Source organism: Podarcis raffonei, chromosome 9 (genome assembly GCF_027172205.1).
Source record: "Podarcis raffonei isolate rPodRaf1 chromosome 9, rPodRaf1.pri, whole genome shotgun sequence".
NCBI classification, from domain to species: domain Eukaryota; kingdom Metazoa; phylum Chordata; class Lepidosauria; order Squamata; family Lacertidae; genus Podarcis; species Podarcis raffonei.
In genome coordinates this window covers 29,083,685-29,227,863 of record NC_070610.1, presented here as the reverse complement: position 1 = coordinate 29,227,863, position 144,179 = coordinate 29,083,685, and the positions used below count along the sequence as shown (strand labels likewise).

The 144,179-nt window shown below is 41.8% G+C and overlaps 2 protein-coding genes across 2 annotated transcripts; one reads left to right on the top strand and one right to left on the bottom strand.

Moving 5' to 3' along the window:
• The first annotated feature begins 55,250 nt into the window (after positions 1–55,250).
• Positions 55,251–55,769, top strand: LOC128421065 (COP9 signalosome complex subunit 6-like). Its single transcript, XM_053403301.1, has one exon. It carries the CDS (start codon positions 55,251–55,253, stop codon positions 55,767–55,769), a length of 519 nt encoding a protein of 172 aa, XP_053259276.1.
• An 11,869-nt stretch (positions 55,770–67,638) lies between these two features.
• On the bottom strand, positions 67,639–142,653 carry MTNR1A (melatonin receptor 1A). Its single transcript, XM_053402395.1, has 2 exons — positions 142,101–142,653; positions 67,639–68,699 (listed from the first exon to the last, which is right to left on the bottom strand). The coding sequence occupies exons 1-2, from the start codon at positions 142,282–142,284 to the stop codon at positions 67,831–67,833; spliced, it is 1,053 nt and encodes a 350-aa protein (XP_053258370.1). The 5' UTR covers positions 142,285–142,653; the 3' UTR covers positions 67,639–67,830.
• Positions 142,654–144,179: the final 1,526 nt, after the last annotated feature.

Below are 144,179 nucleotides of genomic sequence, written 5' to 3'. Positions count from 1 at the left end.
AAAGGAAGACTGGATACAAAAACTTATGGAATATGCAGAAATGGCAAAACCCACTGGAAGAATAAGAAATCAAGATAACAAACTTTTTATAAAATAATGGAAATGGTTTATTGAATATTTACAGATAAATTGCAAAGAGATAAAAACATTGGCAGGATTATTGTAATAACCTGCAGTTTCAAAAGAGTTTGCATTTAAAGTAGATAATTAAATGAGCAAATTAAATGAATTTGGATAAGCAGAAGATATTAAAAAATAAATGTAAGGATCCGCAGAAAGAGGAGGAAGGAAGCCAGACTTTGAAATGTTAAAATGATTGTAAAATTAATGAAATTTGAAAAGTACAAATACAAACTTTTTTAAAAAAGAGTGGTGTGTCCAGTCATCTGTTTGAAGGAGTCCTCTACTTGAAGGACTGTTGAATTCAGGTTTGACATAAAGATCAGCAGCCATGAGAAGTGTGAGTAGCAGTGTTGAAGTTGCCCATTAACCGATAGCTCCTGGACAGCAGGCTGAGCAAGCACACAGGTCACCATACATTTAAACCCACTCAACAAATCCTGGGAACTAATTTTCTCCTCAAAGAGCTACAATTCGCAGCACCCTTAACAAAATACAATTCTCAGGATTCCTTGGGGGTGGGGAACATAGTGTGTGAGCAGCCGGAGTCTTCCTCACTATATGAGATCTATTTTATTTTTGTTGGTCAACAGCTAGGAACTACAGTGGTACCTTGGGTTACATACGCTTCGGGTTACAGCCTCCGCTAACCCAGAAATAGTACCTCGGGTTAAGAACTTTGCTTCAGGATGAGAACAGAAATTGTGCTCCGGTGGCGCAGCAGCAGCAGGAGGCCCCATTAGCTAAAGTGGTGCTTCAGGTTAAGAACAGTTTCAGGTTAAGAACGGACCTCCGGAACGAATTAAGTACTTAACTCGAGGTACCACTGTACATTACAGGACACACACACATATACACACACACCCCAAATACACTGCAATTGATGTAATCCTGGCCCATCACAAAAACACACACACACAACTTTGTTCTCTGTGTCTGTTGCACAAAGGGAGGGTGATTGTGGTCCAGCTAATAGAGTCTTCGGATTCTGCCATCTTTATTCACGTTTCATGCTTCATTTCAATAGGAAGCCTTCAAGACTCTGGGTTTTAAGAAGTCAGCTATAAAAGGTATGAGTAGAATATGCTCAAAGAAATGAACGATTGTTGATGTGTGAGACTTTTTCATTATGAAGAAGAGAACTGATTATTTTTTCATGGAAGCAATTGGTATTACAGCACAGGGAAAATGTTGCTGGAGTTCTTGATTCTGAGAGTTCCTTTTTCTGTGAACATTTTTCTACCGCTGTCACTATTTTTTTCTGAGTACGTTTCCCCCACTCTAGTTTCCTTTCAAAGGCTGAAAACCACAGTTGCAGTTAGGGACGGCTGGAATGTCTATGAATAATTCCTCCAGGCTGATTGAAGAGAGTTTTGCTTCCCTCAGAATTTCTCAGGTGTTTTCCCTGAGTGGAAACCTATGATTTTGTTTTTAGTTTTGCAATAGCCTGATTCACTGAAACTGGAAGCTGGTTGTGTTCTACAGTCATAAATAGGATGAAGGGTACTATATACATGGTTCAAATGAATAAATATATATTTTTAAAAGAGATGTCCACACTTCACTGACCCATACCAAGTTTGCGAGAATGTACAATTTGTGAGAATGTCTACCATTGACTGCTCTCTGCTTCCATGCCTAAAGGTAGCAAAATCAAATGGGTAATCTCCCAAGCCCTAAAGATTTGAGGAAAGTGTTCTTTTAATTGTTGAGTTTAAAAAAATGACTATTTGTAAAAATGTCTTCCTTTCTTTACCACCATATGCTACAGATGTTCATGGGCCTCTAGTTTTGCTTTGTGTCTGTGGTTGTTTTTTTCTTGTTGTTTTTTGTATGTGTTTAAATATAATCTGTTTCTGTGTCAATCTCTGTTCTTCCACTTCAATATGTAATTCAGTTTTCAGTCATTCTGTACAAAATGTAGCTCGGTATTCACCACCCATTATTATAGAGACCCAGAGGAGGCCCACTGAAAACCCTTTGCTAGCTGAGCTCTGCCCTGGGGCAGATCTACATTAATGGTTTTTAACGTTAAGGAAGGGTTTTGATAACCATATGAACACATGGCGTCCAACTTTTCACATTCATGGTGTTTTGCAAGGTAAGAAACGGTTCATTTTACATGTATGCCCCGTGACATTTTAGAACGATATATCTAATATCGTTCTAATAACATGAAACAAGTCAGTGTAGGTCCAGCCCTGTACTGTCAGCAGAGATGCCATCAGTGGTACCTTCTACTGTTTGGCTGCAACTGTTAAGCGATGCACACTAGCAAAACCTCACCCCTTCTTACTAATACAGTGGTACCTCAGGTTACAAACACCTCGGGTTACAGACTCCGCTAGTAGTACCTCAGGTTAAGAACTTTACCTCAGGATGAGAACAGAAATTGTGCGCTGGTGGCAGCGGGAGGCCCCATTAGCTAAAGTGGTACCTCAGGTTAAGAATGGTTTCAGGTCAAGAACAGACCTCCAGAACGAATTATGTTCATAATCAGAGGTAACACTGTACTTAACCTCAGAGCTTTTTTTAAAGCCAGAACTCACCTGAACTCAATTCCGGCATTTCTCAGGTGGATGTCATTGCCTTTCTAAGAGAAAGTGTGTTTGTGGTGAGTTCCGGAAACTTTTTTTCTAGAAAAGTAGCATTGCTTAATCTGCAGTTTATTATTTAATCTGTCTTTAGGTGCAATCCCATACCCATTTACCTGGAAGTAAACTTCTCCCAATGGGACTTATATCAGTCTAAACAGGTATACTAAACACGGTGTAGGATTGTGCTGCTTGTGTGACTGAATACTGTCAACCATGATTTGCTTCCTCCTTCCTTCCAAGGAATTAATTACCGGAGGATAAATATTATCAAAATCCTGGTGTAAAATAGTGCTCTTCTAAAAAGGTTTTGATCAATATTTGGTCTGCAGAAGAGTGCTTACTGCAGCATGTAGTAAATAAGGCGAGGAGATTCTTCCAGCACCCTCTAACAAGGCCCAAAGGCTCACGATACCCTGGTGACTCTTGGCTGCTTCAGCCGGCTCAGCGCCTCTTTGACAGGCAAAAACTGCTAAGCACTCCCAGAATATAGTAAGTAGGGGATCAAAGCTTCTCATCAGCAGAGAGGAGAAGGAGAAGGAGAGAGGTTTCAAAAATAGAATGCGGGGGAAGACGGCGTGCATATCAAATCATCGCTGAACTCGTTGCCAGCACGAGGCAAAAAGCAGGGTTTCCCCAGCAGAGAAAGCAAGTGCATAAGAAACCAGGCCGCGAGAAAAAAGTTAATTTGAAAGTGTCTGCTCAAGTTTCCTGCCAGGCTTTCTCACTCTGATTGCATCAAGGCTTACAGCAGGAGCAAGAAGCCTTCATCAAGAGTGGGCATGTGGAAGGGGGGAGAGGGTGTGGCCACCCCTGTTCAAACTACAGTTACAGCACATGCACACAGTATGCACAACCCCAGCAATAAAGTTTGGGTGGTGGGGGAGACAGCTTCCCACCCACTAGAGGGAGAATGATCTGCAGCAGCGGAGAGATGACTAGCTATGGAGGCATTTGGCTTGGGCTCCATATTCACATCTGGACTTATGCCCTCCTGGTCCACAAGTCAATGGCAGAGCTTACTCTTTGCGTTCTGAAGGTCTCACGGCCAGTCCTAGGCATCTCCAGTTAAATAGGTCAGGCAACAGGTGATGGGAAATACCTCTCTGTTATCACCCTTGAGTAGATAATACTGTTCTGGATGGAGAAATAGTTGGACCTGTTATAAGGCAGCTCCCTATGGTCCTGTCTTCCCCTAGTACAATAAAGCAGTGCCTCCTTTTTTAAAAATCAGAAGACAGCTTGCTGTTCCCAATATGAATTCGAAGCCCATCTCCAGAATTTTAACATTCCTTACTCCACCACAAGTCTCCTCCCACTTTGAAGGCAGCAGGGAGGTGTCATGGGAGGCTGCTGTGTGAAACTTCCACCCCTTTCTTCTGGAATGCTACATCAGAAGCAACACGGGTAGTGGAGACCCTAGGAAACCTAATTTTCCCTGGATGCCGCTATCCTTATGATGGGAGGAATCTTACACCAAGGCTCCAGTAAGATTTCCACAAGCTGGTGGGAAGGGGTAGGGCTCAGGCCCAGAAGGGATATGGATTAGATAGATTGCAAGAGTTCTACAGACAGGATGGAGACAAGTACAGGCATTCCCTCTGGAATTCAGTAAGAAGTAGAGAATACTTTAGAGCAGAGCTTTCCAAACTTTTCATGTTGGCAACACACTTTTTAGACATGCATCATTTCACGACACAGTAATTCAGTTTTACTAGCAAACTGGAGGTTAAACTAACCCCTTTCCAGCGCTTGCATGACACACCTACACACTGCAGGTGACACACTAATGTGTCATGACACACAGTTTGAAAAGCTCTGCTGTAGAGGTTAGTGGCTGCTTATTTTGTAATGTATATGGGGGACAAGCTAAGCAAATATGAACTTTGGTAGCTTTGCCAACCCATGTGAATATATTCTCCTGAGTGAGCCCCATTGAAGTATCAGTTTTATTCATGCTCAGCTGCTATTCATTCCATCAAACCTTGAGCTTTGAGCTGTTGAGTTTTGTCTCTTTCCTTCCTTTGGTTGCTTCAGTATTTCCAAAATATCTAATAGTTAAAGCAAATTTTTCTGAACTAAAAGAGGAGGGCTGCTCCACCTTTAGCCAAAGATGCTTGCTTTGTAAGAACCATCTACCTCCAGAGTAGATCAGTTACTGTGGTTTTTGCATGAGATGCACTGTTAGGCAGGGCTTTTGATTGGAAGAAGGAAGTCCAGCATCTCCATCTAGATAAAGCATCTGTTTGCAGTTAGTGCCACCAAACCATTGCACTCTTGGATTCACCAGCGCTAATGATCAGCTGATCATCGGAGCTCTGTGGGTTGTGTCTTTGTCAAACATGGCTTGTGGTGGCGGTGGGAGATAACAATCTGTCCCACTGGATACATCCATAGCTGCTCTGAGGTTTTGTGAGAAGATCAAAATGATCATTTTTAAGTCTCCTGTTGCTGTTTGGCAAGATCAGGCCAAAGAACATGGGTGGGCCAGAGAGGTCAATACTGGAATGGTCGTATTGAGGTTTGGGGTTCCTAACAGCTGCCCAAAGATGTGGACTGCTGCTGTCACCACTATCTGTATCAAGGAGTGTTTAAATGCTCTGATGGCACCCAATAGAGGGAAGGAGCAGTCAATTGCAAGGAGCAATCAATCAGGTAGTCACAGTGGGCTGCCTTACCTGTGGATGGGTATTGACAATATATTTTGATGATTGAATTAGTTGCTTTTTTGAAGCACAGTGGTCTTACTGTGCCTTAGCACACAGTTTGGGAATTGCTTGGCCAACTGTATAGGCCATAAACTAACTTTGCCTGTTTTGAACTCCACAAACCCACATCTTCACTTGCCTACATCTGTTCCTAAGAATTAAGGCCACATTTGTGGGAGGTTTATTTTTTGCAATATTTCCATTTTGATCTGCTTTTGTTTCCTCCTTGCTTTGAAGTGGCTTTGAAACACACACATACACACACAAGTGTTCTTTCCTTTCTTCCATTAATAAAAAAAGAGGCTGGCTTAATTTGCCTGGAGCACACTGAATCGTACAAAGCAGTAATGATCCAACCCAAGACTGAATATCTAATAAGCTGTCTTCAGCTCAGCCTGAAGTCTCCCCTATGTACGGGAATACAGTAATTAGCACACCTCTGTAGGAACCTGATTTCCTTAAAGGCATCTGTGTCTTCAACCTTTATTGATCAGTGAAGCAGTCTTAATTATTCTTTTCCCCCTTCTTGTTTGTACGTAGCTTGCAGCTGCTGCAGCAGCCATTAAGCAAGGCAATTAACATCTTTCTTTGTTATTTAGAAACTAAAAAAAGAGAGGAGAAAATATAGATCAGTGATTTTTTCCATCACTTCTTTTCACTGAATGCAAATCTGGCCATATGGGCTATGCTAGGGATGGGGACAGAATTCAATTCAGTTTTGCACTTAAAGGTGAACCTACCTTAATTGCACTTCCTGAAACAATATACAAAACAAAACGCAACCATCTTTCCCAATTTTGCAGCCAAGTAACATCTACAGAAAGGCATATACTGTAGTCTGTGCAAAAATGTTTATGTTAGTGGGGGGGGGGGACATACAAAAATGCATTGTAGTAGGGGAAATGGCTCTGCAGAAATTTGTGTATTATGGGAAATTCATTGATGAAGATTCATGAGGGCTGTGGAGCCAAGAACTTAAGACTGAAAGAAAAAGAAAGAAACATTGAAATTTGCCCATTCCTGATGGGGCCACTGCAAGATTTATTTATTATTTATTTTATTTCATAAAATGTATGTACTGCTTGGTTGTAGAAAACTTCAAACCTACTTACAAAAAGAATAAAATTATAGTATTTTACACAATAAAAAAGCTTAAAACCGCCATGCCCCACCAAAATAAATGAATAATAGTAATCCCTAAATGATTTTATTTGTGCATGGGATTCAAAGTTACGGTTATGAGCTCCAGGACTGTCAACATAAATAAATAGAGAAACAGACTCAAGGGTCATTTTTTGTGTTCCTTCTAAAGCTATCCACATAAACATTAATTGGTCTAAGGCTGACACATTTTCCTCACACCCAACAGAGGGTCAAGTATGTGGAATATTAGTGAGAAATAAGGCCCAGCCTGATGAGCCAGGCATCCGGCCCTGATAAGACAGGCACCCCTTTCTTCTGCTGTAGTTGTGTACATGACTCAACTTGTATGCATGTGTAAAACAAAGGCAAGGAAATGAGTGTATATAAGCCTGTGTAATCTATTGACTGTTGGAACTCACCTCAATGGCTTCCCCGATGCCCGTTGCTCTTTGGCAAATAAAAATGCATCAGCTACCCCCTGTGTTTTCCTAGAATGGTGGAAGCACTCAGCTAATGGTGCTTCCATGTGGCAGTTTACTGTAAACTCAGTGCTGATCATGTATGCAAGTTTTGTGCTGTGTCCATACTTGATATTGTCCTCATCAAATTACTGGCATCATTGAATCTGGATTTACCATTTCTGTGCATTTCTGTGCAAAAATCCCAGATTTTTCCATGGAAATGGTAAATCTGGTTAACAAGATGGTTTTTGACAACAATAAACATGTGATAAAACAAGCCAGCAGATAAAACAAAACCATCAGCTAAACTTTTGGAATCCTTAAACACCTGAGAAAACACTTTTGTCTAGCAACTGAAAGAAAAAAAATATTGGCACCAGGCAAGCATCCCTAGAGAGGTCCTGCAAAATTAGGGTGTCTCCATCCAAAAAGTTGAGGTGCAGTCAATGAGAGGAAATCAGCTCTTGTTAAGTACATAGTTATAAGTAGTAGCAGTGCTTAATTTCCCTAACAAGTGTCAAATTCGCATTCTTCTTGCATACAAAACTGTGACTTGAAGATAACGTTCCCCTACTCACTTTTTTTAAAACCAACTTGCAATTTATTTTCATAGTGATTTTGCATCCATTAGGTTTCTTTGTACTGCATAATTGATGCATAAAATATGACCCCTCACATGAACGTGCAACTCAGACTTCACTTACTCCCCAGGCATTTAGAGATTCAAAACTTTCTCCAGCACCAGCCAGCGTTATGAACCAACTCACATCTTCCTTGAAGATAGGCTTGTACATACTGTGACACTTGGAAGTTGTCTTCTAACTTGGTGGATCATGTGTGAAGTACAAGGAGGCCCTCCCCCCCCCACTGCATCTGTTGGGGGAAGAATGCGCTGATTGGCTACTGAATCTTAAAAACCTGTTGAAAAGGAAGCAATGCTTGATCGTCATTCACAAAAGAGATGGGGTTAAAGATTACAACAGAAAAGAAATATGCCTTATCAAATAGGGGGGCAAACTTGAATAAATATTGGGGGGGGGCAGGTAAGCTCCGCCCCCATAATTGATCACATGACACAGTGCACACACAGCATTCAAATGACAATTCTTATCAACTTTGGTGGGGCCCAGACCCCTCAAATATTTTATTGGGGTGGGCAAAGGGTCCTCAGCCCCTAGGAGTTGGCTCCTATGTTATCAAAACATGGCAATAAGGGGATATTTAATATAATTACAGTGGTACCTCAGGTTAAGAACTTAATTCATTCTGGAGGTCCGTTCTTAACCTGAAACTGTTCTTAACCTGAGGTACCACTTTAGCTAATGGGGCCTCCTGCTGCCACTGCTCGATTTCTGTTCTCATCCTGAAGCAAAGTTCTTAACCCAAGGTACTATTTCTGGGTTAGTAGAGTCTGTAACCTGAAGCGTCTGTAACCCGAGGTACCACTGTATAACCTTTGGTTCCATGCTAAAATATAGTCCACAGAAATGCAGCTCCCATTAGAACATGGCTGATGAAGCTGTAAAGGAGTGGACCTTGGCATCTCAAACCACAGTGGCGTCCTGTGTGATGGCAAAATCCAACATGCACACCCCACCTTTCACCTTCCGTTGCAGCACCTGCTGTGACACCCCAGAATCTCCATGCCCAGTGTGACTGAACTGGTCATTCTCCCCTAGATTCACCTTTGAAGTGTATCTGGGTAATATCACATCAGTTTGCCAGTGGGGAGTCTTATAACAGAATGCTACCTCACAGAATAAAATCCCCTTGATAAAGAAAGCTAAATGTCAGGGAGAAGCAAGTTCATCTAGCTTTGCCTTCATTCTAGTTTTCTGCATGCAGGGATTTATTTTATTTTATGGTATGAATGATTCAGTTGCATGAGCCCACAGTTACAGCCCAAAGAGCCACAGCCTTAGGCTTCCTATTTTTCTTTTGGAGTAAATCTTTGAGACTGAAAAGAAGCAGAGATGAAAAGGCATAGGGTAGAGCCAAGAGTGAATAAACAGTTCGGTCTGAGGATGAAAGGGACAGGACAGGAAGCCTTCTAGTACCTTGTGCCCAAGGGCTCCCAGAAGCCTGGAGCCATCCCAGAGCCCAATGATATCCAGGGGCTACAGGCAGAAGCAGATTTAGAGAAGCACGACCAGGTTCAGTTGCACTGGGTGCCAAGCCTTGGGAGCGCCGCAGGGGATTCCACAACTATGATTTCGAATGGAGCATGAGAACTGGGTGTGTGCATGCTGAATTTTGGTATTGCACAGGGCACCACTGAAATTTGACACCCCAAGGTCCTCCTGGCATGAGAAGTAGAAGAGTGATAGAACATTTAGAACCTACAAATACTGAAAGCACACAGAATTACCAAGGCTCAACAATGTATGCAACTGGGAGCATAAACTCCCTAATAATAATAATAATAATAATAATAATAATAATAATAATAATTTATTATTTATACCCCGCCCATCTGGCTGGGCCTCCCCAGCCACTCTGGGCGGCTTCCATAGAAACAAAAAATACAGTAAAATATTACACGTTAAAAACTTCCCTGAACAGGGCTGCCTTAAGATGTCTTCTGAATGTCAGGTAGTTGTTTATCGCTTTGACATCTGCTGGAAGGGCGTTCCAGAGGGCGGGTGCTACTACCGAGAAGGCCCTCTGCCTGGTTCCCTGTAGCTTTGCTTCTCGCAATGAGGGAACCACCAGAAGGCCCCCGGCGCTGGACCTCAGCGTCCGGGCAGAATGATGGGGGTGGAGACGCTCCTTCATGTATACTGGACCGAGGCCGTTTAGGGCTTTAAAGGTCAGCACCAACACTTTGAATTGTGCTCGGAAACGTACTGGGAGCCAATGTAGGTCTTTCAAAACCGGTGTTATATGGTCTCGGCGGCCGCCCCCAGTCACCAGTCTAGCTGCCGCATTCTGGATTAGTTGTAGTTTCCGAGTCACCTTCAAAGGTAGCCCCATGTAGAGTGCATTGCAGTAGTCCAAGCGGGAGATAACCAGAGCATGCACCACTCTGGCGAGACAGTCCACAGGCAGATAGGGTCTCAGCCTACGTACCAGATGGAGCTGGTAAACAGCTGCCCTGGACACAGATTTGACCTGTGCCTCCATGGACAGCTGTGAGTCCAAAATGACTCCCAGGCTGCGCACCTGGCCCTTCAGGGGTACAGGTACCCCATTCAGGACCAGGGAATCCTCCACACCTGCCTGCCTCCTGTCCCCCAAAAACAGTACTTCTGTCTTGTCAGGATTCAACCTCAATCTGTTAGCCGCCATCCATCCTCCAACCGTCTCCAGACACTCACACAGGACCTTCACCGCCTTCACTGGTTCTGATTTAAAAGAGAGGTAGAGCTGGGTATCATCCGCAGACTGATGAACACCCAGCCCAAATCTCCTGATGATCTCTCCCAGCGGCTGCATGTAAATGTTGAAAAGCATGGGGGAGAGGACAGAACCCTGAGGCACCCCACAAGTGAGAGCCCAGGGGTCTGAACACTCATCCCCCCCCCACCACTTTCTGAACACGGCCCAGGAGGATGGAGCGGAACCACTGTATGACAGTGCCCCCAGCTCCCAGCCCCTCAAGACGGTCCAGAAGGATGTTATGGTCGATGGTATCAAACGCCGCTGAGAGATCCAGCAGAACTAGGAAACAGCTCTCACCTTTGTCCCTAGCCCGCCGGAGATCATCAACCAGTGCGACCAAGGCAGTTTCAGTCCCATGATGAGGCCTGAATCCCGACTGGAAGGGATCCAAATGGTCCGCTTCTTCCAGGCGTGCCTGGAGTTGTTCGGCAACTGCTCGCTCAATCACCTTGCCCAAGAATGGAAGATTTGAGACTGGGTGATAGTTGGCCATCGTGGCCGCATCTAAAGATGTTTTTTTAAGAAGCGGTTTAATAACTGCCTCTTTCAGCGGGTCTGGGAAGGCTCCCTCACGGAGGGAAGCATTCACCACCCCACAAAGCCCATCGCCAAGTCCTTCCCGGCTAGCTTTTATAAGCCAGGATGGGCAAGGATCCAGGAGACAGGTGGTTGGCTTCACTTGTCCAAGCAGCCTGTCCACATCCTCAGAGGTAACAGATTGAAACTGATCCCACTCAACTTGACTAGACAGAACTCTAGCACTCTCCTGCCCCGCCCCTGCTCCCACGGTGGAGTCTACTTCTTCCCGAATCTGAGCAATTTTATCTGCAAAAAACTTTGCAAAATCATTGCAGGAGAACATGTGGCCCGTACTGGGCCCCGATGTTGCAGGTGGTTCCGCTAAATTGTGAACCACCTGAAAAAGTCTCCTGCTGCTGTTTTCTGCAGATGCAATAGAGGCGGCGAAGAAATTCTTCTTCGCCATCGCTATCGCCACTTGGTAGGCTCGACGTTGAGCTCTAACCTGTGTCCGGTCAGATTCGGAATGAGTTATCTGCCACCGGCGCTCTAGCCGTCTCAACGATTGTTTCATTGCCCTCAGATCCGTGGAAAACCACGGGGCTGTCCGGGCTCCATGCAATCAGAGAGGGCGCTTCGGAGCCAAACAGTCAATAGCCCTGGTTAACTCCACATTCCAGTGGGCCACCAGGGAATCAGCTGAAAGGCCATCAACATGGGATAAAGCATCCCCTACCACTCTCTGGAAACCATTTGGATCCATTAAGTGGCGGGGGCGGACCATCCGAATTGGTCCCACCTCCCTGCAGAGGGGATGGGTCGCAGAGAAGTCCAGTTGCACCAGGAAGTGATCTGACCATGGCACTTCTTTCGTTTCACTTTTACTTAGTGTCAGATCACCAACATCCATAGAGGTAAACACCAGGTCCAAGGCATGTCCGCGGCTATGGGTTGGGCCAGACTTATTCAGGGACAACCCCATGGAGGCCATGCTTTCCACGAAGTCCTGAGCGGCCCCTTGTAAGGTCGTGTCGGCATGGATGTTAAAATCCCCTAGGACGACCGAGCTAGGTGTCTCCAGGAGAACATCCGCCATGACCTGAAGCAGCTCGGGCAGGGAATCCTTGGTGCAGCGGGGAGGTCGGTACACCAAAAGGAATCCTGTACTGCCCCTATTGCCCAACTTCCAGAACATGCACTCGGAAAACTGGGTCTTCCCAATAGGATGCCTGGTGCAAACTAATGACTTCCTAAAAATCACAGCAACCCCCCCCTCCCCGCCCACATGACCTGGGTTGCTCTGCGTAAGAGAAACCTGGTGGACAAGCAGCGGCAAGGACAGGCCCATCTGCTTCATCCAACCAAGTCTCTGTTACACATGCCAGGTCAAGTCCTCCATCCATGATCAAGTCATGGATGGCAGTGGTCTTATGAATCATTGACCTGGCATTGCACAGCAGCACCTTCAGGTCATGTGGGTATCCCTTGCTGATTCTAGTATCCATCCAGTCAGGACCAGACCCAGAGGCAGGAATAGTCCTCAGACAACGACTAAACCTGCCCCCTCTGTAATGACATGGTCTAGTCTTGGCGTAACTCCTCCTCCTACCCGTGATCACTGTGATCGGTTGTCCCAGTGCATCCCCCCCTGTGGAACATGCCCCAGCCATTTTGTGGGCTGGGGCCCACTCCCCGGCAGCCCTAACCCCTCCCCCTAAGAACAAAATAACACCTTAAACAAACAAACAAAACCAATAAAACAATACAAACAAAAAAAGTAAAAATTACAAAAACATCAAAATAAAAAAATAATTCCCCAAGCCCAACCAAACATCCATCCCACCCCCACCCCCCACATACAAAAAATCCAAAAGAAACATTTTAAAAACATTTTAAAAACACTCTGTGCCCCTCCGGCAGTAACAACTGTCCTAGTGAGGCCTGTCAGGCCCCGCCCTGGGCCAGGTGGTAAGTGGCAAGAGCAGGGCCCTCAGGCACTCACTCAGGGGAGTCCTCCCGGGCAGCAGGCAGCAAGCAGCACGCAGTCCTTGTGAGGCTTCAGGCCCCGCCCCAGGCCAGATGGTAAGTGGCAAGAGCAGGGCCCTCAGGCACTCACTCAGGGGAGTCTTCCTGGGCAGCAGGCAGCAAGCAGCATGCAGTCCTTGTGAGGCTTTAGGCCCCGCCCCAGGCCAGATGGTAAGTGGCAAGTGCAGGGCCCTCAGGCACTCACTCAGGGTAGTCTTCCTGGGCAGCAGGCAGCAAGCAGCAAGCAGTCCTTGTGAGGCTTCAGGCCCTGCCCCAGGCCAGATGGTAAGTGGCAGGAAGGAGCAGGGCCCTCAGGCACTCACTCAGGGGAGTCTTCCTGGGCAGCAGGCAGCAAGCAGCACGCAGTCCTTGTGAGGCTTCAGGCCCCGCCCCAGGCTAGATGGTAAGTGGCAGGAAGGAGCAGGGCCCTCAGGCACTCACTCAGGGGAGTCTTCCAAATCTTAGGAGCCTTCTTCACCACATTTGCATTTATTTCCATGAAAGAGTTAATTACCCTCTGAAGAATAAAAATGGAGGAAGCTCAATGGCTGAAAATGTAGGTATGTAATGTAAGAATAATGATATTATTTTCCCTTCCTTCAGTAGAAAGAAAATGATACATCACTAACAGTAATCTCTTAGTGCACATCATTTTAGTGATATGAGAAACCAACCAGATTTATTCTGCAAAAGACGTCTTTAAAGTTAATAGTTTTTCTTCCATATTACATTATGTTTCACAACACCTGCTAGCAGGATGAGAATAAAATGCTATCTGATTCAGCTTTTCCTTTTAAGTGTTTAAAGTCCTTTCTCCTGTAAATGCCATACCCCAAGCAACAATTTTGCCTTTTCTGTAAGCAAGCTGTAATGTCCAGTCACCTTGGAAACAGAAGTGAGAATAATTTGGTATTTACTAGGGCTGTGAATGGACCTTCCAATCCACCTTGTGAACCTTGGTTCAGGGTGAGCCACCCTGTGCTGCCCGGGGGCCATAGCATCCCAGATCTGTCCCCAAAACAATTTGGAGGTGACACTAAGGGGATATTTTGGGGGTTCTGAACTATGAAAACCCCTTTTAAAAAGTTGGATGGTGCACAGCACTTCACAGGAACAGAGCCTCTCACTTAATAGCTGTTGAGGATTCAATCTTGTGTGGTGATAGCCTCTGCTCTTTCCTGAGCAGCTTCCCTGTCACGATTCTGTGCATTTAAGTGCTGTTGTTTTTAAAACAGGGCTTTACACCACAACAGGCATTATATCCCCAAAGTCACTATAGCCTTGCCAGGCAATTAGGCAACTGTGGCATCTTTGCTTTCTAAAGTAAGGGACATTAATGTAGAGTTAGCTTTGCCTAATTATTTGAATCAGAGGTCAAGCTGACACTGTGAAATGCATTGCTGGCATTTCATTTTCATTTGTTTCAGTTTTTTTGGCCTTTCAAGTAAAACCACTGATTGCAAGGAGGATTAATTTAATCTCCATTATTAATAAACAAGTCAGACATGTCATAAAGGCACCAAATGTGGTCCAATACAATGTCTGCCTTGTGTTCTGGTACAATAATTCAGAAAGAAGTACATGGGGTGGAAGATGACCAGTGAGCAATTTTCTACAGTGCAGAGCCTTAATACCTTCTTGACATTAAAGAAACATCTATGGCTGTGGCATTGTAGGGAGAAAATAATAAAGGCGCTTTTTAAAGACATGTTTTCTGCATTTGACATTTGAAAATCCTTTTGAAATTCTGAGAGGTCCACAAGTGGGATGCTCATTTGAATCCCTGACTACAACAGGCATAAATGACTTTGTTTTTGCCAGCTCTTGTGCTTTTCCCACTAAATCTTCATGACCAACAGTGAGGTAAATTCCTGTCTAGTGGTCAGTAAGAAATACAGTGGTCAGTGGGATTGTTTAACTTTCATAGGGTTTCTGAATTGGATGAATTGGGGAAAACAATTCATATTCAGAGGCTGAGCTCCTAAGTGGAGACAGTTGCTAGCTAATCCAAGCCCAAGCAGAGATAGTCAGAAGTGACTGATGTCGGATTCCAAAATGATCTCTCAGACCGTCTGTCTTGGCCGCTTGTCTCCTTCCAACAGGCAGAGAAGGGAGCGAGAAGATCTAATGGTTATAAACACTGTAGAATCAGCCAATTCCACCTCAAAAATAATAAGCTCTCACCAGCTGCTAAGCATGGTACTGTTTCTAAGATGTGCTTAAATTAGTTAATTAATTGCAAAAAGAATGCTCACTGCTCCACAGTGGAGTTTGATAGTTTTTCATATTATTTTAGAAGTTTTTGGAGTTCAAGTTAGTGGCACTCTCAAAAACAAAAGAAGTTGCCAATCTTCATGGGAGATTATAATGATGACTGGTCAGGGCAATCACTTGTGCTCTGGACCCTTTCCCTCTAGACCAGGGGTCCCCAAACTAAGGCCCGTGGGCTGGAGAAGGCCTGAGGGACTCGTTTATCCGGCCTGCGGCAACCCCCACCGCTCACTGCCACCGCCCGCTCTTACCAGTGCTGTGCTGCACAGCTGCCCACTTCCAGGTTGGAGGAGCACCAACAATCCTATGACTGCAATCACGGAGCAGGAATTCTAACATTCACATGGAACCATACTGCATCAAATCATTCCAGTTTCCAAAGGGGCACAAGTTGTATGTCAAATGCAGCCTTTTGGCATTTTGGCATGCCACACTGAAAGTCAGAACGAAATGCGACACACAACTGCAGGTGACAAAATTGAGATAGCTGGTTTTGTAAAGGGGTGTGTGGAGTTCTTAAGAAAGAGGTTGCTTTGGAATGAGAAAACAATATTCTGAATTATTATTTTTGAAAATCAATAAAATTTAATTGGCAAAAATAAATAAATATGTGGAGTGCTGTTTAACCCTTTCACTCACCAGCAACATTTCCACTTCAAAATGTGTATTTGTCTTTCAATGCTTCAGTCATTTAGCCCTACCTATGGGCAGTGCAAGGGGAAAAAATGTCCAGAGTTTAAGCTTACCTGCCTAACAGGGCTGACAATTTATATGCACCCAAACAACTCAATTGCTTCTGCTGCATTTTCATGTACTATGGCCTAGCGCTGAATTATTCATATGCCATTATTTGTGAACTGCTCCTTTTCCAGTCTGTCGGTTATTGAAGCCCAGAAGCATCAACAAACAGCCAAAGGAATAGCAATCATAGGTGAAAGGTGGTGGCTGCAGAAAGAGATCTATGTCTGAAATTAAAGAAGGCCATAGGCTGTGCTTAGACTGGATTAGGATATCCAACAAGATAGCTCCTAAATGGCACAGGCACCATGTGCATTATTACAAGATGCAAACTGATGGATTCAGAAGAATTTCCCCATACTAGTTTTGCATTCACAATCCCTAAAATGGATAAGATTCTCCATTTCATCCATAAACATGTATTAAAAATAAACTTGCTTATGAGTGTAGTTAAAGGACAAGAAGGGGTCATTAATCATTATTAAGTAGTAGTAAGAGTCATCGTTGTAGTCATTGTTGTCATAATAGTTCCTGTTTCTTGGTGTTCAAAGTGATTCATACAGTAGCCCTGTATGAGAGACCGGTATTAGCCTTGCATTATCAATATGGAGCTTGGGATCAGAAATATTAGCTTTGACTATTCAGTGCACTCATAGTCGAGCTGAGATCCGGAGCAAGGACTTTGCAGTGAGACTATCATGCAAGGAACATAAAAAGTTGCCATTGATATTCAGCTGGATAAATAAGGATAGTGCTTTCTCAAAGAGTGTACCCCAATTTGTGCTCACACTAAATGTGATGGCATATTACATAGCATGCACACATACATACACAAGTTAGGAATGCTGGTGAATCCTAATGGAAACAGAAATTGTTGATCTTTGCTTATTTGTCCCGTGTCTGGAATGGAAATCAATCCAATAAATACGATCAGTTTTTGCTGTTGTTGCTGCATTTAGTCTGCAAATGATATGTAGTTGATTATGTCTCTCCTCCCACCCCATTTTATTGTGGTAGAATAATATAATGGCAACGTAAAATATGTAGATTATGGAATTTTACAATACTGGACAGTAAAGCAAGTTACATAGTTTTGTGCAGAAGGCAGGCTGCAGCAGAATGGGAACAGTGTTGCATATGAAGAATACTGGGTGAAAAGGGCATCAATGCATTCTTACAAACACATATGCACACTGAACTTTTTTGATCTGCCCCTTGTTTCCCAGTGTTGGCTTGTCTACTGACTTCTATAAAATCTAAGGAGTAGGTAGAACTTTCTCAAAGCCAAGATGATCTTAAATCTTCAGAAAAAAGTATGGGGTAACAGTTGCCTCTGTTTTTGTGCCTTTCAAGTAAGAAAAGTCCCATATGTTTATTGTATTTCTTTAATCCGCCTTAATATCAGATTGCTCTACTTTTAAAACATCTCAATATGTTAATAATCTTGATACTAGCTTGATGTTTTGGACTACAATTCCCATGAGCCCAAAACAGAATATTCAATGGTCAGAGATTATAGGATTTGTAGTTTAAAAAATATGGAGAGTATCAGTTTGGGGAAGGTTGCTGCCCTACTTGAATCTTTAAGTACATCTGTTTCTTTATGTCTTTGTTTCTTTTAATTAGAAGAGTTGTATATACTGCTTTTTGCTTACGATAACAAAGAGACTTGTAAATGCTGAACTCGTATTACGAATTTTGCACTTCTGGGTTTTTGTTTTGTTTTTAGAGGAGGGAGAGGCTGCTACCACCAGGAATGATGAGCTGTGATCATTAGGAAGTGCTTTCATAAGCAGCTGTTAAATGTTCTAGAAAATGTGGCATGACACTTCGAACTGGGTGGAGGTTTTTAAATGAAATTTCAGTGTTTATCAGAATAACGAAAGAGCTGGCAAAAAAGGTCTGAACTGAGAGAATAGTTTATTGACAGCTGGTGTCATATCATGGGTGAGAGACTCTTATCTTTGTATAGTAGGCTGCTTTCTGCATAGACCCCTCTCTCTACCCTCCATCTAGGCAAACAGAGTTCAAGAACACATTTCTGCTGGGCAGAAGCATTCAAGGGAAGCACAAAGCAGGGCTACTGAGGATTGGCAATCTGGGGAGAGTAGGCATGACTGGGGGAGGTCCAAGGGCCAGGTAGAGAGACATAGAGGGACATTTGGCCACTCTCCCCCACCCATGCTTTAGATTGCTGTATAAATGCTAACTTATTCTACCTGCACCATGGGGCAAAACTGCACAGCTGTCCTTTCTTGTTTCCTCATGTAAAAGTGACTTTTAAAACCTTAGAATTAAAACTTAAGTTAATTCTTAGTTTGGTTTAAGCTCACCTTTTTCCTTTCTTTGAGAAAATGTAAAAATGTGAGTGGGGGGGATTAGAATAGACATTTATGAAATATTCTGGGAGGAAAACATTAACTGATTAAGGCTGGAATTCTCCCCTATATGTGTGTGTGTGTGTGTGTGTGTGTGTGAGAAATCCCCAAGAAATACAATGAGACTATTTTCTGAGTAAAAATGAATGAGATCCATTTGCCTGACAATTTTGTCTTCTCTTTTTATTTTCAGTGGCTGACTGTAAAGGCCAAATATCTGGCAGGCTTTCTCTGAAAAACCTCTAGATGAGTTTATGTAAGGCAGTTTTATCCCAGTGATTCACTTTGGCTGCCATGGGACATATCTGCAGTGTGTGCCAGACCTGCTAAAGCAACACAAATCAAGACAGCCTGTGTCTTTTGTCCTGAAAACCTAACTGAATGTATGTGTGTGTGTGTGTGTGTGTGTGAGAGAGAGAGAGAGAGAGAGAGAGAGAGAGAGAGAGAGAGAGATGGGGGCAGGGATCAGCCCTATGAATGCATTATTCACATGCAGAGCAATGGCAAGTTGTTGGGGAAGTGGCTCTAGGCTTTCGGCCCCACCCCAAATCACACATGCTTCCTTACTGCCTGTTGTCTGTAAGGAAACCTTAGCCCTCCTGCTCATATGATACGGCCTTCCTGCAGCTGTGACACCGGTTGTCCTGATTGTGCTAAGTTCTTGCACAGAAGCAGGAGCTCAAATGCTGAGTTTTCCTTACAAACAACTGCATGCAACATACTGCTGTTCCAAAAAGCACATGTGATGTCAGGGATGAGGATAAAAGCATAACCCCACTCTATTCCCATGCCATTCTCATAGGTGCCAATGTTTAGGAGCTGAGGGTTCTTTGTCCCCCCCCCCCATAAAATATTTGAGAGGGCTGCCCCCCAAGTTGATGGGCATTGCCATTCAAATGGTGTGTGTACACCATGTCATGTGATTGATTATGTAGGGGGCTTATCTGCCCCCCAATATTTTATTCAAGTTGGCACACTTGGCCATTCCCCTTGTACAGTGGTACCTCTAGTTATGAACTTAATTGGTTCCATAGGTCCATCCTTAACCTGAAACTGTTTTTAACCTGAGGCACACTATTTCTGTTCTCATCCTGGGGCAAAGTTCTCAACTCGAGGTAACTCTTCCAGGTTATAACCTGAAGCGTTTGTAACCTGAGGCGTTTGTAACTCGAGGTACCACTGTATAGGAGAAATGCATGCATAGGAGTATCACTTGAAGACTGACAACTGAATCTGTGAGCTGCCTCTCCAATCCTGGCTTTGAGCAACGAGGTGAAACAACATGAAAACCTTTTCTGCACCAACTGTTGCACACGACAAGATTGTCACTTGAGGTTGGAGACATCAAAGAATAAACGTGCATTTGTAAACTTACCCTTATGCCCTGTTTGCATTCATTTATAGGCCTGCTGTGCTTTTGTAATGAAGCATAATATCATGGCTGTCTTAGCACTGGCCGAGGCAATCTGAGAATGACTTGTTACCTGTGATGCAGCAGGGCTCAGAGCCAAAGCTAAAAGTGAAGGACCACTTATTAGAAAAGATCCCACAGCAGGGGCTTGTTAACAAGATAGATTTGGGGATGCGGAGGGGTTCAATATTAAGACTAACAACACCTCCACAGATGCTCTACTTGAGATGATCAATCAATTATTGCTTTGCTACATGAGAAAGCTGTTTCTATCATTTTAATGAGATGCCAATGATAGCACTCAAAATACAATATCATAGGATCCATGTCAAGTCTCAAAAAGAAAATAGTTCTATCATGCTGGTTACGAAAAAGAGAGGAGCTGCTTACACAAATAGAGAAGTTTATTCAAAAAGCAAAAATTGCCACCTAAACTTCTGTGCAACAAGTAAACTCTTTAAGCTTCGCATATGTGTTGTATGGAAGCACCAGCACCATTGTTTGCTAGGAATTTGGAACAGTGAACAGGTGGCTGAATTCTATAAAGGGTTCCTAAATCCCAGCCATGATTGTAAGGGATAGGAAAAGCAGAGACCCATTGCATGACATTATTAGTTTTATATTGCTATAATCCACAATGGTATTTGAAGAGAGAAGAGAAGATGGAATATTCAGGTTGTATTTCAGTGTGGATTGGGAACTTATGAGGCTTCCTGACTATTCAGAAGTAAGCCCACTGAGTTCAATGGGACTTACTCTGAGGTAGAGATGGGTGACTGTGTCATGCTTGGTTTCTCACTTTTCTAATCTTAAATTCATTTCTCCACATTTCCACATCAGTTTGTGATTTGGTTTTAAAGCCCTCTTGACAATTCATCAGCATGTTAGAGTGAATTTCTCCTGATATACACATTCTTGCAGATTATTTTCCCCTTATATAATGCACTTTTATGGTATTTGTCTAATGTATGTCAAAAATATGGACACTTTAACCTACCACATGTATTTTCGTTCACATTACTTTGTTGAGAATTCCACTGCAAAATTCAGAGAATTGCAAATTTTGAAGAATGTCTATGTTTCAGCTCATGTATTGTTTCAGAAAGTGTGATTTATTTATTTTTGAATTAGGTCGGTTTGCAAACTGAATTATATTTATTCTCCATCCCCACTCCTACATAACTGTGTATAGGCTATAACACACCTATTCAAGTTTAACTTCTATTGAACTGGATGGGGCTTACTTCCGAGTAGACTTGAAAATGATTCAACTGTAAATGGATAAGGAAGTTTGTCACCAGTGAGCAGACAGTTATCAGCCTGGCATTTTAAGGACTGAACCTAAGTTTTCTTATCCTAAATCAGGCACCCCGAACCTTCAGCCCTCCCATCATCCCTGACCATTGGTCCTGTTAGCTAGGGATCATGGGAGTTGTAGGTGAAAACATCTGGAGGGCTGCAGGTTGGGCATGCCTGTCTTCAGATACTGAGGCAGCGATTAGAAAACTCTTTGTTGCATGGCTTTTTAAAATAAAATAAAAAACACAATTATACTCAGACCAGACCATTTCTACTCCAAAACTGAGTACTTTCTCAATACAACATAAAATTATTTTGTTCCTTGAAAATAATAAGTAATCAAAAGAAGAAGAAAAACTCCTAGTTACTCATTAAATCCTCATTCTAATTATCACAAATAAAACAGATCTCTCTCATTATGTTTAAGATTGCATATTAGCCCAACCATCTGGTTCATGTGTTGTTAATCTGAAATCCTGTTGTTGTTCAGCAAGTTCCCAGGCATCACACAAAGAACCCACAAAACCACTGTAATATCATTCCACGCTGACCAAAATCTTCAACGCTTTCTTGCAATGTAAACAGTCCATGACCTAACATGAACCCTGAGGCGGTTCCCACTAAAAATCCAAACGCTTCACAAACCCTGGAATACATGAAACCTTAATCCATATGGATATAACGCTTGCTATAATTCTGTAAACATCTACTTAAAATAATCCACTGTAACCAGTGGTCTGCTACCATGATCTGCTACCATGTTTAAGTATAGTGATTATTTGTGAGGGAAATTCAGATTCACATCTTCCCGCCTCCCTACTCAGTTGTCAATCACAGTAGGTAGACTTGGGCAAATGGAGGGGAGAACTTCATTTTCAATAAACTCAAATGATTTTCATTTTCAATAAACTCAAAAGAACAGGGATGAAGAACATATAACCCTTTGGATGTTGTTGGACCACAACTCCCATCATCCCTAACGACTGGATCTGGTGGCTAGTGCTATTAGGAGTGGATTCCAATAACCTCTGACGGGCTACATCTGTCCCTGCTGTAGAAGATTCATCCTAAATTTCATCTTACAGCTTTATTATTCTTCATTGTGAGGACACACACACACACTGGTTTGGGCTTGAACATCCAAACCCATAAGCCAAATGAGTCATATTGAAAGGGCTGTCTTCTGAAAGGATCAGGACAGGTCATTTCAGAAGATAAACCAGCATGAAAGATGCTGTTCACCAATTATTAAAAAAAACCACATTGAAATATTGTAATCCAATGTAGTGCTAAAACAAACATTCTCTCCACTTGTCTGACAGAATGACCGTTCCCCGTATTAACTGGAGGGCGGCTTTTGCATGGTCGTGCGCAGCAACCCCTTGGAGACTACTAGACCTCCGGCAAGGTAGCTGGCTTCACTGCCCCCCCAAGCTGGATACCTGGAGGTTCCCACCTAGCCTCGTCAATTAGCCGATCCTGGCTGGGGGGGGGACATTGCCAAGGGAGTTGACCAGTGGAGGCGGATGGGGAGAGGAGAGGGTCCTGCTAGCAAAACTATGGAGTTGAATCTAGCCCACTGAGACCCCAAAAAAGAGAGTTATCTGGAAGCATTTTACCTTTGGCTGTTTAACCTATGAATAACATGTCACTTAATGATGAAAGGATCTGTTGATCACAGGGAAACCCCTTTGTACAGTGCTTTTATGATTAAATACTCTGCAAAACTCTTTGCATCCGATAAAATATTGTTCTCCCTGCTGCTCTGCCTTGTCAGTGATTATATATGACACAATATACTCATGATTCATTTAGCTGAGCATTTTCATTATTGTTGATGTGTGTGTCATTCACTGACTTCCTTTCCCTAGATTACAACTGAGCCTTGCTTGAGTTTATTTTTTTGCCATATGGTGAGAGGAATGCATGGATTTCCTTCTCCCTGGTTCTTTTTCAAGGGAAACATCCACTAAATAATTTGGTTAGTCAGCACAAAAGCAAAAATGAGAAAGACGGGAGCAATCCATTAAGCACCTGCTGTTGGCCTCAAGGATCAAGAAAGTACTTTGTGCCACATACAATGAGAAACCCCTGAGATATGGACGCCTGAACATGTACAAGCTCCTTTCATCGGAAAGGACAGATAACCATGTCTGTGTGGTATTTCAGATCATGGTTTTCTGAGCACAGCCACCAAAGTCCTGTGCAGTGCAATCTCAAACAGTTTTACTCGGGTAGGAAATCCCACTCCCTAGTATATGGATTTAGAAATCCAGACTTTCAGTGTTGCTGCTGAACTTGTGTGGCTGCCACACAAGACAGAAGAATGGCCTCATGTGAAGAATGGCCTTCAATGTACCTTTGGAGCACCTGGCGTGGTCAATTGTTACAGTCAGGATATTGGATTAGGTGAACTATTAGTCTAATTGGAAGAGAGGTTCATGTGAACTTTTTGCAATAGCAACAATGGATTCCTAAAACATTTCCATTTGTCTGTCACAAAAACACTCTCTATAAATAGGATTGACCTCACTGGAAAGTTAAAGACTGTAGGCCAAATGTTTTACTTGTGCTTATGGCCAACTGAGAATAGAACTAAATAGAATGAAGAAGTGGAGCACCGTCATAAGATCAGGAATGAAATTAATGGAGAGAAAGGAATTTTGTGTTTTCATTGTTTAACATTATTGGTAATATGACTGTTCTTGTTGCAAATATTCTAGTTTAGGGTTAGAATTTGTTCTAGAGAAATGATGGCTACCCACCATGGGAATTTTATTAAAAGCAAACGCATGATGTTCTTGATTAAATGAATGGATAGATGACTCTTTTGATAGATATAACAGTGCTATGGGGAAACCAATAAGGGTGTATGTAAGTAACTGTGATTATTATTATTTATTTAGTCAACTTACGGACTGCTTCCTGTTGCTGTTGTTGGCATTCATCTGTCTTCAGAGACAATGGAGTGTGCCTCTGGGAGGAAGTCAAAATGCTGTGTTAGCAGCACTGAAGTGACCCCTGCAGGGTGCAAGCTATATATAACAAATAACCAGCAGATAAAAGCACCAAAAATACTAAGAATAGTACAGAACAAACAGTAGTTCAGTCCAGCTGTGCAACCCAGCAATCAACAACCAGGAAATGCCTAGACAAAAAGGCACGTTTCCAGTATTTTAAACGCACTATAGATAGAGCCTCTCAAATTTGGGATGGGGGAAAACATTCCAGAGATCAGGTGCCACCATAGAAAAGGGTTTAAATTAATTTTTGAAGGCTTGTTTCAGCGCTGAAGTGCAATGTGTGCTGTGGGATAACAGTTTTATAAGAATTCTGTGCTACTAATAGGGAGAACTGGAACAAGTGCTTCAGGCTGCAATCCCGTACACACTTTCGTAGCAGTATTTCCCATTGAACTGAATATGGCCTACATCTCAAGAGACATGGATGAGATTGCACCCTCAGTGAGCTAAGAATAGGTGTAGTGTGTTTGTTGCTTTGTTACACACAGAGACATGCAAAAGTAGTGAACTCAAGCAGCAATACCAATTGCAGCCATCTTGCGATCCTAACTGGTATTTAACTCTAAGAGCTTTCAAGGACACACAATATAAAGCCATTGCTTGCAATAAATGTAAGACATCTCTCTCTTTTTATTCAAGAGACCCACTGCAGAACAAGAAACTTGTGTTTGAACAGATGTGGTTTTAGATGTCTTTAGGCTGCAAATGGCTATGTCTTTTATTTGTCTTAACAAAATCAAGCTTCAGTTTACACCCTTGTTGCCATAAAGCACAGGTTGAAATTAGGGAGATGTTTGAGAGGTGAGAGTATCAGCAATATTTCTTCAAAAGAAGGTGGAGTTCTTAACTGTGGTGCAGTTAAGAACCACAGTTAAAAGCGGAACTAGGAGTGTTAAGTGGAATAAAGATTGAGAAAAAATTAAATACTTTGGTGTAGGGCTGATTGCTAAGAACCCCAATATATTCCAAGATAATTATGTCACAGTATGGAAAAAGGTTAGAAATAACTTGAAAATATGGGGAAGGGTGAAATTATCACTATTGGGTAGAATCTCAGCAGTAAAGATGCGGCTTTCACCCATAGAAGCAATTTCCCAGAAGAAATTGAACATGCAAAAACATACAGAGACCGATTAGATTTTACAGAAAAATATGTAAAACTGAAAAAGTTTGATGATATTAGAAATTGGGTACTGAGCTGGTTGCATTACAACCACCTGAATGAAATGTTCAAATGCTATAAAAAGTGTTGCTTTGATGTGTTGCAAAGTTCCAATTTGAATGCAAACTAATTAAAAATAGAGTAATAGTGATATCGAGGATGTATAAGTTATTGTTAGAATGGCAAATCAAAGATGAAAAGGTTAAATCTACTGTGGTCCATTGGGCTAGGCATGTGGGGCACAACATAGAATTAGAATCATGAGGAAAGTTGGGGGAATTTGGGTTGAAATTCACCGTATGTCATACCTTGAGTGAGAATTTTATGAAAATGATATACAGATGGTATCTAACACCAAGTAAATTATCCAAACTGTATAAATCAACGTCAAATCTTTGTTGGAAATGTAAAGAAGACTCATGTTGCAAATGAGTAACAAAGTAGCTAAGGACTTTGGGGAGATGATGTATAATGAGTTGAAAAAGCTATTTAAGGCAACTTTCCCAAAAAGACCAGAAGCTTTTTTACTAGGGATAACTGAAGCAAAAATCCCCCCAACAGATGAATCTATTTCTTTACACAACCATGGCAGCACAAATATTATACACACAAAAATGGTGTGTTGAGGTGGTACCTACCCAAGAAGAATGGCTGCTGAAATAGGATTTGAGTAAGAACAGCAGTGTGAGTGATTTTTTGTATTTATTGTGAGATAAGGCAAAGGTATAGAATAGAGTAACTATAATATGCAACATAAATTGAAAATTTGAGGGAACCATGGAGGGGAGGAAGGAGAAGTTGTAGGAGGAATGATTGCTTGCTAAATTTGAAATGTTGTCGAACTGTTTATTAGTTGAAAAATTATAAATAAAATTATTTTTATAATAAAAAAGAAGGTGGACTGTTATCCAGAACTGGCCCAAAATCATGTAGGACTGCAACATACATGCTGTGTGCTCTCAAGCCACAAAGATGGTGGTCTGCATTGCAGGGGGTTAAACTATATGACCCTTGTGATCCCTCCCAATTTTACAATTTATGATTCTGTGATTCTAAGAGTTACCAGTTCTGTGGGCACTTGAGACTCATGGGGAAAACAAGCACTGTCCAGTCCCCAGTCTGAGTCAAGCAGAGAGAATACAGGACCTTGGACAGCTCCAAAGGGTTATGCTAAGGCAGCCACAAGTTATCTTGTCTCTGTGAGCAGCTAGAGCTAACTGAAACCTTATGTAGGCTGGTCAGGACTGAAGTATGCCAGCCTCCCTGGAAAAGCTGGCTAGGTTCCTTGTTGTTATTTGTTATAAGCTCACACCTCAGTTGAGGATATGAGTAATGTAAGAATAGTATCTTCTTATAAATGTGAAGTGAGTCACCAATAGACCAGCACCGCTGGATCAATAGGAACTTCACGAGAAATGCAATCTTTGGTTGTAAATTATATTTCACTAAAATCGGGAAATGAAATAGATTTGAGTTTTCAATTATATGAAAATATTTATGAAAGCATGGGGCGAGGGGGAAGCACAGAACACTACATTTGAAGCCCAGCTCTTTCATAAGGTGGGTTTTCACTATAAATGCACACACACACACACACACACACACACACACACAAACATACATACGTACGGCTGCACCCCTGCTCGCTCCACTAGCCAACTCCCCTGCCATCTCCAAATTAACCCTCTACAGCTTTATCTTCCCACCCCATGCAACCACTAAATTCACTTTTCACCTTCCCAACCCCATTTCTGAAGCCACTTCTTTATTCTAATCTGCAGCCCCACTTTGCACCCATTTTTACCTTCATCCGCATGCATCTTCCTTTTGTGCATCCCCTCTGCACACAAACCCCCATGGTAACCTCCTGCATCTTCCTTCTCCCATACATTGTGTCTCCTCCATGCTGCTTTTTCTCTAATTTCTGCTGTTTTGCAAAACCTCTGTTTTTCTATGAGTCCATCCCTGCTTTATTCAAACTTCTGCTTTCATTTAAAGCTACACCTTTCCTCTGCTGTTGTGCAACCTGCCTTCTCTCTTAATCCCCTCCCTCATCCTGACTTCATGCAAATCCAGGATTGCCATAAGGCACTATGACTTGATTGAATTGTATTAATTGTTTTGATTAATGTTGCTGTTTGCTTTATATGCTAATGTGGTTGATAGTATAGTGATTGCAATGTTTGTTGTTTTTAAATGCTGTTGTGATTACTGTGAGCCACTCTGAGGCCAACATTTGTCATTGGAAAAGAAGAGTACAAATATTAAGTCAACTCCAATCCTCTAACTGGGGCTGCACGCTGACTTCATGCAAATCCAGTATTGTGATGTGCACTACTAATCCTCCAATGGGGGCTGCAGAATGACGCCCTTACATTTTTATGTATATAAAGGTAAAATGTAGGTAAAGGGCCCCTGGACGGTTAAGTCCAGTCAAATTCAACTATGGGGTGTGGTGCTCATCTCTGCTTTCAGGCCGAGGGAGCTGATGTTTGTCCACAGACAGCTTGGCAGGTTATGTGGCCAGCAGGACTAAACCGCTTCTGGCACAACGGAACACTGTGACGGAAGCCAGAGTGCTTGGAAACACCATTTACCTTCCAATCACAGCAGTACCTGTTTATCTACTCACAGGCGTATACTTCGAACTGCTAGGTAGGCAAGAGCTGGGAAAAATCAACGGGAGCTCACCCCGTCGCGTGGATTCAAACCACCAACCTTATGATCTGCAAGCCCAATAGGTTTGGTGGTTTAGACCACAGTGCCACCTGGCAAGGTCCAGGCTGGTGTGGTAGCAGTAAGTTATCAAAACGATCTAGATATGTAGGGTCTTTAGGAGAAACTGAGGTATAGCACAGTAAGGTAGTCCAAGAATGGATGAGGTCCAATAGTGTGTTGTGAGGCAAAGGCAAACACAGCATAACTGACTTTCTTCCATGTCTGTATTCATCTACACTTTTGAAGCCTGCTCAGTGCTGTAGCATGCCTGCTTTCTAATGTCTGCATGCTTGGTAATTCTTTGGTTTGTTGCATGGTTAGCAGTACTTGTCAGGACTTGCAGAGTCTGCGCAGAAGAGTACTGCAGCCCTGACTGTAATGCTATTGCCACTGCGTTCAGAGAGAATACAAAAAGAAACATACAGCCTAAACTCAGCTGCTCTTGAAAGGAGATGTATTAAAAATAATCTTGCAGTTCTGCATTGTTGTTGTTGTTGTTTAGTCGTTTAGTCGTGTCCGACTCTTCATGACCCCATGGACCAGAGCACACCAGGCACTTCTGTCTTCCTCTGCCTCCCCAGTTTGGTCAAACTCATGCTGGTAGCTTTGTGAACACTATCCAACCATCTCGTCCTCTGTCGTCCCCTTCTCCTTGTGCCCTCCATCTTTCCCAACATCAGGGTCTTTTCCAGGGAGTCTTCTCTTCTCATGAGGTGGCCAAAGTATTGGAGCCTGCATTGCCACTAGCAAAAAGGGACAGTAAGAAGCAGCTACAACTCCAAAAGCTTTTCAAGTATCACTAGGCATGCATTATGCCTTTCCTTTACTGCATGGCCTTTACTCAGGATCTCTCATCTTGGCGGTGGTGGGGAGGCATTCATAGTGAAGAGGTGCTACCTTCTGGAGTGTGTAATGATAGCTGCTGCATGCCCACCCCCACCAAATATTTTTCCTCCATTACCCATTATCCATATTAGTATGGAAGCAGAAGTTCACATTTCCGTTGATGAAAACCTTCATCATATCCCACACAAAAACACACATGCACCTGTTTTAGCTAAGGTATAATTAGACCTTAGGACAAGATTACATATCTTGAATCCTCTTCTCCCCAACGGGAAATTGCATTGCCAGAGAGTATGTGTTTGGCAATCTAATACGTTAGGTGATGTGGAGAGGCCCAATAAATTCTGTGGAGCAGATTAATTTGAATTAATTTTAGCTTGCAGCCAATATTGGATGTTTGAACAGAGGCCAGAATTTTCTGCCATTATTTAGTCTGGATGGTAATTTGTGCCTTGAGAATATTGCTTAGCCTGGGAGAATCAAGTGGGGGTTAGGAATTTTCTCACAATAACTTGCAATATACTGAAGCCAATGTTCGGTACTAACTAAATGCATTTACAGTGAGATGCAGCTATTGTGAGGTTATAGGAATAGCTTAAGTCTCCAGCTAAATGTGTGATTGAGCAGCGAAGATGGACAAATCTGTCAATTTAGATTTCTCTCAGTTTCAAGTCTTAAATTCTTCATGTTTCTACATCAGTTTGGGATTTATTAATTCTTTAAAGTCCTCTTGAAAATTCACTAGCATTTTAGTGCAAATTTCTCCTAATAGACACATTAGTGTATGCTGTTGTTCCTAATACAGGATACACATTTTTGCAAGCAATTCCTCCTAATATAATGCATTTCACTAATAGTTGCATTTATATGCACACCATGCCATAATATATGCATACTGTTAAACACTATTTGTTTGGAGAGTTGCATCACAAAATTCAGAGCAGTGAGGATTTTGAAGAAGAGCTGTGTTTTGGTTCACATATTATTTTGGGAAAAGTGAAAGTTTGAACTTCAGATCCAAAATAAGTTTTTCCACATCCCCATGGAAGTGATCTGAAAATGATGGAAGGGGAAAGGATGGCAAGAACATCTTGGTTATTTTCTGGTGAGGAGGAGAATAGAAGTTCAAGCAAGATCTATCTGTAGTTTTAAGTCTAGGATTGTTCCAAACTGAGGGATTCTGTTCTAAGTTTAAAATATATTCATATTGTCCAGCCACGCTATTATAATCTTGATTGGAGTATTGGTTAAATCCATCTTGGTGAAACTCCTCTCAATAACTCTAACTACAACTGTAATGGGGCCCTTAAGATAAGATAATTTAATTAATTTTATAATGAATGTTTTTAGAATGTTGGATTATTTTCATTGTTGTTAGCTGCCCTGAGCCCAGCTTCGGCTGGGGAGGGTGGGATATAAATAAAAAATTATTATTATTATTATTATTATTATTATTATTATTATTATGTGTAATTTCTGCAGGTGAGGGCAAAAGCAGCAAGAGAATCAAGAGGTATAAGAAAATGGTTTTTTTCCTGGTATAACCCAGCTCAGAAAGAGTATTTAATGTTGCCTTCAAATGAATATTCTTCCTCCCCTGTATCCACAGGACTTCTTAATCAAAGAATGGGCAATATCAGAATGCTGGTACCTGCTCCTCTTTCCCAGCTTCTCATCCCAGTCATAATCTCCAGCATCCCCTGTGTTGCTGCAGAGGCTTCTTCCACCATGGGTTCCATTGCGTAAACTCAAAAAAGGAGGCGGCTTTCTGCATGGCTTCACCCAGGCTATGGAACCTCCTGCCAGAGGTGGGCCATTTCTCTGTGGGCTTTTTGCCATGCCGTTAAGTCATTATTATTCTGGCAGGCATTCAACATGCTTTTTCACCTGTTGCAGACCCAACTGGGCACTTTAGGGTTTTTTTTGGTGTGTGTGTGTGTGTGTGTGTGTGTGTGTGTGAGAGAGAGAGAGAGAGAGAGAGAGAGAGAGAGAGAGAGCGCGCTGCCCTGCACAGGACTTTTTTTTCCAGCTGGAACTCCCCAAAGCATAGTTCCAGCACTTCTCAGGTGGCACCATTGCCATTCTAAAAGAACGAGGGAGGTGTTCATGGTGAGTTCCAGCACCTCTTTTCCTAGAAAAATAGCACTGGCCTTGCATATTGTTATGGCAAATGAAGGATGGGCGATTAATGTTTATAACAGCACAAATAATAAAGATGCAGCCCTGCACCACGAGTGTGACACAGTTCTGGTGCCATGGTTGTGGAATTCCCTCTCAGTGGAGATTTGCATTTCTTCCTCATTGATATATTTCCATTACCAACTGGAGATTTTATTTGTTCTTCCTGGTCTTTTGTGGCTTATAATAGGACTAAATGGTTGCTGATGGTTGCGTGTTGGGCTGCTTGCAAGCATTTCCACATTATTGTGGTTTCGCAGTTTTATCATTGAGATTTTATTCTTGTATTAACAAAACCTGCACACCACTCTGTGAAGATCAGCTGAAGGACAGTCTAGAAATGTGTCAGCTAGATCTAATACTAAGACGCATTTCAACTTCCACAACTTTGACTGCATCAGGGACCCCAGTTGTCCATATATGCCAGGACTACCTGTGACCCCAGCGGAGACACACCTCTCTGGCTGAGTGCACATTCATTGCTGCAGGGATCTAAAATACGCTTCCCACCACCATCAGTGTGGTCACAGAGAATGCAGTCAGAATGTCAACATCCAGCAGAGGTTTCAATTTTTTTCTAAAAGGAGAGTTTTCTTATTTCTTAAAGGAACAACACTAGTTGTGCTGCAGCCCATTTCAGGTTGAATTGCAACCTGCCTGTTGACAAAAGATACTTTCAGCATATTCCGATGAGACTGCAATCTTTACTGTGCATGCTCCCCTGGGAGTAAATTCATCGAATGCAATGGGACTTTCTTACAAATAAACATGATTCCACTGCTGGTTGATTTCAGGGTCCCTAATGTGCAAGTCCAGAAATTTGTTTCAGTACCAGGCACAGTTTGAACAAAAATAAAATTTTGAGCTTGAGGAGACTGTATTTTCTTAAACTCTGGGGAGATGCCTTCTTCCCTAAATGTAAGAAGTGTGACAGCAGGGAAAATAGCAGGGTTCCCCACTGGGTTTGAGCTAATCAACTCTTTTTTAAAAAGAACAAAATTACACCAGTTTTAGTTTGCATTCTGAAGGTTTCCTTTTAATTCCTGAATAACGAAGATGGAAAAATTATCATATGCTGGAGGGCAGCAGCTTGCTTTAATATTTGCATTTGCATTTAATTAATATAATGTCTTTATCATTGGTATAGTTGTGGAGCATGCTGGTCCACAGTTAGTAAATTGTTGTGCTTTTTTTATTCAATATTATTCTAGGATACTTGCTTCCATATATGGAAAACCTTTGTGCTGGAAAGAAATATGCAGCCTAGGCACTACTATAAGGCACATTAAATTTGCACAAGGCCTATATTTCACAGACAGCACAGAAGCAAAACAGAATCTGCCACTGAATCTGGCTCCTATAAGAGATGCAATATGCAAAGGCATATTTCTTGCATACTGACAAATTAAGGATCAATGAATACATATATTGGATTTACATTTTATAATGTGAGAACCAAAAATGTGAGAACCAAAAACAATTTTGCAACAATGTGCTTCTCCAAAAACAATCATTAAAATTTATTAGTAAATGTATACATAATTTTGTGATTAGATTAGAAGTCTGAATTTCAGACACACACATATATATATATGAAATCACCACTTTTAAAAAAAATAATAAGCCCTTAATCTCTCAGTTACCATGTTTTAATATTTCCACAAGCCAGATAAAAGGGAGAAAAAACAAATTTCTTTTTTTGTTGTTGATTGCAGCAAAAATACTCAGAAAGGTAAGTCACTTATTTTGCCCACTGCCGAAGTCTTTGTCCCTAGCTACAATAATGAAGCCATATAAGAATCGCCTTCCCGTCAGCTCCCTTCCATATCTGTTGGCTATGAAGGCTACTCATTGCAGCTGCAAGCATTCATTCTCATGCAGCTGGTTTCTTTTGACTGTCAGATGTGGCCCAGAATTCTTTTCTTACCCAGCGCCATGTCATTGCTACTGTTGGCATCTGCATCCTTTGGCATATGTGGAAACCCAAGGCGACAGCTGCATTGCGCTGAGCAACAAATAGGGACACCGCTTCTGAACTGGTAGAAGCAAAAGTCACTTTCTGTGGAAGTGGGTGGATAGAAGGATATAAAGATTATTAGATTATTTCTAACCCAATTTGAGTTTGTAGAGCTTTTGCCACCATTTGAACTTTGAAAAGTGGGTGCTTAATTGTACTGAGAAGTCTGCATTGCATGACATCCACATCAAACGCTAATGGTTATACAAGGAGATATTTCTTTCTTGGGGAGTAGAAAGGCTGCAAGTGTGAGTTTGCTGGTACTAGTTAATTGTCACCTAATCAAAGGCGCTAAGAAGTTGTGCTGTTGTGTAAAATCAGTACATAAAAGGCAGTGAATATATGTTCAAATGGATGTGTTTTGAAATACGTAAACACATCGAGGAGAGCTTAACTTCACCTGTCTATTTACACCAGGTTTTTCCATTCATTATTCAGTGAATTGATGAAATCCCTTTAAGACACATGAGCTAGAAGTTCACAGGTATTTTGGTACGTTTTTCTTTCCTTCTTTCTTTAAAATATGGAACATTCCATGAATTTGCAGGTCACCTTGGTACATTTTCTGAGCTGAGTACAGTAGAGTAAAATTTGGAGAAATACAAAATCTGAACGATAATTATGTTCCAGTCCATCTATTTGTCTGAGAGGTGCAAATTTGCTTACAGAGGTGGAATCAGTGACACTCTCCTCCATTCCTGCTTCTGAGTCAGAGATTCCCCACACCAGACCTGCAGCCCACCTGAAAGAAGGCCCTTAGATTCCACTGGTGAACCTTATACTGTATTTTGTTGCTGTTCTTTCATGTCCCTAAAGCAATTGCCGTCTCATGGCAGATAACTCAATTACCTGAGACAGACCTACAAGTGTCAGTTTAAAACACTGCACAAATAAATATATTTCCAAGCAGCATTCTTTGTTTACCTCTCTAGTTTTGCATAATGTCGAGCTCACTGCATTTTGAACATTTTCATTTCCACAGTTATTGCTGAGGGCTTTGAAATCACTGCTATATACATTTTTGAATTTAAGATGAGGTATGGCCTCATTTTTCCCCTTCCATTGCCAAAAGCATTAGATTTCCAAACAAACATTATTTTCTTTTGTTTTTAAAATGGCATATTTGATTAAACTTATTAGGTTTAAATGGTTCCTCATAATACATCAATACGAGCACAGTACAGTAGCTGATATTAATGAGTATGCCACAATGCTAAGGAACACAATCAATGGCTTAAGTGAATATTTTCTGCCTGAGGGAGAGAAATCAGCATTAAAATATATCAGAGCCTTCCTTTAATGCTTCCAGCCTGATAAACATGACCTCACTCTTTCTTTGAGGTTTTAGTGCTGAACCAGGGGCTGGAATCAGCAAAGCAAGGGAATCTTTTAGGAATCCAAAATCTCATCATAGGGTGGGATCTCACAAGTGAGTTCTACATCAGGGCTGGATAACGTCAGGTGCAAGCTTTGAATGTGGACTTCCAGGTCTTTCTGTCTAACCCTCAAAACTCTTCCTGGACCACACCCATCACTGGTCCTCATTCATACCCCAGGTTCTTTCACTTGGCTGAGATGTATCCCTGGACTTTGATCACGCCTCTTGCTTGTCTGGCTGAAGGACAGAAAAGGGTGTGTGAAAAAAGCTAACCTACAGTGCAAAGATAAAATCTGCATTCATTGCTCCACACACTTTCACCTCAGGTCCCACCCTCCATTGGCATGAGTGCCTGGAAGGTTGCCCAGAAAGGGACTAGAGCCTTCAAAAAGGTTCCCCATCTCTCTTCCAGAGTATCTCCAGGCTGTTAATGTAAAGTGGACATTGGAGGTCCTCATTCATGTTCTGTTGCTATCTTGATAATTCTAGATCTGTGGTTCCCAGTGGCGCCAGGTATATGGGACAAAGGGGGCTTCAGCTCTCCCAATATTTTTGGGCAAGGGCAATGGCCACTCTAATATTGAGGGGACTGCCACTCCCTCCTGCTGCTGGGCACCCTCTGCCGGCAGCCCAGGGCCCAGGCAGCAGCTAGGACAAGTGAAGCAACGATCACCTGCACTCGTCCCAGCTGAAGCCCAGCTCCTGGGCTGCCAGGTTGCTGAGCTGCGGCTGGGACGAGCAGGCATGGAGATCACCCTCCACACATCCCGACCCAGGCAGCATCATTTGACACATCATGTGATGCATCAGGTGAGCGTACCCCCTCAGCGTGAGGGGCAAATCGCCCCCCCCCAGTGGTTCCCAAAGTTTCTGGGCCCACCACATTCTTGGTTCCATGAGCTCACCCCCAGTGTCCCTCACCCTATAAAAACATTATTCAGAATAGCAATTTGCACAACCCATGATGGAAGATAACGACACAATAAAATTCAAAACAGTACCAATCAATTGCACATTTATTCACAATCCTGTTAAAACCATTTAGTTTAATTTTCAGATAGTCATTTACACCCCCAGTGGCCCCACTGCTGCCTCATTGCCTCTTAGCACCCCCAGGTAATCCTACCCCCACCCTCGGGTGTGGTAGTGCCTCCTTTGGGAACCACGGTTCTACATACGAAAGTCCATCAAATCCACAAATTTTCATGTGAATTGCACAGAATAATCCCCACATTACCTGATGCATTTGTATTGCCTGTGCATTGTTTTTATGATATAGAGCATGCAAGCTGACAGCATTTTGCTATTGGATAGCAATGTGGTTCAGTCTTCATCAATTGCCCCTATTATTTGAGCAATTGGTTTCACACCGAAAGCTAAACGATAGTTTCAAGGTTAACTTCTGGTTAAATAACAACCCGGGGTCAAATAAGAACTTTGAATCAGTGCTCAGATTTCAGGAGAGATAGTGATTGTTCCATGCCAGCCCTTCCTTTTTTCATAAGCAGGCTCCCTGGCCAGTTCAGGGATGTTGCAAAGAGTATTGGAAGGCTCGTTGAGGCCTGTGGGGTTTGAACAGTTGGGAGAGAGGTAGGTGCACACTTCTCTGCACATGAATGGTCGAAGAAGCAGACAGCACAAAGGAAAGTCAAATCCAGGCACTGTGCATCAAAGCTGTTGATCCAAATTTTTTTGTCAGTTTCGAGCAGTCACACCCTGGGGTTTGGCTGGTTCTTTTCCTTTTCATCTACCATCACCCTCTTCTCCCAGGGTGTGCCCTCTCTGCACCTGTTCTTACATTAAAGCACACTTCGAAGACCTGGAATACATGATCAACACTTTAACTTCCCTTTCTCACTAACCCCCCAAAAAATGTTATGCCAGAATTTCTTTCCCCAGGCAAAGTTCCTTCCATCTGCTATTACTGGGCTTCATTAGTTCTCTGCAAAAATTAAGAAAGAAGTCAGCAGTATGGATCTCCTCTTCATGGAATGGTAGTTATAAACTCCCAGTATGTTTCCGAGCACAATTCAAAGTGTTGGTGCTGACCTTTAAAGCTCTAACAGCCTTGGCCCAGTATACCTGAAGAAGCGTCTTCACCCCATAGTTCAGCCTGGACACAGAGATCCAGTTCCAAGGTCCTTCTGGCAGTTCCCTCACTGCAAGAAGTGAGGTTACAGGGAACCAGGCAGAGGGCCTTTTCGGTAGTGGCGCCCGCCCTGTGGAACGCCCACCCATCAGATGTCAAGGAAATAAATAACTATCTGACCTTTAGAAGACATCTGAAGGTAGCCTTGTTTAGGGAAGTTTTTTATGTCTTATATTTATCGCTTTTTTATTATTATTATCATTAATTTTGTTGGGAGCCGCCCAGAGTGGCTGGGGAAACCCAGCCAGATGGGCATTGTATAAATAAGAAATTATTATTAATTATTATTATGATTATCTAACATTTGCAGACCATCCTTTGTTTTCAGCAATGGATATTTCCCCTCCCCTTGTTATTAAATCCGATGCCCGGTTTAGACCGGCATACCAAATATTGCACCTTTTCTAGAGATGTTGGAGCTAGCCACAGTGCGGCATGCTTTAGTTTGCATTGAGACTGGACTACTGAAATATGCTGTACATGGGAGCTGCTATCAAAGCTTTATTTATTTGCTTTGGGGAAAGATTTGATTGGTTCAAAACACAGCAGCTAGGATTCTCACGGGAATACGAGCACAATATGTGTGGTGTTGCATACATAAGAATTTGATTTTTTTTTAATATAGCTGATGAGTTTCTTTCTTTTTATCTAATTAACTGACCAATTACATTTAAATGAACCTTGATTATTTGTGTATAATCGAACTGGCATAAGAACAAGTATTGGGAGAATATTTTTTAAAATGAAAATAATGAGTAAAATATTAAAGTTCAGCATAATGCAGTTCACTGAAATTAAAATAGGCATAAATCTAAAATTATATTCTTTGGAAGGTCTTAACATTACAAGCTGAGAATATTACCATCCCAAAGTGTTTAGGATATATATTCATTATGGAGATTTATGTTACACCATTCTATCTAAACAAGAGCCAAGGCACCTGAGAATATATGTGCATCCTGTTATTAGTCCTTATTTGGTTAGGTACATTTCTTCACCACTGAGAAACTGCTAACTATATCCCAATGCCCTAATTTATCAGAGTTGTCTGCTCTGAAAGATCTCTTTCACGTACCCTCAATGGTGCCTCCCCTTTGAAAGTATAAAAATTGGAGTCTAGACTTCTTATCAACCACTTCTTTTATTAAGCACTGATAATAAAATATGGCTAAAAGGTTTCACAATAGCTTTCCCCTTATCATGTCCGTTCAGATCAAACAGGCCTACTTCATAATGCTGGTGCTAATATTAAGCATTATACATTGTGCTCAGGAAATTCAGTGTGGGAGTCATGTCTACTAAGCTTTGATCCTGAGAGGCCTTTGACCTAGTTAAGATTGGGATTGTGTTTCAGATATTTCGTAGAGCTGACCTTGGTTCACGGCAAAAGACAAGAAATGCAGTTTTCCTTTCTCCCTAGTTTAAAGAGTGTTATATTCATTCTGGCCCAACCCAACACAGCAATGCATGGTGGTATCATGGGAACAAGTGCAATAGCCAAAGTGTAGCGCACAGGTGGAAATTTTGTGGCCCTCTAGATGTTGCAGGACTACACCTCCCACCATCACTGCCCACTGGTTCTGCTGGCTGGGGCTGGTGGAAGTTGTAATTCAGCAACAACTGTAGGGTCACCAGCTTAGCCAGTTTACCCACTTTACCATACAGTGATATATTTATTTATTTATTTATTGCATTTATTGCGTACAGTGATATATTTATTTATTGCATTTATTTATCTGGCCTTTCCTCTAAGAATCTCAAGGCAACATATGCTGCTCTCCATACTCCCATTATATCCTCACAACAACCTGTGATGTAGCTTTGGCTGAGTGACAGTGAACATAAATCTCCAGCACTCTGGCCAGATCCACTCCATACATTTAATGTCACTTTAACAGTCATGGCTTCCCCAAAAGAACCCTGGGAACTGCATATTGTTAAGGGTGCTGAGAATAGGTTCGTGATCCTTATTCCCCTGATGCAGAACTACCATTTCCAGAATTCACTAATAAGAGAGGTTGATTGAGGCTGGCAGGGGGAAACTAGGGGGCATTTTTGCTGTATGAATGTATGGAACTCTAGGCATTAAAGCAGCCCAGGGTTTGTTGGCCTTTTGAAGCTTCAAGCATTGTTGACTTTGATTTTTTTCATCATTCTTTCCTGTTGAATGTCGTGGCCCAAGAAGAAAGGAATATACACTGGCTGTGGAGGAAAGGTTTGGCTTCTTGGATCATGGTTGCCACTTCCTTGAGGAAAGACTTCTGGCAAGAGATGGATTGCACCTCACAGTGGTTGGCAAGAGTATGTTTGCTAAGAGAACCTGTTCAGGAGAGTTTTATACTAAATCATGAGGCTGAGAGAGACAGTATTACAGAAGACAGGGAAACACCTGGTCCTGGGGGTAATAGCTTCATTGCTACACAGGAGGCAGCAATGTTAAAAGGCAGAAAGCTGCAAGAAGGAAGCAACTGGAAGGAATGACTCGTGGTTTCAGTTATCTCTATACCAATGCACAGAGTATGGGAAACAAACAAGACAAATTTGAACTCTTAATACAGGATGGCAAATATGATCTAACAGGCATTACTGAAACCTGGTAGGATGAGATTTATGACACGAATATAGAAATGGAGGGGTGTAACCTATTCAAAAGGAATAGACCAAACAGGAAAGGAGTAGTAGCAGCATTATAGGTAAAGAATATGTACATTTGTAAAGAGATTCATGGCGTGGAACATGGAAGGCAGATTGAGACTATATGCGTAAAAAATGTAGGAGAGGGAAACAAAAGTGACCTTACTATGGGTGTCTGCTAGAGACCTTCAAGCCAGACTGAAGACTTGGATAATGCCTTCCTACAGCAGATTACCAAACATTCAAAAAGGACAAATATTGTAGCCATGGGAGACTTCAACTACCCTAATATCTGCTGTAACTCAAACTGCCAAGAATGTAAAGTCCAACAGATTCCTCAATTGCCTTGCTGACAAATTTCAGAAGAAGCAACAAGGGGATCATCTATATTGGACTTGGTCCTCATCAACCGGGTGAGGTCTCATGGTCAGAAATCCCCAAACAGAAGGTAGTTCAAAATGGATGGGAGGTACTTAAAGGTGAAATGCAGAAGACACAAAGGCACACAATTCCAAAAAGCACGAAAAGTAGGAGGCTTGTAAGAGAGAGGGAGAAGACTTTTGTAACAAATGCATTTCGGTTAATATACAGAATGATCATATACATGACTTGGGGGAAAAGGCATTATTTTCTTCCACGCTGGATATTTAACAAAGCAAATATTTTTGTTTGATTTACTACTGGAAAACATTTCAGTGCCCCCCCCCTAAAATGATAAAGAGTAATTACAGAGAAATTAGATATGGAAAAGGGAAAAGATGAATGTAAACCCCAGTGAAAACATGATTATTATCTAAAACAGATGATGTTCATCAAAACCCAGATTAAAAAACAACCATCTATTTATCTTCCATTCCTGCATATAACACATCCATCACAGTCTACTGCACAAACTTTGCATGCAATAATAATTTAAAAAATGGTACAGTACCTCATCTATATCTGCATAATTCCCCTATTATTGCCCATTTCTGCAGTAATGAACAAGTTGGCTGCAGTCATCTGTGGCCTTGTATTGATAGCATAATTATATCACAGCAATAGATCTTCAAATGGCACAGAAGGATGTGGCAGAAGAGAGGTTTCTCGCTTTATATTATCAACCCAATCCAGCTGGGGAGCACAGACTGTACGGAAGGAAGATTCTGCATTATCTCCAGGTGGTTGAGAAACTGTGTGCCCCAACAGATCCTGTATGTGGTTCCCCTCTCCAATTGTTGGAGCTTTGCAAGCTAATACTTTGGCCTGCTGTTCATCATGAGATTATTGCCTTCTGGGAATAGGAGAGAATAGATATGAGTAGAATCACCTTGATCCTGGGCTTCCAATATATCAATCAAACCCTAAGTGGGAATCCCATTCAAAGGTGCCATGGGCTGTATCTAATCTAAGTCCTACTCAGAATACACCCATTAAAAATAACAGACATGACGGACTTCCGGAGGCGGCGCCTCCGACAATGGCGGATTCCCTCTAATCTAGAGGGAGAAAGCCCCACAGAAATCGGGTCCTATCGCTGCAGCGAAGCGGGGACCCTCTCGAAAACCGCAGGCGGTGAAGCCTGCGACCGTGGGACTCGGCGGGCACCTTTTGTGCCCCCCCCATCGGCAAAGGAACCCTGCAAAGGGCTCCAGAGCAAGACGGGGTGCTGGCGCGGTGCTGTGAGTCAATCGCTACTTCTGCGGAGCGAAGCTGCACAGCTGATGTCGGAGAGCGCTGTCCTCTTTCCTGTGACAATTCGGCTCTTAAACAACAACCCGTGAGTAGGACAATTGAAAGATCGGGAGATCAAAGGAATTCCTCCTTTGATCAAAGGAACAACCTTGAATTTGGCACCGAAGCGGGAAGGTGTAAAAAGGAAGTCCGCCTCCCGTTTTTTGTAAATAGACCAAAGCAAAGATCTTATAAGCTAAAAAGCCGGAAAAATTGATTTTAAGATTGAAATTTCCTGCATCTATAACTATAAAAAAAAACCCTTGACAGCAGGAGAAAAGGGGGGAAGAAATGTTGACCTTTTAATCCTGCAAAGAGAATGAAAGAATACAAGCTCCCATCGTCCCAAACCTGGGGACGGAATGTCAGGACAGAAATGGTCGGTGATGATTACTAATTGAAAACGGGTAAACTACTGACAGACAGAACTAAAAGAGAAACAAAATAATTCTAATGCTGCTTTCTGCTTGTCTACATTATATTGAAAGGAAACAAAGAATCTGAAAATCGAAAGTAAATTTCCCTTTGTTGGATACACTTTAAAGATGGACGTTAAATAGGAATTGTACCCCCTAGAGGGAGCTAGCCAGTGTGTTTGTTGCAATTTACAGGGAAGATATAACATCTGTGAAAATCAGACTGTGGGACCAGCTATTTGACCTTGACAGAAAATGAATAGGGAGGAAGCCTTACTTGCTGCCCTTGGCAAAATAAATGCTGTGCTGCAGCAGCTGGATGAGAAAGTGATCTTGATGAACCAAAAGTTGGATCTTATATCTGCTCCACCTAGTAAAGATGAACTAACAGGAAACGAAGTCAAAGAAACCTCACAACAGCCAATACAGGAAACTGGTTCAACAAGGCAAGTCCAAGGGCAGAGGAAGATGGAAGAGGTTGCGATTGCACCTCAAAAGATACAGAGACTCAAAATCCCGCATGACCAAAAGCTGCAACACTGGAAGATTGAACTTGGAGAACATCTGTTAAATTTTGGAGTTAAGGAAGTCATTAGCTCTGGTGGGACTGTGAAACAAGTTGATGATCATTTTTGGAACAACTACCTTTTGGATTACAAATCAAATATTGGGGAGTGGATTATCAGGCAATGGAGCAATCTGATAAAAGGAAATGGAGAATATTTCTGTATGGAGCTCCCCGGAGATTCACTCCTCGAGGAGAAAGGAAGAAAATATGCAAGAATCCAACAAGGGACAGGGACGCGTGCAAGTATAAACAGGAACAAGAAAACCTGCAGAGGGGGCACAGAAGGGACTTGAGAGCCTCTGACATTAGAACACCCGATTGATGGATAAAACACAATGGTGTAAGGACTGACATTATCCAAAACCAGGAAAAAGGGACGTTGGATAAATCCAGAATGAGAATCTCTTTTTTATAAACTATTTTGTTTTTGGAATTAGTGTAATACTAATGAAATACTAAAATGTGCTGGAAAGGAATTAATTGGCTTTAGCAGAAAGGTTTGAAGGAGTTAAGTTTAAATATGGTTTAAATTTTGAAACTTTAATGTTTAGAAGGAAAGATAAGGTTAAAGAAATTAATGGTAAATTGAACTGTAAAAATTTTAAATGGTAATGATGTCGAAATGTAACGAAGCAGTTCTAGTAATAAGGTAAAATAAGAACTTGTAAGAATGGATTGATATTAGATGAAAAACTGAAGTGACAACATATGAGGATAAATAATTAAGGGTAAAATAAGAGGGTATGAATTTGCTGAACCAACTTCTAAATGGAATACAAAAAAGGGAGGTGAGAGGAAGTCAGGAAAATAAGTAAATGAATGGTAAGAAATTGATAAGAGGGATTTTTCTTTTTTTTCTTTTTCTTTTTACTTTTTTATGTTAAATTTTGGTTTTTGTATCTTTTTTGTGCGTTTTTACTTTTTTGTCATTGTTTTGTAACCTTTTTTCTGTTAAAATCTAATAAAATATCATGTAAAAAAAAAAATAACAGACATGACTTGGGTCCATTAATTTCAGTGGGTCTATTCTGAGTATAACTTTGCTGGATACAACCCCAATTTCTAACACACATAAGCCCAATTCACACATTGCATTGGCACATGGTTAGAGAGCTGAACTCACATTTTTCTTTCAGTAACAGCATGTTGTGCCCGAAGAAAACCTGACAGCTCTCCTGCACATGATCTGGAGCACCACATGAATAGGACCCGTGGTTCTTTGGGTGTTGTGACCCCACAGAGCTATTGCTCATGAGCAGGAATCCACACAATGGGCTTTCTTCTTGCACAGCTGTACATGACATGTAGTTACTGATAGGGAAAAAAATGCAATGTTGCTAGTGCTATTATTTTAAAGCTAACGGTAAACAGAACCAACTAATCCTGATTTTGCCCTTCTGCTCTTCCCTATTGAATTCGACAATGATAACACTGAATCTGTGGAAAGGGAAGCTAATAGCCAGAGCTGTCTCTTGGATTTGTTGTGAGAAGGCAGGTGGGTAGCAGCTGGCTGAGAGCAGACTGATGTTGTTAGGGCAGTGCCCCATTCACCTTAACAGACCTTTTAATTTAATCTTTTAATTATTTCAGATTCAGAAAGGCAGGTGCAGTCAGTCCCAGTGCTCAAATTAAAAAGATATGAGAGAACCCTAGCATTCTTACCTTTATATAGGGTCCACTGAGCTGATGTTTATAGACGTTTATGGGAGAGCAAGATCCGGCTAAAATTAAGGCAGATTAGGGAATGGAGCTTATCAATTTCTTACATAGCTCATCACTGCTCAATCTTTCTCCTTCTCCTTGCTCTTTGAATCAGATATTTAGAGAAGAGTTACTTAACATTTGCCTGAGAGAAGTTTGGAAAAGCTTGCTATCCTTCCAAACCTCTTTTTATTTTTAAAATGGAGTAGCGATGGGTGCAAGCTGTGTTTGGACAGCAGCCAGTCTTTTTATATTTGCAACCAATGTTTTTATATTTAGAGATGTGAGTGAACAATGGCTTGCATGAATTGGGTTTAAAAGGAAAGCATATGTGCCTCTGAGTTAGTTTGCATGGAAGTGTGGTGTGAGTCATGGAAATTAAGTTGCCCGCCTTCACTTGGCCTGGATACTCTGGCTTGCTTTTGATTGGTTCTAAGTGCAGAAGTTGGAGCATATCATTGGCCGAAGGCTTGCAGCCATAATACTTTTAGAGTAACCCATTTCTCCAAAGGGGTACTGAAGCAGGGATTAATGTTACAAGAGTCAGTTCTGCAATGGAATGATGGACTAGAATATACATATTGATGAGGACAGCTGGGCAGCAATATAGGATAAATTTCTGTTCAAATCTACACCAGTGTCTACAAAGGAACTCTCCTTGAAAAGATTGCAAAAATGGCACCTCCCATCTCTTTATCTTGCTCGCTCTGTTGGCGAAGATGTGGTGAGGATGTTGACAGCAGAAGTGGTAGCATTGTGTTAAGGTGTTGGGCTTTGGGGAGACAGAGTTTCTAGAGATACACAATATCACTGGTCAACAAGCCATTCAGCCCCTGCAGTAGCTTTATTAAATATATTTCAGATTCATAATGTAGATATTTCATTTAAGTCTCTTGTTGGTTATTTATTGTTAGTAGTTAGGCTTGTTATAGCTGGGTTTTGGGAATGACTTGAAAGGGGCATTCTTATTGAATTGTTTTAATTCAATAAGAGTTTGGCATTTCGCCCTAATAGAGAAATCGACCAAAATATGACTAGCTAAAGGACAGAGATACAAAGACTCATTTACAACTGACTGGTACACTTTATTGATTACGTGAAGAATAAAATAATCTTCAGCTTTAGCAAATATCCAGAGATTTTGGTTGCTCTATTTTAAACCATATCATGTGCTGACTATGTGTTCTTATGCTATATTTTCACTGCATACCTTGGGATTTTGGGGTGGGGAAGGGGGAAAGTAACAAATTAGAACAGAACAGAAGGTTGGAAAGAGAGATGAATGGATGGATGGATGGATGGATGGATGGATAAGTGGTAGTGGTAGTAGTGAGTGTGTCTAATGGCCACATATCTTTTGTTTTCCTGCATGGGAAATGCCAGTGTCCACCTTAATCATTCAGCATGAATGTGGGGCTCCTCTCTCCATGCCATGCCATACCTAAGATTCAACAAAAGGATAGAATTAAATGTCATATTTTCATTGCAGTTTAAGTATGTGTCAAAGGAAATAATTCATAAATCCTTCAGTAAAACAACTGATGTTATTAAACAATAACAACATAAACCTCTTCAGGGATCATAGGTAGAGCAATAAAGTTAAAGCGAGCTATTTCCCTTTTCATTTTCTGGTTCATTAACATGAATGTAGCCAGGAAGTTAATAGCTAATGAACAATGGAAAAGAGAAAAACTGAATCGGGTGTCAACATGCCAGCATAAATTACAAAGAAGCACACTGGCAAGGTCAATACATATTGTGTAAGAATCCTCGGGGGTTGCCAGATAGGTGAGAAAGCTGAGAGAGAGGTTTTCTGAACCTAGGCGGAGAAATGGAAATGTACTAAGGAGAGATCAGAGGAGCAGGTGGATGAATTTGTTGATCAGCCTGTTCCTATTGAAATGCTGGAAGAGGCAATAAGGCCATGGTCAGCAAACTTTTTCAGGAGGGGCCCAATCCATTGTCCCTCAGACCTTGGGGGGGCCAGACTATAAGCCATCCTCCCCATGACTCCCCTCCCTTCTCCACAACACCAGATGAACCCCAGTGGCTGCTTAGCTGTGTCTTGCCAGTGGCAGGGGCTGGCGGCAGAGGAGAGATGATGAGCAGTGCGCGAAAGGGCTCCGGAGAGGGGCTGCTTAAAATGGCGGCTGCTCAAGCGCTGTTGCTGCTGGCACCAACAAAGCCCAGCCCCCTTCCTCTTCTACGAAGGGCAGGGAGAAGCCAGGAGGAGGGAGGGAGGAGGCGCCACCACCATGTGAGGGAGAGGGAAAGAATGTGTGCTGGCAATCCACGCAGCGATTCCCAGACTGTCCACAGGCCAGATCCAGGAGGCAAGTGGGCCCCTTTGTTTGCCAACCCATGCAATAAGGAATTCGATCTTCTTTTGGCTCAGCTACTGACTGATAAACAGCTTAGAACAGGGCAGACGGGTACTGGAGCCAGATCATCATGTTCTGCTGTTTCATGCTCGAGCAGACACTAGGTCAGCAGATATTCAGAGGAAACAGATCTAGGCTTGAGCCTTTGAGCAACATCAAAGGGCAGTGACCATTATGAGAGCAAAAGCTATTGGTGGGGAAGGGACAGTTGGCATGCTGTCTTTGAGCTTTCTCTTGAGTTTCTGCATTGGGGCACAGAAGAAGAAGGGAGATGAAGAATGATTTGGGTACCATGTCACTTTCACAATATATCTCACATAGCTCCATGGGGGGGGGGAATAGCTGGCATTAGAAACCGAAGTTGAGTAGTCCTGCCCTTTACAATTAATTTACAATTAGTTACTCACCCTACACATACACTGCATTAAACATTTTGGCTATGGCCCAGATAACAAACAAGCGGCAAAACTATGTACAGGTAAGCTCAGTCACACCTGTACAACTTCTGGCCCATCAGGTAGAATTAAGCCCATCTGCTATGGACGGCAACTGGTCAGAACATTAACAACCTGTGGCAGCTCTAGAAGGAGAGATTTTTCCTTATTTCCATCCCCTCACACACCTGGCAAGTATTCTACACCACACAAAAAAACTATGATAGACTACTACCAGTCAAGATGAACATATTGAGATTCCTCTGGCTGTACACATTGCTTGAAAAGTTTCTGAGCCTGACTCAGCTCCAGCTCAGCTTGACTTTGGGGGGAAATAGAGAGGAGCTTCTGTTTTCTTCCCTCAAAACCCAGTGGTCACAAAATCTTGTGAACTATTGTAAAAAATAATAATGGGCGGGGCAGGGGGAGAAAGATAGCTTAACAACTGTGAAATTTAGCATGAGAAAACCATTTTTAAATTAAGAAAATCAAATGTGCAAGTTAAAAAAAGGATATGTTTATTTAAGAAAGAAGAAAAGGGAAGGGGAACAGAAGAATCACACACAGATGAACAGTGAAATAAAAAAGGCAAAAAGCTTGTTACATGTTACCTGCTTGAGTCTTGGGTTTCAGATCATGTACGGAGTTCCTTACAGAAAAGAGGTTCTGAGAGAGCACATATTTGGTCCTCTGGCCAGATGGCTCCAACAGACAAAGACTGAGAGTGAAGCATTGCATTTTTATGGGAATCTGAGGCCAACAGAAACTGGCTCCTCAGCTCAGTCAAATGATTGCTTGGCCCATTCATGAGATACACAGCACCTCTGATTTCAGTGGTCTTTGTGGCCAATTAGAAATTAAAGGACTGCAGCTAGAGTTAAGGTAAATAGCAAAACCAAGGTTCCTTCATTATAAACACAATTGCTTGTGTGTTTTTTTTAAAAAGGTATCTGTTGGGCTAATAACCTAAAATGTGGTGCGCATGATCTATGTGATGTGGTCTATGGAAGTGCCAAGTTTCAAACAAATCCAATAAAAAATTCCACAAATACAGCAAGTTAAAAAGTGCTGGAAATCAACACTTTAATCTCTTTTTTCCAGTTAATTAAAAAAATCTCATTCTATATATTTATTTCCAGTTTGGGTGAAAGCAGATTTAAAAATGCAACATTGTACACATCCCATCCCACAGCAAACACTTCACACACTGACCAGCACTGAAGTCCCCTGCCTCACAAACACACACTTCTTTAGAAAATATTTGAAGTATATTTTTTCCTGTAAAACCCCTTGGTCAAACCCATCATACTATAGAAATATTGTTATAGGTATTTTTTTTTGAGGGGGGGTAAACCCTAGAAGTTGGTAAGTGGTATAATTTTGATTGTTTGAAGTATTGAAGGGAAGATTGCAGCCCAGTGGAAAAATACAGGCAAAGCTTCTTTTCCAAGCCATGGCCTCACCTAGGATAGAAGCATTAATATGACAAAAGGTATTGATGGTTGGTCTAAGAGGAATCTTGAGCCTGCGCAGACAGAAGTTGCCAAGAATGTCTTTAGCAAGGTGTGCTGGGAAGAAGAGGAGGAGAACCAAGAGAGAGCTGCATCTTGGGCAGGCTGGCTGGGAGAGATGCCTTTGCCTCCAGTGCTGCACTGCTGTGGGGAACAAGCAATTCTTGAAATGACCACACCGTAAGATCTGGACTCCCTCCATGCAGACTGAAGGTGAATAAACCACATTTCTTAAAGCTATGACAGTCTGCCATGTCTTAAATTCTCCAAAGGAGCACAACCCCTGGGTGAGCGCCCCGAGCCCCCTGTCATCTTGCTACCGCTCAGCAGAGTGTGGGTGGCTTCCAACTTTTGAAACAACATTTTGGCAGTAGAAAAGAGAAACTATTTATTTTCCTTTCTTGGAAGAATCTGAATGTTCATGTAGATCCAGGCAGTTCCCCTTGACTATTTCAAAGTTCAAATCTGAGGGGCGGGGGAAGAGACATGTTGAAAATGTGTAAGCTCAATTGTTGGCAGGTGGTATTTGTCTGTCTTGAAGTGGGCCAGGACTCATACTAGCAGCAGGGCTTTGGCAGCCCGACTCAATTGACCCTGCTTGAAAGATGGAGCTCAAAAACATGAACATCCTTAGCAGGGGATATTGATTTGCTGTCGCAAAGCAAGCTCATTTCAAAACTTGGAAGACTAGTGAAAACTTTACCGAGATGTTTTTCACAACTCCTGTCAAACTCAGAAGTTAAAAAATATTACCTGCATCTTTGAACTCAGGGTAACTTACCCTGCCCTTTCTCTTACCATCTCTCCCCAGGTATCATATATTAATTATGAATTCTGGTGCTGACTAATGTTAACATTGCAGTCAAAATGAGACTACAGGGACGCAAGAGGAAGGTATCAGCACAAATGGGCGAAACCTAAATTTTGCATACACATAGAAACATTTAGAGGGGAAAAGCTAAGGTCCCATGCACACCATACATTTAAAGCACTCTTATACCACTTAACAGTTATGGCCTCCCCACCACCAAAAAATTTAAATCCTGGGAACTGGAATGAAACATCCTGAAAAAGGCATGGCTGGTTGACTGGCTAGAACCCTGAGCATGGCCACACTGTGTTGCAACATTTTGTTGTAGATCCCACTTGCCTACCACATATCATCCCTAATCTTGTTTATTTGGCCTCCTGATTCACCTGGAATTCCCTATCATGATCCTACCTAAACATGCCTGGCTTTGGAGAAACAGTAGAATGTAGATCCCAGACAACATGTTTATTTAGAATTCGTACTGAGCTGTATCTACAGTGTTGTAAGGAAGTTATATACCACCAACTGTTTACTGAGCATTCATTGTGATTTGCTCATGATGAGGTGATACAACATCAATTGTCATCCTCCACTTTCCCTTGCATTTCCCCATCACTTTCCGTACCACAAAAAGTCCAATTTAAGGGCAGTGTAAGTGGGTTTGTTGCAGAAGAGCACCAAATCCGCTTTACTTGTGCAACTTGAATTTGCTAGTACACATTGAACCCCACCCACAAAATAGGAAACAAGTCCTTCCAACAAGCCTCTGTTGATATCAGATACTTCTGCACACTTTCACAGCTGTTGAAGAGCACTTATCTTCTGAGAGGTGAAGGAGCCTTGCGTTAATGCTCTTCCACTTAAGGGATATGAATGCTGTGAAATCTCGACTTTCAAATGAAGCAGGAGTGGCGAATGCGGAATGCTTCCTGCAAGATGGGACATTTGTGGTATTAGCTGCTTTTGCTAGGTTCCATGGAAGTTGTTTATTGTGCGAAAGGAGATGATTTAGAAGTTAATCCCCTGCTTTGTAGGACTGGGTACAACATATTCTGCATTAGCAAATGTGCATAATTTCTGTTCTTCCCTCATCAGCTTTTAGGCCCTTTCTTTGAGTAGTGTTGGGGGAAGGGGGCGGAAATCCTATTTAATTGCAATTAAAGATTTCATGCCGAATGTTACAGATTTAATTAGTTTCTCTGGTTTCCTATAAGGATGACTAACCCTTCCCCACCCCCCAAACTTTTGACAGGCAGCATTCAGCTAGAAACTTGAGAGGGAATGCTAGGTAGCTATTTTAAACCTCGGGTGTGGGGAAATAGGCTTAGCCACCCTCAAACAGCTGTATCCGGACACGCTTTTGCACATTTATCATGCTAAGCTCTTCTTGATTCAGAAAACTTTCATTTTAAAAAAGGACCGGCAGTCTTGTTTCAATCTGTGCATACACCTCACTCAGCTGCAACTCTAGAGAAGGTCTGTTTGCAGAAGGTTGACTCCATGAAATCACAGAGCTGGGATATAGTTGAAAGACAATGGATATAAAAGAAAAACACTGCACAGTTGTGTCAAATTTAACATTCGGCTGTCCTTAATGTGCACATTCCTTATGCTCTTGGGTTTGTTTGTTTTTTAAAGATACAAAAAATATTGAGAGTGGGGAATCCCTGTTGTGATGAGAAAGAAAGTGTGCATTATGAGATACATGCACAGATTAGCTGCTAATGGAAATCTATAGAAACGCCTACAGAAGTGGATTGGGTAAATAGTGTGTTAAAAATAAATGTGTGGAGGAACTCATGTTTCCAAAACAGATTAAAGAGCAATTTAAGTGTATCATCAAACATAAAAAGTGTCAAAATCATACAGAAGGTTCATACATATAATGAAGGGAAACAGAAGGAAGCCGTACATATTCCAGAAAAATGTGGGAGCAAGTCAAGAAAAAGCAAAGTAGAACAAAGGTATTCTTTTTTAAAAAATTGTAAGTCGCTGTTCCTTTATTAAAGTATCTCAGAAGTTTATCGTTACATGTTTGCTACTCTGAAGTGTGCTGGGCTTTTTATACCTTCTTCTTGATGAACACACATCTGTTCAGTTTTGTATACAAAAATCTATTGTATAATAAGATCTTTTTTTAAAAAAGCAACAATAACGTGGGTTTGTCAGGAGCAAATATGGAACAGAAAGCCCAGCACACTTCAGCAAACCAAACTTAATACCTGTAAAAATCTGAGAAGCTGTAATAAAGGAACAACAACAACATGGTGACAGCATGTTATGTAATGATTTGCCCCCCTTTCACACCTGTAGTGTCTCGCTCAGCAGTATTGACACATTGGCACCAAACTGGTACCAATCTGATGGTACCTCCATCAGTCATAGGCTTCTCACTATGTGTTCCCCCAGCTGTCAAATTCCTTGGGGGCTTCTTCACAAACAGTTCGTCTGAAACAATCATTTCATAGTCAGCTAGACACAAGGATTCGGCCACTATATAATACAATTATTTTGTCACCTCCCTAAGGATCTAATTTCACCATCAAAACCAAACAAAGTAGACATTCCAGAGTCTCTGACAGTTTTCTTTACTTTTTTTCCTTAGTATTTTGCTAAGCAAAACAAACAACTCTCTTCAGTTTCGACTATGCAACTTGAAGTAGATTTTAATGTAATTCTACAGGATCATTCTGAAAATTACAGTGTTTGGGCTACTTTTTCCTTGATTTGTTTGCCTCAGAAGGGCATCTCAGATTGCTTTGCCACTGCCGTCCCAATGCTGAGCTGTTCACAGAGGCAGATTTGACCACTTTGTAGATCCTTTCTGCAATAAAATGTCACCTTCAGACCCATGTGGGGATTCAGACTCATTCTGAGTTCAGTTTCTCCTATTTTTATGCAAACTTTCCCCTAATATATGCATTTTTTTAAAAAAAATAAAAAATGGCTTGGTTGGCGAAGTGCATCACAAAATTCAGAGAAGTGCGAATTTCAAAGGCTACCTTTGATTTTATTCACATATTGTTTCAGACTTGACAGATTCAGCTTTAAACAAGACCTGAATCAAATTTCTCCCCCATCTCTACTCTCTCTCACACACAGGATTGCAGCTTTAAATTGTTTATAAGAATAGTCACACAGAGGGCAGAATAAGTGAATTGGACAGAAATTGAGGCACCCGTGTGGTCTGAAGCCCATAGAGGGAGAGGCCGCTAGTTTTCCTTCCCTCCTCTTAATGAATTAGGATATGTTGCACCTGGAAGGCATGAATATTTAACCAGAGCTCCTGTTAAGAGCAGGAGTGGAGACTCCTTTTTACATTGAGAGCCACATTCCTCTTTGTGCAGCCTCCCTGGGGCCACATGCCAGTGTTGAGTGTGGTCAGAAGCCCAAAATGGGCACGGTAACAGGTGGGTCAAGTGATGGATGAGACTTTGACCTTTGTACAGTAGACTACCTTCCATCCTTGCAAAAGTCAGGTTTCTACACACACACACGCGCACACACACACACACACACACACACACACCATCCTATCAAGAAAAGGGGATTCTTGCAATCCAAGAGCATTTCTAGCTAGGATTTGGCCCTGCACACCTAAGGCTTCCCACCACCGAGGGCTACCTGAAACCTGTTAAGTATCTGAGCTCTGGAGAGGAACACCCACAACAAGAACTCCAGCAAGTCAGATCCACTGGTAAGGGATCACATTTGGAAGGGAATGGCTTTCTGTAAACTCTGCACTTCAGACGAGATCTACCAAATGTCAACTTTTCCTGGAATACAGTAGTTACCATAGCTATGGATAGTAACCATAGCAACTGAAGAACATATTATTTCGTCAGTTGTTGGAAAGCTCTCCACTTATGATCCTGCATTTTGTATTCCCTGAAATAGTTTAGAGCCTGAGAAGATGGCAGGAATCTAAATGAGAACACATTTGCTTTACACTAAGTTGTAGGTGTAAATTAGTGATGGTGGCATCTTATGCATTTCCTATCATTCATAACACAAGCTTGTAACTGAAGTGCATGTCAAACGGAACAAGGAGCCTTGGTCTCGGATTCTGCCAGTCATTTCCGCCAGTTCCATATAGTCCATCACCTTCATCTGCCATTCTTCCAGGGTGGGTAAATCTTGTATCTTCCAATACTTTGCAATAAGTATTCTTGCTGCTGTTGTAGCATACATAAAGAAAATTCTATCCTTCTTTGGCACCAATTGGGCAACCATGCCCAGGAGAAAGGCCTCTGGTTTCTTCAGAAAGGTATATTTAAATACCTTTTTCATTTCATTATATATCATCTCCCAGAAGGTCTTAATCCTTGGGCACGTCCACCAAAGGTGAAAGAATGTGTCTTCAGTTTCCAACATTTGTTATCGGGCAAATGATAGATTTTTGCCAGCTTGACTGGTGTCATGTACCACCTGTATATCATTTTCATAATATTCTCTCTTAAGGCATTACATGCCGTAAATTTCATACCTGTGATCCATAACTGTTCCCAGTCAGCCAGCATAATGTTATGTCCGACATCTTGTGCCCATTTTATCATAGCAGATAAAAGAGTCGGTGGAAGAAGATTGGAAGAAATTTAAGGACTATTTACAAAAATACTGCAAAATTAATGAATGTTAGATTGATGTCGGAATGAAGTTAAGTGGTTTTAGCAGTAATGTTATAAAGGAGTATGTAAGGATGGATTCTTAACAGGTGAGAATGTAAAGTTATAATATATTAAGATAAAGGATTAAGATAAAAACAAAGAGGGAAAGAATTTGCTGAACTACTAACTGAATTGGAATACAAAAAAGGGAGGTGTGAGGAGGTCCGGGAAACAAGTAAATGAAAGATAAGACATGGAAAGATTGATTGGTTTTTAATTGTTTTATTTTTCTGTATTTGTATTCTTTGTTTCCCCCCCTTCTTTCTTCTTCTTCTTTCTTTTTCTTATTTTTGTAATCTTTTCTTGAAACTTTAATAAATATCATAAAAAAAAACCAACGGAACAAGGAGCCTTATTCCAAACATATAGTGTGTGTTTATTGGCAATGGCTTGAGTGTTGTGGTGTGGATGGGTTTGGTGTTTTGTTTTTTTGTTTTTTGTTTTACAGCATGGGAATTCTGAAAGACAGCCCTCTAACAGAAGGTGTTTAATTAAAAAGAAGATCTCTATTGTATTGAAGCTATGGAAAGGCTGGCAGTGAAACTGACTGGCTGACACAGTAGTGCTGTTTCGACATTATTCCCACAAATGTTCACAGCATGGGGGAAAGTGCACCAACTTCCATGTCTTCAGGAAAAGATAAGGAACAGTGTCATGTGCATCTATGCACATACATAGAATCTGGATGTGACCCTTGTAGGTTGGGGGTTGATCCAATGGTTGTAACGAGATGGAGGTAGGATTGGGGTCACTGTTCTGTTCCTTCTTATGTGCATTCAGTGAATGTATGGAGGGGAGCTACTGAGGGGGCATCCTGATCAAATTTGCAGATGACACCAAACTGGGAGGGGTGGCTAACACCCCAGAGGACAGGATCACACTTCAAAACGACCTTGACAGATTAGAGAACTGGGCCAAAACAAACAAGATGAATTTTAACAGGGAGAAATGTAAAGTATTGCACTTGGGCAAAAAAAAATGAGAGGCACAAATACAAGATGGGTGACACCTGGCTTGAGAGCAGTACATGTGAAAAGGATCTAGGAGTCTTGGTTGACCACAAACTAGACATGAGCCAACAGTGTGACGCGGCAGCTAAAAAAGCCAATGCAATTCTGGGCTGCATCAATAGGAGTATAGCATCTAGATCAAGGGAAGTAATAGTGCCACTGTATTCTGCTCTGGTCAGACCTCACCTGGAGTACTGTGTCCAGTTCTGGGCACCACAGTTCAGGAAGGACACTGACAAACTGGAACGTGTCCAGAGGAGGGCAACCAAAATGGTCAAAGGCCTGGAAACGATGCCTTATGAGGAACGGCTAAGGGAGCTGGGCATGTTTAGCCTGGAGAAGAGGAGGTTATGGGGTGATATGATAGCCATGTTCAAATATATAAAAGGATGTCACATAGAGGAGGGAGAAAGGTTGTTTTCTGCTGCTCCAGAGAAGCGGACACAGAGCAATGGATCCAAACTACAAGAAAGAAGATTCCACCTAAACATTAGGAAGAACTTCCTGACAGTAAGAGCTGTTCGACAGTGGAATTTGCTGCCAAGGAGTGTGGTGGAGTCTCCTTCTTTGGAGGTCTTTAAGCAGAGGCTTGACAACCATATGTCAGGAGTGCTCTGATGGTGTTTCCTGCTTGGCAGGGGGTTGCACTCGACGGCCCTTGTGGTCTCTTCCAACTCTATGATTCTATGATTCTATACTGTTAGCATGATGGCATGCATTATACATAAAGAGGGAGGGAGGAGCAGAGCAGTGGTGGAACATGGGGTTTCAAATTTCAGCAGTGTCTTGTGTGATGCCAAAATTAGATGCCCCCCACCAATTGCCTTTCATTCCACATCATAGTCATGGTGCCTGATATTAGTATTCCATTCGCCCGCTGTGCAGATGTGTGGGATTATCGAGAGCCCCCTCTTCCTCAAACTGAACCCCATGATGAAACACATGGATCTGCCTGTCAGTGTCTTCGAGTCAGTGATTGACATCATCAATGGAGAGGCTACAATGCTGTTTGCTGAACTGGTGTACACTCTGGCCACAGAGGAGGCCGAGCGCATTAGGGTTGATCATGTGGCACAGATGACAGCGACAGGCAGTGGCGAGAACTCCACAGTGCCCAAGCATCTCATTGCCCAGCACAGTGCCATAAAGATGCTTCATAGCCTTGTCAAGCTCATCTCACAGTATGTTAAAGCCTCGGAAGCAGGGGAGGTGCCCTTCAACCATGAGATCTTGCTTGAGACCTATGCTCTCGGCCATTGCCTGCCTGTGCTGAGCACTGACAAGTTCAGAACAGATTTTTATGATCAATGCAATGACGTGGGCCTCATGACATACCTTGGCACCATCACCAAGACCTGCAACAGCACAAACTGGCTGCACTCCCCTAAGTCCACCTCTGAGTAGGGAGCCCATGTCCTAAGCACACCCAGATGCAGGAGGACAAGCAACCAGCAGTTTCTTTATTGACAAAGCATGAACTATCAGTGCTGAAGTGAGCTAAGCTGGCCACATAGTGGCTAGGTAGCTGGCACCCCTCCACAGGCTTGTGCTCTGAGCTGGACTGTTGGAGCAACAGTGTGGCCATGCTACAAACTTAGTCTGATGGCATGAGCACAAGCACCTTGCAACTTCTCCTACACGGAAGTTGCTGCTGTGCTTGCCTCTGCTAACCGAACCTGGTGCTGGAGGACAGTGAGGATGGTGGGATGCTGCCCAGTGTCTTGGGCAACCCCAGCCAATGAAGGTATATGTCTGATAGTTAATTCTTTATTGAGAAAATAAAGCAACTTCCATGGTGCTCCGGATACACACGCACCAAACAATTCTAGCCTTTAGTCAGCTGTTCCCAGGTCTGTGCCCTGCAGAGCAGTTGCAGCAACAGTGGGACCATGACCCCCTCACCAGTTTATGTACCCTTGTCTGACGAGGCACATGCACGCAACCTGAAGCATCTCCTACATGAAAGCAGCTGTTGCTCTTCCCTCTTCAACCCCTCCAGCTTCTAGGAGACAGCCAGGTGGGGAATGGCAGGGATTCAACTGGCTCATCCCTCACCTGAACAGTCTCTTCCTCTGCCTCCAACACAACCATCAAGGCTCCCTCCACCTCAAACGGCTCTGAACTTCCCTCTGCCCTGTCTTGTAGGTGGCACCAACCCCCCAAATTGCTGGTCCCCTCTCCTGGACCAATGTCCTGGCCCCTTGCCTCTGCCACACACTCATCAGAGCCCTGACGCCACCATCCTCCCTTCAGGCACAATCTCACCCTCCACCCCAGGCATGTCCTGTTCTTCCTCCAGCTCTGGCTCCTTCCCCATATCCTGTCCCTCCCCCCCCCCCCTGTATCCAACTGTTCAGACCCCTCACCATCCTCCAACTCTGACTCCTACTTCTTGGGAGGAACGAAATGGTTTCCCCTTTCCCCTAGATCAGCCTCTGGCCCTCCAACCTCATCCACCCACTCCTCTGCCTGTCTCTGAAAGCCCACAGAAGGGAGAACACCAGCAGGCAATGTGGATGGAGACAGAGGGAAGGAACTAACCACTGGTGACCCTTACATGGGCAGGGAACCTACAGGCAAGGTTTGGTGGAGGAATAGCATAGAGTAGACCAGGGGGTGGGGAACCTGTGGTTCTTTAGATATAGCTGGATGAAAATTCCCATCATTATTGGCTGTGCTAGCTCAGGCTGATGGTTGTTGGAGTCATAAGAACATAAGAAGAGCATACAGCAGGAGACCAGTGGGATCCATCTAGTCCAGCATCCTGTTCTCACAGAAGCCAACCAGATGCCCTAATGGGAAGCCCATAATTCTGATAGCACCAGGAAAGTTACAGGTTTCCCATGACTGGATTTGGCATTTAGCTGGGCTAGAGGAACTTGGGTGAAGTGAAGGTGATAGAGAATTTATTTTTAGGGCAATGGCAAGGGAGACAGGGAACTGAGGCCATTGATACCAATGCATAAGGTTAGAAGGGAGTGTGTGAAATGGTGGGTCTGGATATAAAAATACTATTGACGTTGCCAAGAGATGTTGCCAAGAGATGGCTGGTGGTGGTGCTAAACGAAGAGGGACAAAGCTGGCAATGAAATAAACAAAGTAAGAAATTTTAAATATCACTTTGAATACACTAGCCAATTATTTCCCTGTGGGATGTAATTTCCGTTTTTCTGAATGAGAATTGTAAGTACCCTGAGCCGAGACAATGAGTTCCATTGGTTGTTGTGGCTAAAAACTAAGGCAAAGGAGAGAATGTGAGAGTGGAGTCACATGCCTGGAATCATTTTGACTGGGTGACGTGCTCAATATATTCTTTCCGTTGCTATAGCAATGACTTCCAGGAAGCTGGGCGATTCATTAATTCTCCCTATGAGAGTCAGAATTACTAATTTGTAAACACTAAAGGGTGCTGGGGTGTTTCTGTTTTGTTTTTTGTTTTGTCATGTCATGGAGTAAGTGTAAGTCATTCAGGAAGCTTTTAAAGCTGGCTGAAGTAAACATCCAGTCTAAATGAGGAAATATGACTAATCTTGTGACTTTCACATCACCTGTCCTGATGTGTCCCTCAGATCAAATAAGTTTTGAGGACTATACAGTGGACGCTCAGGTTGCGAACGTGATCCATGCGGGATGCACGTTTGCAACCTGCAGTGTTAGCAACCCGCAGCGGCGCGTCTGTGCACGTGCGGGTTGCAATTCGGTGCTTCTGTGCATGTGCAAAGCACGATTTAGTGCTTATGCACATGCACGATTGCCGAAACCCGGAAGTAACCCATTCTGGTACTTCCAAGTTTTGGCGGTCCACAACCCAAAAAAACGCAACCAGAATTCTCCAGCTCTGAGGGCCTTCTGGTGGTTCCCTTACTGTGAGAAGTTAAGTTACAGGGAACCAGGCAGAGGGCCTTTTTAGCATTGGCACCCTCCCTGTGGAATGCCTTCCCATCAGATGTCAAGGAGATAAACAACTACACAACTTTTAGAAGACATCTGTAGGCAACCTGTATCTGGAAGTTTTTATTATGTTTTATATGTGTTACCTAGAGTGGCTGGGACAACCTAGCCAGATGAGCAGGATAGAAATAATAAAATTATTATTATTATTATTATTATTATTATTATTATTATTATTATTTAGATAGCCCTCTTAGAGGCCCAGCAGACTGATGGGCTTATTTGTGTGTGTTATCTGCAATGTGCCATTGGCATAATAATAGTGCATTAGTGGTGGATTGACACTAGACTGCCCACACATCATTCCAGTCTATTAGTTGTTCTGCAATGTTTCACCAGTGTTGATCAACATTATTTCTGTTGGACGGGGCACTCTTGCACTATAATGCAACAGAAGTGGGATTAAAACAGCAACAGCTCAGAACGTTTGTGGTATAAAAGGTTACCACACTTCAGCAGGAAGTTAAGGAACATGCGCTCGTTGGAAATGAAAGGACGCATCTGCCCTGAATTTTTTGCAATCACCAACAATATTAAAACTGCCCCAATACCACCATGAACATAGATTATAATGAGTGCAAGATGAAAAGGGTGTCTGAAGGCTGTCTTAGTCTGCTTCTGCAAAACAATAAGGCATGCGGTACCTCAAAGGACTAAAGAGGCAATCCTAACTTGGAAAGCAGAGAAGTTTAGCGAAACCGCACAGCTATTGCCACACCCACAGCACCACCACTTGTCCGTCCCCCCACCAGGTCAAAGGAGCCTAGATTGGGTTCCCCTTCCATAACTTTCAGCTCACTGGGCTAATCCAGTATCTTTCACCACCACAGCTCCATCCCTTCCTGTCTCCCAAATGCCCCACTTCAGGGTTTTGTGCTACCTAACACCACCACCAGCTTTGCCCATTAGGGATTTCATCGGGCAGAATGGGGATTTCCACAGCAGCAGGCCCTCCATGCTTGCAGAGCCTTCCCACTGGAGAGCCCAATACAGCTTCACCTTCACCTCTTCCAAAATCCCTCCTTGTGCAGTGAGTTGGGGTTTGGATCACTCTGTCACACGTATATTATAGCACAAGCTTTTGTGGACTACAGCACCCTTCACTGGGAGTTTTAAATGTTATCCTAAGTTGGCAGGGATATGCTAACACACATGCGTGAGTTTGCAGGGGACAGCGTCAGGGTGGAAACAGTGAGTTCAGAGGAAATGAAATGTGAGCGTGCACACATCTAAGACCGTGAAAATTGCATCCCAGCTTTGGTGTATGAATGATAATTACAGTGATCATGCCCCAAGCACTGTGGATGGTAACAAAAAACTTCCTGGTATGGAAAAGCTAATTAATATTTGCCATTTCCCCCAACTGGATATAGTATCACATTTCTGGAGTGGGATATATGTCATTGTCTGCCAGCAAATACTGTACCCATCTGCATTTTACACAGAACAAACAGGTCAGTCACCAGCCAAAAGAATAAATGGGCACAAGTCTAACACCAGAAAGGACAATATTCAGGAACCATTCTAGAACATTTCCATCTTCTAGGACTTTTTGGCTTTTCACATAATACTCACATGAAGGACAAAAGTCTATAGAAAAGGAGTCTGGAAGATTCCGGAAGTCGAGGAAGGCTATGTGCATAGAGGTCAATGTGCAAAGGCTTCTTAGCATTAGATGTCCAAGGCTGGGTGGAGTCATGGGACACCAGAGGCGGGGCCAGGTATGCAGCCCCAGGAACCCTTTGTACATTCTTTTCCCCTTCGTGCAAGTTAACTCATGAAGCAGACATGCACAGGATCCACTGCAAATCAATATCACACTGTTCTCCAGCAGGTGTAAATGGACTGCATTGTAAAACCATCCCATAAATGTAATGTTACTGATTGTGTATTGTTTGCATCATCTCAGAATTAGAGTGAGAGAACACATTCCACAAAATCCAATCTGAAGTTTTATTTCCTTAAACAAAGAGCTCATGGGGCCATATTAATCTTGGGTCTCTGGAATCCTGAGGCAAATAGAAGCCATTAGTTGTTAAACTGACAATGTCAGCATTTTCTCTTCGCTGAAAGCAAGATTTCAGAGTAGTTAAGAGAGCATCACTTATCTATCACAGTGGATTTCTTCAATGTAAGTGGGTATAGGATTGGAGCCCATCAGTATACAGGTGCAGATGTAGAGAGGGAAGGGCATATAGAGAGAGGCATGACAAAATTGTCCATTAACACACTGCTATTACATTCCAGCATTGTTTTGAATGTCTAAGAATTATATGTCCTGAATCTAAGCAAGGCATCTAAAACAAGCATAGCACTCTGTTTCATGGGTGTAAATGTGCAAGAACAGTTTTTCGCAATGTGCTATATTCATTTTTGTAGAGATCCTATTTAGCCCTTGTGCTTGCATAACTCAGTGCAATTTACACAGCAGGCAACTGATTTGTCTGACAAATTTCTGATTTGTTCACTCTGCTGGGGCCCACAATAAATTGTTTGAAAATGCTAAGTAAAAAAAGGAAGGAGTAACAGATGCTGTGCTAAACATGGAGATGATTGATGAACACTACATAGTTGAATGTTTTGAAGTTAGACTTCTTTTTTTTGCATCCCGAGAGTGTCTGGGTGGAGACGCAAATCTTCCTGCTTCATATTCTTGGCTCATGTTGCTCTCCTTATTGTCTTGAGATTTATCGCCTCTTCTGACTTGCCAGTATTTATCTCGTTACTGAATTTCTAGTTTCATGGTGGTGTTGAGTAGCTAAATGGTAAGCTCTCACAATAAACTAATGGTGTAATTCAGACTCATTACACTCCTCAGATGACTAATTACCCTCATGTGACTCTTTTGGCTTAGAAAGGGGAGTGTTTCACTAGTTCATAAATTTTGCTGAACTCTAGGCTGAAAATAAATCCTCAGCGCCAAGTTCCTAACAGAGATGCTTGAGAAATTCAACTTCTGTAAATTCCAATGCAAATGCCATTGATCCTTATCTCCCAGACAAATATGTGGCTCAGAAAGAAATTATCCTTCAAATGTCTCAGTTCTCTGAATCTCATGATCTGCTTCTTGGCTCAAAGTATGAACTAAAAGGCACTCAAGATTGATACTTGGGGATAAAATTCATTAATGCTGCAGTAGTATGGTTCCTCAGAGGCCATCTCAGAGGCTATAGGATAGCTCTTCTGTTCCACTCTGATGTTGGAGAGGGAGATCCGATATTGCACTCTTCTACTCCACTGCTGCCAAAGCTCCAGTGCTGGTATGGTGAAAAAGAGGTTGTTTCAGGGCAGATAAGGGACAGGGCAGGCAAGGAATATTTAGAGACATTCAGGAGTGTGGCTAAACCTTTCCATCTCCTTTCCTCTCCTTAGAAACACCGGGAGGGAAAACATTTAAAAACTTGGGCAAAACTTAACAGAGTCGAGCCTGGCTCCTTCATTATACAGTTTCCGGTGAATGCTGAAGACACATCTATGTACCTTGGCTTTTGACACTTGTGGTGTACAGTTTCAGGACCCTCCTTCTGTTGTGCTTGTAATGTTTTAATTGTTGCAACCCACCCCAGGGTTTTGGGGTGAAGTGTGGGCAATTAATAGCTACTTTCAAACATGTTACAGAAGTTCCGGGCAGCATTTGAGCATTGTTGTGATGAGTCCTTGTTGCTATTTGTTCTTTTTATATTAAAATATGCACTCCCTTAAAAGGAGCCATCACGGAACATCTCACATGCCAAAATGAAAAGCAGCAATCCTCACAATTACCTCCTGCTGTCAGGACATCTTGAATCAGCAAGCTATGACTTCACCATGCTGAATATCATGACAAAGTCAAAGGTGGTTTCCTGTACGCCCTGACCCATTATAATAGCGCCGGCTCAATGCCTGCTGTGCTCAGCTAATGAGTGAAGAAACCTGATAAGAGCATACTTAGTGCAAACGGAGGAAATGGGAGCGGAATGCATTTGGAGTCATTCAGAATGCTCCAGTGCTCTTTGGAAGCTTTTCTGATCTGAAGGAGTTCATTTCATGTGGGTGTAACTTTGGTACAGTGTGCCATCCATGCAAAAGTAGACACATTTTACACACACACACACACACACACACACACACACACAGACACATCAGCAAAGCTGTGAACTGAAACTAGATATTCATAGCATCTCAAATATGTGTTTGAACTACCAGCAGTGAGTACTTGGATTAGTGCAAGACCCCTCGGGCTTCACACATGTCAGGTGCAGGCATTCAGTTGTCCTGGCTCTTAATAAAAGCCTTGGATCTTGAAACCCCCTAAGACATGTTAACTTCAGTCACTCAGAACCAATTAATACATATAGGAGAAACACCATCCTAGGAGGAGTGTATCGGTTCAGGTAGCAGGTGAGCCATGCAATGTTTTCATGCTTGCTCATCTCAGATACTCCCTGCAAGTGCAATGCTGAGGTCAGGTGCTCTAAGAACACAGCATGGAGTGTTCCAATATGCAGTCCACCCCTGCAGCCAGAAGAGGGAAAGTCCTAGGGAAACTGTACAATGTGCTTTTCTTGAACAGTGTGTGCTGATGTCAGGGATGAGTTCTCCCCACACCCCAAAACGCCTTCCTTTCCCAGTGGCATGTGCTGTATTTATGGTCAAATGCAATTGTGCAGAACAGGAAGAATATGGATACACCTTGCAAGAAGGAGAAAGAAGCATTTTTAGCGGGTTTGTTGGAGCTTCATAACACTTGTGTTTCTAATTGTCCTAAACAGGCTCAGAATACTTCACCAATCCAAGACATGAGCTCATCTTTTCAGACTCTCTCGTTTGCAAAGTTAGCCACATCAACCACCACCATCCATGTTTCCATGTTATTAAGAAAGGTCACCTATGGGTAGGATAACTTTTGATCCTACAGAATTTAAAACAGTGTCCCAGAGGAAATGCCATAAATGTGTCTGGCTTATTGCCAAATAAGTTGGCTTTGGGTGCTGGTTTTTGGTACGGTTTGTAAAATGCAATCTGATAAGGGCATTTGAATTCAAGAGGGTAGGAATAAATTAACATTTCTTTTCATGTCTTATCACTGAAAAGGGAGTTATTGCACTGGTCTGCAGGAGCTGTGTGTGTTTCAAAAGTTTTATATTATTCCAAAGCTGCTGTCTATTCTTTGTACAAATAGCTGGGATAAAGAACCATGATGAGGAATGAAATGGGGGCAGGAAATCAGGCGATATGAGCAAAAGTTTGGAAGTCATCCCCTCTTGTTTCACTATCAGTGATGACACAAGGGTATAATGCCATGGTAGAAATGCATTACAGTATATTAACGTTCTACTAAATGTTAGAAGAGTTGTGGAGAGAGAGGAATGTGTTTACCTCTATAGTGGCCATGCTCAAAAGGAATCAGATATTGGGGTAGATCTTGAGTTTAATCCTGTACAAGTGTATTCATTAAGTTCAATGGGACTTACACCCAAGTGTTATTAGATTGCAGCTTGAGCCTCCAGTCATAGCACCACCTACCTGGGAGTAGGCCTCATTTAATTCAGTGGCACCTGCTTTTGAGTAGACATGGTTAGGATTGTATTGTTTGTTACAAAGTTCAATAATAGGTATACAATCCTCTTGAACCCATTTGTGGATTTGTTGGGTTACTTGGAGAAAGAGAAGTTTCAAGTGCACCAAAGGAAACAGTAGACCTTCAGGGGAAGGGACAGAACACATGCTTTCATGCAGACGATACCAGGTTCAATCCCTGACAACTCCAGCCAGGATAGGGAATATACTCCCTGTCTGAAACCCCAGAGAACTGCTGCCAGTCAGTGTAGCCAAATGATTTGTGCCATTTAGAGTTCATTTGTACTCAGATTTAAGTGTGAGTTCTAGGAAAATTGGTTCCTGTTATGTACTGAAGTTCTCACCCTGGGCCAGCAGGGGGATACTGTAGATAGTTATGCAAATAAGGGATCGAAAGTGACGTTAAGTGATTGGATAGTTTTAGAAAGTTGTTACAGTTACGTGGTGCTGGAGCTCTATATAAGCAGGCTGACTGAACCCTTCAGTTCAGTTCTGTTCTGGCCTGTGAATAAACAAGAGCTGTTTGAAGAATCGCTGTGTCGTCTGATATGTTCACCCACAACTTAACAGTTCCCATTTCAAGTATATGTTGAACTCAGGAAGGGGGATGTGTTAAAGGCCTGGTACATTCCTTCCTGTGTTTACAATGACACTCACAAAAAACAAGCCAAGTTTAAAACATGTTCAGAAAGCCAGCACATAATTTGTAATATATTGTGTACAACACTTGCAATAAGTTTCATCTCTGGTCACTCAGTAAAAATAATAAGTATGAGAAAAATTGTGGTGAAATGAATGGTTAATGAAGTGTTCATTAATGTATTGCTTTTTTTAATGAAAAAATAAACCTCCAAATGGGAAAGTAGTTTAAAAGCAGTTAGGAAAAACATTTTTAAAGATTCCATTCAGCAGGTCATATGCATTAATTTGGAGGCATTTTTAAACACACAACCAAGCAAAGAAAACAGAATATGTCTTTTAAATTATTGCTATATTTAGCAGGTTGTTAACATCACCAACATGCATATTTTCTGTGAATTCATATTTAATACAAATATTTTAAAATACCAAATTTAAAATGCTAACCATTTTAATAACTGACCTTTCCCCCAAAATATAGTCCTTTGGCATAGCAAACAATATTTTCAGAATTATAATAAATACATATTCTAGGCTGCCATCCTATACTTCTATATCTGGGAGCAAGTTCCATTGAACTCAATGGGACTTACTTCTGCGTAGACATTAATAATAATTTGTTTCTTATACCTCACCCATCTGACTGGATTACCTCAACCACTCTGTGCGGCTTCCGACAAAATATAAAGGGACAAAACAAAACTGTTAATTCCTCCAATAACCTACACTGATTACTCCTAGCAATTATTTTAGGGCATTTACATTTTCATTTTCAATTTGATCTACCAGTTTCTACAGGGGAAATGAAAAAGAAACTAGCTCTTCAGAAAAGATTCTAAATACTAATCAGGCTACTGAAACTACATTTATGCTACTTTGTCAGATGCATCATAAAACATTACTATATTATTAATCATAATATTGTTTAAGTAAGGCAAGAGTTTTGAAAGAATTTAAATAGTGTATTTCTCTTATATGATTAAAATCAGATGGTCTGGCCACCTTATTGTTCTGATATCACTACATACAAAGCAATGTCAATACACAACAAAACATCCTCTAAGGATGGAATCACACTGGAGGAAGCTGTGATCTAGAATTTACTTGGTCAATCATACCACATGATGTCACAATAGGAGAGCACTGACTATTTACACAGTGGTTTGATTGGCAAGAATGGTTTGAGTGTAAACAATGGTGAGTCAAGTGCCTTGAGAAATGCATTGACCAGCTTGTTCTTACCTAGAAAAGTTGTTGTTAATTCTTGTTGCAGACTTAAAGTGAGCTAAGAACAACACACAAGGCTCTTGTTTTTAAGATAAAAACACCTATTTTGTTGCACGTGGCAGTTTCAAGTATGTACGAACGTATATTCATTTGCCGCATGAGCTACATTAAATTGCACAGTAATATTATGCCTCAGGAAATAGATAATTTTTTGATCGTATGCCTAGATCTTACAGAGCTCTATAGAGTACGATGAATATTTAGTGCTTGAAAAGGCATTGTATCTAGTGATGGAAACAAAATAATTGAGAATATATTATATAGAAGTGATTTGATAAATCCGTTTAGCTATACTTTACAATTATAACTTACAATTTTAAAAAATCAAATTATTCCCCCACCCCTCTCGACTTAAGAGATGGTTTGAACTTATATGCAGCATCATGGACCATGCTTGAAGATACAGGTTAGTGGGTGACGAAGGGACAAACTGCATGTAACCTGAACCGCACAGTTCTGCCCTGAATGCAGCTCCCCCAAACAAATACACCACTTGTCAGCATGGAGGCCCCAATCCAGACCATAGCATGCAATTTAACCCTTTCTTGCCCACTGCTGTCTGTATCTGGATCAAGGTCCTTCTGCCTGCAGTTTGCATTGCAAGAAAAGCTCCCACTAGTTTCTTAGGAGTCATTTTTGTTTGGTTATTTTGCCATGCAAATTACAAATGATGATGATCACAGGTTTATGCTTTCCCAGAAATTTCTGTTTCCCTCCAGGCTGATAACGACAGGTGCTATATGGAACATCGAGGTACGCTAACAGATTATTGCCAGTTTCTGGCACTTTGATAAAAGAGAGGTTCATTGATGAAAGGAAGAGGCAAGTCCTAAGAACACAAGAAAAGCCTTGCTGGATCTGAACCAAAGACCCATTTAGCCCAGCATCCTGTATTCACAGTGGCCAACCAGATCCCTCTGTGACACCTGCAACCAGGACGCAAGGGCAACAGCACTCTCTTTCATATTCTACCCCTTCTGTTAGGAGTATTTTTAGGTTTGGAAATATTGCAAGATGCTAAATTGAAAACATTAGTTTTTCATCCACGTACGCTCATTTAGTCTTTTGATTGTCCTCTAGGTTTTATAGCACAGGAATGCAATTTAGTATGCATCTCTCTAATCTCAATACTTCAAAAGATCATTTGAACAGGCAACAGCCATATTATGACCGAGAAGATGCTCCTCAGTTTCTTCTTTGAAGTGAGACTCAGTGACCCGCCTGCCTCACCATCATTCCTTATCAGCAGTGGGGGTGGGGGCTGAAAGGCCTTTCATCCTTGGTGCTCATTGTCCGGATTATACACACATACACACACCTGAGTGGTTCTGGAGGCTTTGTTCCTCCATCAAATTAAGTTTCCCTGTCATACAGAACTCTTTTCAACAACTTGTCATCCTGTAGTTTAGCGATGTATATACTCTGATAATTTACCAGCAGTTCCTTGTATCTTTTAAAAAATTATTATTTCTAGTTACATGTACTTATGCTTATGCTTTGCAGCATTAGATTATAGTTTACGAAGATTGGGGTGGTGCTTGGTTTGTTTGTTTGTTTTTTAAAAATCCAAGTAACATATCTTTGTTAGTTCCAATCCATCTCTAGTGCTTACTTAAATTAAACAAAAGATTTACAACGATTTGCTCTTTAATTCCATAATAGCCTTCAGTTGTGTATCAGCGAATCACTAGGAATTACTCAACCAAAGGAAAAGAATACATAAGCCCCAATAATTTCAGATATTAATTGCATGCTTAACTATCCCTCTGGCATTGATGGGTCTGAGGTGCTTAACTTTGGCTGGATCATGTCCATTGTATTGAAACATAGCATGTAGTGCAATAGGAGGAACTTTACCTTAAAAACTGTTACTTTGGCTCAAAAATACTATACATATAATCTCATCTGAGTGCAATTGTACATTAGAGGACCAGTGTCTCATTGCAGAGCTTGAACCATGAGGCTAACAGATTTGACATTTGAGTGCATCAGAGTGTCTATAAATTGTCAGTTAACAAGGTTTCTCTTTTCACACCGAGTCAACCTTGACTAAATTGTTGTTTGTGATCAGTGGCGAGGGCTTGCTTTTCATCCTGTCGACTGCATCATTTGAGCTGTCCTGGAAGAAAACTCTTGCTGTACAAATTGTCACAATAATTCGTTTGTATTCTCGTCTAAAATTCTGGTTCAAAAGTCCATAGATGATAGCATTAAGGCAGCTGTTGAAGTATGCCATGTAGTAACTGGAAACAAACAACCACTCTGGAATTCGGGGAATTATTGTTTCTGGGTTGACAGCCACTGCAAGGCCTATAAAATTCAAAGGAGCCCAGCAGACGGCAAAGAGTACAAATACCACAAACATGGTGACAAAGTTCCTAAAGTCATGTGGCTTTAGTTTGGGTTTGTTGTCGGGTTTAACTCTCCTCCGTACCTGAATGACCAGGATCCATATCCTCAAGTAGCAAAATGTAACTATGGCTATTGGGAGCATGAAATGGAAAAACACAACAGCTATTGTGTACGCTGAGCTCACCGACTGGGAGAAGGTGCATGAGAAGATCCTGGCATCATACTGAAGCGACCCAACAAAAAGATTGGGCACAATGGCAACAAATGTTAGGACCCAAATAAGGATGACGTAGCACAAAGAGTTCTTGTCGCTGTACAGCTTGTCATACTTGAGGCTGTGGCAGATGTAGCAATATCGGTTAATTGCAATTCCAGTAATGTTGAATATGGATCCAATAACACTCAGGCCCATAAGAAATCCACTGATCTGGCAGTGGATGTATCCCAGGTTCCATCCATTGTGAAAGATAGATGTCAGGACCAGAGGGTATGGGTAGATTGCCACAACCAGGTCAGCGATGGCTAGGCTGACAACGAAGACATTGCCTGAAAATGAAGCATACAGAAATTGATAAATTAACAACGGTAGGGTTTGTTTTAACCAAAGCACATTCCAGTTGACCTCCCAACTTCATACATCTATCTAACAGCTTTTGCACACGACAGAAACAACACATTGCCTACATACATAGCTAAGCGAGGTGTTGAAATCTGAAAGGGATACAGTGGGCTGTTCCACTTTGGACTGCAGGTGAGAGGGTGGGGTATCATTCTGAATGTTCCCATATATTATAAACTCACGGGGGGGGGGGAATAGTTCGCTCCTTGCTGTGCTAGTTTGCTATTTGCAAGGAATTGGGTGTTTCTTCCTTTTACTTTTTGGATGTGGTTGTTTTTACAAAGAAGTACATTAAAAAAATCCTCACCACCACCTTTGCTGCTGTCTGAAGCCACCATGCCCATACCACATTCCCCACCACTTTGCTCCCTCCCTCTTGGTAACTGGCAACCAATGTCAGGTTAGCTATGGCACACTGTCTGCTCTGCCCTGCCAACAACTACAGGTCTGAAGTCATAAAATATTTGTACCACCCTGTTCTGATATATGTGTAGATCCAGCCTGAGATGTTCAATTTCTAAGAATAGAAGAAGTTCATAGAACCAGAGAATCATATTGCTAGAAGCGGTCTTGTAGGCCATCTAGCCATCCCCACTGCTCAATGCAAGGAATCCAGTTCTAGAGCTTCTGCACCAACTTCAGCTTGAAAACACCCAAGCAAGGGAGAACCCACACCATCCCTCTAGGTAACTAGTCCCATTACTGAACTATGCTGACAACCAACAAGACTCTTCAACCTTATTTAAGCTCATTAGATCTAGCCCTGCGCTTTGATGCAGTAGGAAACAAGTTCTTGTCCTCTTCTATTGACAGCCCTTCAGGCATGTGAAGGGTGCTATCATGTCTTCCTTACTCCTCCAGGATAAACATATCCAATACCTTTGACCTTTCCTCACAGGATGTGTTTTCTATGCTGGTGTCTAAATCCACAGTAGTAGGATGAGGAAGAAAAATCATAGGGAAGTGAGGGGGGGGCGTCTCTTGTACAGGCAACTCCCACCACTCTTCATCAACCAGCCAGTCTCTATCACACACCAAAATTCATCTCTAGCTGCAAGTAGCTATTCCTAACTAGTTGTGCATAGCTGTGCATAGCTAGTTATATCAGAATGCAATCTAAACCCGGGAGTAAGCTCCACTGAACATAATGGGCTTTACTTCTGAGCAAGCATGCAAAGGACTGCCCTCTCAGGTGTGCATCCAATGAAAAGCAATGCAATGCAGAGAGATGTCAGCAATTGCAAGGCCCCCAGTATCCACATTGCCAGCCAGCCTCTTGCTCAGCTGGTTGCACACAGCTCTGCATGACTGGAGCTTGGTCAGGGCACCAGCCTTCAAGCTCACCCTCTGAAATGGCACTCCAGCCATGAAGAGATAAGGAAACACTGTATGAACTCCACACCTACTCTAGGGAAGTTTTATTCATTTTACAGTTGATATCCTCTCCCTCAGATGTGGAATGCCTATTTTAGAATCCAGGTTCTATATATAAACCTGACTTGTATCAAAAATTCCATGTGCATATTAAATTTTAATTACGTGACAGGGGCCTGTGGGATTGACTTCTGATTAACAAATTAAATCTGGTGCTGCAGGTGGCCTTGCAAGAGAATGTGAATGGCTTCAAACTCAAGCATTCAAGCACGTGTCTTCCAACATATCTCCCCATCTAAAAATAGGTCTTACATGTTACATTATTTAGCAATTTTCACAAGGCTCTATTTTTGTTGCTCAGCTGGGAGGGTTGTACAGCGGTCACGTTAATGGGCAGCAGAGTGACTGCTTGGCAGAAGGTACCAGTGGAACTTGCCAGGCATGTAGGAAGGGACCCAGATAGCCTTGAGGGCAGACTGCTCCAGACAAAAGCCTTCTAACAAGACTTGACTAGCTGCTAAAGCCTGACCATCAAGCTAAAAATGAGGCCAGAAGGGCTGCTCATGAGATACCCCAACATTCAAGATCCCTAGAATCCTAAGAGTCCTCCCCACACACCCCATTGCACACACCCCAACCCAGCCCACCCTTATATACTGGTACACGTTGAAGATATTCCCTTCCTTCTCTTTTTGAAACGTTAGACTGGGATTGTGAACAGATTACAGGGAGTGCCATTTGATAAAAGACCAGTCTTGAGCAAAGGATGATCCCCTTGAGTCCCCTTGAGTAAAAAGGGATTAGATGCTGCACAATCATGCAGGTGTTGGGTTTTAGAGACTTTGCTGAGGATTTATTTAGTGTGCTGTTGGGAGTAAATATTAGGGTTGGAAAGGAAGTTGATTATGCAAGTCTAATTATGGGAAAACTTTATAAACATGAGTTAAATCAAAGCCACACGTCTGATCATTTTCCTACAAAGACTCTTGTAATTTTGCAAAGTGTTGACCTCCATTCTTCCTAGGGAAAAATATATTGCATCTTAAGTTGAATAAGGTCCAGAATGTTAGGTTTGGAAGAAACTATGGGCTAAAATGCATTTTGAATTCTCTGGTGCCTTGTGAAGGCTTCAGATGCCAGGAACTGCTGGCAATATATTACCACTCATATCAATATCTTCAATAATCACTGACGAACAGCACAATGTAATTGCAGTCTGGCAGATATTTGAAGTACTGTGTGCTGTGTAAACTTTAATCTGTTATGATATTTAAGATGAATAGTTTCTTGTCTTTCTCAGTTTATCTTAGCTAATCATTTTGGAAGTGTGTTGAGAATTTCACAGCTGTGTAGATTTTCATTTTTGTACTAATATGGAGGCATCCAATGCTAAGAAGTCAACATTGTGTTTGTTCTCAGTACGGCTTAAAACATGTGATGTTCACACACACACACACACACACACACACACACACCATCCTCATATCTATATTGCTCAGGAATTCTAAAAACCAAAGAAATCAGTGCAGTTTTGAAATAAGCAGCTTAAATCAGTGAAGTTGTGAAAGGTTCAGTCTGCCTTCTTACATCCAACCATAGAGGACAACTTGCTCCTTGTTCTCAAGATCCACCATGAAAAATGTGGTTATGATATCTTAAGGTACCCAAATGCAAGGCAAACAGACAACTTTCTAAAATATGTGGTAGATAATACACACCACACTTTAAGATCACAGTTAGGCTGAGTAAGAAGAGTACATTATAGCTTTATTTTTCTGCCATTTGTCCAACAAAAACACTCCTTCAGGTGTTTCCCCACTCACAGCAAAAGATAAAGATAGATAGTAGATATTCTGCAATAGACAAGTTTACAAAACATGGCATGCTTTGGAATCCCTGGAAGAGTATGCACTTGCAATTCTGTTCTCGCCTACATGCATTCAACAGTGCTTGTGAATAAATCTTGTGCACTACTAAATGTATGCACAGAGGTTCTCCATGCCCAGCTTGAGAACTGGAAAAAGCTGAGAGCCTTCCTTTATTCCATTGAAACTTCTCCTACTTTGTGAATACTTCTTTATAGGAAAGCCTAAAGAACTCTCAAAAGGTTGCTGTTTCAATGTACAATTGTTCCAGTACTCAAGAGCAGTATATTTCCATTTCCCATTGGACAAATCTGATATTATTCTAAGTCAAGGTGAACATATTGTTCTAAGTCAAGGCGCACAAGGTGCATTTCCTCACATTCACATTATTATCTTCAGCATTCCTCCCTCGCTCTCTTCCTCAGTGACAGTTTTAGTTTGTAACCCCTCAAGGGGTAAGGCCAGTGCTTGTTTGCATAACTGAATAATGCATTCTGTACATTTGATGATACTGCATAAATATCAAAAAATCTTATAACTGATGTATCTGTTGGAAGTGGAACTTCAGGGATCATTCAGTTTGCAGCTTAAGGGTTAATCTGGTTGTCAGTGAGCAAACTGGTCAAAAGGAGGTGGGGTGGAGGTGTTTCTTAGCAACCAGGGAGGTAGCATGATTCTTAGTGAGGTAGCCGTGAGTGCTTGTGTATGTGTCTGGGAGCTTTACTCTGACTATTTAGTTGATTCTAACCCAGTTCTCAACAAGGCCTGCCCCTAAAAGACTAAACCCCTCTGTTTCTTTCTCTTCAAGTCAAATACTGTTTTGTTTAGTTTGCTCTGTGAAATGTTGCCAGAATTCCTCTCTGGGGTCCATTTGCTTTAATTAAGTGATTCTGCTAACTGTATCATCATTCCTATTAAACACAACTCAAACAAAGCCATAATCCACACACAATATAACAAGGCAATTCTCTATACAGTGGAGAGGAAAGACTTGAGAGATCAGGTAAGCACTGGAACAACCCCCTTGTGTAAGCATTGGAACTACCCAGACAAAAACCACTACCACCATTCCTAGCCATGAAAAAATGGTTTCCATCAGCTAAATCATGGCATTGGTTTTGCCTCAGTGATGTTACTAGGCTATCCTAGACTCACTGCTTCTGTAACTTGGAGAAAAATAGCCTGCATTGCAGGTGGAGCTGTGGGTTAAACCACAGAGCCTAGGACTTGCCGATCAAAAGGTAGGCGGTTTGAATCCCTGTGATGGGGTGAGCTCCCGTTGCTCGGTCCCTGCTCCTGCCAACCTAGCAGTTCGAAAGCACGTCAAAGTGCAAGTAGATAAATAGGTACCGCTCCAGCGGGAAGGTAAATGGCGTTTCCATGCACTGCTATGGTTTGCCAGAAGCAGCTTAGTCATGCTGGCCACATGACCCGAAAGCTGTACACCGGCTCCCTCGGCCAATAAAGTGAGATGAGTGCTGCAACCCCACAGACGGTCACGACTGGACCTAATGGTCAGGGTTCCCTTTACCTTTACTATTGCTTAGCAAGGAGAGATTTGCTTGCCAAGCACCCCTCTTTCCAGCCCCCTACCAGGAATAGACAGACCCATTCCCAGGCAATCACAGTTCTGCATCAGTATTTGACTAATTCTATCCTGACACATTTTCATGTGGATTTTGTGAAGTAGAGTACTACTATCATTATGCATGATAGTAGTCAACCGTGCCTGTGCGAATGCCTATATTAATTGTTCTTGTGATTGTTATTAATAACAACAATAGTTGCTAGCATGATCTGTACACCTCTCTAGTTTCTTGTATTAGAAACTGCTGTCCGTAGTGCTCTGAAAATGCTTTCTATATACGGTGGTCAGTGGTATGGAAAATTTGTCTTACCAGAAAACGTTGATGGAACTGGATATGCATAGCCTGGATACGGGACATGTGCAAGGGCTGTCACATCCAAGAGGGCAAAGATTTATTCTCTGCAACCATGAAAAGCAAGATTAAATCTAAAGGGTTAAAGTTACATGGGGGTGAATTCTGGCTAAACTTTAGGAGAAACCTATTGATGGTAAGTGCAGTACGGCAATGGAGTCAATGACTATAGAAGTCACCCCAACTCTGAGCTGATGGTGGCCACAAAATACACTGTGCACCTTTAGTTAAGGCTGTGTGCAGCAAACCATGAATTTCATTGCCCCTGCTTCAATAAGCAAAGCAGGATCAGCCAGTTTGTCTCTCAAAATAAATACAAGTAGAAAAATGCAAGGGGGAGAATGCCTTTGAACATAAACCGAAGGGCTATATATAGACAGCTAAAGATACTTTCATTTTAAATATTCAGTAAGAACACAGTTGTTCTCCCTCTGAACCTTCGCTTTAAGTTCACCATTCTTTTTTTTAGATACACATGTAGAGTCTCCAGACCTGCTTTATTATTTAAGAAGATCTAACAAAGCAGAAAAACAACAAGGAAATTCTCCACTTAAGGAGCTAAAAATAGAAAGAATGCACCAACAGGAAAAAATATGGGATAATTAACTCTGTGTATAAATTGAAGACAATCTAGGTCTGAACTTCTTATGTAATTGAAATCTGTAAGTAATTGTGACACGTGGGACAATAGTTCCAAAGTTCCACCTGATACTATTGACTGGTAATGCATTTTGTTATGTTTTGTTTGAAATACACATCATTTGAACATAACTCATCACACCATCTAAGCCCAAGGGCAGTGTGGCCAGGTACAACTTGCTTCCTAAAGGCTGCATTCGTATCTTCCAAGCTGTTTAAAATTAGTTATAAATGTAGGAGCTGCTTCTCTATTAAAAACAACAACTGCACAATAGATATTCTAAAGTGCTTCACAACCTCTCTCTACACAGAGAAAGAGACAGTCACAGGTCTCCCTCTCTGCCACTGTCACAACTGCAGCAATGCTCCCTCGATGTGCATGAGTTGGATACACACTGAGAAGAATTGTGCATACCAATGTATGAGCATACAGCTGCTCTGTATGACAACAGACCCTGACTGGGCCAGGGTCAAGTGGAGGAACTCTATATGCACATATAACTCCTCATGTATATTAAATGTGCAGAACTTATGAAAGCATAGCATCAGAACACAGCCGAGGACTGGGCTAAACACATGTCCACACAGCCACATGGCCCTCTCCACAGGTCCCTTCTATGCATGGAAGAGGTTGTGTGAACTTCCATGCTGTTGCTGTGCTAGTTGAGATGCAGGTGCTTCGCATGTGTACCAGTAGATTCCTCACAAGCTAAACATGTGAAGTGACTCAGTTGAAAGGTTTGGTATGCGAAGTGATAACACAACTTGTGTCTATACTGTTTGCTTCTGTTTTTTTTCATTCATCATTAGTTATATTCCAAATTTTCACACTTTATTTTGGGACTTCCGGAGGCGGCGCGAAACAGCAATGGCGGTCCTCTTCAGTTGTTGAAGAGGGGCTCCGCGGAAAAGGGTCGTGCGCTGCGGCACAGCGACGACCCGTTTAGGAAAACCACGGGTAGAGTGAGCCCGTGGCCGTGGGATTCGGCGGGCACCAGGAGCGACCTCGGATACGCAGAAGGGACCCCGTAAGGGGCTCCGGAACGTGGAGGGGGTAGCGGTGCTGTGAATCCATCGCTCTTTCCGCGGAAGCGAAGCCGCGCGGCTGCTGCTGATGAGCGCTGACCTTTCTTCTTTGAACATTTGATTGGAAACAACAAACTCGTGAGTAAGAAATTTGAGGCTTTATTTGGACATCAAATTGGTGAATTTCGGCTGAAAGCGGGAGACGCTAAAAAGGAAGTCAGTCTTCCGTCCCTGTTTAAAGTACTGAGCAAAGTTTTTTTAAAGCGGAAGCGTTGAAAGGAGTTTAAAAGAAGTTGGAACTTACCCTGCAAGTTTGGATTTGATTGTGAGACTGTGCTATACCTCTCTATATTTTGTGGATTATAAAGTTATAAGCCCCAGCTCACGGGCTGCCTGGATACAAAGTAACATCAGACTGTGGCAACTGTGTATAGAGACATAAAGTTACATTGGGCTACTTTGCAGTTACAAAAAAGGAACTGTTGTTCACACCTTCGCAAAGAACCTTTATCATCTGCAGTTTAAAGTGAATTTAGAGGGTTTCCCCCCCTTATTTTGGATTTTACCATATTTGGGAATTAAATGGTGGAAACTTTTGGGGAGCTCCCCCTGCTGGATTGTGGAAATATAAACCTCTGAGAACTGCTGGTTGTTTTGGAAATCTTTTTGCCTGGATGATTGCTTTTCCCATGGGATTTACAATTTGACCTTGAAACCTAGACAGTTGTGGAATGAGTGTGGCAGGAAAAACAAGGGCTGCCAAGAAAGCAAAACAAACTGAACTATTGCAATCAACTTTGCCTGTGCAGCCACGTAGATCATCTGTTCCAATTGTGACAGGTCTGCAAGAAGGACAATTTAAACAGCCAGTTTTGGAGGATATGGCTGCAGGAGGATTAGACCCTATTTCTAAAGAAATATTGGATCAACTGGCAGCATTAAATAAGAAAGCTGATGAACAAGCGGCTAAATTTGACCAGGTTACAGCAACGATTAATAAGTTGACAGACCAAGTTGCTCAAAACACACAGGCGATAGGAAATTTTGAAAAGACTATATCAGAGAACCGAAAATTAGCTGAGGACGCAAACACGAAAGCAGACCAAAACAAAAAAAGGATTGAGGAATTAAGAGGGGAAGTAAGACCACTGAGTAGACAGGTCACTGAACAACAGGCCTATCTGTCTATGGCGGAGCTGAAAAACCGGGAAAGTAATCTTAGGATTAGAAATATTCCAGAACTAGAAAAGGAAGATTTGGCTGGCTTTTTGACTGCAGAAATATCCAAGTTCTGGGGTTTGGCAGAAGAGAAAGATTTCAAAATCGTCACCGCTTTTAGATTGGGAAGAGTGGCCAAGAAAGATAAACCAAGGGATTGCTTGATCATATTGAGATACAAGCAAGAAAAAGACAACATACTTGGCCTACATTTTAAAAACCCATTGGTGATACAGGGAAAGACAGCAGAAATCTTCAGAGACATACCAAAACAATTGTTGGACTTAAGAACTACATACAAGGATCTGGCAAGATTATTAAGAAACAACACAATCCCTTACAGGTGGGAATTCCCCCAAGGATTATCTTTTAATTTGAAAGGGAAGAAGGTGAGAATCAGAACAGCAGAAGAGCAAGAAAAATTCCTAAACGATCACGGGGAGGACCTTCGAAAAGGGACAGCAGGTACCTGGCCACCCCCCACGCCTGGTACAAAAGATCCACCTCCAGACATAGACGAGAAGGGAGACAACCCCATCGGCTAACAAGCTGATCCAGGATGTCTCTGCAGCTTTTTAGTTGGAATATCCATGGGGCAAATTCCCCTGAAAAAAGGAAAAGGATTTTTCACATTTTGAGGAAAGAACAACTAGACGTCATTTGTCTCCAGGAAACCCATGTGACTAGGCTCCACAGAAGAGTGCTAATAAACAAGCGACTAGGCCAAGAATTTATTTCATCAGCTAAAGAAAAGAAAAGGGGAGTCGTGATATATGCAAAGGAGAGCCTAGCACCAAAATTTGTGTTCAAAGATGAACAAGGAAGAATTTTGGCGATCGAAATACAATCACAAGGAGAAAAATTTTTGATAATTGGAATTTATGCACCAAATGAGGGGAAATCTGAATTTTATGGGAAGCTGCATGAGACAATGCTGGACCATATGGACTATAATAACATCATTCTGATGGGAGATATGAATGGGGTTGTCTCCACACACATGGATAAGTCACAAAATCAAAATGTGACTAAAGATGGCAGACTACCAAAGACTTTTTTTGAACTCACAGACAATATGGACTTGATTGATATCTGGAGGACAAAGAACCCCCTAGGTAGAGAGGGAACATTCTTTTCTGAGGCCCACCTATCCTGGACAAGAATCGACCAAATCTGGATATCTAGAGGACTGGCACCCAAGACCAAAAAAGTAGAGATCTGCCCTAAAACTTGCTCCGACCATAACCCCTTGAAAATGGACTTGAGACTTACACCAGCTGGATCCTTCAGATGGAGAATGAATGATGCATTGTTTAGAGACCAGGAGATAGTGAAGAAGGCCCAAAAGACGATGAAAGACTACTTTGAACTAAATTTGAACACTTCGGTGGAAAAAAAAACAATCTGGGACGCAAGCAAAGCTGTTATGAGAGGGTTTCTGATACAGCAGAATTCTATTAAGAAAAAACTCTGGAACGGTAAAAAGGACAAGATCTTGGAAAGGATAAAAGACGGAGAGAAAAAGTTGAGACTAAATCCAAAATCAAAAGAAGTTTTGAGAGAAATAAAATTCCATCAAGCACAATATGCAAAACTGATAAATCAAGAAGTTGAATGGAAAATCAAACAGATGAAACAAAGATCATTTGAATCGGCAAATAAATGTGGGAAGCTGCTATCATGGCAGCTGAAAAAGAGACAAAAACTGAACTTTGTTACCAATCTAGAGGTTGAAGGAGAATGTATTCAGAAACCAGAGGAAATTAGAAAGTGTTTCCAGAGATATTTTAAAAAATTGTTTTCCCAAGGACCCCAAGTGGAGACTGAAATAAATAAATTTTTAAAAAGCTATGGCCTACAAAAACTAACACAAGACAAACAAACTGACCTGAATTATAAAATAACCCAACAGGAAATCGAAAATGCCATTCAGAACATGCAACTAGGCAAATCCCCGGGCCCAGATGGACTTACCTCCAAATACTATAAGATATTGAAGGAATACCTGACTCAGCCATTGATGGAGGTATGTAATCAAATTATGGAAGGGAAGGGGGCACCAGAATCGTGGAAAGAGGCATTCATCACTTTGATACCAAAATTGGAATCTGAAAAGACTCAACTTAAGAACTACCGTCCCATCTCACTCCTAAACGTGGATTACAAGATTTTTGCTGACATTTTGGCAAATAGATTGAAAAAAGTCTTAAATGGAGTTATTCATAAAGACCAAGCAGGCTTTCTCCCTGGCAGGCATTTGTCAGATAATACTAGGAACATTGTTGACGTTCTGGAACTTCTACAGACAAATTTGAATACAAAAGCAGTTTTGATATTTATAGACGCGGAGAAGGCCTTTGACAATATATCTTGGAAATTTATGAAGAAGAATTTGGAAGGGATGGGAGTGGGAAGGGCGTTCCAAAATGGCATAGATGCAATATATTCAGAACAAAAGGCTAAATTGATAGTAAACAATGTGGTGACAGAAGAGTTTAAAATTGAAAAAGGAACACGACAGGGGTGCCCCCTATCACCCTTGCTATTTATTTCTGTCCTTGAGGTTTTGCTAAATTTGATCAGGAAGGATCAGCAGGTGGAAGGAATACAGGTCGGAGGAAAACAATATAAACTGAAGGCCTTTGCAGATGACTTGGTTTTGACATTACAGGAGCCGGTGTCCAGCACAAAAAGAGTATTGGAATTAATTTCTGAGTTTGGTCGGGTGGCGGGATTCAAGTTAAACAAACAAAAAACTAAGGTTTTGGCAAAAAACTTGACACCTTTAGAAATAGATGGGTTTCAGAAGGAAACAGAACTAAACGTTGTTAATAAAGTGAAATACCTGGGGGTCAACTTGACTGGGAAAAATTTGAATCTGTTTAAAGATAATTATGAAAAATGTTGGTCTGAAATTAAAAAGGATCTAGAAATCTGGTCAAGATTGAAACTTTCCTTGTTGGGAAGAATTGTAGCAGTAAAGATGAATGTATTGCCAAAAATGCTGTTTCTGTTCCAGACCCTACAGATCGTGGACAGAGTGGAATGTTTTGGAAAGTGGCAGAGGGACATTATGAAGTTTGTCTGGCAGGGCAAAAAGCCCCGAATAAAATTTAAAATATTAACAGATGCAAAGGAAAGAGGGGGTTTTGCCCTGCCGGACTTAAGGTTGTATTATGAAGCTGCATCCCTCTGCTGGCTGAAAGATTGGTTTTTGCTAGAAAACACTGATGTCCTAGATCTGGAAGGGTTCAACAATGCTTTTGGGTGGCATGCATATTTGTGGTACGACAAGGTAAAGTCTCATAAGTTGTTTAAAAACCATATTGTAAGGAAATCTCTGTTTTCTGTCTGGACTAAATACAAGGACTTATTTGAAAACAAGACTCCGAGGTGGTTATCACCGATGGAGGCTAAAGCCACAAAAATACTTAATATGGGGGGTGGCTGGGCAAAATACTGTGAAATAATAGAAAGAGTGGGTGACACTTGGAGGTTGCAGAGCTTTGAAAAATTGAAAGGGAAGGTGCGAGACTGGTTTCACTATGCCCAAATTTTAGAGATCTTTAAAAAAGATAAAAAAATTGGTTTCCAGGTGGAAAAATCAAAATTAGAACTAGAATTACTTGAACCTAAGACGAAAGTGCTTTCAAGAATGTACAACTTGCTGCTTAAATGGAATACTCAAGATGAGACAGTCAAATCAGCCATGATAAAATGGGCACAAGATATTGGATACAACATTATGTTTGAGGACTGGGAAAGGTTATGGACCACCGGTATGAAATTTACGGCATGTAGTGCCTTAAAGGAAAATATTATGAAAATGATGTACAGGTGGTACATGACCCCAGTCAAACTTGCAAAGATATACCATTTGTCTGATAATAAATGTTGGAAATGTAAGGAGGCTGAAGGAACTTTTTACCACCTCTGGTGGACATGCCCGAGGGTGAAGGCCTTCTGGGAAATGATTTATAACGAGTTGAAAAAGGTATTTAAGTATACCTTTCAGAAGAAACCAGAGGCCTTCCTCTTGGGCATTGTGGGCCAGAGGATACCTAAGAAAGACAGAACCTTCTTTTTATATGCAACGACTGCAGCAAGAATTCTCATAGCTAAATACTGGAAGGCACAGGAGCTACCCACACTGGAAGAATGGCACACACAACTGATGGACTATATGCAACTAGCCGAAATGACTGGCAGAATCCGAGACCTGGGAGAAGAGGCTGCGGAAGAGGATTGGAAAAAATTTAAGGACTATTTACAAAAACATTATAAGATATATGAATGTTAAAAATTTGCTAAGGTTTGAGGTAAATATGCTTCAGTATTGAAATTCGGAGTTGATAGAAACAAAGTTAATGATTGAGAAAAGTTTTAATCTCAGAGTGAATAATTAGATGAAAATACAAAAACACAGGAAACAAGGTATTAATTTGCTGTTTATATTTATTATAAAGAATGCAGGGATGGAGGAGATGGGGAAGTCCAGTGGATGATGAAAAAAAAAAAAAAAGACTTCGAAAAATGAATTTTTTCTTGTTTAATTTCTTTTTCTTTCTGTAAAACTGCTTTTGTTGTGTTATTGATGATGGATTTAGATTCTGGAAAAAAGCAATAAAAAAATTTATAAAAAAAAAACAAAAACAAATTTTCACACTTTATTTTAACTTCCAAAAGTTTCCCTTCTTGCCTCCGCCAACCAAAGATGCTGCCTCCCTTTAATAATAAATAATTAAATAAACCAAAATAGAATAAAAAATAGCAATGCACATACAGAGTATGAAAATAGCTGAAATACAACAAAGAAACAGTCACCGAGAAAATAATAATAATAATTTATTATTTATACCCCGCCCATCTGGCTGGGCCTCCCCAGCCACTCTGGGCGGCTTCCATAAAAACCAAAAATACAGTAAAATATCACACGTTAAAAACTTCCCTGAACAGGGCTGCCTTAAGATGTCTTCTGAATGGTAATGATACCACATTCAGGGTGATGAATTGAGCAGTGGGTATGATTCCTCAAACAGTTCTTTTCTAGATTTTCTGAAATTTATTTTCCCTTTGCGGTGTGTTAAATAGGGCCTGTTAGTGAGGGACGCGGGTGGCGCTGTGGGTAAAAGCCTCAGCGCCTAGGGCTTAGAATCATAGAATCATAGAATCATAGAATCATAGAGTTGGAAGAGACCACAAGGGCCATCGAGTCCAACCCCCTGCCAAGCAGGAAACACCATCAGAGCACTCCTGACATATGGTTGTCAAGCCTCTGCTTAAAGACCTCCAAAGAAGGAGACTCCACCACACTCCTTGGCAGCAAATTCCACTGTCGAACAGCTCTTACTGTCAGGAAGTTCTTCCTAATGTTTAGGTGGAATCTTCTTTCTTGTAGTTTGGATCCATTGCTCCGTGTCCGCTTCTCTGGAGCAGCAGAAAACAACCTTTCTCCCTCCTCTATGTGACATCCTTTTATATATTTGAACATGGCTATCATATCACCCCTTAACCTCCTCTTCTCCAGGCTAAACATGCCCAGCTCCCTTAGCCGTTCCTCATAAGGCATCGTTTCCAGGCCTTTGACCATTTTGGTTGCCCTCCTCTGGACACGTTCCAGTTTGTCAATGTCCTTCTTGAACTGTGGTGCCCAGAACTGGACACAGTACTCCAGGTGAGGTCTGACCAGAGCAGAATACAGTGGCACTATTACTTCCCTTGATCTAGATGCTATACTCCTATTGATGCAGCCCAGAATTGCATTGGCTTTTTTAGCTGCCGCGTCACACTGTTGGCTCATGTCAAGTTTGTGGTCAACCAAGACTCCTAGATCCTTTTCACATGTAGTGCTCTCAAGCCAGGTGTCACCCATCTTGTATTTGTGCCTCTCATTTTTTTTGCCCAAGTGCAATACTTTACATTTCTCCCTGTTAAAATTCATCTTGTTTGTTTTGGCCCAGTTCTCTAATCTGTCAAGGTCGTTTTGAAGTGTGTTCCTGTCCTCTGGGGTGTTAGCCACCCCTCCCAGTTTGGTGTCATCTGCAAATTTGATCAGGATGCCCTTGAGTCCATCATCCAAGTCGTTGATAAAGATGTTGAATAAGACCGGGCCCAAGACAGAACCCTGTGGCACCCCACTAGTCACTCTTCTCCAGGATGAAGAGGAACCATTGATGAGCACCCTTTGGGTTCGGTCAGTCAGCCAGTTACAAATCCACTGAGTGGTAGCATAGTCAAGACCGCATTTTACCAGCTTCTTTACAAGAATATCATGGGGCACCTTGTCAAATGCCTTGCTGAAATCAAGGTAGGCTACATCCACTGCGTTCCCTTCATCTACCAGGCTTGTAATTCTGTCAAAAAACGAGATCAGGTTAGTCTGACATGACTTATTTTTCAGAAATCCATGCTGACTATTGGTGATCACAGCATTCCTTTCCAGGTGCTCACAGACTGTTTGCTTAATGATCTGCTCCAGAATCTTCCCTGGTATTGATGTCAGACTGACTGGGCGGTAATTATTTGGGTCCTCTCTTTTCCCCTTTTTGAAAATAGGGACAACATTTGCCCTCCTCCAGTCTGCCGGGACTTCGCCTGTTCTCCAGGAATTCTCAAAGATGACTGCCAGTGGTTCTGAAATCACATCTGCCAGTTCTTTTAATACTCTTGGATGCAGTTCATCTGGCCCTGGAGACTTGAATACATCTAGACTAGCCAAGTATTCTTGTACTATCTCCTTAGTTATTCTGGGCTGTGTTTCCTCTGCTGAATCATTTGCTCCAAATTCTTCAGGTCGGGCATTGTTTTCTTTATCGGAGAAGACTAAGGCAAAGAAGGCATTGAGGAGTTCAGCCCTTTCTGTGTCCCCTGTTTGCATTTCACCATCTTCTCCTCTGAGTGACCCCACTGTTTCTTTGTTCTTCCTTTTGCTACGAACATACCCATAAAAGCCTTTTTTGTTGCTTTTAACCTCTCTAGCAAGCCTGAGTTCATTCTGTGCTTTAGCTTTTCTGACTTTGTGTCTACACGTGCTGGCTATTTGTTTGAATTCCTCTTTGGTGGTTTCCCCCCTTTTCCATTTTTTGTACACATCCTTTTTTAATCTTAACTCAGTTAAAAGTTCTTTAGATAGCCACCCTGGCTTCTTTAGGCACCTTCCATGTTTCCGTCTCATTGGTATTGCCTGAAGTTGTGCTTTTACTATCTCCCTCTTAACAAACTCCCAGCCATCATGAACTCCCTTTCCTTTTAGTATTACTGTCCATGGGATCTCACCCAGCACTTCCCTAAGTTTTATGAAGTCGGCTTTCTTAAAGTCGAGAAATTGAGTCCTAGTATGCTTGGCTGCTCCTTTCCGCTGTATAGTAAACTTCAGAAGAGCATGATCACTCGCGCCTAATGATCCTTCCACTTCTACCCCACTAACCAGGTCATCAACATTGGTTAGGACCAGATCTAAAATGGCTGTTCCTCTTGTAGCTTCTCCCACTTTCTGGACAATGAAGTTGTCTGCAAGGCCAGTGAGGAATCTGTTTGACCTTATGCTCTTGGCTGAGTTTGACATCCAACAAATATCCGGGTAATTGAAGTCCCCCATTACTACTATCTCCCTTCCTTTTGCATGCTTGGCCATCTGTTCCAGGAAGGCATCATCTATGTCCTCCGTTTGGCTTGGGGATCTATAGTAAACTCCCACAATGAGGTCACTGTTATTCTTCTCTCCCTTAATTTTGACCCAAATGCTCTCACTTTGGCTTTGAGGTTCTAAATCTTGGATCTCTTCACAGGTATACACATCCCTGACATATAACGCCACTCCTCCTCCTTTCTTGTCTGGTCTGTTTCTCTGAAATAGATTGTATCCCTCCATTATTACATTCCAATCGTGGGACTTATCCCACCAGGTTTCAGTGATGCCTATTATGTCATATTTAGTTTGCTGTACCAAGAGCTCAAGCTCATCTTGTTTATTTCCCATACTTTGCGCATTAGTGTACAGACATTGAAGTCCATTAATCATTCCCCCGTGTCTCTTATTTAAGGATTTTTTCCTCCCACCACTAGGTCTGCGTGCTGTTTGCTCCATTCGGTCTATGACATTTGGATGATCATCTTCATCAATTGATAGACTCCTACCTTCAGGAGCACTGTCTCCCTCCCCCACATTAGTCAGTTTAAAGCCCTCCTGATGAGGTTTCTGAGATTTTTTGCAAAAACATTCCTACCAACCGTTGTGAGGTGCAGCCCATCGCTTGCCAGAAGTCCATCTTCAAGAAACTGCATTCCGTGATCTAAGAATCCAAACCGTTCCTGTTTACACCATTTGCGAAGCCAGTTGTTCACTTCCACTATTTTTCCCTCTCTCCCTGGGCCACGTCGTTCAACTGGGAGGACAGATGAGATGACAATTTGTGCATTTAATTGCTTCAATTTCCTGCCCAGAGCCTCGTAATCTCTTTTGATCTTCTGGAGGCTATTGCTTGCAGTGTCATTGGTTCCCACATGAACCAAGAGGAAGGGGTATTTGTCAGTGGGTTTTATGATTCCTTGCAGTCGTTCAGTTACATCTTGGATCTTAGCCCCGGGGAGCCCCGGGGCTTGCTGATCAAAAGGTCGGCAGTTCGAATCCCCGCGGCGGGGTGCGCTCCTGTTGTTCGGTCCCAGCGCCTGCCAACCTAGCAGTTCGAAAGCACTCCCGGGTGCAAGTAGATAAATAGGGACCGCTTACTAGCGGGAAGGTAAACGGTGTTTCCGTGTGCAGCTCTGGCTCGTCAGATGCAGCTTGTCATGCTGGCCACGTGACCCGGAAGTGTCTCCGGACAGCGCTGGCCCCCGGCCTCTTAAGTGAGATGGGCGCACAACCCTAGAGTCTGTCAAGACTGGCCCGTACGGGCAGGGGTACCTTTACCTTTACCTTAGTGAGCTGCCAATTATAGGAGTTCTTGTATCCATCCCTTAATGTCTGGTGTGTTTCTGTGAGATTTACAGTATTGCTGTCAGCTTAGCTCTGTTGAACCAACTCCCCATTCTGGCTTGCTTTGTTTAATAGCTCATTTGCACATACAAGACACCTGATAATGGATATGAATCAGTGAACTGGCTGGTGTTCTACGGGGTGATGTGCCTACAATCAAGCAAGAACAGCTCACTGACAGAAGATCATTTAAAAATGGGATAGCAAAATGTCAGAGAGGTTCATAAACAAGGAAGCAAGTAAAATACATCTCAGAGACATTATATCCGCAACATGTCACTTACAATCTCATTTTTAATTTTCCTGAGGCTGTAATCACACATACCTAGGAGGAAGCCCTGTTAAACTCAATGGAACTTACTTCTGAGTAGACATGCCTAGAGTTTCACTGTGAAGTTTTAACTATGATTTATATAAGTGTTGGAATCAATGTTCAATTATAGAATTGGATTTTTAAAATGTAGGCTAATGATCCAATTGTCTCTGCTGAGGCAACAGGTCTATAAGACTGAGCACTAGGATCCAGGTCCAGCCCTATCATGAGGCAGAGTGAGGCAGTTGCCTCAAGTGGCAGCTGCTGAGGTGGGGAAAGTAGCTAGGCCAGAGCTGTGAGTTTTTTCTGGGAGAGTCTGAGGCAGAAAAAAGCTCCAGAATTAGAGGCAGAAGCTGAAGCAGGAGAGTGGGAGGAGGGGGCCAAGAGACAGAGATGAGTAAGTAAAGAGTCATGGGTGTCTCCTCCTCCTGTTGTGACATGCTCCCCTTCCCCCCATCTCCCAGAACCAGAAGAGGGCTGAAATGGGTGGAGCAGTGACAGGCTTCACCAGGTGTAGTCTCCAATTGCTTGGGAAAAGCCCTGGAGAGGAGGGGACTTAGATGGCTGTGGGGAGGTGAGGACTTTCAGCATCAGCAACTCATTCATGGGGAAAGGCCTACCATGGATGAGCTGCTGTGCTCATTAAGTGTGCTGATGAAAGAGCTAACTCCAAATTTGAATGGTGTGATTCACTGCTGGCCTGCTCTCTGGCACATGGCTATGGAGGTTGTCATGACAAGCAGGAGCATTTTAAAATACACCACTGCATTTACAGGTAATTTCAAGGACACAGGATGTGGTTGTTTTTTCTCCAGGCCCTTTTTGTGGCATCCATCAAGGCCATTGGACTCCACAAACATACATATACACCCTCCAATTTCCTTCAGCACAGAATCCATTGCTGAGGGTTTTCTCTTTTGGAGCCCTAGTGCTCTCAATTTTCTCTTCAAACAACACAGGTCATAAGATATCAAATGGAAAACAACTGGATAAGATAATGCTCCCTGCGAGTTTCACCTCAGTGAGTGCATTATTATGACATTTAGCCACTTTAAATGTGCTGGAGGTAACCCAAGGGCACATAATAACAACAATGTGGCATCAAATATTATTTGATAAATGCATTTCTTGTCGGCATCTATCTGATATGATGGTAATGGGGAGAAGATTTATGGACAGCTAGTCTCCTAGGTACTTTTATTTTTCTTCAGTTCAACAAACACTCTTTGACTCCTCCACAGTAATAGCCTCAGGGCTGCAAGAATATTTTATCTTTAAACATCTTTATAACAGCAGAGGGGCAATGAGATTCTTCCTCGATAAAGATTCAGGAAAAGGAAACCATCCAGAATTATATCAGACATTTCTCCAGCAGCAGCTTAAGTGGCCTTCTAGGTTAGGAAGACAGTCTCCTCCATGTAAATCAGGGTTGTGGAATCTGTGGCACTTTATATGTTGCTGGAGAACAACTCTGGTCATTGGCCATGTTGACTTGGGCGGATGAAAGTTGGAATTCAACAAGAAGGGCCATGCATTTCCCAGCCCTGATGTAAGTGGACAATGTTTTTTTCCATATATCTCTTTGTGTAAAACACCAGCTTCTTAACAGTGCACATGTTAGGCCATCATATGGACGCTTAGTGTGCCACCACCAAATTTTTAAGCCTATACACGCCATGTACCACATAGAGTCTTAAAAATTATGTGGTGGCATAGAGAAAATTGCCTCAACTGCATATTGAGCCACCACAATGGAGTCTCATCATCACGTGATAATAGTTGTGGAGCACTTTAATGTAGATTTGACACAGTTGCCATAATATGCAGTGGTTCTCTGCTTTTTAAAATTATTTTAATGATAATTCACCATGTCTTTGCTATTTGATAGTTTGTTGCTTTTAAAGAACATGGAGAATGTTGCAGTAGCTTATTCTAGTCATCTATTTCCATTTGGAAGACAAAAGCAATTTGTCTGAGGCGGGAACTTTCAATGCTCTTTTTATGCTGGTTTTCCTTTGTTTGCATTGTTGGTAAATATGTTTGTTACCAGTGAAGATTTAATACTTATTTCAAAGAGCAATCCCTAAGGATATGCAAATCTAAAACAGGTTCCACATAGTAGTAAAGGTAAAGGTACCCCTGCCCGTAAGGGCCAGTCTTGACAGACTCTGGGGTTGTGCGCCCATCTCACTCAAGAGGCCGGGGGCCAGCGCTGTCCGCAGACACTTCCAGGTCACGTGGCCAGCGTGACAAGCTGCATCTGGCTAGCCAGCGCAGCACACGGAACGCCGTTTACCTTCCCGCTGGTAAGTGGTCCCTATTTATCTACTTGCACCCGGGGGTGCTTTCGAACTGCTGGGTTGGCAGGCGCTGGGACTGAGCAGCGGGAGTGCACCCCGCCGCGGGGATTCGAACCGCCGACCTTTCGATCGGCAAGCCCTAGGAGCTGAGGCTTTTACCCACAGCGCCACCCGCGTCCACATAGTAGTTGGCAGCATTTCCAGGAACAATGCATGAAGGCCAGTCCATTCAGTAGGTCTTAGGAGCAGGAACTGGACTGGTTCTATGACTGTGACATAAAAAATAAAACCTAAAAGATATAAAGTTGCTGCTTTTGCAGGCTGTGCTGCCAAGAACTACAACAGGTTTGGGTTATAGTGATTGCAATGTTTTGTTTGGGTTTGTTATGCTATTGAGCTCAATATTTGTTGTTGGAAAAGTTGGATTCAAATATTAAATCAACTCAATTCAGCTAGCTGATTCAGAATAAGGGCTCAAAATTACCAGCTTTTTCTTCACAAAAGATTAGGCTATAGAGAACCTAAACAGGTTAAGCAGAGGATAGAAACAGCACTTGGATGTGTAGAGTTGGATAATTGCAAGTATTGGTCTCTGGAAGGGACAAATCACATGGATCTCAAAGCTTCATCTGGGATGCCCAAGTGTCCTACTTTACAGAGGATAGTTCACTATGAGAAGGGTTGTCAGTCTTCAGTCCTCCTTTTGAGGAGCTATCAAGGTCAGTTTGAAGATGAAAACCTTAAGAAGGGTGAACAAGGTACAGTCGTACCTTGGTTTTCAAACACCCTAGTTATCGAACATTTTGGTTCCTGAACGATCGAAACCTGGAAGTGACTGTTCCTGTTTTCGAACGTTATTTTGGAAGCTGAGCGTCCAACAGGGCTTCCACGGCTTCCAACATAGAATTATGCCAATTTGATTTAGATACACACTTTCATAGACTCATAGAATTGTAGAGTTGGAAGGGACCACGAGGATCACCTAATCTTTCACCCAACATGTGGCTCAAATGCCCAACCCTGAGATTAAAAGTCTCTTGCTTTACTGACTGAGCTAGCCCTCAGCTTCTGTATCGTCCTCCTTTTTCTTTTTCTTTTTCTTTTTTTGTCATACTTAAGTGACAAGCCTAGCTTAGACTGAAAACACTTAAGGAAAAAAACACTGGTGAATACTCATGTTGCAGGTATTTGTTTGCTTATATACATTTTAGGCTGATTCTCTACCCGGAGACCTTCAAAGTGAAACGCAAGATAAAAACAGATGAAGTCTAAAATCTGAACAAAGCAAAATAGGTGTAAAATATAGCAAAGAATCAGGAAAACAGCCTCCAACAACAAATACAACAATAAGGCAGAGCAGCGACAAATCATTCAAAACCAAAGGTCTTTAAGAGCATTAGAAGGCCCATAGCATGGAGTTCACAAAGAAAGGAGGTTCCACAACCTAGATGCTACTGCCAAGAAAGTGCTGTCCTGTGTCACTGTCCACATCTCTGATGGATGCGAAACATTAAAGCTGAAGATGTTTACAAGGAGGCTCATATGGGTGAAGAAGGAAGGGATGTTGCTCGGTGGGAGATGTCAGGTTCAGTCCCTGACATCTCCACGTAGGTCTGGGAAAAGACTCTGGTCTGAAATCTCAGCACGCTGCCGCAAGTCACTGTCAACAATGCTGAGCTAGATGAACCAATGGGCTGCTTTGATATTAGGCATCCTTCAATGTTTCTATATAAGTGAGTCCTTTTAGGGAGTTTGCTCTATGGACCTGGCTAAGGTTAGCACTGAGAAGTACACTGTGCATCAGAGATATTTGAGCTGTAATATGAGAAATAAAACCGTTCACATTTTGGGTGGGAACAGAATGCAAATGAGCATCCGGAAGAAGAAGAAGAAGAAGAAGAAGAAGAAGAAGAAGAAGAAGAAGAGGGGGAGGAGGAGGAGGAGGAGGAGAAAGAGGAGGAGGAGTTTGGATTTGATATCCCACTTTATCACTACCCTAGGGCGTTTCAAAGCGGCTAACAATCTCCTTTCCCTTCCTCCCCCACAACAAACACTCTGTGAGGTGAGTGGGGCTGAGAGACTTCAAAGAAGTGTGACTAGCCCAAAGTCATTCAGCAGCTGAATGTGGAGGAGCGGGGACGCAAACCCGGTTCACCAGATTACGAGTCTATCGCTCTTAACCATTACACCACACTGGATCTTAAGAATCAGAATTAATGGTGATGTGTGAGAGAAATAACAAACTACCTCCTGCCCAGGTGTATATTGAGGAGGGAATACCATAGTGATTTGTTGGCTTTTTCCGCTCTGGACATGAAACCATTGCATGAATCACTATCTCAACTTCTCAAAACAATATGCCAGGTTTCCTTTTTAAAACAGGCTAAACAATAGATTGCAGAGATTCCAATATAACATTAAGGCATAAGCAGCTGTTAAGGCATACTGAAGTGACAAAAATATTCTTTGACTGAATGGGACAGAGGCTCTCATAAAATCCACTTCCTTTTGCATTGCTTGTTAGAACAAACTGGCTAATTGCAGTCATCTTCCAAATTGCAAGTATGTGTGTGGGTGTAGAGAGGACTATTACACCAAGAAACATTTTGCACTCTGTTTTTCCAGAAAATAAAAAAACACATCTTAATTAACCACGAACCAAACCACATGAACAAAGAAGGCAAAAATGTTTATAAAATATGATGTGGTGTAATAAGTAATAATTTAAGAAACTATACATATATACTAATCCAAAATATCAATATACAATAAATAGCACTGATGACCTAAACAACATTACAGTGTGGTGCATATATATGAGAAAGTGAGGCTGTGCTGTTATAAGTCCTGAGCATGTTTATCTCAAAGGTTCTTCTTCAGAGGATTTTTTTGTTTTCCTTCCCACTTTTGACATCTAATCCAAATGGTAGATAGAACAACAACACTCAAGTGACTTTATTGACTGTACCTCACCAGCAGACAGTTTTCCCTGTGGTGGGAAATGGGACATGGAACTCCTGCTTTCTGAAAACTGCCAAATACTATGCATACTTGACACTTGCTGGAATATTATGCTTTAGAGAAAGATCTGCCAACTCTCTCCTTTTGTTTCCTGCGGTGGATGGACCTTGATTACTCAGCCTTCCCTTCTTATTAATATTGCTGCTCTTATTTGTACTTAAGGTGGAGTTGTATTGAGTATGTTACTAGAATATGTTTTGTTTAAGGTGTTTAAGCATGCAATAAATTTTATTTAAGTTGTTTTGTGCTTCTCTGATACTAGAAAACCAACTCAGACTTCATTACTAATGAATTATAGACTTCATTACTAATGAAACACATATATGAGTTATATGTGTTTAAGTTTGCATGTGTAATTTTAAAGATTTATTTATGCATGTGATAAGATCTATATGATTTAGATTGCTATTCTGGGATATCAATCCATGTCACAACAACAACAACAACCAGTTGGGAATGTTTGAGGCACTATGGGTCATTCATAGGTTACTGTGATTCTTTACAGAACTACACATTCTGCCAAAACGGGTAAAGATGATGCACTGACTAGTTATCCCATCATGAAGGAAAGGTGAACCAGGAGCAAGAATCTCATCTCTTTAAGCTCAGCACAATACTTGGAATATTAAGTGCACACACGTACCAAGGGTTTAAGTCCTGCAGCTGTCACGCACTGTGAAAGCTCAAAGAGGCAATGTCATTTCTTTGGGAAATGTTGTCAGAGATTAGGCAAGTGGGATGATATGGGTGCAACAAAAAAGTTGATGGAGTAAAACAGATTTTCAAAGTTTGCAAGAAGTAGCTGGTGCCTCAGCTGTGGCTTTCTGTGCTCTCCATTGCCTTCCCAGTATTATCCCTCCAACATTTGTTGCTAGTGCTTCTTCCAATGTCTTCTGCGCAGAAAAAATAATGTCAGACACTTTGCTTCTCTGTCCCTGGTTTGCTTCCAGCCACATACTGGTTACACTAAATTATGTTTGACAGTTCTTGCACTTGGGCTTTTGCTCCTTATCAGCATAATTGCAATTGCTCCATTGGCAATGGGAATAGGCAGCTTTGATTTGGCACTGTACCCTTGCAACAGAAAACGGGGCGCGGTGCAAGAAGCTTCTTTAAAAGGAACAATGCCCTTCAGGGTTATAAGACAGAATTAAAGGACACAAAGGCAGACTCCTACTGCAGTTACTGCCTGTATGCATGTTTTTAATAGTCCTGCTATTACTGTAAAAGTAATGTACAGTGTGTTGCATCTATAATCACAAAATAGTACCAAGAGGAATAGAAACGCAGGCTGTTGTGAAGCTTATATCACTTTTAAAACATTTATTCTTCCTTTTTCTTCTCACACATAATCAAATTGTGAATTTCTTAGCTCTGGCAGGGGATGAGAAAACTTGCAATTTTGTATATTTTCCTGATTCCCTTTTTAATCTGTTCCTTTTCAATACCAAAGCAGTCAGGCTGAACTCTGATCCTCTCATTAAAACAGAATGTCTGGAAGCAAACTGAATTAAAATGATACCATTTTGTTCCAGTATATCATTCATCTTCTTGAGGGCTATTTGAAATGTATTTATGGACAGTAGCTCTGGGTTATTTTCTCCTCGCCAACTTTTAAAACTCAAAATACAGAGAAAACTATATCCCTTTTAGTTCATTTGGAACGAAGCTGGAACTGTTATCATTTTAAAGTGGCATAGTTGCAGAGCTGCAATAAATGGTACAGCTACCAATAAGATGAATAAATAATTATAGAAACCAGTGATATGCCCATTCCATAGGTTTGTCTAGGCACATAGAATCCTCATGGATATCAGGGATGAAACCAGTGGGGCAGGCAGCATGGGTGTCTGTGAACAGCCCCTGCGCAGGTGTGCCAAGTGGTGGGGGCTGAGGGGTCTTCAGCTCCCACCCCATTTTTACCTCCTCCCTGCCAATGCCACGTGGGGAGGAGGAGGCAGAGCGTGGACCCCGGCAGCCCCACTTTGCCTCCCTGATGATGTTGCACTAGGTGTGGGCGGGATGTGTCACATGACATGTAACGTGATGCATCACGTGATGTGCCCCAACAATGTGTGGGGCAAGTCAGCACCCTTGCCCCTGTCTGGTTCCTTTGTTCGGCCTTGGAGGAAGTCAGGGAGTAGTCTACTAGCATAGGATATATCTTCCTGTGCGAAAAATATGGGAGGAGAAAAGGTGTAATAAGTCAACTTCCTTGTGTGGGCTAGTCATCTGATGACTAGAACTCCGCCGGCCACTACACAGTAATGGTCAACAGAAGCCATTATGTTCTTCTGATGAAGATAGAAGATGCAGAGTATTAACACAAATGGATATGAGGTGGGGACTTTTACAAATGTGTATAGGCAAAGCATATCATGGAAATCAGAAGCTAGTTATTGTTGCTTTTACATGGCATCTCCCTGGCTATTACGTTTACCAGAATCGTCATGTCCAGCTTCTATTATGAAAACTGACACAAGATGCTCAGAGGAAAGATTAAGACCAACAACTGGAGTGGGATGTCTGTGGAGCTAACACACAGGACAGTTGGTCATCAATCCCATGCGAAACAAAATGGTGGAACAGCCTATGAGAGCTGAGAATTCCCTGGGGAAAAGCAGAATACAGATCGTATCATACTTTACAATCACCTTCAAGGATGTTACTCACATTTAAAAATTTGTGACAAAGTGCATGTCCACTGTCACACTTATGCACATGTCTGCTTCAGACAGTATGTAGCATGTCTCCGATTCCTAGCACTTATATGCATGGCAAAACAGATACAAGTGCACTCCTCATACATACTGTCGTACATGTGCTCTGTATATAGATGTCCTATATGTAAGTGACACCCATAGTTTCCAGATATGTGAAAGGACTATCCAGATCATGTGACCCTCCCAGACTCTGAAATGTAGACTGGACATGCCACACCCGGGCCCAGTCAATGTGTGATTGGCAGCAATCTGAGGGGGCCTACATGAGCACAGATGTAGGTCTCCTTACATGTCAACATAAATCCTGATCAATCAATATGATTGTCTCTGTTGAGGGAGCCCTACATATATTTCTATATTCCCCTTCAGGCTGATGCCAATCACAGATTGTCTGAAGGGCATGGCTGGTCTGCACATATAGGAGAAAGGCCTATCTCATATATTCTTGATGACACTTTCTTGCATTTGATGCTCACAGGTATAAAACTGAACAGGGCTATAGTAGAGCACATTGCAACAATATTAAGATGCAGGGTAAGTTGCAGTATATAATGCAGGAGAAAGAGTGAAAGAATGGGAGAATTTGACAAGATTGCCATTTTTCTTATAACATCTACTTCCACCCATAAATGTTATTTGTTCTAGATATCCCAACAAAAGTGAGAACTTATCAGTTCATTTTCATGTGCTTTGCTCCTTAAAACTCTTGCTTAAAATTCAGATTTGGTTTGATACTTTTAGGTCAGTTTGTTATGAAGATAATACAAATCTTGAGCTAGCAGCTATAAGTACAGTCTCATAATACCACAAACCATCAGTGTGCTTCCAACTATTTACCGGTATATTAATTCATTTCCCACAAAGATCTAACTTGCAGAAGATGTGAATTCCAACACAGGGTAACAACCACTCAGGATAGCAGAGGCGCCAGCTTCTCCAGAGGATTGAGGAAGCACAATGTGACATAATGCAAAGTCCTGGTGTCATGCGCATGATGCCGCGAGGAACCAGGGGCAGAGCTGAACAGCCTCTGAAAACTGAGGGGGCCCAAAACTCTCAAAAAATACATTGGGGGAGGCTGGAACTGCCTTGGCCCCTAGGAGTTGGAATCTATTCAGGATAGAGTCAGACAACTGGCAGCCACATTGCTGTAAAGGGGTGGGTGGAAAAACAGGGCTTAATCCTGAGGCGAAAGGCCAGAGGCACGTTCCTCCACATAAGGACCACACAGTAAGCTTTAAGACACCATGTGTCTCCCAGGCAGCTAACCATTCTATTCATGACACTCAGTGGATGAAAACAGATACTTTCCCCTCCTGTCTGCAAGCTAACACAGATAAAAGTGCTCTAAAGATCCCCATGTGGTGGCTATAGTACAGTAGTTAACTAGCAGTGGGGTCTTTCATGTGTTAAACCCCTGTGGATGACCCAGTTCTACAAAGATCTCACTCTGAAGTAGTTGCAAACGCAGCAGAGAAGGAAAGTAATCACTTGAATATAAGAGCTTTTGGACAACTGAATACAGAGATGGTGATACAACCTAGAATAACTTGTTCTTAGGGCTGATTAGTACTGTAATTCAAAATCATTGACTTCCTTTCCTTTTGGGTATGCTGGACAAATGCAATTCTATACATGTCTACTCAGCCCAAAAGGAACATAGGGTGCAACTTTACACTGAGTTGGACTTTTGCTCCAACCGGTTCAGAATTGTCTATGCTACAAGTAGCCAATGTGGTAGCCTCCAGATGTTGGACTACAGCACCCATAATACATGACATTGATCATGCTGCAGTGTATGAAAACCCCACAATATAATCCACTGTTGTTATCCAGCCTCTTGGTGTGGTGGTGCGTGTGCATTTTTTTTGGGGGGGGGAGGGATGCAGTTAAGCTGTGAAAAGTACACACACAACCATCTGAAATACCACATCTGGTTTTGCATCAAGAATTAAAATCGGTTGATGAAAGACCTACGGTAACATATCTGGTTTACAGCTGCAAGTTCTTTGCATGGTTTAGGACTGGCTTTGGGGAAAGCAGGGGTCTTGTGACTAACAGCTTTGTGGCAGGCATAAATTGAACATCAAGCTTGCCTAGTATGTAAATACTATTATGTTGAAAGCTTAACCAGTTGGCATTCTGTCTGTCGGACATCTTATTATTTATGTGGGGCCACTGATTTATTTTTGGACCCTCCATCCCACCTGCAATTTTTTTTTTGCACCAGCAAATTTGTTTCCTCTTTCATAAGCGCACTGGAGGGCTGAATCCATCTGCAGTGCACTGGGTCCCAAAAAAAATCCCACCAGTTGTGTGGGAGAATGTAATTTTAATGATCATTGCAAATGCTGTTTGGTACTGGTTGGTTTGTTTTGATGACCAAATAGTTTAAAACAATCAGATTCTATTCTGCAGCAGTGAGTTAAAATGTTGAAGTCACATTTGGAGAAATTAATTTGCACATCTGAAGGTAGAATTTGCATGGGAAATGTGTGAAACTCTGAATTGCTTTGGAAAAGGTTCTTCCCACAAGCAACCACTGCTACTGTTAGGAATAGATACAGTGACTACTGCTAGGAATAGATACAGTTACTTCAGCAGTCATTAATTCAATGAATAACTTTCTCCGAAACAGATTCTGACTGCTTCATGAAGTTTTAATTTACATCTGTAATATATTTTTTTAAATCCTAAACAGCTTTGAGCCAGGAGTTAAAAGCCAAGGCAGACTGTTCTTCCAGGCACTTATTTCTTCATGCAATAAATTACACGCAATATTTACGTACCTGCCAAGACATGCATTTGAAGTGAGACTAATAGCTGGCATGCTCTCAAAATTTAAAGCAGTACTGACACACTTTTTAAACAACCCCCTCCCGAATGGAAAATAGCTTTGTATTTAGATTTCAGTATAACCTTTGTTCTAAAGCATAGCTCAACAGGTTCATCCATTTAATAACACTCACTCTATGCATGGCAACAATAGCCTGTTTCACCAAGTGACCTGAACATTTTTCAGCTGTGCTAACCTCTTGTTATATGCTTTTATTGAATTCGCCTTCCGTGTGGTATCATTGACAAAGAAGCCACTCAAATCCTCAGATAAATACAAAGGTGGTGTCAATAAACTATGGGAAATCACTGAGAAGCAGTCAGAGCCACTCATACACTAAAAATTTCTTTGCTTTGCTTTCTCAGTGGCTTGGCCTTGGTCCAAAACATTATGTTGTGGAAGCAGAAGTACTTTCTGCTCCTGCTGCCCTTAACACACACACACACACACTGCAAAAATAAAATAAAATAAAGAAAGCTTCTCTAGAGACTAGACAGTATCCTGATTCCCTGGAGACAATGTTTAGGGCACAGGGCTGCAGATGGGTGGGGGGTTAATAACGTCACACATACACTATTCATAAGCAGAGGTGGGATTTTTTTTGTATCCAATTAAAACTAAACTTCCTCAGTACGGAGGATCTAACAGCCTGCAATGCAGGAATCTTTCACCCAATGTGGGGCTCAAACCCATGACTCTGAGATTAAGAGTCTCATACTCTACCAACTAGGGACACGGGTGGCACTGTGGGTTAAACCACAGAGCCTAGGACTTGCCGATCAGAAGGTCGGTGGTTCGAATCTCCGCGACAGGGTGAGCTCCTGTTGCTCAGTCCCAGCTCCTGCAAACCTACCAGTTCGAAAGCATGTCAAAGTGCAAGTAGATAAATAGGTACCGCTCCAGCGGGAAGGTAAACGGTGTTTCCGTGTGCTGCTCTGGTTCGCCAAAAGCGGCTTAGTCATGCTGGCCACATGACCCGGAAGCTATACGCTGGCTCCCTCGGCCAGTAAAGCGAGATGAGCGCCACAACCCCAGAGTCATCCGTGACTGGACCTAATGGTCAAGGGTCCCTTTACCTTTACTCTACCAACTGAAAGAAGAAGGAAAAGATGCTCCAGGGGATTGGAGGAACCCTCCAAAATAATATTGGAAGTGGTCCAGGGATGTGGGGGGCTCTGGCTGTGACTGACTTCTGAAAAGTCACTTTTGGCTCATTTTTCTAGTGCACAAGCTGCCCACAAAGAAATAGGTCTTTACATTGGGTGTGGATTTGAATATATGGTACATAGATTTTTCTGGGCAATAAAAAATGAGACTGCTTTGAATAAATTAACTTCCAGTGAAACTGATGAATATATCAACCACCTAATTACAGGAACATATTTCCAGTTGTAGCAATACAAATAAAACATAATCATCTTAGCCATAGGAACAAATTAAAGTCTGCACAGTAGGGAAGGAGTTTAAACACAGTCATTTCAAAGCTAGCACTGCCATGCTGACTGGTGCATGAAAAAGTATATATCATAATTTGGCTAACTGCAGTTTTTAATTGCTACAAGCAATAATGTGGCTAAATTAGGTTGCTGGATATGTTCCACAGGTACGAAGTCAAGGGACAGGTGCCAAAATTTGGAAGAGATAGAGATGTTCTTCTAGTCAGCCCAAAGTTTGGTAAACTGCTATTTGAAAGCAACAATATAACTTAAATCAGATTATCCATTTTTACCCAGACCTATCCAGATTTACTCTTAAGCCCCATTGAGTTCAATGGGCTTCAGTTCCAAGCAAGTCTATTTAAAATTGCAGTCTAAGTGGCTTTGCTTATCTTTTTCCAAGTGTTCTTTGGAGTTCAATTATTATTACAATTATGTATTAAATTTTATACCACCCTTCATACAAAGATCACAGGGCAGTTTACAATATCTTAGGCTGTCTTAGATTTAGCCACATCAGGGCTTACCAGTTGCCATAGTAACGATCTGAAGTGTGGCATTGATATCTCATGCTTTCCCCCAAGAAGCTCAGCATGGCATAAATCACTCTCCGCACCACTCTGCAATCGTCATCTGAAGTATGGTGGGCAGAGGTACATGAGAGGATTTTCTCAATTGTTGTATTAAAGTCTCTTTAATTATGGCTTTCAAAGAAAATTATTGGGTTGAACTTGAAGGTTGTTTCAGTTAAGTTGTTGGCTACTTTAATTCATCCTCACTTGTCAACTGCATTCTTTTTATTTATTTTTTTATTGTTATTAGCAATAATTATAGTCAACTGGCAAAAGACAAGGTATAAAGATATAGATATATAGATATATAACACAGAGCTTCAAATTACAGAAAGGTAGCCGTGTTGGTCTGCCATAGTCAAAACAAAAAATGTATCTGAAGAAGTGTGCATGCACACGAAAGCTCATACCAAGAACTAACTTAGTTGGTCTTTAAGGTGCTACTGGAAGGAAAATTTTTTTTTGTTTTGACAGAGCTTCAAAGCCATTCAAGGTTACGTCTACGATCCTTCTTCCAAATAAGCAATAACCTACTCCTGTAATAGCTTGGGTTCATGACCGAAAAGGGGAAGGAAGGGGGGGGGGAGGAAAGATGGCTAGGCTATAAAACTATTAGTTGAATGGTTACAAGTATTCTCTTTAATGATGTAAACCTGGTGTTAGTGGGACTGAAAGGAATATGTCCCACTAACACAAGGAATGAAATGAGAATAATAGACCGGTCTACCTTTTCTCTGCTGAGAAAATAAAACAGAACCCAGAAGTGACAAAATGTTCTTCTCTGTCTTATTCCCCACAGGCAGAAGCTATAACAAAAAGTGCTAATGAAAAAGAACCAAAACAAATAATTAAGATGGGCTCAGGTGGACAACTGGTACCCAGTTCATCTGGACCAACACATCCTCTCAATGATGGCTAGTGAGCTTTGGAGAAACTCAGTACAGGAAGAATCAACATCAGCTAGGAGAGTCACAGGATTGCATTACCATGCTATGCAACAAGTTTTGATAGGACAAGGTTTGTATGATATGTTTATTCCTTCTCTTTGGCAAGATAATCCTTTGAATGTATCAGCTGTTCAATAGTGGAACAGACTGTCTCCGAAGATGGTGGTCTCACCTTTGCAGAAGTTAAGCAGTGGTCAGATGATCATCTGCCAGATTTACTGTAGTTGTATCTGGCACTGTAAGTCCTGCTCTGAGCAGGAGGCTGAACCAGGTGACTCCAAGGACTCTTCCAACTCTAAGGTTATATGAATCAATGCGCTAGCAACTGTTCAGGATAGAGCTCAATAGCTGTCCTGCCTCTACATGCAATGACCAAAGGAATTTGTTGGCATTCTACGAGCTTTGACACTAATGCCACAGGATAGTTTTCTAATAATATACAAGGAATGAGTCTTAATTGGACATTGTGGAGAAAAAGTCTGAGCAGGAAGATTGAGGAGGTGATGTGAGGACAGATTGAATTAGCATTAGGACAAAACGTTGAGATCTGTAGTAAGCCAGATACAGATTATAGGCTTTCCACCACACTGAATGCTTTGAGATGTCATAATTATGTTCTTAATATTCATCAGAAACTGGAAATAGTTATAACTCAGGGCTAGTCAATATTTTTGGGCCTGAGGACTGCATTTACCCTTGGCCAGTCAAGAGTGGGTGTAGCCACCCCACACTCCCTTGCTCATACAGTGGGATCTTGGGTTACAGACGCTTCAGGTTACAGACGCTTCAGGTTACAGACTCCGCTAACCCAGAAATAGTACCTCAGGTTAAGAACTTTGCTTCGGGATGAGAACAGAAATCGTGCGGCGGCGGCAGTGAGAGGCCCCATTAGCTAAAGTGGTGCTTCAGGTTAAGAACAGTTTCAGGTTAAGAACAGACCTCCAGAACAAAATAAGTTCTTAACCCGAGGTACCAATGTATGTCAAAACTGGAGGTGGTAAATAGAGAGCCAGAAGCAAGTTCTGCATGCAGTAAGGTAAGAAAAACCAGGGTCAAGATAACAGTTGACAAGATTTTAACAAATCCATCTTATTGATCCTCATTGACTATACAAGCTGGTATATATGATCCCAGACAGGCTTTTGTTGTTATTTAAATCAGTGTTGGGGAACTCCCAGTTCATGGACCTGCCAGATTCCTTCAAGCAGTCCATAAGGCTATTTCTAGCAAATTCCACCCATCCACCAATCATAACTGATCATTTTTATCATTCCAACACTTTCCACACTTCCCTAGGCTTTTATGTATTTTATGGGCATTTAACATATTTTACAGACAATTCTCATTAAGACTAAGGGAACAGTCAATATAAAACACATAAAATGTATGGAAAATACATAAAATTACATAAAATACCTTAGAATGCGAAAAATTATCCCACCTACTTTTGCCTTGCCTCTTGTCTCTGGCCCCACCCATCATCAGAATGTGACTTTGGAAGATTTGCCAGGCTAAAAGAGGTTCCCTACTCCTGATTTAAATCAAAGATGCTTGTGGTTTTCAGACTGAATTTGAGACTAATTGGTAAACAACATATTAAACTGTGATTTATTTTTTATTTTTTAAAAATCTTCCATAGCTGAAAGCAACTACCATCTCTTGAAAGGCTACAGAAATTGAAAAGCACAAAGAATCTCACAGATAGTCGGCTGTTTGTCAAAAAGCTCAGGCGGTATTTTTGGATTAAGTGAGGAGCAGAATATCGTACTGCAAGTGTTCTTGAGATGTTGGCAGATACAAAGATAGACAGTAGCTGAATGGACAGGAAACTACATATTTTTTTCCATTGCCTTCATATATCCACATTCATTCTAGACCATTTATTTCCTAGCCTGTTAGACACTAGAGATTTGATGCTTGATAATTTGATACTTGTCTTTAGAATAAATCTGAAGTCTGGGATGAATTTGGGGTGAATATAACGGCTACTTAGGTCAAAGTCCTACTGGCTCCTTATAGTAGGGGAAGGCTGTGATATTCCTCTGGGTAGTTCTTAGCATAACATCAAAGGATCTAATGGGGGTCTCTTTTTGCAGGCAAAAAGATACAGGTTCCCTGAACGCAGTCTATCAGCTTTGCATCCACCTCCTGCTGTAATCTGCATTCGTCCAGCTACACCAGCAAAGCAGTTCAGGAGTAGAAACGAGGCAGACTTGCAGAAATGTGATATATTATTATAGAAGAAATAAGAAGTTATAATGAAAAGTACACAACTCCTTTTTAAAGAACTGTGTTGGATTAGCTAGGTCATAGTGGGCTAATTGGATTTGGAAGCTACTTCTGGGTGCTGTTAAAATGGGTTTCCAATCTGTGATGTGGCCTCAGCAATTTTGTACAAAGGCTATTTCTCAGCTGTGTGTGTGTGTGTGGAGAGAGAGAGAGAGAGAGAGAGAGAGAGAGAGTGTGCTGGAACAGTATAACATTTTTGGTGTATTTTTGGTAGGTGCTGCTTATATAATTGAGCATCTTAAATGTTGTTATCCAAAAATGATATGAGAAACATTAAACTAGTGAGCATGTGCAATAGGCAGTGTGTGGAACACCCAAAAAGGGCAGCGGCAGGGGGGAACATATAATATTTTCAGATAAATGGCCTTCACGTAATAGGGCTTTGCTGAAATCTTAGAAACTAGAGGACATTTAGAACTACAGATAGCTACAATCCAATCTTTCATCAGAAGCAAGTCCCTTTAAGTCAAATAAGACTTATCCATGGTTAAGTGTACATAGGATTGCAACTTTATAGCATCATCCTATGCACGTGTATTCAGAACTAAGGCCCATGAAGTTGCACCACAGTGCAATCCTACATAAGCATAGCCAGACATTGGTTCTTAGTGGGTCCCATGGATCATACTCCAGGGGCACCAGCTATAGAGAGCAGAAGTGGCTTCAGCCCTCTCAATATTTTGAGGCAGGGGTCTAAGCCCCCTCAATATTGAGGGGGCCACCATCCCGCCCCCTGGGTGAGTGCCACCATGCTGGGTGGAAGGCTCGGAGGGTGATTTTCTCCCCCTGCTACAATCACCAGAGTGCCAGCCCACCAGGAGGGAGGCTTGGAGGGCAATTTTCACCCTCTGTACCCTCCGCTGCGATCGCCAGAGTATCCTGGCAGGCACCAGCACGTCCCGGCAGCTTTGTGGCCTGATGGAGGGTGGGGCATTGTGCATGTGATGTCATGCACACACAACAGCCCCCCTCCCACTGTTGGGCCCAACTCGGCACACCTGTCATACTCCCAGGTTCACAGGATATATTGGTATATATTGGTATCTGAAGAAGTGTGCATGCACACGAAAGCTTATACCAAGAACAAACTTAGTTGGTCTCTAAGGTGCTACTGGACAATATATATATTTCAACTGTGTCAGACCAACACAGCTACTTACCTGAATCTAGGATATATTGGTGATTATTGAGACTACAATTCTATGCACACTGACCTGGAAGTAAATCCCATTTAACCCAACAAGACTTACTTCTGAATAACCATAGGTAGGGTTGCACTGCACTTTCCTTATAGTAGTCTATATAATGAAAAGCCATACCAATAGTTTGCAGGTCTAAATGCTAGAGTAGAAAAGAAGGAAGGAAGAAGCTTTGGTCAGGGATTGTCAACATGGTGCTCTGCAGATGTTTTGCAGTACAACACGTTTCAGTCCCAGCCATCATGGCTAATGGTAGAGAATGATGGGTATCACATAGGATACCACATTGGCTCCCAATGACCTACACTTTTTTCTTACTTCCTTTCTATAACAGCATTTGCACCTATAAACCACGCTCCCCATTCATACACAATCACATTGAATGGGAAACTGCCTGTAAAGGGTTTGTTCTCCTCCATGTTCTCAAGCTGCAATTGAGGATCTCTGCCATGGGTGAGTAGGTGAGAATCTCAGCCATGGATACTGGGGATCCCCAATGGTGTTTTCAATCATCACTGTGTCCTGAATTGGTGTGTGTGTTGTAAAAGAACCCGTAGCTTTCACTGAGGTCACAGTCTATTTTGGTCTGGGCAATTAATTGAAGATTTCTGTTCAAGATCTAGCAGCTCATATCACCCAAAAAGGGGGGAGGCTGAGTATTAATTTGTGAATTAAGAAAAATTAGAATTAAAGTGAAGATTTTTGCAAATAATGTTATATTCATTTTTTCTATAAAAGCAGATTCTCTAGTTCTTTTAATGACATTTTTGCTGATTGAGGATTACTTTCAATGCTATAAAACTGCTAGCTCAACACCGCATACTGAAGAGTTCAATTTTGTGGGATGCGGGTTAATCCATTTTAAATTGCCCTTAATCTTTATTACTAGATTAACAAAATGCATGTTCCCAGTTTCTTACAGATTACATGGACATAATTTGCTGGAATAGAATAGAGCTCCTTAACAAAATCTCCTAATGTGTGCTCTGAACAAAAACCACTAACTGCTACAGGAAGTCTTTGAGTGGGATGAACCCATTTTTGAACACCACTATTTCTATGCTTAACAATAAACTAAGTGCACACCACAACCAGCAACAATACAGAAACTGTACCACGCATTGCTCTAGCACTATACCATAAAGATAGCTAAGATTTTTCATAAGAAAAGTGGCCCTTTTGCAAAGAAGCAAAAAATACGTCAGTAACTAACGGCTGATAATGCCCACATGGCAATATTGGCCACAGAAGGGTAATATCTAGCACTGGACAGTGATCCTATTGGCACAAGACACCTCAAAAAGTGAGATTTTAAAAAAGGAAGGACCAGTAAAGGGGATCATTCCAACCATGATAATGGAATTTGGTATAAAAAGAAATCTTTCCTAGCTATTGAGAAAACAACCTTGATGCATAGCATTTTAATGCCTTCTAGTTCACCAGCTTTTTAAACCATGTACATGGACGTGAATGATTCATTGCTTCATATGGGGGCAAATCAGCCATGGAATAGAGCAAACCATACCATTCAATACAAACTGGGATGCCATCTTCCAGGGCCACACACCTACACAGGTCACATGACCCACATGAGATCGCTGCCCCCCAAAAGCATTTTCTTGGGGGCAAGAGTCAGGGCCAAAATTGTGTGAGATCACAGCGGCCATTTTTGCCACCATCCTCTCTAGAAAAAAATGGGATGTCCCGTTTTTTCCAGGACAGTTGGTGGGTATGGGAAAACCCATCTGAGAGCACCGAGTAAGAGTCAGCCCATATCTTGTGCCCAGCTACTCCTGTTGTCTTTCATCAACATTTAGTTTTTGAAAGAACATGTCTTCTGGAAGCTGCTAGGCCAAGATAATGGAATATGATCTTACCCACACAGAAGTCAAAACACTGAAATGCATTGGACACACAAAACTGGAGCATCGGGAGGTTTTGGAGGGTGATGTCCTTTTGATGCTGTTCCATTTCACACCCCACCTTTTACTGAACCAAATTCCGTTGGTTCAAACTTAGGCTACACAAGCTTTGAGGCAGAAATTGATGAGCGCTCATTCACAGCATATACAAAGAGGCTGAAATGACAGTTCATTTTGCATTCATGAATGGCCTCACTGCCTGCTCCTCCTCTCTCTGGTATGTATTCCTCTCTCCTTTCCTTTGTTGGCTTTTGCTATGGTTTCATGTCTGCACTGGTGTGAGCAATAATAAAGTTCACCATGGTTCCCATGTTGCTGTTTTTTAAAAAAGTTTGAAACTAGGGTTTGAAGCAAGCTGGCAAACCATATTTAAGAGTGTATCTGCTTAGTGTTAACCATGGTCAGCACTGGGGCAGACTTAATATTATAGTAAAGCCAATAAGAGAAGTGGGGGATTTGTAGTGGAGCAGGGAAAGACTACAAGAACCCCACAGCCCACTTCCCATTGCTTAACTACACAAAATCTCACTGCACCAACATGGCTTCGTTTTCAGTGGTCAGAGGTTTGCATCGTGCTGTTTAAAGCATTTAAACAATCGCTTGACATCCTTGTCTCAAAACATTTGCAAGTCCTATTTAAAATACTTAGTTTGCTATTCATATAAATAGTGGGGAAGGTGGAAAGAACTGTATTAGCATTGTTCTTCATTCCAAAACTGTGGACCATTTTCCCCTCTAGTGACTGATACTGTAAATTACAGCTGCTTGAATGCATTTCTAAGCAATTATTTTAATGATTTTCTAAAGACTGAAATTTTGTGAAAAGGTCAGAAGGCAGATTTAACTACAAGCTAAGCCCCAGCTATCTTCTTCCTGAGGGCTCCAAATGTACAGCCACTGGCCTCAAAGAAACCAAGATTTTAAATATATATATTGTGGCTTAAAGCAGGGGTTGCCAAACCTTATGGACTAGTGAGCACCTTTCAAATTTTGAGAGAGTGCTGGGGGTACCGGTCAGAAAACAGCTACTATGAGGAGGGTGTGGGGGCTATGGGTAAAGGATCCCTGGATGGTTATGGAGAGCGTGGGGATCCCAAAAAGCCTATATGAACCTAAACATCTGTTTGCTGTTGCAGCCTGACAAATGGGTCAGATTACTTTTTTGCTGTTTCAGAGAGTCTATGTCATTTTTTCTCACACACTATGTTGCTAAGATCACTAAAGTGTGTATTCCCTCCAGGCTTTTCGTAAGTGAATGCTTGTGTATGTTTTGATCCTTTCCCCCCTTGGATGTTCAGTTGAGGGCATAATATACATGGAAATACCTAATTAAACAACACATCATTGCAAAGTTCAGATAAGCCTCTAATGTTCTGAGGTGATTGAGGCAACAACATCCACTCATGTGGAAAGTAAACCATTAATATACCAGCACTCGAAGAATACAAACAATAATTAGCCGGATGCTTTTGAACAACTTCAGATCCATGCTATTCTTGTTGACCCTCACCTGCTACTCCGAAACTGTTTGAGAGCTAAAGTGTTGTGTTGATCATTATAATACTGGGAATTCAGTTCAGTCATATCTCACTCATTAATCTTCAAAACCCATCAAACAACAAGAAAAGCAAAATGTAGGAAACATTTACTGGATCAGAGCCTAATATATGACAATCCTATAATAGTTATTTGTCGAATTTTCTCAGGCATCTACAAATTATTTCCAGAGTTTTAATTCTTTCAATGATCCCTACAGCCGTAGATCAATGAACAATATCAAACATGTGATGTGTCTAAATAAGTACTATATAGTGAACTATCTTTTTAGTTCAACCTTTCTGCCAGTGAAGACTTGCATTTTTTCAACAGGAATCTGGGAAAATCAGTGAGAGATAATTGTCCTAAAATTATTATTTAGAACTGTTCCAGATATATTCCTGCTAATATTAATGTTCTTGGAAAAGTTTTATTCTGAGTATTTCATTTTATTTTACAGCAGACAGATGCACATACCCTTTTGTAGAGTTTTTATTGAAAATACAAAGATATTGATAAGTATTTAGTGTCAAGTAAGTGTTTCCGTGTGCTGCTCTGGTTCGCCAGAAGCGGCTTAGTCATGCTGGCCACATGACCCGGAAGCTGTACGCCGGCTCCCTCGGCCAATAAAGCGAGATGAGGGCCGCAACCCCAGAGTCGGGCACAACTGGACCTAATGGTCAGGGGTCCCTTTACCTTTACCTTTAAGCACTTATTAAACTATTAAAAAGCAAAATATAAATGCACAATCCACACGAACCGGGGTGCTATTTATTTCAGTGGCAGAATTAGGTTGCAATCCTATTTAGCTTGGGGTGATTGTGTATTCAACTTTATTAGAGTCATCTGCCTGGAAACATGCTCTGTTTGAAGAGTTGTCCAATCCAAATTCAGTTAAAAAAATCAGAGGAAAAAACAGCAGGGGCTTTCAACTGGCCCTTCAGTAGCCAGCGGGTGGACAGCAGACTAAGCAGATACAGTACACAGATCAGCTGGTTACAGTCTTCTTTGCTAGGGCGAGAGGTATTATTGTATTGTATTATTTCTATTTAAATTATAGTTGTTATATCTAAATTTACATCCATACATGTATCTTAGCATTTGTACATTCTCTACAAATTTGTGTCCACACATTTGCAGGGTGAGGGCTCATCACATCCTGGATGCTGTGTGCACAGAGTTCAGCCAAGTCCAAGAAGCCTCCTGGCCATCTATCACTTTAAAAGAAGCAAACTACAATCAGCTGTTTGGTAGGGATTGCAGAAGCGCTGGACATCATTCACTCCCCACTTCTGTTTCCCTGCCCTGCAGCTGATTGGTGGGATTTCAATTTAAAAACAACAAGAACCTGGGAACTAGTCAGAACTCTGAGGAACAATATGAAACTAATGGATTCTGTGCCACAAACAATTTCTGGTATTCAACTTTCCATTACAGAATCAAATTGCTATCTGTTATCATTATTTTCAGTATACTTTGTAGAAGACAGCTGGGAGGGATATAATGAAAAATAAAGCTTTTTAAAAAATGCCAAACAACGCCCTATTTAATATAAATGTATTTGGATTCTATGTGACAATCCAAAATAATACACTCTGTATGAATCACTACTGGGTCTGACACACAATTTTCAAACAAAAAGTTAACTGTGTCGCATTACATCAAGAACAATTTTCAGAAGATGAGTACTCTAGGAGGACAAAGAGGACTTCTGTGGAGTATCTTGCAGAATATCATAAGCAAGCACAAATTCTAACATGGTATCCTCCACTCCAAATGACCATAAACAGATTCCCCCACACCCCAGTTTAAGATTTTGAAAATAATCTCACAATGCTCCTGTGAGCAAGTGCAAACATCTGACGCTTGCTGAACTTTGGCTAAGTGCTGCCAAAGGATGTATAAATCAAATACTTTGCCTAAAATTGCTTTTTAGGGAACTCCCTTAGAGTTTGCTGTAGATGAATTAACAAGCAATTGGTTGTAGAGGGAGTTCTCTGTAGACTGTAAGCTAATGAAATCTGACAGGTTGAATGGTGCAAAAATAATGGCCTCAGCTGTCCAGTGACTGTAAAACAGAAGCTGTATCAAGTGGTTTTTATTTTATTATTTTATTTTTTGCAATGTAAAGAAATGTGCTTCTATATGGGCATGCCAGTTCAGAGAAATACAAGTACAGGACAAGGCTTCAGTTGCTGGGCTTATGGAACTCAATCAGAAAATAAAATAAGAAAATAAAAACACACATCATATCCAGAGTGCACTCTGCTTACAGAGCCAGGGTCTCCCTAATCCTTCTGTCTTTAGCCAGGTACCTACAGTTGCTTGTAGCCTGCCTACTAGGTTGGCAAACCACACACCCTGCTACAGTTTTCTGAAACCCAGTAAAATCCACATTCTGAACACAGGTGATTCCCTTTACAGTGGTACCTCAGGTTACAAACACTTCAGGTTACAAACACTTCGGGTTACAAACTCCACTAACCTGGAAGTAGTACCTCGGGTTGAGAACTTTGCCCCAGGTTGAGAACGGAAATCGCATGCCAGCAGCGCAACGGCAGCAGGAGGTCCCATTAGTGAAAGCGTACCTCAGGTTAAGAACGGTTTCAGGTTAAGAACGGACCTCCGGAATGAATTAAGTTTGTAACCCGAGGTACCACTGTATATCATATTGGATCAATGGTGCAACTACACCAGTCTCCCTCAGTGTTGTGCCCGCCAAATGATTTAGACTAGATGGCACTTCAGTCCCTTCCAACTCTAAAATCTACTATTCTGTATTCCCGTCAGCCCTGTCAGCATTGCTAATGGTCAGGGATGATGGGAAATGGAAGCCATCAACATCTAAAAGGCAAATGGTTGAGCAGGGCTGATCTGCACTGACTGATGGAAGCTTCCTTGGGTCTTCCCCAGTCCTACCTAGAGATGCTGGGGATTAAACCTAGGATGTTTTGCCTGAAAAATGTGTGCTCTATGATGGAGCTGTGGCCAGTAGGTTTCACGACTTGCCATATGCATCCCTTCATTGACCTGACTATATTTGATAGCTTGCCTAGACTCTGCCTCTAGCCCAACCCAGGAAATCAATATTTTTTAAAACCAAAGGTCAGCAGCAATACTGCCCAATTAAATCCACCCACATGGGTCTCTCCCTTTACAAAGGGAGATCAGATGTCAAAGAGATAAAACAACTACCTGACATTCAGAAGACATCTTAAGGCAGCCCTGTTCAGGGAAGTTTTTAATGTGTGACATCTTAGTGTATTTTTGGTCTTTGTGGAAGCCGCCCAGAGTGGCTGGGGAAACCCAGCCAGATGGGCGGGTTACCGGTACAAATAATAAATTATTATTATTATTATGGGTGAATCCTCACCAATAAATAGGGCCATGACACTTCTAAACACACAAACCCCAATCTAAAGCCAGATCTGAATAGAGAGTATGACGAAACATTCAACAGAAGAGTTCACCTCCAACGCACTGCACCATTATTTCTTGAATACCCATTATTACACAGTTAAATGAGACAAATCTATCATTTAAATGAAGAAAAATTGAAAAGACTCAAGGAGAGTTTTGGCAGGCTGTTGTTAATTTCAATCATATAGATTCTTTTTTTTTAAGGAAAAAAGAAAAAGGCACCAAAGAGGAAGAACAGATTGAGGCGCTTGGTGGGGATCCCTTCAAAATCCTGTCTGAAGATAAATATACCAGCAGGACTGCACATATTGTGAATGTGTTCAGTAGAAAAATCCATAATTAAAGTGTGCATGTGTTAATTAAATATCACATGTCTATTTTGGGAAGGTTTGCTTCAATAACGATAAACACTTTTCTGAAAACCTCCTGCTATGCAGCTCTGCCATCTCCCAACCATAACTGAAGCACAGTATAGCTAAGACCTACAGATTTGTAAATACAAGCCTGAAATAGTAGACTATCGCAAAGATCAGCTTTCTTTTCATGTAAAATCTAACCCAGTTTCTTGCACGTGTGACACTGATACGATTATGTCCATTTCTGATCAAACTGGCTCATGGCAACCACAGATTAGTGGCTCTTATAACCCATGGGAACATTTGGATTTTTGAATGAGTGCTGTGGGTGCCATTTATTCTGGTAACTTCATTCCACACTCCCCTGGATTATTTTTCCCCACCCACAAACACAGAACGCATATGAACACACACAGACACTTAGCTTTTCAAAGGAATCTACATAAAACGTCTGATACTGTGGAATCAGTCTGAGCCCTGATAAAAACATATTATTTATTAAATTTGTAGATTGCCCTATACCCACAGGTCTCGGGGCGGTTCACAACATAAAACCACAACATAAAACCACAAAATTACACCCACAGTCACCACACTGGCAACCCCTGGATTAGGAGAAAGAGCATTTCAACTCTATTTTTGTGTTTGCGCGCACTGTTTAGAAACATATAAATGTGAAAATGTGTTTTCTGGGTTGAAGGACAAAGTCAACATTGCTAACATTTGTTGTGATGGAATACCTCCAGTCTCTTTAGAAAGGGTTTGCAGATTTGGCTAGCACTTTTCAGCCCTGCAAGCCTCTTGTTTATCAAACATAAAACAAACCTTGTTGTTTTCTTTTTGTACAACTTTGGAATGAATTTAGCTGAAGGGTATGCAAATCATTTAAACCAGTGGAAAATCATGAAAGTTTGTTTTTTTTCCTGGTGCTACTGATGTGCAAATATAGCACACTCCATATTAATGCAAATTAGTATGTATTTAAGGGGGGGGGGAATGAGTCTTTATAAAGAAAGATACAAGAAAAAAAAGTTAACTGCAGCTTTGACCAAATCAGCCTTTAGAAACTTGGAGTGCAACGCTGAACTGTACCATGATGTTGTCAAGGTAACCCCACCTTGAACAACATAAGAGACTCCCCTTGGGTTTAAATCAACAAAGAATGAAGACATACAAGGGAGAGACAGAGTTCGCATCAAAAGCTCAAGCTTCAAATCACAATGGTAATAGCAGACACACAAAGCGGTGAATCAAAGTGCTGACTCAGCCACCTGCTTGTGCCCACTATTCTTCAGGAGGACTGCCTTCCTTTTCCAGTCTTAAAAGTGGCATGTGATTGTTTGTTCATTCTTTTTGCCTGCTTGTTGTGGGGTTGCCTTTTATTAAAGGAAACTTTTTTTGGAAAAGGAAATACAAGAACAGAGAAGGAGGTTTCTTGGTGGTATCACACAGGCTGATCCATCAGAAACAAGCTGAAATTTGCAGAACTGGGTTGTGTTAATTTTCTCAGAGCTCAGCCTATAGGAGTGGAATAGGCTTGCTCATGGAAAAGTGGGGTATAACACACACACACACACAAAAAAAAAATAATCATGTTTCTTTTTGGGTGGTTCGATTATGCTTGGAATGTGTAAGTAGAATGAGAATTAGAGTGGCATTATCTTACATGGCAGAATCAGCGCATTCCCTGAATCCCTGGCATAGTTTGCTTGCCATGAGCAAGATTTTCACATACCAGACTGAGGGCAGTGCATGAATGTCAGCTGGAACTGTACTATTCCCATAGTGACCTCACCATGTTTTTTTTAAACAATGTTCATTTAAAAAAGAAGAAGCCATAAACACATATTGCGCAGAGAGGTACGGAAGAAATACTTTAACTTTTTAAGCCCCTGGACCTTTACACAATAGACATTCAACTGAAGATGTACAGATAACTGGCTTAGTGCCATGTACATCTATCTTAAAAGAACCAGTTAATGACTATTGTGGGTAGTTTGACAAACTTGCTTATGGGCAGAACATTCTTATGACAATAGAGAAATAGATCCTTTCTACTTGTGTCAAATTCAGGCTGGAGCAGGCTGTGACCCAAAAGGTATCCAAGAAGAACTCAGGCCTTCTTTTGTAAATGAACAATACTAAAACGTTTTCCTTATTTCTACTAATGTGCCAATGACATCGTTCAATTCACATTTCCTTTTTCAATGACAAGTATTATTCCCATGACAGTGGGGAAAGCCGCATTCTGAGTTCTTGTTCATAGGGCAATGCATTAAAGCTTAATATTCATAAGTTTTGGGATGAGGTATTCAGAGTAATTTTTTATATTTTACATTTCAAAGTTGAACTGGATCTGGCTATATTATCTCTCGTTGGGGGCAGGACAAATATATGTATTCTCTGTAAAGCATTAATGACCCATCTCCTCATAGCTGTGTGAATGGAGATTGTTATGTACTGAAGTTCTCACCCTGGGCCAGCAGGGGGATACTGTAGATAGTTATGCAAATGAAGGATCGAAAGTGACGTTCAGTGATTGGATAGTTTTAGAAAGTTGCTACAGTAACGTTGTACTGGAGCTTTATATAAGCTAGCTGACTGAGCCCTTCAGCTCAGTTCTGTTCTGGCCTCTGAATAAACAAGAGCTGTTTGAAAAATCGCTGTGTTGTCTGATATGTTCACCCACAACTTAACAGAGATAATGGCATTTCTATGGAAAAGTAGATGACAAGCTAACCTCCAAAGGTTCTGACAGCAGGATCTGCGTGTATATGTTGGTTTATACGTTTGTAGTTTTAGTGTAATATTTTTGAACTAAAATTTAAATATATAAACACTACAGCTTGGGAATTTATTTATTTTTTAAAGCCCGATAGAAATAAAATGGCAACCTTAGGGAAGCATATTAAGGATTACAGCTCAAAACTTGTTCATTTTTCAAAGCTATACTACACCAAGTATAAAAAGGAGCATGTCAACTTCCTTTTCTTCAACTTCAATGTAATCACACAGAATTATAATCATGTTGATGACTAGTAGAAGGTTCTGAAAGATGTCTTTTCCACATTCCCTAAATTTCATTTTCTTTGTATTCCTCCCCTTCCCCCATCATCTCTTTGATGCACAAAGGAACATTTTTTATTTGTGCTTGGAGAAGTTCCATAATTGTCAGCTGAAGACAGTGGTGCTATCAAAAGCTATTGTTCTAGATGTGAAACCAGTGATTAAGAATTCACAACAGCTAAGAAATAAAAAGGGATTGGGAGGGGAGTCATATCTGCTTTGCCCTTTTAGCCACACACAGGGAGATTTTACTGAGTGCTAAAGCAGTGTTCACTTGGACCTAGCAGGAGTTTATAATATCTCAACTTCTTGGAATAAATTGGCCAAGGAAGAGGGCTAGATAGATGATCTATGCTCTATTTTTTCCTTTCCCCAAAAATTACAGTTCATTGCAGCTTGAGTGCTGGGGGAAATGTGATTTCCCTCCAACAAATGCATTAGTCAAGGGAAAGGCATTATCTCTCACAACAACTGACTCACAACTATGTATTCATTGCATCATAAAATGATGATCTAGAAAGGACCTGAGTCCATGTAAATAAAACATCACTCTGATTGACTGATAGATTTAGAGTTCTGCTGCATTTAATATTTCAGTCTGAAGCACTCCATCTGGGCTCTTGAATCCTTTCAGGCTTCATCTATCTCAAGAGACAGTATAAATATTCCTTACAGACTGCGGAAATATAACAGACACAGCATGTTTGGAAGTATTTTTTATTATGCCACTATATCTCTTACTATTGTGCTAAATGCATCCTATATATAGCAGTCTAGTGATGAATATTTGTGGACTTCATACTTCCAACATTTCTCTGATGAAAATAGGGACATCCTATTCCATCATCATCATACCCCACCTATCTGACTGGGTCACCCCAGCTACTCTGGGCAGCTTCCAGCATACATTAAAAACATAGTAAAACATTTTTTTAAACTTCCCTACACAGGGCTGCCTTCAGTTGTCTTCTAAAGGTTGTATAGCTACTTATCTCCTTGGCTCGGGAGTTGCATAACTCCATACCACCCAACATTTCTCTGATGAAAATAGGGATGTCCCGAGGAAAAGCGGGAGATTCCAGGATCAGATCAGAAACCGGGATAGCTTTTGCAAATCCAGGACAGTCCCTGGAAAATAGGGATGCTTGGAGGGTCTGTTAGATATTCAGTGTTAGCATAATCATTAACATTTCTCTATGGGTGGCTCTCATAGGAGGTGTCAGGGAACTGACATCGGAGCTAGAGGCGAAGGCAAGGCTCCCAAGCGATGCTGGAGAAGGGCCCAGCAGGGAAAGGGGCAGCTCATCAGCTGGGGAAGGAAATCAGCGTAACACCAGGGATGAAGGGGGGCAGATGGGGGAATCGGCGAGGGGGCTCCAGGACTCTTCGCCGGAGACAAGCGGGGAGAGCACGGGTCCTCTACTACCCACACCCACCCTGCGCAGAAGACTTCCGCGCAGGGAAAGTAGGCGTAGACTTGGCGTCAAAGAACTTCTTTGCTGGAAGAAGTTCAAGAAACGCCCACTGACGGATTCTGCTAGCGACTGAACAGCCACGAAGTGAATGGCTGTCCAGACAGAAAGGGTTTAACCAGGCAACCTGGCCTAGAGTGGCAGTAACTTACGCACGAGCAACCCCTAAAACCATTACAGGAGGGTATGAAGATGTTTCCGCCCTCTAACTCGCTGTTTTCTACACTATCTGGCAGGCCTATCAATGATGCAGGCCTAGCTAGCTCTTTCAGTGAAATTACAGAACAATAAAGTGCTGCTCATTACTTCAGTTTTGGCCATTTGCACTATTACTATTCTGTCACCTATAAGACAGAAAGATGATCTGAGTTTTCTGCAGAGATCTTTAGGTAAATATACAGATATCCATTCCTTCCAGTAATTAGGTTCTAACTCCAGATATGAATACAATCAAACTAATTATCCTGCATCTGGCATCAAGAAGATATGGTTTCTTCAAGATACTGTAAATTCCCAGAAACCTTTATGAAGATTTGACCTTATTTATAAATAGGGTTGGCTCAACATGGCTACTTCAGACTAGAATATACTGCAAACGAAACATCCTGGTGGCTACCTAAATAGCTCAGTTTTCAAAAGTGGAGCTATGCTCCAAGTGTTGAGTTGTAGATGCATGAACATCAATCAGTATCTCATCAACTTGAAACTCGATGGCTTGCAGGTTACTATGTGAAACTGCTTCTGATGAAAAGTATTGCGTTTGCAGTGATATAAGATAATATGGAAGCACCACCTGTGATATCATTCTGTCCATGATGCCCATTTTACATATAATTCATAAACTGATGAGTATTCACATATGGATAGATGCTATACATGGCAATTTGATTTCTGAAAGATTTCTTCTCTTTTAAAAAATCAATTTGTTAATAATAAAGGAAAGACGGAGATTAGCAGTCACTGAGTTGAGGAGAACAGAACAAGCTTGTTCCTTTCCATCCTGTAGTGGAAAACTGCATACTATACATACAGCTTAAAATACCTGTAAATCACAACATACAGTGGTACCTTGGTTCTCAGACTTAATGCGTTCCGGAAGTTTGTTCCAAAACCAAAGCATTCCAAAACCAAGGCAGCTTTCCCATAGAAAGTAATGCAAAATGGATTAATCTGTTTCAGACTTTTAAAAACAAACCTAAAAGAGCAATTTAAAGTGAATTTTACTATATAACGAGACCATTGATCCATAAAATGAAAGCAATAAACAATGTACTGCAGTCACACAATCAATCAGTAGCTGAACTGGGTTCCACACAGTCACAAAAACCAAAAGCCACAAAAACCAAAACGCAAAATAAATAGACTGACCCCAGCGTAACACTCAGAATGGAAGTGTGGCACTCAAAACGGAAGTGCAGCTCTCAAATCGGAAGCATAACACTCCAAATGGAGCACGTTCAGCTTCCAAAAAAAGTTCACAGACTGGAGCACTTACTTCCGAGTTTGCAGTGTTTGGCTTCCAAGTTGTTTGAGTACCAAGGTGTTTGAGAACCAAGGTACCACTGTAGTAAAGAGAATTCTCAAATTCCCTGCCAATATGAGCAATGAAACCACATTCAGCTGGGGTTACAAATCCTAAAAGCAGTTGAAAACTCTTCAGTAACACGTCAGGAATGAAAGCACTATTGAGAGTCGGGAGATGATTACACATGGTCAGCAAACCAGCTTAAATACCTTCCACAGTCCTGATCTCTCCTATACATTAACGACACTTGTGTCAAGGCTCTAGGGCAAGTTTTACTTGCCTTTATGATACCATGTAGCCCTACTTGTGGAAGTGGAAGATGGGAGGAGAGGAACCAATCGATAGGTTGTACCTTTCTAGTTGCCCAGCAGCCCCACTATCAAACAACTGATGGTCCTCTAGCTGACAACTTTTCTTCTTTTTTGCCCTTTTAAAACTGTATTAGTCATTATAAGTGTTTATGGAAAGTGCCTTTGCATTTTTAAAAATAATGTTGAAGGCAGGTTGCTGCAACATACCATAATTAAAAAACAGCAACTATAAAATAATAGAACTACAGATCAAAAGTCTGGAGCACAGAAAAGAAATATAAAATTAATGGGACCTACCTGTTTTTCTTCTTTCTGATAAAATACCAGTGACATTTTGACAGATAATAGCTTCATGCCCACACATGGCTTTCTGCCAAGCTTTGGTATAGGAAAAATCCCAACACGTCAGATCATGGAATATCATTATGCATATTGCCATCACTCTGTCACTATTAAATAAAAAGGAATTGGCACAGCACCAAGGCTGGTACTATATTTCACTGTCAGCTGAATTGGTTATTTTTAAATAAATATTTCACCTTCCCACTCTGACCCTCTTCCAGTGACAAGGGAAGTCTTAAAACAAAATTAACAGAACAACCCTATACTTGCCTACTCAGAATAAAGTCCTCATTTAATTCAATGGTACTTACTCTCAGGGAAATGCAGTAAATCACATTAAACACAATGAGTTTATTTATTTATTTACTATATCCAAAGAGCTTAGCTATAGCAGATTTCCCCTCTCACTGAAAGAAAGCAATAAGCACTTTTATTAAGGTCCTGTCATAATAACACTTTATTGCAGGTAAATTGAATTTGTTTCTATGTTTATGACCAGAAACACCTTTTCTCTGACAACATTTTGTTCAGGCAAAATACTACCCCTGCTTTATTTCCTTTACAGTCATTTGTTTAATTCTTAAGGGTAACACTTATTAGAAATATTACCACTGAAGAGACTGAGGGAAACAGTTAATCATTGCTGGGGATTATGTTTTGACCTACACAATTTGATATAGCAATTTGACACATAAGCCATTTGGGGGAAATATATGTGAAGCTTACAGATGCAATTTTGAAAGACAACCCCCCCCCGACTCCAGTCACAGTTAATAATGTGTAATTCTGTGTCCTTTGCAGAGAAATAATTGCCTCAGGAATGCAAAGGAGAGAAATGCCAATGATTTGTTACTGCCCAGCCCCCACCAGCACTGACATCAAATCACAATGTCTGAGAAGCCCTCTTAACCATAAATCAGGTTCCTTTTCCTCACAAAGCACAAAATTCAATCCAAATGGTATCATTCAATACAAAAATTACACAACAGTCTTCTAAAGCATTTTTCTTACGGTTTGTGTAAAAACAATGTGACTGAAAGAATGAAAACCAAAGCAATGGAAAACATTCAGGGCGCTATCTAAGGTCCTTTAGCCAGCAATCCTCAGACCCAAACTACATGTGACAGCAGCAGGTCTATGCCTTTACCCCAGGGATGAGACACATTGTTGGACTCCCAGCTGCCATCAGCCCCTAGCCCCATGGTTCCCACAGGGGGCCAATTTGATTTTTAAGGGGGGCAATTTGGAAGCATGTTTAGACCAAGTTAATGGTCTTTTAGGCTTCCTTCACATGAATAAGAGTTCATTTTTTGAGCAATAAGAATTATATGTCATGGGGGGGGTCAGGATTTTAGAGATGCTTAGGTGGGGCATGGCCAAAAAAAGTTGGGAACCACTGCCCTAGCTACAACACCTAAGGGGTCTGGGATGGCAAAAACTTTAGCCCAAGAGGGGAATTTCCCCTTGCCTGCATTCTCCTGTGCTTCTGCCTCTTGTAGGCCCATTGCAACAATTTAAACGGGCAAGGGGGTGCACTGGCAAACCACATCCGGATACAATGCCATTCACATGGAAGTCTACACCTCCAGACAGTTTCTTTTTAACTGGACTTTCAGCTGAAGTAAACTTGGATTGAAGAAAAGCAACCGCAAGAGATGGAGACAAGAAGCACCCACACGTGACCACATGTCCATCTGGCCCATTTCCCACATGTGAACAGCGCAGACCCACATTTACATGGGAGGATTTGTCATGCCATGGGGAGGTTGGCCCAAGCTTCACTTGCACTATTATGGTCCTTCCCTGGGTGTCGATCTGGAATGTTCAAGTATTCAATTTTGGTTTCATCTACTGCTGGTGACAGAGAAAAATGGGATTTACAGTGGTACCTCGGGTTAAGTACTTAATTTGTTCTGGAGGTCCGTTCTTAACCTGAAACTGTTCTTATCCTGAAGCACCACTTTAGCTAATGGGGCCTCCTGCTGCTGCCACACCACCGGAGCACGATTTCTGTTCTCATCCTGAAACATCTGTAACCTGAAGCATCTGTAACTCAAGGTACCACTGTACTGTATTTTTCTATGTATAAGACGCCCCCATGTATAAGACGCCCCCTATTTTGAGGGACTCCAAATTAAGAAAACACCCCTCAGCACTACCCGTGTATAAGGCGAGCCCCAATTTTAAACCTATTTTTGGGGTTTTTAAAAAGACTAGTCTTATACACGGAAAAATACAGTAGGTCCACATTTCAGGTCTCATGAACTTTAGATGTGCTGTCTTTGAAGTTCACTATTGACCTGTCATCCACCATGATGACGCCTTATGCTATCTGAGATGGGAAAGCAAAGGAATGCTAGTCACCCCAAAACTAAGGTCAAGCTAAATATGACATCATTCACACAATTGTCACTAAGCCAAAGTGGGAGACAAATGAACAAGCAGGTTGCAATTATTATATATTATTCACAGATCTAGAAGGGTGAGAATAAATTGCTTGAGACGGGAGGGGGCAAGTCAGGTGCCAATAGAATGCTAGTAATCTCTCACCATGGTTAAGAGATTGGTGGGGGTTCAGATTCACTGGCTCCATCTCTTCTGATTCAAAATCTTTTTTCCTTTCTTGGCATACTTGAACCATAATTTAGAACAGGGATCACCAACCTTTTTGGGTGAATGGGTACATCTGGGAATTTTAAGAAAGTGCCCTGAGCACCAGTCACAAAATGGCTGCTGAGCAAGCATGGCATATCACTAAATGGCTGCTGTATTTCAAAAGTTGTCCCAAACACTGGTTAAGGAAAGATCTCTTATGTCAATATTTTTTAGGATAATACTAGTGAAGATGCAATGCTAAACCATGGTTCAAACCAACAAGAAGGGTGTTTGTTCAGAGAGAAGAGAAGAGAAAAGAGGATAGAGCCTGTGGCCTTCTTTTAACATCTTAACAAACATTATGTCTGCATTGTAAAAACACAGTACTACTTAGCAAAGTAACTGGGGTATACAAATTCTTGAAGTGAGGGCAGTAGGTGTGGGAGAAGGGAAAAGGATAAAACAGGATTGAGAGAAGAATCTAAACATGTGCTAAGGAAAGCATATTAAAGAACTTCCACTCCCGCCCTTGTAGACTTAATTTATTATGATTCAAGCAAAGCTCTTATAAGACCAATTTTGCTTGCAGTCAAAGTATTCAGATTTGATAATCTTAAAAGTCAGCCAAAGCCATTCATTTTTAAAGAAGCAGATTAATGAAAATCTCATACTCGAAAACAGAATACTATTAAAACATTTTATTTAATTATTTTTGTGCAGAAATATGTTTCGGTGCCAATAACAGAAAGGATGACATAGTTAGAATTGGCACACAAAAAATTCCTTGGAGGTGTGCTGCTACAAAATCACTACCTGTGTGGTCTTTGTATTCATCAGTACCAACAATTTGGAAATGTAATCACATTATGAGTGGGTAGCTTGCAGCAATTATCTGAAACACCTTATTGTTAACCATTACATTCCTAAAATGATCAACTTTGCTGTATCAGATTAATAGAATTGTAGGATTCCAAGAGTGTAACAGATATAATTCCAATGAAAATACTCCAGAGACGTTTTCTCTATAAAGATGTCAAGTGATTCAGAATGCACAACGGAATATACAATTACAGAAATAAAAATACATATTAAACTTTGAAAGGAGACACACATAACACAAACTTGAAACAAAAAATGGATTTCCTGCCTGAATTAAGCTATTTGATCTTTGCAATTAACATCTATTTAATTTTTTTAAAATGTAAACAAGAAGCCACGCTGCTCAATACTGATACCAGTGGGATGGAAACAGTAATAATAACTATTAATGAAACAAAAAGCAAGTTTCTACAATAGGCATAGGCAAACTCCGGCCCTCCAGATGTTTTGGAACTACAATCCCCATCATCCCTAGCTAACAGGACCAGTGGTCAGGGTGGGATGATGGGAATTGTAGTCTCAAAACATCTGGAGGGCCGGAGTTTGCCTATGCCTGTTCTAGAAGTATCAAGAAACAAAGGGAAACTAAAATTAGTCACTCATCAGAAAATATCAGATCAGAAGTATCTAAGTGAACAAGTACATAGTCACTTGGCACTGAAATGACAGCAAAGTTGGTATCTGACATCCCTGTGGGGAGCATAGACTGGATCTATAGTTGGAGTCTATCTGTCTCAGTCAATTGAGTCAAGCAAGGAAAGGAAACTCTCTGGACCTCTTCTGGTTCTGGGAGACAGAGGAAGGGGTGCCTGTTGCAGCAGGAGGGGGAGACATTGTGACTCTTCACCAGCATGTCTCATCTCTGCCTCTTAGCCTCCCTCCTTCCACTCTCCTGCTTCAGCTTCTGCATCTGATTCTGGAATCTCTGCCACCAACTCTCCTAGCACAATAAGCCCTGTTATCTCTTCAGCTTCCAACACCTCCTCTTTCCAGTCTTCTCCCTCTTCTCTCTCTGATCATTCATTGTTGTCCCACCACCACTCCCCTGGTCCTGAGCCTTCTTTCCCTGGCGATTCCCCAGCTGATTCCTCCCACCATTCCTCTGCTTCCAAACTGTCCCTGACAGGAGGCCACCATATTGCATCCTTGGCCCCTGGCTTTCTTTCTCAAGAGCAAAACTGCTTTGCTGCCATCTCAGTGCAGCAAATACTTAAGCATTATGAAGTGATCTGCAATACTTAAAGTTACTTTCAACAGTCCTTGCTGGCATGGCAGCAAAGCAGCAGTGGTGCAGGCACTCTCCTGGGGGCGACCTCTACCACAAAGGACTCAATCAGATACAACCTTTCAACACAAAGGCCGAGCTTTGTGGAGGTCTTGTTTTTGATGGCACATTTGATTTCCAAATGGGTTATTTATAGAGCTGGTGAGAGGAAAACTAGCTGGCCAGGCTGGAGCTGCTGAAAGCTATGTGTTTGATGATGTGACTTCTTTCTTAAGAAATCTCTTTCTCGTCTTGAACAGCATTGTTTAATGATGTGTGTCACAACTCCATCACTCAAATAAACATACTGTGAGAAAAATTCCACTCACAGGATTCTATCATAACTGTACATATTTGTGCACGTTACTTAATCCAGAATAACTGCCTCTATTTTCCCACTCAATCATCAAACACAGACTCATTTCACCCATAATGATGCATTATTCCCTTCTTAACTCTTTAATCCCTCTATGAGTACAACAAAGTCCTTAAAGATGTTATTAGTTAAATACTCAGCATTAAGGGATTTTGAGACTCATACTTTACATCTGGCTTTGGTTTATTCATTCAGGCACTGATTTATTCAGGTAAACTTGTAAGAGATCTTGATACCTATGCCATGTTTTTCATGCAGCTGAAGAATAAACCAGCTTTTCTTAACCAAAACTGGTAGAAACACCCTCGGCCATAATTTCATAAGCAAGCAGACACACAGACATTGTGTGTGTGTTTCTCTCTTTCAAATATACAGAGATATTGTCTCTTGACTAGCAAGAACCCCAGAGATGGATACTCTGATTCTTTCCTTTTGTTTTGCCTGGATTAGTAAAATTTGCAGGAGCTAATAGCTGGTTCCCTGTGTCAGGTGTGAGGAACCTTGTCCCTCCAAATGTTACTGAATTACAACCCCGGAGGGCATGACCCATAGCCAGGAATGATGGGAGTTCTAGTTCAGCAGCATCTGGAGGGCAAAAAGTTCCCCATCCCTGCCCTATGCAAGTGTTATCCCAAGCAAGGTTTAACATCTCTTAAATCCAGCCACTGTCCCACCAACACTTCCCTCCTGGCAAAGAACATGATTTGGGAAATGTCTTGTATCCACCCTTGTTTTCCCAAAGGGACTCTGTCCTCTCCCACTCATTGAATCCAGGCTTAGCCTGCAAAAAATACCCTGCTATATAAGGTGAAACAGCTACTTTAGGCTTTCTGTTAAGCAAGAAATTTTGTGCTTTCCCTCCCTTTTAAAATCAAGGTCTTATTTCTGCATCTTTCTGGCACAAGTCTTAAAAAATATACCTTAGCTGCAGCTGTGAGAAGATCCTGGAGCACTGAACACAGATTCTGTCCAACTCACTCGCCAAACTTCTGTTAAAGGTAAAAGTAAAGGGACCCCTGACCATTAGGTCCAGTTGTGGCCAACTCTGGGGTTGCGGCACTCATCTCACTTTATTGGCCGAGGGAGCTGGCATACAGCTTCCGGGTCATGTGGTCAGCATGAACCACAGCAATGCATGGAAACGGCGTTTACCTTCCCGCCGGAGCAGTACCTATTTGTCTACTTGCACTTTGACATGCTTTCGAACTGCTAGGTTGACAGGAGCACCCCGTTGCGGGGATTGAACCACTGACCTTCTGATCAGCAAGTCCTAGGCTCTGTGGTTTAACCCACAGCACCACCCGCGTCCCACAAACTTCTGTTACCTCTCCTTAAAAGAATTATAATGTATTTGTGAATCAAAGGATTAAATCTACCTGGAAATGGCTAGCAGACTTAAGGAATTGACTTCCTTATTCATCTGTAGTGGTCTAATTCAGAGCTAGCGAATAACTGAGCCTAGTGCCTGCCACTCCTGTGACAAGATGCCTCTTGGTTGGTTATTCAGTCAGGAAACAGGCTGGATACATGCTTGATCAGTCACAGCCAACTTTACCTGCAAAAATGCCCATAAAAATAAAGGGACCAATAAACTAGCAAAATCTTGCCATTGGCAATTATAATGAGGAATCAGCAACTTCAACTGATTTCAAGAACTGGGAATATTCAGTCAGACAATTTCATCATTGCATCATTAAAACAGCCACACAGTGCTAAGGAAAACCCCCAGGCATGCAATCCTATGCTAACTGTACAAATAAATACCTGCTCATTTGTGACCTTATAGCCCTTGATAGCTTCACCCTTGTATTTTTAATTCTTCCAGTTACTTGAAACTGTGATGCCAATAAAGGTATTTGATTGATTGATTGATTGATTGGATTGATTGATTGATTGATTGATAGATACCTGCTCATTTCACAGAGTTTTGTATCGTGACACTCTAACCCAGGTGTGAGGAAACTTTGTCCCTCCACAAACACAGACCATGGCTAGGGAAAATGGGAGTTCTGGTTCAGCAAGATCTGGGGCCCTTAAAATTTCCCATACCTACTCTAATAAAGCTAACATTCGAATGCAGCTGACACGTCTTGCTAACAAAAAGGATGGTATTGATCAGCTAAACTGAACATCAGTGAGCAAGGGGGAGAAAAATCTGTGCCAAGTCCTAAGGATGGCTGATTTATCTGGCAGTTATTCATTCCAAAATTAAAATAACTACAAGTCTGCAAGAAACAGGAGATTCCATACAATATATGTATCATTCCTATGCCTCTTCATAGCATACATTCTTCCATTCCTCAAGTGGAAGGAGTCTTCCCTCTGATAAAAGGCCTCATTCTCTTAGCATGACGACTCCTTCTATCAATGGAAGATTCTTTCCATTGAAGAAAACCTCTTCCATTAGAGGAAGAAAACCTTCAGATCCAACCCACAGGCTCCCTTTTATTATCTTATTCATAGAAACCTTTCTGTTATTTTTCAGTGTCTTGGTACATGGTTCCTTAATTAAGAGACTCAGCTATGATTTGGGGAACCCTCGGTTCATATTTCAACTCTGCTGTGAACCCACGAGGGGGCCTTAAGCTTTTTTTGCTTCTCATTTGTAATATAGTGAAAATTATACTGACACATTGGGCTGCTGTAAGGATTATGCCAATCTAATGAATGTTCAGCATGCTTCACATAGTACAGGCTTATTATTATTATTATTATTATTATTATTATTATTATTATTATTATTACTATTATTTAGTAGCAGCAACAACAGCAACAGCAGAGAAGACATACAGACAGTGATTTGCCATTTGTAAGAATTTTGTGTTTCCAAATTCCATTGTGCAGTGATAATGAGAAACTTTGAAGCTTCAGTCACACCCTTCATTTTTCATACGGCATAGGAGCAATAGGATTTATCCAAAAGTTTCTAACAGCTCATTAACTTATTAAATGTATCTCCTCATTCTAAGAGTGTATGAATAAATTAACTATAATACTGTACCTAAAAAAAATCAGAATTAAAGCATGGCTTATTATATAGCCATATACTCCAGACAGAATAGTAAATAGATCAATCTATCTGCTTCAAGCAAGCCCCAAAGGCAGATAGGGAAGATGGGAGCGCCTGCCTCAAATTCCCTATCTCCTTTCTTGTACATTCCCACCCTGCTTCCATTTCTGGTCACTGCAATATACTTGAGCACTTGTGTCACCGGCATGATCACCCCCTTTTGAGTTAGTTGGTTGGTTGGTTTGGCTGCCATGTTGAACAATGCGGACCACAACTGTCCTTCATAAACTTTTGCAATCTCCAAGCCTTAAAGAATGTGGTAAGCTTAGATTGCCCTTCTTTATTCCTTTGTCTTCATCTTTTGACAGGACTGAGCATGGTCTTGGGATAAAAGTTTATGTATCCTTTGTTGCCACAAAAAACAACTGTGGCCACTCCTAGCAATTTGATTTTTTTTGCAGTATTTTATCCTGTTGGGTTTTGTACTTTACTTATTTATCTTCTATGTGAATAGCCTATGGCCCAAGCATTAATAAACTACATCTACATATATCTTTTCCATAATGTGGAACTATATCCATGGATTTCCTTCATCACATACACACTCTCATGCCGATGCCATCAGAACCACTGATAGCAACATGGGAAATTCTCACACAATCTGTTTACCAAGGTAAAATACCTACACCACAAATACATTCTGTAAAATGGGCCGCAGTGACTGTGGAGACAGGAGACGGATACAGATGTACATTTTAGCACATAGCCGCACCTGATGTGTGGTAAAATCCTCCTTGTCCCTTGACAGAAGACTACAAAAGAACAAGCTATCCCAAGCTGGGCTCATCATAGGCCCTTTGGCCAACTTTTATGAACTCATCATTAAGTGTCTTCTTGACTTAGAGATTTATTGTAACAAACTGCACATGCAGAGAAAATTACCTCACGAGAGACACACAATTCAAGACACTATGAGCACAGCTAGAGCGGGAAAATCCATTTCCAAGTAACTTTGCTTCTAGTTAAACGAGGACGGGTCAAAGAGAAAGAGTCATGTCACAATGATTTCTACCTTTGAAAAGATTGTCTTTAATGTCTGATGCTGAATCAGTTGCATCTGTAATACATTTCATACATATACAGAAGTGCTTCAAACAAAATTTTATGCCCAAGAAAAACTTTTGGACTCTGAGTTGTTAAAAATGATTTTAAGCATTTGAAAACAAGTTAAGTGGATACTACTCTGGAATGGGAAAAACCACCGCCACCAACTGAGAGATAAGAGAGTTAAAGGAACTTTGCTAATCAAATTTTGAAACCCCTTATTGATGCTAATGTCATTCAGGGCCTAGAAATATACACAACATTTCTTTAATGAGAAGGTCATATGAACTGTAACATTTTTAAAAAATAAAAGTTTACAATGGTGTGAGGGATACAAATATTTTGAACTGAAGGGTGAAGAATTCAAAAAGTGTGTTACTCAACTAGGTGACCACCAGTAGCAGATGGTAGGATAGGGTGGCAGGGCTTACCTGACCTCCCGACAGCTGAATCACTGCTACATAGTGGGAGGTTGAGGCAGCAAGGAGGCTGGTACAGTGCAAACACAATGGCGGAGTCAAGCTGGCACTCCTGCCAATATGATTGCACTGCACTGATCTCCCCACCACCTTGTCATCTCCCTCTTGATAAACGGCAGTCACTCAGCTATCAGAAGGTCAGGTAAGTGTTGCCACCCCACCATGTCACCCACTGGTGGTGAGCACTCTGTTTGAACTGTTGCTAGCAGAACAGAGGCAGCCACAAGCTACTCTGAGCAAGTTGCCACCTTGAATCTGTTCACGACCCAAATGCAAAATAAAATGTGTTTCACCCTTGCCCACTGAGTTGTTTAGTAGGCTGGGAAATAGTAAACAAAGAGATTGCTGTTCTTCTACAAGGCTTAAAAACCACTTACTAGCATATGGCACAGTGGGGCTGCAAAAACAGGGACTGATAAAATGAATGAATGAATGAATGAATGAATGAATGAATGAAACAATTTATTACTTATACCCTGCCCATCTGGCTGGGTCTCCCCAGCCACTCTGGGTGGCTTCCAACAGAATATTAAAAACACGTGAAAACATCAAACATTAAAAACTTCCCTAAACAACAAAACATGGAAAAGAAAAGCAGAAAGGGTTATGTGAGGGTAACATGAATGCAGATAAAAAGTAGGAAAGATATCAAGGGCAGGATTCACTGCAGGCTAATTGTGACTAACTCCTATTGAAAGCAAAGGAGTGAAACATCATTCCTACTAAGGTCTATTGATTGCAACGGATCAAATGACAACTAGACTTTGTTGATTGTACTCACTTGTGCAAAGTGTAACTCTCAAAAGTTTAAAGAAAAGGTTAACACGTTAACATAAAAAAACGTTAACATTAAAAAAGGAAAATGTTTACAAATGTTTACATTCATAGAGGGAAGCATCACAATATAGGCATTAAAATGTCCCCCCACAAATCCAAATGCATATCTCACTTTATTGCCAAATGGCCTCGATGTGACTTACAGTGAAGCTTAAACAAACCCTGACAAAAATACAAAGATAAAAACCATAGGATAGAAGACATCTAATAAAAATGATAGAACCAGCACATATAGATCCCAATTAAATGACAGTTGAACAGCAGAAAGCTCATGAAAAGGGCGCCCCATACTGTTTAAGTGTATTACAAAGACAGAATATAACAGGACTGATTTTGCCTGTTGCCTCAAAGACAGCACCAAAGGAAACACCTGCCCAGGGAGGAAGCTCTATAGCTGGTGCCACCAAGAAAAAGACCCTGTCTCTGGAAGCCAGCCATTCTGAAGGTGGTTAGGGTGGCCATGTGTCCTACTTTACAGACAACGGCCCTTTATTTGAAGAGCTATCAAAGGACTATCTTCTACTGGCTCTTCAAATAGAGAACTGTTCTCTATTTGGGACATAAGAACACTCTACCGTCTAGTTTAAAGATGAAGAACCTTGAAACTGACCATCAATCCTCTGGGCAGCAGGCACATAGGTTATACGATTGCAGCCCATGATTGTGAAATTTATTGCATTCTGATGTATATGCACATTTTATGAAATTCTGTCTTTTTTCATCCACTTTTGTGGAGATACATTTCTTCTGTTTCTGGTGATGCATCTACAGCTACTCTATAAGGCGGAGACACTCAGAGGGAGGCCTCTGTTGTACTTGGAGGATTAATATATCAGCTAGCATGCATTGAGCCCCCCCAGTGATGCATTCCCCAAAGCTGTTTTGCTAACATCCCCCTCCAGGAGACTTTGAAAGGTTTCCAGAAACTTTAAAGAGGAAGTTCTTCATTTCCATGTGGCTCAAGTGACCAAAAACACAAGCTTAACTATGTCTACTCAGAAGGAAGTCCCAAAGAGTTCAATAGGGTTTGTTCCCAGCTAAGTGAGCATAGGATTGAGGCCAGTGGGTCATGTTCATTCATTTCAATGGGTGTACTTAGTTGAAAACCACCCAAAGGTTGCAATCGTATACACACTTACTTTTACAGACTGCAGCAGAAGGACAGAATGTTAATGACAAATGCATACATAGGAACAAGAGGCTGCTTTTTTAGAAGATCAGAAAAATATATCACTAGCTTGTGTGTGTGAAATAACACAGAGGAAGTAAAATATTAAATTTGATACGTCAGTCAGTACCAACATTGAATTGAAACCATTAAGGGGAAGGATAAGCAACCCTGCCAAAAACAAAAATTATGGGGTTTTTTACAAGTGGAAAATTGCATTCTAGCAATACACAATGTGCAGTTGGGGAGTTGCAACAAAACACTGCACTATATCCTTGTTGTGCGTGTACATTATTTGGGCCTGTAGCTGACAGCAAGGGCAGTCAGGAAGAGAGAGGGACACTGGATTCCCTGCTCCAACTTGAGCCTTGCAATTCTTTTTTTAAAAAAGTTTATTCAATTAATTAATCAATCAAATTTATACCCCACCCTTCCAAAAATATTTTTGAACATTTTAAAAGAGTGAAACTCATCTGAACTAGTTTCAGTGATTGGGCTTCAGAAAAGGTCTGCAAAAAAAGTTTAAGTAGTCCTCTTGTTTGAAATATTCACAGATGACTACATTGTGAGGACTACCTATAAGCTGTCCTCTTTTAGCCCAACCTGAAATGTAGCAGATGAGAGCAATGGATAACATGGCAGCATTGTTGGTATTCGGTCTGCTTTCTATTGAGCCCCAAACCTATAATACCTCTAGGAAGCACTGCAGGGTTGCAAAATGCCTACAGCAGTAATGGAGAAACTTGAGGTTCTGCAAATGTTGCTGGACTCCCAACTCCCCTTAGCTCCAGTCCAGCTAGCATGGCCAAAGAAGAAGAAGAGTTTGGATTTGATATCCCGCCTTTCACTCCCTTTAAGGAGTCTCAAAGCGGCTAACATTCTCCTTTCCCTTCCTCCCCCACAACAAACACTCTGTGAGGTGAGTGGGGCTGAGAGACTTCAAAGAAGTGTGACTGGCCCAAGGTCACCCAGCAGCTGCATGTGGAGGGATCAGGGATGATGGGAGCTGTAATCCAAGAACATCAGAAATACCACAGGTTCCCCACCCCTGACTTAGTCTGCTACTGTAGGGCTGTCAAAAGCAACTATTTTCCAGGAGCATTTCCTTCCATCCTGCAATTGAGGGACAATGAAGTACATCTACCTTGGATTTTACCTGAGCAGTAACTACCTGTCCCCCTGTCCTCAGTCTCTCAACATTCCATGCTACTAAGCAATTGAATTCACTTTGGGGGTTTCCTCCACTTAGGGCTTGTTTTTCGCCACTGTGGATTTTTTTATTAGTTTTGAGCATACCATGGGATTAATGATCCTCCTCTGTGTGGCTGGCACAGTTCTGGCTGAACAGGTGTAAGCATATGAAGATTTGAATTGGTACTAGAAGAAATGATGCCCGCATAAAACAAAATCTAATAAAAGCCAAAGAACTGCCCAACAAACATATGTGTATTACTGTCATCCTTCCACTGGCAGGCTAAGACCTTCTTATTCAGACAGGTCTTCAAAAACTTACGGTAGGTTCAGGAGATGCTAATCACATGGCTGCTGTCTGGGAAAATTACTGGTCTTAAAGGTGTTCTGATATATTTTAATTCTTGTTTTTATTACTGTGCATTTCATAATGTTGTTTTCAAATGTTGTAAGCCCCCTTGAATCCCAGCTTGGGAGAAAGGCGGGAATGGAATATTTCAAGTAAATAAACAAAATGCCATGGTTACTATTGGCCAATAGGTGAAGGAGTGGGAAAGAGAAATGGATAATAGTAAAGAGCTAAAGGATTTCGGAAGCACTGAGCATCAAAGAAAGAGATCATGAAGTGACAGCTGGGGAAGGAAGGAAGAATGGTTGGCTCCCTTTGATGGCAACAATTTCATCTAACCTTTGGTTCAGAAACAAAGAAACTGCTAGACGTAAGGAAATGCAGCCTAATTTCATGCACATCTTATGCTACATTTAACTGCTTGTGCGTTGGGAGCTTTTTATAGAATACAAGACTTTGAGTTTCAGAATTGAATAGTAGGCACACTTTATAAATTATATCTTATATATAATAATTATATATTTTATGTATGCGCCTCCCTGCACGTTCCAATCATCATCTGGGGCCATGCTGAAAATCTGCCAATCTTGTCAAAGGGTACAGCCTTTTCTGTTGTGGGATGCCATGCCAAGTAGTGCAACCGACCCACAAATATGGAGGTGTGAAGCAGGTACCTCAGGCAGCAGAAACGCAAGAGGTGGCATCCCTACCTCCCCTGTCCAACATTTCCACCACCAGTGGAGAAGCTATACTTTGCCACTGCTCTCCTGCCATCCCTGGGGTGGAGAGAGGCTGGCAACAAAGCTCTGCAGAATGTCTCCCCTCTTGCAGAGTCAGCAAGAGAAGAGGTGTTCCACCATCCAGCTTTACAAGGGTTTTGCCTTGAGGGGAAGTCCTTGTGGTGCGTCATGATGCCCCCATCAAGGAGTTGGCAGCAGGGCATTTCATGTCAGGTGCAAATATGTTTCAGGCCACCCTTGCCAAGAAAGGTCCATCAGGCCTCATAATTCTAATGCTTTTAGTGGTTGTTGGAATTCCTCGACTCCTCAGTTCTGTCATTTTTGTGCTACTGAAGCTTGTCAAACAGGTTTCAATTTCAAACATATGCATGGGTTAGTGGGATTACAATTGTTCTGTTTTTATTACTATTTGTTAGCCACATTGAGTCTTTTTTGTAAAAACAGGTAGAATGGAAACTTGTAAAAATAAATAAAATAAATAAAAAAATATTATTCTCCGTTTTGTCTACCCGCAGACAAAATTCAACCTCTCAGAGCATCAACCCACCCCCTTGGAAACATACACAATGTTCTTACCATTTATGCTACTGGGTGGTAGGCAAGTTTGAAACACAAATGCTCATTGCCATCCACTGTTCATTTGCTTCTCTTCAGACCCTGAGTCTGTGGGTTAGGAGTTTGTGCTCTACAGGTAAAATGGCGTTTCTGATGATCTGGGTGTTTCTTGAATCCTCCATTTTTGTTGAGGATCTCCAGAAGCAGTTCAAAAGGCACCTGTAAAGACAAGGATGTACTTACTCCAAAATGCAAGGCGACAATAGCAAAAAATAATAAATAAATCTGTTTCTTATGAAAAATAAGACATATTATATATAAGACTAAAAACAGAATTCAATTTGTACTCAGAGACCATCAAGAACAATGTGGTTGAAAGTGGCAGCTTGTGGTTTTTCCTTTCAATAGCATTTCAACTCTGCACCAGGCATTGGTTTTTCAACAAATACCTATGCAAAGGAATTATGCTGATATTCAAAATATCACACATATTTTAGAAAGAGAGAGAGAGAGAGAAAGAAACCCAGGTCCAATTCTACAAGCCCAGAAAATCGAGAGGCTTTTCTTCAATTTTAAAATCAGGATATTAATGTAGACTTGCACGTACTTAGAATCATAGAATTGGAAGGAACCACAGGGGTCACCTGGTTCAACCCCCTGCAATGCAGAAATCTTTTGCCCAATGTGGGGCTCAGACCCATGACCCTGTAATTAAGGCTTTCATGCTCTATCATGGGCTTCTTATTACATCTTTAAACAGTTCATTAGAATAAAGTGAAAGCCAAGCTCCACAATCAACAGAATCACATAGTGCAGCTCTTAAGACTATCCTTCTGTTGGAGATGGAAGATTGGAGACTCAAATGCCCTCCCATGTTAACGAAAAAGGAGATAAAAGTATATTAGATAGGAGAACATTCAATTATGCAATCTCCTTCCTGCAAAATGTCCAGGAAAGTTGTCTTGCAGGGATGAAGAATCTGTGGTCCTCCCAGGGTTGGACTCTCAACTTGCATCGGCCCCAAACAGCATGGCCAATGGTCATTGAAGGTGAGAGCTGTAGTCTAGCAATATCTGGAAGTCCCCAGAGTCCCCAGCCGTGTTGTATTACATGATCCTGCTGATCTTATAGTTTGGGTACACCTTGCCTGTTTCTGTTGTAAACAAAGGCCCAAAGGCAAGCCAAGCAAACTGAGGTAGGCCTTCAGAATTTCTTCCACTTTCTAGCATGAATTTATCCCATTCCTCTGTCAGCCTTAACTACGTTTAGCACTGCATCTAATGCTGCCCTTAGAAATCACAGCCAAGAAATCATAGCCAATCCTCAAAAGAAGAAGGAAGGAACCCTGGTTTGAATTACCCCTGGTTAGTAATGACACAGATACAATGCTAAACCATGGTTAAGGTGGTTGAGGGAAGTGAAGATGGGGGGGGGGGACTTGCCCAGAGAGGTTAATCAGCCATATACTTACAAGGGAACCTTAAAGTGATGCCCATTCAAAAGAACATGGAGTCATAGGCTACAAAGTTGGGCCAATTGACATTCCAAATGACAATAGTTAAGGAGAAGGTTTAAAGCAATCAACATTGTGTAACTGGGCTGCGGTGTCTCAATCAAAAGGTGCAAAGGAACTGGGAACTGAGAATGGGACAAACCTACCTTGAACGCACAGAACGCATCTTGTTTTAGAGGGGGAGAACAAGAAAAAAAAAGTCTCCCCCTCTTTGCGCAACGCCCCTTCAGCAAAGCAGCAGGAGAAATGGAAGGGGCTCCGTTTCTCCTACCACTTTGCTGAAGGGGCGCTGAGCAGAGAGGGGGAGAATTTTCCCCCCTGTTCTCCCCCTCCTATTGTCCGGTGCGTCCTATGGTCCGGTGCATCCTATAGAGCGAAAAATACGGTATTTTGGGTTGCTTTGTGCTTTATATCAAGAATGTGCAAAAAGAATGAGCTCAGTCCCTCCAAACTAGAAAAAAACCAACCCAACAACCCTACATTAAATTAACATATTTCAAATAAATATATTTTCTTTTTTCTGATTGAGCCTGGAATAAACCTTTTTGCTGTATGTCAAAGCTTTTCTGTGAATGGGTTTAAAGCTTGCGTTCTCATTACGGAAGGATTCTAGTGTGACAAAAATTAATCTGGATATTATATAAAAAGAGGGATTTCCCCAATCTTGTGTGTACTGTGGATGAGTGTTTGTTTTTGTATTTAGCAACAGCAGATTACAGCAGCCCAGTGCCACCCCCAGCCTGTGCCAAATGGGAGCAACAGGAAAAAGACACAAGATATTGCAAAAGGGGGCATTGTGCCTGAAAGCAGCAAGTCCATTCACTGTAATAAAATGCCAAATGACTGAACCCTGTTCACCCAAACGAGGGTATTTTGGGTGTGCAAGGTGTGCAGGTCTAGTCACTAATAGTTCAAATATTTTTAAAAATAATAATAATTGAATAATCATTCTATAGAATGTGGTGTACATTTGCTCCATTCCTTTGTTCTTGAGGTTTTGCTTACTTTGCATGAATAACAATGAAGGCATAAGGATATTAATATTCAGAGGAGAATATGAACAGTGTTTAAATATATCTGACATCATTCCTGTTTTGTGGAACCTGCAGTCCTATACAGACTTACCTGGGAGCAAAAGTCACAGAACGCAGTGAGACTTACTTCCAAGTAGGCCTGCATAAGAGTGCACTGACAGACATCTAACATGCAGGTACATGGGATAATACTCCTAAAAGGGCGTATAACACAAAAGCCACCAGGGTGAATACATCTTCACAGGCCATACTAGAGCCCACTTTCCCTCCACAGCCTGAAAGTGAGACTCCTCCCTCAATTCTGCAATTCCAGGCTGTTGGCAAAGACTTCTTAGCCCTCGACTGAGATAGCTCAGTCAGTAGAGCATGAGACACTTAATCTCAGGGTTGCGGGTTTGAGCCCCATGTTGGGCTAAATTTTCCTGCATTGCTGGGGTTAGATCAGGCTTAGACTTAGATCAGGCTTCCTCAAACTCGGCCGTCCAGATGTTTTGAGACTACAATTCCCATCATCCCTGACCACTGGTCCTGATAGCTAGGGATCTTGGGAGTTGTAGGCCAAAAAACATCTGGAGGGCCGAGTTTGAGGAAGCCTGACTTAGATGATCCTTGTGGTCCTTTCCAACTACAATTCTATGATTCAGGCCATTGTTAGGCCAGCTCTTAAGGTTGATGTGCTACAAGTTGTGCACACTTGCCCTAGCTCTTTTTCATTTGCTCTTTTTTTTCCTCAACTCCAGGGATCTGATTTTAACCTATCAGCCTGATATCTGCATAGTAGTGAATCTCCATAATAGAGTGAATGCCAAATCAAAAGAAGCAAAGATGAAGCTAGCATGTGCTGAATTGTGGTTTCTTCCCTCCGACTGGCAGACAATCTGAAGGTCATTCCCATTGTCCCCTTTTCTGGCAGGGAAGAAAGGAGGGACTATCAAATGCACAGGATTACGTTACTGCTAATTAGAAACATTGGAAGTTCCTTATACCACTGGTCCATCTCACTCAGTATTGCCTGCACTACTGGTCTTCAGCCACCATAGAAATGTATGGTAAAAATGGAGAATTTGGGTCCCCAAATGCATATTTGAGACAAAGGTGGGTCCCAGGTCAGAAAGGCTTAAAGATACTGGATCTACACTGAGTCACAGTAGCTCTCCAAGGTTTCAGGCAGGGCATATTTTCCCCATAATAGAGTTACTAGGGATTGAACAAGAGACATTCTGCAAGCAAAGCAGAGTCTCTACTGAGCTACACAGACCACCTTATTGTTCTTTAACCACTCCTGTGACCTGGATCTGCCCAAGAAAACAGTTCCCAGATGCATTCTGGGAGGAAGCAGCCATGTCTGGGTGTTAAGTCTGTCCTGATTCTTTTACCACAGAAAGATTACACAAAGGTTTGCAGACTTCTCAGGGCTTAGTTGCACACAAGGCAATATCCTACATTAATATTGTTTCTGTGTAGCAAACACACACTGTGGCAAATGCACAAGTCTATTTCACTATGTTTGGTAGTACATCCCTGCTTAGAGAAACAGGCAAATACTCAGTTGACTAAATATATGTCATTTACACATAGCTTTTCTATATTAAAGTATTTTGTGCATGAAGGGAAACAGACCTGTGCTTTGCATGTGGTGTAGTCTTCAGTTTTTCTGTGATGCTGACAGATGTCCAAGACCCACTCAGCAGAGGAGGTAGGGTGGGGTGTTGGAATGCATCAGGTTAGCTTACTGTATTTCTAAATAATTTATAAATAAATACATTATGATCTAAACAAGGGGAGGGTCACAAGACCACAAGGTTCGTAGTCTAAAGTTACCTGACTTGCACCGCTAATTTCCCTGATTACCATGAGCTACTGTGTGAGCTCTCAAGCCACAGGGGAGGAAAAGCTCATGGAGCTGCAGAAAGGCCAATATGGTAGTCCAACACTCGCAGGTCACTCCGATCTGAAGATGGTGGCCCATGTAGGCCATAAGTACATTCTGCAGTGCAACCAATCCCTTTCATGGGCAGTAAGGCTATATAATAAAAAGATTGGGCATCAACTAACTGTGAGAACTTCACACAGTACATGTGTCAGGATACACCCAGAACTCTATACTTGGAACTCCAAGAGTGAAATCTCTCTCTCTCTCTCTCTCTCTCTCTCTCTCTCTCTCTCTCTCTCTCTCTTATCTTCTCTCTCTCTCTCTCTCTCTCTCACACACACACACACTTGAAAAAAAAATATTTTTCACTTTCTTATTACTGATTATAATTTCACATGACTGGCCAGGCCTCAGATTGTTTCATGAGACAGTTCATACCCAAACAAGGGTTGGCTAACTGCAAGTTCTTTCTCTGGTGTTGGGCTAAGGAGAAGTAGAGAAAGAATGGAAAGACACTTTCAAGAACACTAATATGGTTGAAAGTTTTTCCCTTCCCTCCTTTCCTTCAACCAGCATTGCCCAAATTATTAGCAGTAATTGTGAAACAAAAATTAGCCATTGAATTCAAAAGAAATGTTCCATTCTGGCATAACGGGAAATGTTGTGTTCTATGGGGTTATGTCATTTTGGAAATATGCCCGATAAAGAGACATCTAACCACAGATACCCATGGATCAATAATGGTAAATCAATTGAGGACCTCTAGGCTCAGTTTTGTTCACACATCAATATCCTTATGCCTTCTATGTATCCTCTGCAAGTTGTAGAAAAGTTACAATCCAGTAGACATGAAGGGGGGGGAATGAGTTATTCAACCTGGTAAATCAGATCAAATTGGAAGCCCATGTACCCACAAAACCCTTCCTATCCCATACATGTAAACGGAGGCAGCAGATCTTTTGTGTGTGTGTGTGTGTGTGTGTGTGTGTGTGTGCACGCGCGCACGCACGCACGTGCACGCGCAAATCTGCTTGTCCCCATTTGAAATGAAGGGGGCAACCCATACATGCAAGACCTCACTGAACACATCAATAACAGGGTTCTGGTGTAAGCAACTACAGCGTGGGGAGCACTTGCAAGCAAAAGGGACTGGACTTTTCTCCTGGGTTCTGTTAAATCCAAAAAGAGATCAGATGAAACTTATTGACAGTCAAGTACATTAAATAAAAGAGGATCCTACCAGTAGCATCATCAGCTCCTTTGTCTAGAAGAGCATCTACTGAAGACTATGAAGTCCTGTGACTATGAAGGAGCTCTTTGTATCAAGAGGCGCCTCGCTTGCTGGGACATAACTTCTTAGGAATACTGACTCCTCTGTTTTGAGCACATTTTGGCTCTTACTTATGTTCTGACTGCCGGGCTGGAGAGACCAATTCTTGTCAAGGTGTTTTTACGGCCTTTCTACTGTGCTTAGTCCTGTCTGTCTCTCTGTTTTATTAATCCAAAGTCAATAAAAGAAGTCCAGATATCCACTGTGACGTTTTCTTCAACCATTTTGCAATGAGATACAAAAGGATCCCCCACTGACCACTACCATCTCCAAGTTGTCTTAATCTGTGTTTCCTTGGCAGAGGAGCAAAAGCAATCTTCACTGAGTTACATTTTCTTCAAGAGGCATCTTCTGTTCCTCCCTCACCTGATCCATGTGGACCAGGCCAGTCAATGTCCAGTTTTTCACAACGGTAATGCCAGGTTAATATACAAAGTTCCATTTTGACTCTGCAAATAGTTGCATTTTCCTTGTTGTTAGCAAATAAAAATAAAAGGATAGATGTATGTTGTATATAATAAAATTATGATTATTCAAAGCATTAAGTAGCACCAACAGAACCAAATGAAAATCCTTGCTCATACACCCACAAAATGATAATATACTCTTCAGCTGGTGTGCAATTTCACTAACATTGGTAATCCTAACTTGCTTTGCTGTTAATAGTGTGTATTATCTTTTAATAGTGTGTAAAGTTGCACAGATATGCACATGTGTGACTGAAGACTTCAAAATCACAGAGTTTATAACAGTTACAGCTTAATACTATATTTCAGAATGTGACAGCAAATCTCCCACATGATAAGAATAGCTTATTTATTTAACAAAATGTATATACCACTTGATTGTTAACAAAAGCTCTAAGCCGTTTGGTGGATATTTGCTTTTAAATACTTCCCTCTTTTCAATAATCTACAAACCAAAAGTGTCTTAATAAAAGAGAATATCTTTATTCTTTCAGAAAGCTTAATTAATTGAAAGCCTTTTAAATGCCATTTTACTGGAACTTACATAAAAAGTTAAAATTGCTATATTAGAGCAGAGGAAGACAGACCTGTTCTGCTTATTAAGTTAATTATGGTTGTCACTTTCCCAAGACCTACTAAACTGTGGTTGAAGATCCCAAGAATTTTGTATCTCACAGTTGTGTACTATTACACTTTTAGTAGTTTGCAATATTGCAAAAGAAAAGAAAAAAGAAACACGATGCTATCGAGCAAGTAGACATGTGTGTGATAGTCACTGGTGAGAGCAACATGTCTCTTAAAATGGGGGAGCTGTTCCTTGAACAGTGGTAGCTTTTTCTAGGAAAGCCTGAAGTCCAACTGACCATCTCCCAGCCATGACACCCCACTCCTGACCCCACAGGTTCCGGCATGTAATTAGAACAAATATATATGGGTATTTTCACACAAGACACTCAAGAGCACTCAAGTTTCCCTTGTAATCTCTGTGTCACACCAGGATGCTAGTTCACACATTAGGCAGAGTGGCCTTGCCCACTGGGTCAAAGGCAAAAGATTGATACGATCTGCTGGCTAAAAGCAGTTAACAGAGCAGCAGTCCATCACATTTCCCAGACAGGAGTTTCCCAAAGAGTACACATGCCTGTGTTAGATGTAGATATAAATCATCTTAATTTGAAAAGCATAATGTGTGAAGTGGCCCTGACTTGTACATGAGGAAGAGAATCCTATTGCACATTCTAGCCCTTGCAACTTTTGCAATTGCATTACAGGAAGCAGCAGCAATTAACCTCTTGGGTCAAACTACCCTGTGTCCAGATAAGCTCTCTATAAGTTGAGGCAAACTTCCTTGCCACAACATAATCAAGACTATTTCAGTTCTAGGAAAGAACACCCAAGGAACCATGATACTTAAATACCATTCTATAAACTGAGCTAGAAACTGGTCCATCTAGCCCACTATGATCGTCTATTGAATCACAATCAGGGGAGGTCATCCCTCAGATAATCTGACTAGCTCCACCACTCATTTAAGGCCCTCCCACTTAGGAGAAGCTTGATTTGGTGAGTTCTAGAGAAAAACTCAACAAGACATTAGAAGCAGCAAATGATTCAACCCTGTGCTCCATTTGTGTATGTGCCCATCGATTTCATACAAGAGTATTTCATATGTCACCTGCCTTAGAATAAAAGAACATTCATATAGCAAGTAATGTGCAAGATATACATAAATTGCCATGCATAATGATCCCATAGGTTTAATGTTTCCCATATTCATATATGGTTTGCATGCCCTGAGAAGCTGCAGCCAACCATGATTTCTCGATATGCATATACACACTTAGTGTGGAATGCACAGACTGCATTGTCCCACATAAGAATCCATACATGGTTCATGTGTTATTTGCAACATGGAAGTGTTTTCCATGTAGAAAATAATGAAATGTATGCAGCAAGCCCAATGAAATCTAAAATAAATGTTCAAACGCTGAGAAAAGCAAACACTTTTGTTGTTCTTATTTCATATATGTAATACAATACAATGTTTATCATTCTTCATGTACATCAACTTCCAAGTGCAGAAATCCCTCTAACTTTAATGAACAGCTTCAGCAGATCTCAAAGGGACAACACTTTTAATGCTATGGGTTACTATATCCAGACTTAGTTATGATTAGAATAGACTCACAGAAATCTAAGCATTATTATGTCTGAATCCACCTTTAAATATTCTCCTTTATTCAACCAACAAAATTCTGGCTATGTCATAATTAAAAGAACATACATGTGCGGGGGGGGGGGATTATAAATAAAACCCTTTATTATTTTCACAGCAAAAAGTGCCCACAACTCATTCAGTAACCATTTAAGTTAGAATTATTCTAGAAGACCAGAGAGTCCTGAAATTAGCCCTATGGCCATCACAAAAACTTCAGGCAAATGGGAGAGCTTTGCAAAGTTGTCCTCAGGATCTAATTATCTTGTCTTACCAGATTTCAAAAACAGCACAAACTCTGCCAAAGGAAGGTCTCCGGGTACTACTGTCCAACAAAATCCTGCCATTCCATTAAGACTACAAACCAGTGCTTTGCAATATTGGAAAGGGAGGTGGAGAAATGTGGAAGCAAATTTTCTGCCCGGTCTGCTGACGCAAATCCTTGCACGTGTTTCGCCGCTCTGTGGGTTGTTTCCCCCCTCCCTCAATGAAAGTTTAAAAGCGGAGTTGAGTGCATAGATTTAGTATATGTGCACACCAGCTGGTCTGACATGATATAAAGCAGAATGACTCTGAAAGAGAATTTCCCTGTCTGTCTAACCAATAATCCATAAACTAAGGCAGATTTGTTCAAGAGACCATCACTGATCTTCTCCTGCCCCCCCCCCCGCCTAAAATCTGTGTAGCTATCAGATGGTTTCAGTCGTTAAACGGAGTAAATAACAAGTGGATAGAGGGCAAAATGCAAAATGAGCTTATCACCACTGAGTTTACCTCAGCACCAGCTTTACGTTCCTCGAGTTTGCAGAGTTATCTCACAACCATCACGCCTTCATTCCGCACAAATATTTTCAATACAGATCTATTAAAAAGTATCTACCAAAGAAAAACAATAACGTAGACTCCATCACTCCGGACAACATAAGTATTCCCCCACCCCACCTCGGGCATCGTTGGGGGGAAAACAATTCTTGTCTTGCTCTATGCTAGATCATATATTGAGCCGGAACTTTAAATAGCAGCTGGGGTTGTGGTGTGTTATTTTTTGTGTGGCTGTCACTAAAAATACACGCTGCCTCTTGATCACTGATCTGAGGTGAAACCATCACATGCACCGCTTTCGGCATCTGTCACAAGCTGGAATTGCTGCCTTGCAATGAACCGGGGAGCAGCGGGGGTCACTCTTTAAGGGATGCAAAGCCGCGTCAAAGTTCTAAGGCGAATCGCCGAGGAAAGGAGGAGCCGGGAGGATGGGCAAAAGAGGTAAGGCAATATCGTTTCCCCCCACAACATTCGCGCGCCCATTCTGATATAATCTCCCGGCAAGGATAGCTTCGTGCAATCGCTCGCTCTCTGCCTTTGCCCGACAGCGCTGCTTTCCCAGAATGCCCCTCGCCGCCTGCCCCGCACTATTCGATTGAGCGTGGCAAGCAAAGCGCACGCACGGCTCCTCCTGGCGCGCCGGAGAAACTCGCCGTTCCAATCACAGCAAACGAAGGAAGGGGGGGTCGTGCATCAACGCCCCCCCCAAAGCATACACCAAGAAAGGAGGGCTTTGCCATTCTTGCCCGCTTTGCCCCCTCCCCTTTCCGCTCCAGCACAGCCCCCTCCCCAACTGCTGCTCGTAGGCACGTCCGAGGCGATTCTCCTGGTCTTCCTTCCTTCCCTCTTTTTTCCTGGCTTCTGTCCTCCTCCTGGCCACCCCGCCTTCGCCTCCCGATTCTCACCCGCGTTCCTCAGCTTCTTGTTCCTGTACACGGACAGGATCACCAGCAAGTTGCCCAGGATATCTACCACGATGGTGAAGATGAGGATGGCGGCCAAGGTGGAAGCCACCCAGGGGGGCCTGTCCAAGGTGAGCCCGTCCCGCGGCGGGGAAGAGCCGTTCAGCGCGCTCCCATTGCCTCGCATGCTGCCCGGAGGGAGCCGCGCACGTCCCAGGGGCTGCGAAGTTTGGGGAGGGAAGGTGTGATGCGGGGCAGGACGGGGCGCCCGCCGCCAGCTGGCAGGGAGCGTCACCTTGGCTGTGCCCTAGCCGGCATCAGAGAGGGGCTGCTTGGAGGGGGGCACAGGGGAGGCAGCAGGATGCTAAAGCGCCTCCTTCCCCCCCTCGGGCTCCGCCGCGATGCCAAGCGGCCAGCCCGCCGCCGCCGCCGATCCTCTCCTCTCCCGAGCTCCTGCCATCGCCTCTTTGCCCGGACGGGGAAGTTTCGCCCAAGTGTGCATGTGCCACGGCGAGTTACTTTTATAGCATCCCCCGCTTCCTCCTCCTCCTCCACATCCTCCTCCTTTACTCTCCGCGCGGATCGCCCGCCCCGTCGCCGCTGCTGCAGCTGCAGCCGCCATCCACATAGCCAGCCCCCCTCCCCAAACAGCGGCAGCCCCCCCCTCCGCGCCGCCACCACTGTTGCCTCCAGGTGACATCTAGCGTTGGCGCCTGGCCTCCCCCTCCCCGGACACGTGCGCTGCGAGGGGATTCCAGCTGCCGCCGAAGCGGGCGACGTAGCCACAGCTCCTCCAGCAGGCGCTCGCCGGAACTGGCGCCTCCATTCATGGCAGAGTTGTAAAGCCGGAACGTTCGGGAGGAGGGAGGGTGAGCGCGCGCGCGTGCCTCCAGCGCAGCCCCATTCATTCTTTTCCCGCTTTCCCCATTCATTCATTCGCGCGTCCGCTCATTCATTCTTTCGCTCATTCAGAAAGCCAGCCAGGTTCATTCACGGATTTGGAGGTTGCAGGTCGCGGAGGGACCGTTGCCACCTGAAGCTGCGACGGTGCTTTATAACCCTTTTAACGACTTTTTGTGCACGGGACTGGGAGGGGTGGCGTCAAGAAGACGAAGGAAGGAAGAAGTTTGCCTGGCTGCTTTTTTTCTTTTTTTACAAAAATAATACTTTGGATAAATATCAGTTTAATTAAACACTTTCCGGATTGGTTCTCGACGGCTGGAAGCTTTACAGAAGGAAGCACGGGCTGCCTGGAAGCGAGGAGAGCGGCAGTCAGTTCTGATCAGGCTGTGCTATTAAAAGCTCCTCGTACAGTTATTTGCTCAGCATGGGGGGTGGGAGGGAGGTACCTCGGGACCCGAATCCCCCAGAGCAGCACGTGCATTCGCCTCACAGAGGAGGGGAGGGAGGAGAGGGGGAAAACAGCAGGGGGAGGACAAGAAAAGACTGCCTCGTTCTCCATCTCCCCCTCCCCTTCGGACTCGAAAATATATGAGAAAGGCGGACTTTTTCTCTATCCTCCTTTTGGAAAGCAACCTCATCTACTTCCCAAAGTCGGAGATAATATTGGGGGCATTTCCTCTCTAATATCAGTTTCCCCCAGATTTCCGAAGGCAAATAGGATTCCATTGCTGAAACTTAGAAAAGAGGCTACTCCTCCCGCTTTCTGACCACCACCCAGAATAGCAACGGGACAGAGCGGGGGGGGGGGTGTAATGTAAAATAGGGGTTCTTACATAGTAGACAAGATGGGCGCACTTCGTGTATTGCTAAGTGGGAGTTATAAAAAAGACTGGTTGACATTAAAACGTCGTGGAAATACGGTTTTTCCCTACTCAAGGAGAATGCCAGCTGTGTTTGCCAGAGGTGTGTGTTGTTAAATACTGCAGTAATTAATATTCTCCCCCTCCTCACGTTATTCATACAGCCCTAACAACTGATAGCCAATAAGCAAGGAGTCGATTCTCTTTTCTCTCCTGTTTCAAGTCTGTTTGAGAAAACGTAGAGGAAAGTCTTATACAGAGCACGGCATACAGTGTTTAACAGAGCACTGTTTTAAATAGCAACATTTTAGCCAATTAA

Excerpts from the sequence above, each read along its gene's own strand:
- LOC128421065 (XM_053403301.1), top strand. The coding sequence starts at position 55,251 with ATGTGTGGGATTATCGAGAGCCCCCTCTTCCTCAAACTGAACCCCATG.
- MTNR1A (XM_053402395.1), bottom strand. The coding sequence starts at position 142,284 with ATGCGAGGCAATGGGAGCGCGCTGAACGGCTCTTCCCCGCCGCGGGAC. Across the intron at positions 68,700-142,100 it reads CAAGAAGCTGAGGAACGCGG|GCAATGTCTTCGTTGTCAGC; the intron begins GTGAGAATCGGG and ends CTTCATTTTCAG.